This window comes from Erinaceus europaeus, chromosome 3 (genome assembly GCF_950295315.1).
Source record: "Erinaceus europaeus chromosome 3, mEriEur2.1, whole genome shotgun sequence".
Lineage (NCBI taxonomy): Eukaryota > Metazoa > Chordata > Mammalia > Eulipotyphla > Erinaceidae > Erinaceus > Erinaceus europaeus.
This window is the reverse complement of record NC_080164.1, coordinates 21863855-21988538: the sequence shown is the minus strand read 5'-3', so window position 1 is coordinate 21988538 and position 124684 is coordinate 21863855. Positions and strand designations below refer to the sequence as shown.

Here is a 124684-nt window from a genome sequence, read left to right as displayed (position 1 = left end):
GCCAAAACACCACTCTAGCATATCCAGTGCCAGGGATTGAACCTAGGGCCTTCTGGGTGCAAGGGCTTCATTCTATTTATGGAGCCACTCACTTCCTTTAGAGTTTCAGAAGGAAACTTTGTGTTTAATAACCGGCTCTTAGAACTTAAGAGCTCAGACTCTATTCCCCCAGTAGCTGCTGCCTCTGTTCAGTTCTTCAGATGTTCTGCTTTCTGCCTGGTTCATATGAATATCAGAGTGCACAAGACCAATTTTTGGTCCCACCAAAAATTTGAAGATAATTTATAAGTAGACATTTTGGAGATTTTTTTCTTTTGCCTCCAGGGTTATTGATGGGGGGTGGTGCCTACACTACAAACCCACTGCTCCTCGAGGCCATTTTTTTTTGCCATTCTTGTTGTTTCATTTTACCTTTTTAAGCTCTCTTCCAACCAAGATAGCCACACACACACCCACCTTACTGTTATAATTGTTACTAGTAAGAGAGCCCAAAACTAGCTACTCCCTTTTTACCAGACTTCAACCCCTGAAATCTCAAACTGTAAACAGAAAAATAAAGGTGAAATGAGGATTATCATTTATTTTCAATCCAGTAGGAAAAAAACTACTTTGAAAAGAAAAACAACAAAAAGCCTCCCTTTTGTAGGGCATGCTTTATCATTTTTTTTTTTCTGAAGAAAAGTTCAAGAGATTGAAACTGGCATTTAAAAGAAAATCCTTTGATTCAAGAGTTCCAAAGCAAATTGCAAAATCGATTGTTTTACCAAAAGAATCAGTTTTTGTGCAAAATGTAAAGAACATTACATTTAAGCAGGACTCCTAGGGGCCAGACGGTGGCATACCTGCTTAAGTGCTCACATCACAAGCCCCCACTCCCACCCGCAGGGAGAAAGCTTCATGAGTAGTGAAACAGGGCTCAAGGTGTCGCTCTCCCTGTCCGTCTCCCCCCCTTCCCTCTCAATTTCTGTCTCTACCCAATAGCAAACAAATAAAAATGTAAAAAACAAGGAATTCTACTAAATTTGGATTTTAGTATCTGCTTTTTCTCCAATTCTTTCTGAGTGCAAAGCACATATGCAAGTTATAAATCAAATTACGTCAATAGTCAGATTGCCTTAGCATAATGCTTTTACCTGTGTATCTGGGAGGATACTACTGATTTCCTTCCCCCTTTGCTCAAAAACACAAGCTTTTAATTTACAAAATTATACAATATTAACAAAAAGAGCATAGCATTTCTTAAATGTTTAAGCATTACTTTGAAGGAAATAATAGGACACAGAGCTCAATGCAAAATATAAAAGGTAATAATCAAAGCCTAATACTCAGAAAGCCTCAGTGACTTCTATTTTTATTGAAAAAGACCATAGCAATCTTTTTTATCTCCTACTTTAACATTACCTCCATTTTCATGGCCATTCAATGAAAGAAGAAAAGCTTTATAAAAAGTTCGGTCATAGTTATTCAAAAGAAAATAGTTCTCTAACACTAAATTCAACTTATACCTTGATGAGTAAAATTAATGAAACTTCTATACATAGAAGAGTTTTCATTCAGCAATAAAATCCTTTCACACAATGCTTGTGACAGCATTAATTTCATTTTTATATCTTTTAACAATGGAAACATCTGTTATGTAAAAAGTATCCCAGGGCCGGGTGGTGGCAAACACACCTGGTTGAGTGCATGTTATAGTTGGCAAGGACCCAAAGTTCGAGGCCCCAGCCTGGAGAGAGGAGGGGAAGACAGAGGGAGGGAGAGAAAGACACCTGCAGACCTGCTTCACCGCATGTGAAGCGACTCCCCTGCAGGTGAGGAACCAGGGGCTCAAACCAGGATCCTTACGCCAGTCCTTGTGCTTTGCACCACCTGCGCTTAACCTGCTGCGCTACTGCCCATCTCCCTTCTGGCTGTTTCTATCCAATAAATAAAGATAATACAAAAAATTAAAAAAAAAACCTTTCCCAATTAAAATACTGAGCTATTAGATTACTACGGATAAGAATTATAATAAAATTATTACGTTAGAGCTGATAAAAATATGATTTTAAAGAAAATTCTCATTTTAAAATTGAGCTTAGGGGCTGGGCAGTAGCACAGGTACAGAGCTCCAGTGAACCATGGTGAGGGGAAATTAAGTTAAAAAAATGTATGTAGAACCATTACTATTATTTACTAGTTATTTTAACATAGATAATGAAATACTGAAAATATAAAATGGAATTACATGAGCTTTATTACAGATAATTCTGATCTTGGATGTTCCTGACTCTCTAATTATTACATTATAACATGGCTTGTATACTATTCATGAACTAAAATATGATGATTTTGACTCTAAAATATTTTTCTATTTATCAACAGTCATTTTATTATCCACAAAGTCCTGAGGTCTTGATTAGAAGAAACATGATTTGAGATACGGCTTCAAACACATGATCCTAATAAACCGTACACCTCCTCTATTAGATAAACCTCTATTAGATAAACAAGAGAAAAATTGTGAATGTTTTCTTTATTATAAGATTTTTATCTAATGGGGCTAATTTTTAACTGAATGTATTCCCTTACAATCAAAGATAGTTTTTTCTAAGTGTAAAATTTTTATTACTACTATAAAAATTATTCCTTCCACCCATGACATTTTACATAATACCATTTAAGCACCAAAAAATTTGTGTAAACAAACTTTTAACCAGTAAACTAAGGGCAAATAGTCATTTGCCTTTATTACAATATTTAAAAGGCCATGATACAAGTCTCTACTTCCTACTATAGCATTTCTGTAATGAAAATTCAGGCATACATATACAAACAAGAAACAGAAGTACTGTACATTGGGGGGGAAGGCAGATTAATAGACTCAAACTTCAGTTAACAAAGTGAGCACAAGAAACCTATAAAACGTTTGCAATTATAAAAACAGTAATTTTAAGTTTTATTGAAGGGATTAATATTAAAAGATGGTAGGATCCACTGCCTTGTAATTATTCTGTAAACAGCAAGAAAGCAGTAAGCAGTAAATTAGAAGTGATTTAACTTCTCTTGCATCAGAACCACTTTTAGAGCAGTTAAAATTGGTATCTTGAGTATTAGGACAATTCTACTAGGAATAATTTAACAGTCAACAATAGATTTCTGACAAATATACTAAAGAAAAAATATCGCAAGTCACATGAGGACTGACTACATGTTATATGACAAAGTCATTCAAATCTCTGCATTACCAGATTAGCATTGCTGCTATCATATTGCTTTCTAAATTGTTTGGTAGCAAGGTAATAGAAAAATAAGACTAAAAAGAACACAGTTGTTTAATGTCCATAGATTTCTGAAGAGGATAAAACCCTCAATATGCTTTTTCCTATTACTGTTATTTAGGAAAAAGTTTCATTTGGCACAATGAATTTGTAAAAAGAAAGGAAAAACAGAAAAGAGGAAGAAACATAAGTGTTTGGCATTCCAGTCACCTGTTATCAAGAGCACAGTGGGAGAGGAAATAGGAAAAGTTACTATTTTAAGAAAAGACGCTAGAAGACAAACAACCAACGGCTCTTGTGTCTTCTACTATTCACTGCCTCTGGAATACTTTCATCTGCAACACAATATACAAATGACTATTTACATTTTGATTATATAGTAAGACCAAAAACAGTTTTCTTATTTCTTGTTTTTTCTTTCTTTCTTTCTTTCTTTCTTTCTTTCTTTCTTTCTTTCTTTCTTTCTTTCCTCCTTTCTTTTGGGGTGCACTTACAGTCTTCACTGGTATGACCATGACAACGGAGGCAAGAAAACCTTAAACAAAATATTCTATTTGCATTGTGCATTTAAATTTGTTTTCTGGTTCATCTTCTGGGGTGCACAAAAAGTTATAAAACTGAAAAGTTCTGTAAACTTAGGCTGAGCTGCTGGAGTTGGTAACTATTCTCTGAAGACAGCACGTTTGTTTCTTGGAAAGTCAAATGTTCTGCAGGATTAAAAGTGTTTTCTTAAACAGTGGTATCTCCAAAGTCCTTATTCCAACGTATGTATGCTTCTAAGGTTTGAGGGCTCACACTGCGCTTTATTTTTTTCAAGGATTCAGTGAAGTCAGCTAATCGAATATTTCTCATCTAAATCAAAAGAAAATGATAAAAAGTTTTTATAAAGCATTACTCAATGATACATTAAAGCAATAATGCTGGGTTCTTGCTTGTTTTTTAAGATTTTATTTATTATTGTTTAATTTTCATTTATTTATTTTCTCTTTTGTTGCCTTGTTGTTTTTCATTATTGTTGTAGTTATTATTGATGTCGTCGTTGGATAGGACAGAGAGAGAGGGAGAGAGGAGGGGAAGACAGAGAAAGGGAGAGAGATGCCTGCAGACCTGTTTCACCGCCTGTGAAGTGACTCCCCTGCAGGTGGGGAGTCGGGGGCTCAAACTGGGATCCTTACGCTGGCCCTGTGCTTTGCACCATGTGCACTAAACCCACTGCGTTACCACCCAACTCCCAATTTCTGATGGTTTCTATCCAACAAATAAAGATAATAAAACATAAAACCCTCATTTTGGCTGGGTGGTGACAGACCCGGTTAGTATCTTTCCTTTCCCCTCACTTTTTTTTTTTTTTTTAATATTTTATTTATTAATGAGAAACATAGAAGGAGAGAGAAAAAGCCAGACATCACTCTGGTACATGTGTTGCCGGGGACTGAACTCAGGACCTCATGCTTGAGAGTCCGATGCTTTATCCACTGCGCTACTTCAGGGACCACATTCCCTCACCTTTTCTATCTTCCTCTCCTGTCCCAAATTTCCTGTTTTTTTTTTTTTTTTTTAATATTTTATTTACTTATTAATGAGAAAGATAGGTGAAGAGAGAGAAAGAATCAAACATCACTCTGGTATATGTGCTGCCAGGGACTGAACTCAGGACCTCATGCTTGAGAGTCCAATGCTTTATCCACTGCACCAGACCAAAATTTTCTATTTTATCAAAATAAAATAGAAAGGAAGCAAACCCTCATTTCCAATAATTTTCTTCTATTTAGTATTTTCATATTATAATAATAGAAAATGACTTAGTGGGAGTTGGGCAGTAGTGCAGCGGGTTAAGTGCACATGGTGCAAAGCTCAAGGACTAGCCTAAGGATTCGGCTCCCGACCCCCATCTGCAGGGCTGTCGCTTCACAGGTGGTGAAGCAGGTCTGCAGGTGTCTATCTTTCTCTCCCCGTCTTCCACTCCTCTCTCCATTTCTCTCTGTCTTATCCAACAACGGCGATATCAATTACAACAACAATAACTACAACAATAAAACAACAAGGGCAACAAAAGGGAAAATAAATAAATAAATGCTAAAAAAATTTTAAAAGAAAATTACTTAGTGGCTATATATATAATTTGTCTATTACCAAAGAACATCATAAGATATTCTCATTTGGCAGCCTGCAAGGTGCTGTGGTGGATAAAGTATTAAATTTTCAAGTAATAAATCCCAAGTTTGGTCCTCAGCATTGCATATTCCATAGTGAACCTCTGGTTCTCCCTTTCCTTCCTCACAGAGAGATTGTGCTTTGATAGGCCCCCATATGCAGAAGCAAGGTAAATTTTTCTAGTTCCTAATAAATTAGAAACATTCAGACAAAAAGATGTCCTAAAATATAGTTATCAGGACAAAGGAATAATAATTATAAGATATTATACCTCACTTGCAGACATATTCTTCACTTGTTCAGGTTTCAGTTCTGTAAAATACAAAAGTCTGTTAAAAAAAACAATTCTGATAAAAATGGATGAGCAGCAAATAAATAAATAAATAAATAAATAAGTGAAATGGTCTGAAAATACACTACTTGAGTAGTGTATTTTAAAGGGAAATGGCACTCATTAATATCAAGGACATATATAGGTTATAGGTGCTTAAAATACTATTCCTTCTAGGAGTAAGTAGGAGGCTTGTTTGGAGGGGGAACTATAGTTCAAAATCAACACATTTTACAAAGACGAGAATAAACTTAAATGAACACAACTTTATTTTTTACAAAAGGTATGCCTGTGTACACGCATATATGTTCTAAGTATCAACACAGGAGCTCCAACTTTCAGAACAAGTACTCTACCACTGGATTACAAACCTGGTGTAGGTCTTTCAATCCGAGAACATTTTTGTATTTTCAAAATAGTTAAAATGCTTTACAACATTATGTTATGTTTTTTGCATCCAGAATCATCACTGGGGTTCAGTCCCAGCACTACGAATCTACAGCTCAAAGTGGCTATGTTTTTCCCTTTTTAAAAATTTTATTAGATAGGACAGACAGAAATTGAGAAAGGAGGCAGAGATAAAAAGGTAGAGAGGGTGGCACACTTACTTGAGCACACATGATACAATGTGTAAGTGAAGCAGTGCTGCAGGTGTCTCTCTCTCTCTCTCTATCCCCCCCCCCCTTCCTGCTCAATTTCTGGCTATCTCTACCCAATAAATAATAATCTTTATCCAATAAATAAAGATAGTGAAAAATGTTTAAATGTTTCTTAAAGGGGGGGGGGCGAGTGATGGTGCACCTGGTTGAGTGCACATGTTACAATGCACAAAGACAAGGGTTCTAGTCCCTCGTCTCTACCTGTAGGGGGAAAGCTTTGCAAGTGGTGAAGCAGGGCTGCAGTTGTCTCTCTGCCTCTCTATCTTCCCATTCCCAGTCTATTTCTCACTGTCTGTATACAATAAATAGATAAAAATTTCAAAAAAAAAAAAAATGTTAAAAAGAGGGAGAGATAAAGATAGACACCTGCAGACCTCCTTCAGTTCTTGTGAAGAGTCCCTGCTGCATGTAGGAAGGGAGAGCTCAAATCCCACCTGAAACAGAAACTACTGTGCCAAGTTTTTAGTGATTTCATTTTCTGACTTCATACTAACCAGAAAGGCCACTCAAAATCTCTTATTAAACCTCTAAAGTGGTATAATAAATTCTTGTTGGGGAGTCGGGCTGTAGTGCAGCGGGCTAAGCGCAGGTGGCGCAAAGCACAAGGACCGGCATAAGGATCCCGGTTTGAACCCCGGCTTCCCACCTGCAGGGGAGTCACTTCACAGGCGGTGAAGCAGGTCTGCAGGTGTCTGTCTTTCTCTCCTCCTCTCTGTCTTCCCCTCCCTCTCTCCATTTCTCTCTGTCCTATCCAACAACGACGACAACAATAATATCTACAACAATAAAACAACAAGGGCAACAAAAGGGAATAAATAAATAAAATAAATATAAAAAAAAAAGAAAAAAATTCTTGTTAATGTTTCAAGCTCTACTACACCCACCTCTGATAGGACCCAGTGCAGCATCTTTTGCCAAAGCTGTTAAATCACTTCCTGAGTATCCATCAGTCATTCTGAAAAGGAAAAGGAAGATATAGCAATTTATTTATTTAACACACCTTTAGAGTGTTAAGATCTATACATAAAAAAAAATTAAAAACTCAATTTGCCATTGGCATCAAACAGACAATATATAATTTTGTTATAAGGACACAGAAAGGTTCACTTGTTAAAAACAAAACAGTCGAGTGATGGTTACTAGCATCTTGAATTTCTATCATTAGAACCACTCCTTTAGATTTAAGCAGACTCTTCTCCAGGTGGTTCCATTCTGTTGTAACATGTCACCTGGAAAGGTAACATCTCTAAGTCATTGGCGGCCAACTGACATTCACAATTACTTCCTACATCAGTTAGTCTTTAGCTTCACAAAGAGCACAGCCTTGACAGAATGGGGGCCAATTAATGTATATCTCTCTAACTGCAGGACAGACAGGGCAGAGGAGGAACTGGGGTAAACACACTGGGAAAGAAGAGGCACACCTGAACAGGATGCCAAAGTGGAGAGTCCTGGGCAGCCAAGAGATTATCAAAGGAAACTAAGAACTAAGGAGGCAAAGGGAAAGAGGAAAATAAAACAGGAAAGAAAACATTTATTGATTATGCACAGTATTAAATAAATACCAAAACCAAACACTGTGAGTACAATTCTTTACTGGAATGAGAAAAAAGGACTTCACTGTTTCCAAGTTTTAAAACTTTTCTTTTTCTCACTGGTATCTGGGAATTCAAGTTTTACTGAAACTACAAGCTATTTAGTTATCGTCTGAGTACTCTGACTACTTTGAGAATTTTTTCAGTGACTAAAATTTTCATGTCCATCTTCAACATTTAGTCTCCACTTAAGTATACTGCTCAGAAAAAAGTACAGAATACATCTTAAAATTCTGTATAATGGGGGGTCGGGCGGTGGCGCAGTGGGTTAAGCGCACGTGGCGCAAAGTGCAGGGACTGGCGTAAGGATCCCGGTTCGAGCCCCCGGATCCCCACCTGCAGGGGAGTCGCTTCACGGGCGGTGAAGCAGGTCTGCAGGTGTCTATCTTTCTCTCCCCCCCTCTCTCTGTCTTCCCCTCCTCTCTACATTTCTCTCTGTCCTATCCAACAACAAAGCAATGTCAACAATGGCAATAATAACCGCAACGAGGCTGCAACAACTAGGGCAACAAAAAGGGGGAAAAATGGCCTCCAGGAGCGGTGGATTCATGGTGCAGGCACCGAGCCCAGCAATAACCCTGGAGGAGAAAAGGAAAAAAAAATCTGTATAATGAAAAAGAACCAGCTTAAAGAAAATGAATTAGTGAGGCCTGGCACTGGCACTGGCACATGGTTAAGCCACATATCACCATGTACAAGGATCGGGCTTCAAGACCCTGTTCTCCACTTGCAGGGGGGAAGCTTCATGAGCAGTGAAGCAGGTCTGCAGGTTTCTATCTTTCTTCCTCCCTTCCCTTCTCAATTTCTCTCTGTCCTGTCAAATAAAAAAAAAAAAAAGAGGAAAATACGGCCACCAGGAGCAGTGGCTTCAGAGTGCTGGTACCAAGACCCAATTGATGGCAATTAAAAAAGAGAGAGAGAGAAAAAAAAGGAGAGAGAGAAAAGAAAATGAACTGGTGTGAGCAGAGATGAGACAATTTATTTAAAATTAAGGGGCTAGGTGGCGGTGCACCTGTTATAGCCTTACAATATGCAAGGACCCAGGTTCCCCACCTGCAGAGGGAAAGCTTCATGAATGGTGGAGCAGTGCTGCAGGAGTCTCTCTCATCCTTCTCTCTCTCCACCCCCTTTTCCTCTCCATTCCTGTCTCTATACAATAAACCAACACATAAATGTTATTGCACCGTTTCTGTCTCCATCACAGCAATTCTATGTTGTCTCCAGCCTCCCTTGGTAACTGTTTATTGTTTTGTATACTGTAATAAATTTTAACCTTTTCTGAAACTTTAAAGTGGTGCCAGGGTGTATCTTCTCTTTACTCTCTCCTTTGTCTCTGTTTCCCTCTCACCTAAATAGGAAATCATTTTTTGTCTTTGCTACCCAGGCCTTCACCACTTCAGATTGATTGTTTTGGGTCAAAAGAGACAAACAAGGAGAAAAGGAGAGAGAGAGAGAACATAGTAGCAAACCTTTCCCAGTGTGATAGGAGCTGGCCTAGCTTATGCGCAGGGTAAAGCAGGCACCCACCCCTCAAAATTAATTCTTATAATTTTTATTGTGTTCAAAGAATACAGTACCAACATTAGGTATTTATGCTATGACTTGTAGAAGATCTAAATGATAAAATTTAGACACCAAATATATGAGGTATGAAGATGAAATAGAGGATGAGAAGTTTTTTGATAAACAAATGACTCATTTTATACTCAAGATTTAGCAAAAACAAAATAAAATAAAACAGAAACCCTTTAAAGACAGCTGTAATACAAACCAAATCAACTCACTCACCTAGCAAGTTGAGCTAGTTCTTTTTGGGTCAATGGGCTTCCTTGTTTACATAATAGATTTTTTAGTAGAAGTAGTCTTGTCTGAAAAGAAATATTAGAGAATTATCAGTCTTCAGAATTAGCCTGTACCGCCTTGTTATGTTTCACTTCAGAATGTATCCAGAGACTTCAGGTGTGGAATATCAACCCTTAATCTTCATTACTCTGCCACTAGGTTCCAGGTGCTACCATAATGCCAACCTGACTTCCCTGGGCAGACAACCCCACCAATGTGTCCTGGAACTCCACTTCCCCAGATCCCTGTCCCACTAAAGAGAGAGACATTCAGCAGGGAAGCAATTCCAGAAGCCAGACCTTCCACCTTCTGCATCCCACAATGACCTTGGGTCCATACTCCCAGAGGGATAAAGAATAGGAAAGCTATCAGGGGAGGGGAGGGGATACAGAGATGTGGTGGTGGGAACTGTGTGGAGCTGTACCATTTTATCTATGGTTTTCTCAATGTTTCCTTTTTTTTTTTTTTTTTTTTAAGATTTTATTTATTTATTGATGAGAAAGATAGGAGGAGAGAAAGAACCAGACATCACTCTGGTACATGTGCTGCCTGGGCTTGAACTCAGGACCTCATGCTTGAGAGTCAAGCGCTCTATCTGCTGCACCACCTCCTGGACCACTATGTTTCCTTTTTATAAATAAAAAAATAAATAAATAAAAAGAGAGAGAGACAGGTTGGGAGTGGATCGACCTACCAACGCCCATGTTCGGTGAAAAAGCAATTACAAAAGCCAGACCTTCCACCTTCTGCACCCCATAATGATCTTGAGTCCATACTCCCAAAGGAATAAGGAATAGGAAAGCTACCAATGGAGAGGATGGGATACGGAACTCTGGCGGTGGGAACTGTGCTCCTCTTATGCTATGCTCTAGTTGATCGTTATCATGTGCACTTAACCCGCTGTGCTACTACTGCCTGGTCCCTCTTTTTTTTTTTTTCACACCTATAAAGAACTAATTGTTGAAAGGGGGCCCACACCAATGTAAAAGACTCTGGGGTGGGGGTGGGTGGGTGGGCAGAATACAGGTCCAAGAAGGATGACAGAGGACCTAGTGGGGGTTGTATTGTTATATGGGAAACTGGGGAATGTTATGCATGTACAAACTATTGTATTTACTGTTGAATGTAAAACATTAATTCCCCAATAAAGAAATAAAATAAATAAATAAAAACTAAAGGGAGCCCAAAAATTACATGGAAAAGAGGAGAATCTCTTCAACAAACAGTTTCGGAAAGTGGATTGAGGGTGGGGGTTAGATAGCATAATGATTACACAAAGAGAATCTCATGCCTGAAGCTCCAAAGTCCCAGGTTCAATCCCCCACACCACCATCAGCCAGAGGTGAGCAGTGCTCTGGTTTAAAAAAAATAAATAAAAAGTTTGTTGAAACATGCAATTAATCTGGACTACCACAAATCATCATTCATAAAAGTTAACTCCGGGGAATCGGGCGGTAGCAGCAGTGGGTTAAGCGCATGTGGTTCGAAGCGCAAGGACCGGTGTAAAGATCCCAGCTTGAGTCCCCAGGTCCCTACCTGTAGGGGAGTCGCTTCACAGGCAGTGAAGCAGGTCTGCAGGTATTTATATTTCTCTCCCTCTCTCTGTCTTCCCCTCTGCTCTTCATTTCTCTCTGTCCTATCCAACAATGATGACATCAATAACAATAATAACTACAACAATAAAAAAAAAAAAGGGCAACAAAAGGGAATAAATATTTTTTTAAAAAGTTAACTCCAAATAGATCAAAGACATGAAGACATGGGCATTACATTAGACCATGAAAATTCACCCAACGAAAACAAAACTACCTATGAAAAAGGATCTACGTACACGGAAGGTGGGGGTGAAGAGGGAGTTGAGGTGCTCATACTTGAGGGCGGAAAAAGACCTAAACAGGGGTGAGAATTTCTGCAGACACCCGTCAGAGATGGGAAATTGTACCCATGTGTCAGCATATATACTATAAACCACTAACCCCACCTCTATAAAATGATTTTTATTTTTATTTTACTTTTTATTTTATTTTGACTCCAGGGGTATGGCAGGGGCTCGGTCCCTGCACTATGAATCCACTGCTCCTGGAGGCCATTTTTTCCACTTTGCTGCCATTGTTATTGCTGCTGCTGTTGTTGTTGGATAGGACAGAGAGAAATAGAGAGAGGAGGGGAAGATAGAGAGGGACAGAGAAACACAGACACCTGCAGACCTGTTGCTTCACCACTTGTGAAGCAACTGCCCTTACAGGTGGGGAGCTGGAGCTCAAACCCGGATCCATACACCTGTTCTTGCACAACACGCCATGTGCACTTAACCAGCTGTGCTACTGCCAGGACCCTATAAAATGACTTTTATTTATTTATTTTTTTAAAATAACTTATTTATTTATTCCTGAGAAAGACAGGCAGAGAAAGAACCAGACATCACTCTGGTACATGTGCTGCTGGAGATTGAACTGAGGACCTCATGGTTGAGAATCCAATGCTTTATCCACTTCACCACCTCCCAGGCCAGAAGAAAGACTTTTTAAAAAAAAAAGTATTGGGAGTCGGGCGGTAGCGCAGCAGGTTAAGTGCACATGGTGCGAAGCGCAAGGACCGGTGTAAGGAACTCAGTTTGAGTCCCCAGCTCCCTACCTGCAGGAGAGTCGCTACACAGGCAGTGAAGCAGGTCTGCAGGTGTCCATCTTTCTCTCCCCCTCTGTCTTTCCCTCCTTTCTCCATTTCTCTCTGTCCTATCCAACAACGACAACATCAATAACAACAACAGCAACAATAACTATAACAATAAAATAAGGTCAACAAATGGGAATAAATATAAAAAAATTTTTTTAAAAAAGTATTGTGGGAGTTGGACGGTAGCGCAGCGGGTTAGGTGCATGTGGCACAAAACCCAAGGAACAGCGGAAGGACCCTGGTCCGAGCCCCCGGCTCCCCACTTGCAGGGGAGTCGCTTCACAGGCAGTGAATCAGGGCTGCAGGGTCTTTTTAAAAATATTTATTTATTTTCCCTTTTGTTGCGCTTGCTGTTTTTCATTGTTGTAGTTATTGTTGTTGTTATTGATGTCGTCGTTGTTGGATAGGACAGAGAGAAATGGAGAGAGGAGGGGAAGACAGAGGGGGAGAGAAAAACAGACACCTGCAGACCTGCTTCACCGCCTGTGAAGGGACTCCCATGCAGGTGGGGAGCCGGGGGCTCGAACCGGGATCCTTCTACAGGTCCTTGCTCTTTGCGCCACGTGCGCTTATCCCACAGGTGTCTGTTTGTCTTTCTCTCCGCACCCTCTCTCTTCCCCTCCTCTCTCCATTTCTCTCAACAACAATGCCATCAATAATAATTACAGGGCAACAAAAGGGAGTAAATAAATATTAAATAAAGATTTTTTTTAAAAAGAAGTAATATTATTGTGCAGGGACCAGTGCAAGGATCTATTTCCAGCCCCTGGCTCTCCACCTGCAGGAGGTTGGTTCACAAGCTGTGAAGCAGGTATGCAGGTATCTTTCTCTACCTCTCGGTCTCCCCTGCCTCTCTCTGTCCTATACAACAGCAAAACAATAACAGTAACAGCAACAACAACAACAATGGAAAAAAGATGGCCACCAGGAGCAGTGGATTTGTAGTACAGGCAATGAGCCACAGAGACAACACTGTAGAAGAAAAAGAGAAAAAAAGCAGTATCATTAATGTATACTAGCGTGACTTAAACCTTTTTTACATGGTTTTTTTTTTTGTTTGTTTTTTTATCTTCTTTTAGTTCCTTGAGAGAATTAACAGAAGCCAAAGGGTGGCTCACTTGGTTAAGTGCACGAACTACAGTGTGTAAGGGCCAGGGTTCAAGCCCTGGGTTATAATGACCTTAGGGGTAATCCCTATTATTGTGCATATAAATGGCTCATTTTATTGGTAGTTAGTATTCCATTAAATAAATATATAGCATTTGTTTATTCATTCAACAATCAATAATTCTTTTGGAGTTTTGATACATTTGTAATACTGCTATAAAAATTGTACACATCTTTTTTCTGTATAAGTCTTCATGTGGGCATATTTCTCTCTCTTCTTTTCTAAGTTTTGTTTATTATTTGATAAGAAAGAGAGAAAGAGAATCAGAGTACCATTCTGGAACATATGCAGCCAGGGATCAAACTCTCAGGACCTCAAGCTTGATGGTCTAATGCTTTATTCACTGTGGCAACTTCTGGATGACATAATTTCACATCTCTTGGGTAATACTATGGAATGGAATTCTTGGACCTTACAGTAATTTTGTTTAGCTTTTTAAGAAATTGTAACACTAGGGAGTCAGGCAGTAGTGTAGCGGGCTAAGGGCACGTGGCACAAAGCGCAAGGACCTGCGGAAGGATCACGGTTCGAGTCCCCAGCTACCCACCTGCAGGGGAGTTGCTTCAGAGGCGGTGAAGAAGGTCTGCAGGTGTCTATCTTTCTCTCCCCCTCTCTGTATTCCTCTCCTATTTCTCTCTGTACTATCTAACAATGACATAAATAACAACAAGAATAACTACAAAAACATTAAAAAAAAACAAGGGTAACAAAAGGGAAAATAAATAAATATAATAAAAAAAATTTTTTAAAGACATTGCAGCACTATAATTTTTTTGGGAGAAAGTCTATTTTAATTAAAGAATTAATAGTGGTTTATAACATTATAAAATTATAGGGGTAGGTCCACAACATAACCACCACCAAAGTACAGTCACCCACCACACAATATTATTTATCAGTGTGGCTATTCCAGAGAATGGAAAACTCATTATTGTCAAGATAGTACTTTTTGCTTTTGCTTAAAAAAAAATTCATATGAAATACATACCTCCTCATTTGGCAAAGACACATACACTCGTTTGGTGAAACGCCTAAAGGAAAGAAGGGGGAGGAAGATTTAATTTCAGAAATAAGTAATTCAGGGAGGACAGGTGTTGGCACACCTGAGCGCAAATGTTGCAATGTGCAAGGACCTGGGTTTGAGCCCCTGCAGGGAGAAAGCTTCACAAGTGGGGAAATATTGTTGCAGGTGTCTCTCTCTGTCTCTCTCCCTCTCTACCACCACCTTCCCTTCTCAATTTCTGGCTGTCTCTTTCCAATAAATAAATAACTTTTGAAACCAGTTACTCTTTTATTATTTTTTGCCTAAAGATGTAATGATGTACTAATGAGGTGGCTGGTGCTAGGGGCGCAGTGATCAGAGCAGAGCCATGATTCTGGCATCTGCCAAGCTGAGAATAAAACTTGGGGCAGAGTGCTTGCAAGTCCATTATCCTATCTGATATATCTCTGTGGCAGCACCAGTTACTCTATTTTATTTTATTGGGTTCTCAGAAAAGTCATGATGTTTTTCCTGTTCCTCCAGGGTTATCGCTGGAGCTCACTACGAATCCACTACATCTGGAGGCCATTTTCCCCATTTTTGTTGCCCTTCTTGTTGTCGTTGTTATTGCTGTTGTTCCTGTTGTATAGGACTGAGAGAAATGGAGAGAGGAGGGGAACACAGAGACGGAGAGAAAGATAGACACCTGCAGACCTGCTTCACTGTCTTCGAGGAGATCCCCCTTGCAGGTGGGAGCTGGGGACTCGAAGTGTGATCCTCTTAGGCCGACCTTGTGCTTCGCGCCATGTGTGCTTAACCCACTGCACCACCACCTAGCTCCTGATGCTTTTTTCTTTGTAAAAATGCATTATAACTTTTTAAACTATTTATTTATTCCCTTTTGTTGCCCTTGTTGTTTTATTGTTGTAGTTATTAATGTTGTTACCGATGTCATCATTGTTGATAGGACAGAGAGAAATGGAGAGAGGAGGGAGTTGGGTGGTAGCGCTGCAGGTTAGGCACATGTTACACAAAGCACAAGGATCCCGGTTTGAGTCCCCGGCTCCCCACCTGCAGTGGAGTCGCTTCACAAGTGGTGAAGCAGGTCTGCAGGTGTCTATCTCTCCCCCTCTGTCGTCCCCTCCCTTCTCCATTTCTCTCTGTCCTATCAAACGATGACATCAATAACCACAACATAATAACTACAATATCAATGAAAAACAACAAGGGCAAAAAAGGGGAAAACAAATAATAATAAATATATATATATATATATTTTTTTTTAAAAGAAATGTAGAGAGGAGTGACCCTCTGCAGGTGAGGAGCTGGGGGCTTGATCCGGAATCCTTACACCACTCCTTGCACTATGCGTCATTTGTGGTTAATCCGCTGCGTTACCACCTGACTCCCCATTATAACTTTTTTTTTTTACAATTTTTAAAAAATATTTTTTGTATTTATTTATTCCCTTTTGTTGCCCTTGTTTTTTCTTTTTTATTGTTGTAGTTATTGCTGTTGTTACTGATGTCGTTGTTGTTGGATAGGACAGAAAGAAATGGAGAGAAGAGGGAAAGACAGAGAGGGGGAGAGAAAGATAGACACCTGCAGACCTACTTCACTGCCTGTGAAGTGACTCCCCTGCAGGTGGGGAGCCAGAGGCTTGAACCGGGATTCTTCTGTCAGTCCTTGTGCTTTGCACCACATGCACTTAACCCGCTGCACTACCACCCGACTCCCCCATTATAACTTCTATGACAACCTCTTTTTTTTTTTTTTTTAAATATTGTCACAAGTTAGTGCTAAACATCAGTGCCAACATGACTGTATGGTCCCTGGTACTGTTTGTTTGCTTTGTTTTGTTTTTAAAGATGATGAGAAACAGAAAGGAGAGATAAAGCATAACTGCTCCTGAAGCAGGTGGGAATGAGGGGCTTGAACCCAGATCCTCATGCACGATGATGTGAATCTACTGGGTAAGTCATCACAACCCACCCTACTTATGCCTCTAGTGTTATAAAGTGGGGCTGGTGCCTAAACTACAAATTGACTACTCTTGGTGGCCATTTTTTTCAATTATTGGATAGGACAGAGAGAAATTAAGAGAAATGGGGAAGATAGGAAGAGAGAAAGACATCTGCAGACCTGTTTCATTGCTTGTGAAGCAAAAACACAAGGAGATTTCAGTTTAGTGAAAAAAAGTTGCACACTGCATTTTTAAATCTTTCTTTTAAATAAAATAAATTTTCAATTTATTTATTTGTTTGATAGAACAGAGAAACTGAGAGTCAAGGGGAAATGAGAGATAGAGAGATAGATTGATAGACTGATATGGAAAGAGAAGACACCCACAGTACTGCTTGTGAAGCTTCCTGCTTGCAAGTTGGGGGCTTGAACCTGGAACCTTGTCTTGTTATTTATGTGTTCAACCAGGTGAGCCACTGCGTGGCCCCAGTTTCAATTTTTTTAGCTGAAGAAGAATCAGATCAATCCTGTCTCTTATTTACACACACACACACACATATACACCCTTATTAAGTAAGGGTTCTTGTTAGGTCCAAGAGATTACCTGTCAGTTCAGAGCATTCATAGTACAAGTAAAGATACAATAAATGAGAGAAAAATGAAGAAAATGCACAAGTAGACTTTGCCATAGAGCAAATTAAAACTTTGATTAAAAATACTTCTGTGATTTTATTTTCCCTTTTGTTGCCCTTGTTGTTTAACATTGTTGTTATTGATGTCGTTCTTATTGGATAGGACAGAGAGAAATTGAGAGAGGAGGGGAAGACAGAGAGGGGAAGAGAGAGAAAGAGAGACACCTGCAGACCTGCTTCATTGCTTGTGAAGCGACTCCCCTACAGGTGGGGAGCCGGGTCTCGAACTGGGATCCTTATGCCAGTCCTTGTGCTTTGCGCCATGTGTGTTTAACCTGCTGCGCTACCGCCCGACTCCCTACTTCTGTTGATTTTTTTTAAAAAATTACTATTTTACCAGAGCACTGCTCAAATCTGACGGGGGAGGGGGGCTTAACCTGGGACAGTGGAGCCTCAGGCAGGAGATTCTTGCACAAAATCATTATCTACACCCACTCTGATATTTTTTAAATAATTTAATTCAATTCAGAAGAGGCATAAAGACTACACCTCTTGTACTTGTCTTCAAGGTCTTTATTGACACTAAATTAAGGAAATTAATTTAGTCTTAAAGTTGACCAGAGGAAAAAAAAAAGAGAGATGAACACACACGTAAACACATCTATAATAAATGTGTTTGTAAATAAATTTCCCTACCTGAGAACAGCCTCATCAAGCTCTTGTGGCCTATTAGTTGCTCCCATGACAAGAACTCTGTCATCTCCAGCAGACTGTACCTATAAGATTAAAAATTTTTAATGCATATAAAGCAGTAATGAAAATATAAATATTTAATTATTTTAATTTCTTTATTGAGGGGTTAATGCTTTACATTCGACAATAAATACAATAGTTTGTACGTAACATTCCTCAGTTTTCCACATAAGACAACTCCCACTAGGTCCTCTGTCATCCTTTTTGGACTTGAACTCTCCCTGCTACCCACCCCAGAGTATTTTACTTTGTGCAATACACAAGCTCCAGTTCAGGTTCTACTTGTGTTTTTTCTACTGATTTTGTTTTTCAACTTCTGCCTGAGAGTGATATCATCCATATTCATCCTTCTGTTTCTGACTCATTTCACTTAACATGATTTCTCCAAGCTCCATCCAAGATGGACTAAAAATGGTGAAGTCATCATTTTTTATAGCTGAGTAGTATTCCATTGTGTATATAGACCACAACTTGCTCAGCCAATCATCTGTTGTTGGGCACCTGGGTTGCTTCCAGGTTTTGGCTATTACAAATTGTGCTGCCAAGAACATAGGTATACACAAATCTTTTTGGATGGGTGAGTTGGGTTCCCTAGGTTATATGCCCAAGAGAAGAATTGCAGGGTCATAGGGTAGGTTCATTTCTAGCCTTCTGAGAGTTCTCCCGACTATTCTCCATAGAGGTTGCACCAATTTACATTCCTACCAGCAGTGCAGGAAGGTTCCTTTGTCCCCACACCCTCTCCAGCATTTGTTGCTTCTACCTTTTCTGATGTGTGACATTCTCACAGTAGTAAAGAGGTATCTCATTGTTGTCTTTATTTGCATTTCTCTGACAATCAAAGACTTGGAGCATTTTTTCATGTGTTTCTCAGCCTTTTGGATTGGATCTCTTTTGTGGTGAATATTCTGTCCAATCTTCTCCCCATTTTTGGATGGGATCATTTGTTTTCTTGTTGTTGAATTTGGTGAGCTCTTTATCTATTTTGGTTATTAGCCTCTTGTCTGATGTATGGCATGTAAAGATCTTCTCTCATTCTGTGAGGGGTCTCTTGGTTTGGGTATTGGTTTCTTTTGCTGTGTAGAAGCTTTTTAATTTAATCCAATCCCATAGATTTATCCTTGCTTTAGTCTTCTTTGTAATTGGATTCGTTTCATTGAAGATGTCTTTAAAATGTATGTGGAGAAGAGTTCTGCCAATATTTTCCTCTAAGTATCTGATAGTTTCTGGACTAACATCCAAGTCCTTGATCCACTTGGAATTTACTTTTATATTTGGTGAAATACAGTGGTTCACTTTCATTCTTCTGCATGTTTCAACCCATTTTTTTTGAACATCATTTGTTAAAGAGACTCTGCTTTCCCCATTGAATAGTCTGGGCACCTTCGTCAAAGATTAGATGTCCATAGGTGTGGGGGCTCCTTCTGAGGTTTCAATTCTACTCCACTGGTCAGTGTGTCTATACATGTTCCAGCACCAAGCAGTTTTGATGACAATGGCCCTATAATACAATTTGAGATCTAGGAGTGTGATGCCTCCAGTTCTGTTCTTTCTTCTGAAAATACTTTTGGAAATTTTAGGTCTTTTCTGGTTCCAGATAAACATTTGTAGCATTTGTTCTATTCTCCTAAAAAAATGTGGTTTGGGGAAGTTGGGCAGTAGCACAGCGGGCTAAGCGCACATGGCACAAAGCTCAAGGACCAGCATAAGAATCCCGGTTCAAGCCCCCGGATCCCCACCTGCAGGAGAGTCACTTCACAAGCGGTGGAGCAGGTCTGCAGGTGTCTATCTTTCTCTCCCCCTCTCTGTTTTCCCCTCCTCTCTCCATCTCTCTCTGCCCTATCCAACGATGACATCAATAACAACAATAATAACTACAATAATAAAACAACAAGGGCAACAAAAGGGAATAACTTATTTTTTTTTAAATGTGATCGGAATCTTGACGGGGATAGCATTAAATCGTGTATGTCTCTGGGTAGTATATTCATTTTGATGATGTTAATTCTTCCAACCCATGAACATGGAATATCCACTTCTTTGTGTGTTTTTCAGTATACAAGTTTTTCACTTCTCCTGGTAGGGTGGGTAGCCGGGGGCTTGAACCAGGATCCTTATGCCAGTCCTTGAGCCATGTGCGCTTAAGCGGCTGCACTACCGCCAAATTCCACCCCCCAAAATTTTTTTTAAATGCTGAACACTTAAAAAACAAACAAACAAACAAACACAAAGCAGGTGCACCATCCAGGAGAACTTTGCTGTTAGAATATATGTTGTGGTTTGCTTTGTTTTTTAAACAAAAGTAATGTTTTTTAAATTATTTAATTATTTATTTGATAGAGACAGCCAGAAATCAAGAGGGAACAGGGAGATAGAGAGGGAGTGAGACAGAGAGAAACCTGCAGCACTGCTTCATCACTTGCCAAGCTTTCCCCCTGCAGGTGGGGACAAGGGTTTTGAACGTGGGTCCTTGAGCATCGTAACATGTGCGCTCAACCAGGTGTGCCACCACCTGGCCCCCTAAACCAGAGTATTGTTTAGTTTCGGCATATGGTGTGGGCTCAAATGTTGTTGCTGTGGAGTCTCAATCCTGGAAGTTTTGTTTTGATTTTTAATTACTAGGGTTTGGTGACTACTAGGAATCCACTGCCATTTCTTCCTTTCTGTCTATTTTATGTGACAGGACAGAAAGAAATTAAGAGGGGAGATAGAGTAGGAAAGAGAAAGATACCTGCAGACCTGCCTCGCCTTTGTGAAACATTCCCCTGCAGAAGGGAAGTGGGGGGCTTGAACCTGGTTCTTTCTATAGGTCCTTGCACAGAGTAATGAGTGCTTAACAGAATATACCACAACTCAGTCCCGGGCATGCATGCCTTTTTTTGTTTTTTGTTTTTGCAAAAACATTATGTATTTGCATAATTTCAAAAAACTAAAATAAAAACCACCCATTTTTACAAAACCCTCCCAATATCCACTTCTTGTTGTTGTTGTTTTCTAAGTAGGATGATTCAGTAGGAAAATAGATACACTAAAATGCCACTGCATTCAAATTATCATAATCAATACTTACACCATCAAATTCTATTAGAAACTCGGTTTTTAGACGTCGACTGGCATCATGCTCTCCTTCTCTTCTTTCACACAACAGGCTGTCAACTTCATCTAGTGGGAATACAAAGACAACACATTAAGTAAAAGATAACTCGCGTGACTCAGCTGAGATTGATCTAGCTCATTAGTGCAGTTCTTTGTTCCGCCTTTTTTTTTTTTTGGCCTCCAGGGTTACAGTGCTGGTGTGGCACTATAAATCTACTGCTTCTGGAAGCCATTTTTCCCATATTTCTTGCCCTTATTATTGTTGCCATAGCTGTTGTTGTTACCAGATAGGACAGAGAGAAATAGAGAGACTAGGGAAAGACAGATGGGGAGAGAAAGACAGACACCTGCAGACCTGACTCACCGCTTGTAAAGCAAACTCTCCTCCCCCCGCAGGTGGGGAGCTGGGGGCTCCAACCAGGATCCTTACACTGGTCCTTGCACTTCACACCACATGTGATTAACCCACTACGCTACCACCGCCCAGTCCCCCTTAGTTCCTTTTAAAGTTTTAATTCATTTATTGGCACAAGAGAGAGCATGAAGGGGAGAAAGAAGATCAGAGCAGCACTCTGGCACGTGTGATGCTGGGGTCAAACTTGGAACCTCACGCACTTAGGTGCAATGTTTCAGCCACTGCACTATTGTCTGGGTCTCACTACTGCAATTCTAATGTAGTTGGAACCTACTCAGTTCATTTATCTCTAACTTAGTGCTAAAGAAAACAAAACAAAAACTGCTTCCGTTGAATAATCTTTCCTAACATTCTCGCTCATACAGAAAGAGGGGAATTGTTGGAAACATGTTCTTACCTATAAAAATAATTGAAGGCTGAAGTTCTCTAGCCACAGCAAAAAGAGCTCTTACTAGTTTCTCTCCTTCTCCCATCTAAAATAAAACAATATATAAATATTATGTATATAATGTGACATTATTCCAACATTTAAAACTTCATGATTAAAAGTCTAGAACTTAGGTATTTAATTTCCTTTCTTGACAACAACCTAAGATTTGGTTCAAGGAAGGTGGGGGGATATTGCAGAATTGTCCCTTATAAATTAACAAAACAGACTGAATAGTCTGTACAGTACTTTAATATAATACACATCTATTCAGTAAGCCCCAAACTGCTAGATTTATAAAAGTTGGAAAGTTCTGTCCTAAACAAAACTTGCTCTATTAAAAACATCCTAAAAACTCATTTTCACTGTCAAAAAAATATCAAAATATTTGTAGGTAGCTCAGGACATCTATGAACTACTCTTGAAATATTTCTAAGGATACCGTGCTAACATCATATGTATACCAAAGCTTCTAGTGAAAGGGCCATGAGGTTGGGGTGATCGGCTGTAAAAAACTGAGTGTCCTCAGGGGCCAGGCAGTAGCACAGCTAGTTAGGTGCTCACATTACAGCATGCAAGGACCCAGGTTAAAGACCCAGGTCCCGTAGCACAGTGGGTTTAGCGCACATGGTGCAAAGCGCTAGGACGGGTATAATCCTGGTTCGAACCCCCAGCTCCCCACCTGCAGAAGAGTTGCTTCACAAACAGTGAAGCAGGTCTGCAAGTGTCTATGTTTCTCTCCCCTTCTGTCTTCTCCTCCTCTCTCCATTTCTCTTTGTCCTATCAAACAACAACGACATCAATAGCTACAACAATAAACAAGGGCAGCAAAAGGGAATAAGTAAATATTAAAAAAAAAAAAACCCTATCCCCACTTGCAGGGCGGAGGCTTCACTAGTGGTGAAGCAAGGTTGCAGGCGTTCTTTTCTCTCCCTCTCTATCACCCCCTCCGCTGTCAATTTCTCTCTAATAAATAAAAAAATATTTTAAAAAAAATTAACTGTCCTCTAGATGGTACTTTCTAAACTAACTACAGAGAAAGACTAAGCCCAGCTTTAGAATAACCTAAACAGGGGGTCGGGCGGTAGCGCAGTAGGTTAAGTGCACGTGGTGCAGAGTGCAAGGACTGGCATAAGGATCCCGGTTTGAGCCCCCGGCTCCCCACCTGCAAGGGCTTCGCTTCACAGGCGGTGAAGCAGGTCTGCAGGTGTCTAGCTTTCTCTCCCCGTGTCTTCCCCTCCTCTTCCATTTCTCTCTGTCCTATCCAACAACAACGACATCAATAACAATAATAGCCACAACAAGGCTACAAAAACAAGAGCAACAAAAGTGGGAAAATGGCCTCCAGGAGCAGTGGATTCATGGTGCAGGCACTGAGCCCCAGGAATAACCCTGGAGGCAAAAAAAAAAAAGAAAAACCTAAACAAATATTCTGAGCCGGAAGGAGCCTAAAGAGATCGAGTCTTACAACACTAACATATTACAGCAGAAGTTAGGCCTTAAATGACATTTGTAATTCTTTTTCAAATAAACAGACAGACATAGAGACACAGAGACAGACAGCACTAAAGCTTCTATCAGTGCAGTGGGAGCCCAGTGTGAACCTGGCTTGTGCATATGACAAAGCAAGCACACTCGAACATGTACATTCAACCAGGTGTACCAACCCTGGCCCCCCAGCCCAACATTCTACATTTTAAAACAGTTAATTAATTAGTTAATTACTTAATTCATTTACAGGAGGGGGGATGATACAACAATAACCAGAGCATCATTCTGGCACATGTCAGAGACTGAACTCAGGATCTCACGTTTTATCCACTGAGCCACCTCCCATTCACAGACTTCTATTTTGAAAAGTGATATTTATGATATAATTTACATATCACTTATACTTAACATAATAACACTAAAACTAACTTAAAACATGGGCAATACTAGGAAAAGGAACACTCACGTATTTTGATGTTAAACTTGCAGCACTTATACTAAAGAAGGTTGCATTAGATTCTGCAGCTACTGCTTTAGCCTTTGAAAACCACAAGAACAAATATTGCATTAATTCAACAATAAACAACACAATCCACTGAAGTATAAAGATTTCCTGAAAATGGAATGTAAGGCACAATTCCTGACCAACACAATCTATTTGTTTTCTTCTCAGCAATGTGGAAAGGATTTAGGTAAAACTGTAGTTCTTTCCAAAAAAAAAAAAAAAAGTATGGGAGGTGCTGGGCAGTAGCACAGCGGGTTAAGCGCACATGGCACAAAGCACAAGGACTAGCATAAGGATCCCGGTGTGAGCCCCCAGCTCCCCACCTACGGGGGGTCACTTCACAAGCGGTGAAGCAAGTCAGCAGGTGTCTGTGTTTCCTCTTCTCTGTCTTCCCCTCCTTTCTGGATTTTCTCTATCCTATTCAATAACAACTACAAGGGCAACAAAAATTGGGAAAATGGCCTCCAGGAGCAGTGGATTTGTAGGGCAAGCACCAAGCACCAAGCCCAAGAATAACCCTGGAGGCTAAGGGGAAAAAAAAAAAGCCTAAGAAGTTTTGTTGTATTTTATTTTATTTAACTAAAGAACTGCTCATACTCTGGCTTTGGTGGAGCCAGGAACTGAACCTGAAACCTCTGAAGCCTCAGGCATGAAAATCTAATGGCACCTAGCTCTCCGCCACAGGAAGAGATTTTAAAGAAACAAGATGTGGCTGAGGGTAGATAGCATAATGGTTATGCAGAGGTTCTCATGTCTGAGGCTAAGGTCCCAGGTTCAATGGGAGCCAGAGCTGAGCAAAAAAAAAAAAAAAAGAAAGAAAGAACTTAACAAGATGCTATTCTTTATTTAGATACAGCAACTTAACTACAAATAGCTAGGGGATAAGTCAGTGTTCCCGTTTACTTTTTTAACATTTCCCCTCTAGAAGAGATAATGAAGGGGAAAGAGGCACCAACAGTGTAGGAAAAAATATCTTTGGCCAGGGCAGAGGATACATAGCATAATGGTTATGCAAAGAAACTCTCATGCCTGAGGCTCCAAAGCCCCACTACCATAAGCCAGAGCTGAACAGTGCTCTGGTTAAATAAATAAATAAATAAAATCTTTGGCCAAACAATGTTTTAAAAACTATGCTACATTAGGGCTGGGCAGTAGTTCGCCCATCTGAGCACACACACTACCACACATAAGCTACTGATCTGTACGGGGGGAGGGGGGGTATGATATTCACAAGAGGTATAGTAGGACTGCTTCTTTCTATCTCCTTCTTGCCTCTATTTCTGTCTGTTCTGTAAAAGAAAAGAAGGGGTCTAGGGTGGACTGGTCACAAGGAGCAGTGGCTTCATCAAGCAGGCAGTGAGCTCCAGCCATAACTCTAGTGGTAATAAAAGAATAAATAATAAAGCAGTGTCATGCTGGCTCTTCAATAATGTTTCTAAGAAAGTAAAAACTGAAGGGCTAGAAAGATAATACAGTAAGCTAAGCTCTTTTCGGGCAAATATTATTAATCAACTGTGGAAAGTAGTAAAACATACACTGCTCAATTTAACTAACACATAACATTTTTTTTTCATTTTTTCCTCATTGGTAGTTTAAAAGATGTATACTATAGCAGAAAGTAAATCCCAAGTGGACTCAGGAACACTGTAAAGTTTTTATTTTCTCAAACATCTCCACAGCACACTCAAAAAGAAAGAAAGAAAGAAAGAAAACAAAGGTTTTAAATCCTTACCAGCATTGTCTTCCCATTTCCTGGTGGGCCAAAGAGTAACAATCCTCTAGCAGGAGCTCTAAGCCCTGTGAACAACTTTAAAATATACACTTTTAGTGCACAACTATGATTCTGAAGATAATTTTCCAGACATTTTAAGCAATGACATAGAAAATTTTTCATTTTTCAGTAGCGTCCTCCAGAAAAGAGCTGCCCTAAGCATTAAAGAAAACACATGCTCAATAAATGTGTATATTATTTTATATTTTTCAGACTATTTCTATAGTATTTATTTTACTTTATCAGATAAAGACAAGAGAAACTGAGAGGGTAGGGAAATAGGGAAGAGAGGTAGCTGAAGGACTACTTCACCGGTTGTAAAGCTATTCTCCTGCAGGACCATCATCTGGCCCAGCCCTTTATTTTTTATTGTTGTAGTTATTATTGTTGTTGTTGTGGATGTTGTCGTTGTTGGATAGAACAGATAAATGGAGAGAGGAGGAGAAGCCAGAGAGAGGAAAAGACAGACACCTGCGGACCTGCTTCACCACCTGTGAAGTGACTGCCCTGTAGGTGGGGATCCGGGGGCTAGAACTGGGATCCTTACACTGGTCCTTGAGCTCTGCACCATCTGCGCTTAACCTGCTACACTACCGCCTGACTCCTCTATTCCCCCATCCCTTTGTTTTTTAATGAGATACTGATAAAGACCAAAGTACAGGGGGCAAGGTGGTGGCACACCTGGTTGAGCAAATATGTTACAGTATGCAAGGACCCAGGTTCGAGCCCCCGCTTCCCACCTGCAGGGGGAAAGCTTTGTGAATGGTGAAGCAGTGCTGCAGGTGTTTTTCAGTCTCTCTCCCTCTCTATCACCACCTTCCCTCTTGATTTCCAATTGTCTCTATCAAGTAAATAAAAGATAATGATAAAAAATTAAAATTAAAAAAAAGACCAAAGCAGAGCTCAGCTCTGGCTTATAATGGTGCTGGGGATTAAACCCAGGACCTCATAGCCTCAGAGATGAGAGTCTTTTACATAATCATTATACCATCTCCCCGTAGAGATTAATATAATTATTATTATTATTTTTAAATCTTCATTGACCAAAATGAAAGGTAGTCTGGCTAAACAAGACAGTAAACATAGGTAAAATTTTTCTGTCAACTTTAGAAAGCACACCAAACAGAAAATTAAGATCTTAGGAATCTTCAAGATAAAAAGACAAGGAAAAAGGTGGTGCAAGGGGCAAGGACCGGTGTAAGGATCCCAGTTCGAGCCCCCAGCTCCCCACCTGCAGGGGAGTCACTTCACAGGTGGTGAAGCAGGTCTGCAGGTGTCTCTCTTTATCTCCCCCTCTCTGTCTTCCTCTCCTCTCTCCATTTCTCTCTGTCCTATCCAACAAAAATGACATCAACAACAATAATTACAATAATAAAACAAGGGCAACAAAAGGGAATAAATAAATTTAAAAAATATTAAAAAAAAAAAAGACAAGAAAAAGTAATAACCAAGGATACAATGAATGTTTGTAGTGGCTGGGCAGAAAGCTTACTGGTAAAGCATTAGTCTCATGCCTGAAGTTCCTGGTTGGAACCCAGCACTGCACATACCAGAGTGGTGTTCTGGCTTCTCTTCCCTGCTGGCCCACCCTCACCCTGCCCCCCACACCAGAGGAAACTCTGTAGATAAGAGGAACAGTAAAGTATTTAGTGGAGGTGAGGGAGCTAAAATCTGAAGGAATATCTAGAAACAAGCAGCAAGCACGTGTGAACAACTACTGAAAGTCTCAGGAACTAAAGGCATCAGGTACCACAAAATGGAGCAGTGCAGGTGTCCAACACAGACCTACTGACTGACTCTATGAATAGCTGAGCCCATGTTTCTGCTCTCCTACCAAAACACTTAAGCACAACCACAGGAAACAAAGGAGTCGGGCAGTAGTGCAGCGGGTTAAGCACTTGTGGCGCAAAGTGCAAGCACTGGCATAAGGATCCCAGTTTGAGCCCTGGCTCCTTGCCTACAGGGGAGTCGCTTCACAAGCGGTAAAGCAGGCCTGCAGGTGTGTATCTTTCTCTCCCCCGTTCCCCCCTCCTCTCTCTATTTCTCTCTGTCCTATCTAATGATGACATCAACAACTACTACAACAATTAAAAAAAAAAAAAAAAGAGGAAACATTTTATTCTCCAGATAAATTAAGGTAGGGCAGGGGTAGATAGCATAATGGGTATGCAAAGAGACTGTCATGCATGAGGCTCCAAGGTCTCAGGTTCAATCCCCCATATCACCATAAGCCAGAGCTAAGCAGTAAAAAAAAAAAAAACAGCTCTAATAAAAAGTGGGGGTGGGGAGATGGCAACACAGGAAATGTTAGTTATGTCTATAACCATCATTCCGGAGTATCTACATATTCTGATAACATAATATCCTGGAATTCTCTTAAATTTACTCTTTAAATTGAGATTTAAAAAGTGACTTACTCAACAAGGGCAACAAAAGGGAATAAATAAGTAAAATTAAAAAAAAAAGTGACTTACTCTTCAGGTTAAGCGCAGATGGTGCAAAGCACAAGGACCGGCTTAAAAGGACCCAGTTCTGAGTCCCTGGCTCCCCACCTGCAGGGGAGTCACTTCACAGGTGGTGAAGCAGGTCTGCAGGTGTCTGTTTTGAACCTCGGTTCTTTTCTCACTGTAATGTGTGTGCTTAATCAGATGTACCAACACCTGGGCCCTTGTCTCTTAATTTCAAGTACCTTTTACCTTGATGTAAAAATTATTTCTCCCCTGGTTCCCCACTTGCAGGGGAGTCGCTTCACAAGCCGTGAAGCAGGTCTGCAGGTGTGTCTTTCTCTCCCCTCTGTCTTCCCCTCCTCTCTCCATTTCTCTCTGTCCTACCCAAAAATGACGACAACAATAACTACAATAATAAATCAACAAGGGCAACAAAAGATAATAAATAAATATTTTAAAAAATTAAAATTATTTCCTGTTACCTACTTTTCCTATAAATGCTGATTAGCAATTGGGAATTAAACCCTTTACATCATCTTCCTCCTTATAATACAAGCCATTATCACTGGATTTTTTTTCTTTTTCTGTCTAGAAATATTAGTCCCTTCTCATATAAATTAATCATTCAAGCATAACTCCAACACTTCTTTATTTTACTATCAACTCAGTAATGGAGAATATTATAGGGAGATGATTAATAGGCCCTTACCTCAGGTCTCAGAGAAGGAAGAATAACAATTTCTTGCAATGCTTGTTTTGCCAATTCCTGGCCAGCTATATCATCAAATTTAACAGCTGTTCCACTAAGAAATAGAATTTCAATCAGGTCCACAGGAGAAATATACTTCAGTGATTATAAATGAAGTCTAAGCTCTATAATATGTAGTTATCTTATGTTACTTTTCAAACTATAATTACATCTGTAAAGCATTCACAGTATATTTATAGGACATGAAAATCATCACAAAATTTATATGGTCATAGGGAGATAACTCAGCCTGTTAAGAGAAGCAACTTGCATCCCTGGAAGTTCCATAGGCTGGAGGTTCAATCCCTGTGATCATCAAATGCCAGAAATAAACAGTGCTCTAGTCTCTCTCTTGCCTTGCTCTAACAATAAATAAATATTGTAAAAATTAAATATGTGAGTTAGAGAAGGTATTTATATATTCCACTTGTGAATTTTTCTTTAGATTCATTACAACAGAGCTGGGAAACCACATAATAGTTCTGCAAAAGACTTATGTCTGAGGCTCTGAAGTCTCTGGTTCAACCCCCAGCACCACCATATGACACAGCTGAACAGCTCTCAGGTCTCTCTTTCTCTGTATGTGTATCTTTCTTTCTGTATCTCTTTTATTAAATTAAATATTTTGAACAAAATTTCCAGAGCACTGCTCATTTCTGTCTGATGGAGGTACTAGGGATTGGACCTAGAATATAAAAGACTTAAGCATGAAAGTCTATTTTCATAATGGCTGTGGTATCTTCCCAACCTGTGATAAATTTTATAAATAAAAATCAGGGCTGGGGAGATAACATAATGGTTATGTAAAGACTTTGATGGCTAAGGTACCAAAGGTTCCAAGAACCATAAACCAAAACTGAGCAGTGCTCTGCATTTAAAAATAAAAAAAAATCGGTTATGCAAACAGACTCTCATGCCTGCGGCTTTGAAGTCCCAGATTCAATCTCCTGCACCACCATAAGCCAGAGATGAACAGTTCTCTGGTGTAAAAGAAAAAATAATAAAATAAAATAATAATAATAGTAATAAAAGATTTTTTTAAAAAATCACTATTGGGGCTGGGTAGTAAGCAACTGGTTGATTGCATACATTACATAGAGCAAAGACCAGAGTTCAAGCCCCCAATCCCCACCTATGGGGATGCGAGCTGAGAGGGGTTCTAGGGTAAAAGCTTCAATAAGCAGTGAATTAGTTGTGTAGGTATCTCTCTTTCTCCCTCTCTATCTCCCCTCCCCATATTACTATCAAATAATAATATATTTTCTCTAAGATGTTTAAAATTATTATGAATAAAAATTAAAAGTATGAAATGAAAATACTTTAGATGTCAAAACTTACTTGTCCACAATTTCATTCATGATGAGGTTAGCAAGGTTGCTATCCACATTTCTAAAATTTTTCAAGTCTTTCTTTTTTCGAGCAGCAGTTGTAGGCGTAGAAGGTTTATTTGTTCTATTTGTTTTTTGAGTATTCTTGAAAGAGACAAAATATTAACGTGAAAAAACAAGTTGTACTTTTCATAAGTTAACTAACCTTAGAGTTCTAGAGATAAAGGTTTAAAAACAAGAAAGGTTATAAAATCCCCAAAACTATGTATTTGTTCCAAGGTAAAATAATATTCACTAAAGAAGCAAATTTGGCCCTGGACAGACAACCCCACCAATGCGTCCTGGAGCTCTTCATCTACACTATTCCAGCCCTTAGGTCCATGACTGGTCAACAGTTTGTCTGGCTTTGTATGTTAATACTCTTGTCAACCACCAGGTTCCAGATGCAAGCATGATGCCAAACAGACTTTCCTGGAAAGACAAACCCACCAATGTGTCCTGGATCTCTGATTCCCCAGAACCCTTCCCCACTAGGGAAAGAGAGAGGCAGGCTGGGAGTATGGATCGACCTGTCAACGCCCATGTTCAGCAGGGAAGCAATTACAGAAGCCAGACATTCTAACTTCTGCACCCCACAATGACCTTGGGTCCATACTCCCAGAGGGTTAAAGAATAGGAAAGCTATCAGGGGAGGGGATGGGATACAGAGTTCTGGTGGTGGGAACTATGTGAAGTTGTACCCCTCTTATCCTATGGTTTAGTCAATGTTTCCTTATTCTAAATAAAAAAATTAAAAAATTAAATAAAAAGAAGCACATGGGGGGGGTTGAGCATAGTGCAGCAGGTTAAGTGCACATGTTGCAAAGCGCAAGGACCAGCCTAAGCATCTAGGTTGGAGCCCCTGGCTCCCCACTGCAGGGGGGGGGTCCCTTCACAAGCGGTGAAGCAGGTCTGCAGGTGTCTGTTTCTCCCCATCCTCTCTATCTCCATCCTCTCTCGATTTCTCTCCTATCTTGTTGGTATGTTTCATATTGGTTTGCTCCCCTTCCTCCACCCCCGACCTCTGAGGGAATTGGTTTGGCCCTTGCTAGTTTAGCGCCTGCTTTCTCCCCGCCCCCTATGCTAAGGACGTCCAGAGTCCCAGCAGCAGCCGCGGAAAAAGAATGATTGGGAAGCACATGGTGTCATGATTTGCCCGCTCGTGAATAAAGATTAAACTGGGGGGTCGGGCGGTGGCGCAGTGGGTTAAGCGCATGTGGCGCAAAGCGCAGGAACCGGCGTAAGGATCCCGGTTCAAGCCCCCGGCTCCCCACCTGCAGGGGAGTCACTTCACAGGCGGTGAAGCAGGTCTGCAGGTGTCTGTCTTTCTCTCCTCCTCTCTGTCTTCCCCTTCTCTCTCCATTTCTCTCTGTCCTATCCAACAACGAATTGCATCAACAAGGGCAATAATAATAACCACAACGAAGCTACAACAAGGGCAACAAAAGGGGGAAAAAAATGGCCTCCAGGAGCGGTGGATTCATGGTGCAGGCACCGAGCCCAGCAATAACCCTGGGGGGGGGAGGGGAAAAAGATTAAACTGCAGCTTCTCAGCCCAGCCGTGTGTCCTCAAGTCTCTGTCTCTGTCTACCGCCGCGACGCTAGCCCGGCCTGCCGGAGCCTCCGAAACTTAAACAACAAATGGCGCCCACGTGGACCGGACCTGCGCATCTCTCAGATAAGTGAAGACAATTTGGCTACCTTTGCACTATGGCCTTCTCTTCTGCTTGTGAAGAGATCTCCAAAGGCCTCTGCCCATTCTTCACGAGACTGTTTCACTGTTTCTGGAACATTTATCTCTGGACCACTCTGTGGTTTCCGCCCAACACCAGCCTGCAGGAGCCCAACGCCAGGCCGCATGAGCCGGCTTTCCACTGCATGGCGTGAGGCACTGGGCGTGGGCTCCCTCCACGCTGGGAGCAGGGCAGCAGACATGGCAGGGCCATGGGGCAGGGCTGCGGCGGCCTATCCTGACCGCCACCTAGGGCACCTCGGCCCGCGCCTTCTGCGCGGCTGGCCTGCCCGCCCTTGTGATATAAGTCTGGACAGATCCCGGGTCCCCCGGAGACCGTGGGCTCCCTGCCGAAACTGGGCCCCCTGGCCGAGATCCTCAGCTCGGGTCTGAAGGCAGACGAGCTAGAATACGCAGAGATTCATCCAGAGATCGCAACCTGCAATTCCTAGAAGTGAAGCTGCCCAAGAGACCACCGCTGGACAACGCACTCCCCGAACGGCTAAGACAGTATAGATCTAAATCCGTGTTTAAAATGACATGTCTTTAACAACTTCTGGGTCAAAGAGGAAATCAAGGAAGAAATCAAAATGTTTCGAGAGTTCAATGAAAATGAAGACACAAGCTATCAAAATACTTGGGACACAGCTAAAGCAGTCCTAAGAGGGAAGTTCATAGCTATACAAGCACACATTAGGAAACAAGAAAAGGCACAAATAAACAGCCTGATTGCACATCTTAAAGACCTAGAAGAAGAACAACAAAGGAACCCTAAAGCAACCAGAAGGACAGAAATTACTAAAGTTAGGGCAGAAATAAATAACATTGAGAATAGGAAAACCATACAAAAGATCAATGAAAGTAAATGTTGGTTCTTCGAAAGAGTAAACAAAATCGACAAACCTTTAGCCAGACTCACAAAACAAAAAAGGGAGAAGACCCAAATAAATCGGATAGTAAATGAAAGAGGAGATATCACAACAGACACTGCAGAAATTCAACATATCATGCGAGGCTTCTATGAACAACTATATGCCACCAAGTTAGAGAACCTGGAAGAAATGAATGATTTCCTAGATACCTACCAACTTCCAAAACTAAGTAAAGAGGAAGTGGATAACATGAACAGGCCCATCACAGCTAATGAAATTGAAACAGTTATCAAAAATCTTCCCAAAAATAAAAGTCCTGGACCAGATGGTTTTACAAATGAATTCTACAAAACTTTCAAAGAAGAACTAATACCTCTACTTTTAAAAGTCTTCCAGAAGATTGAAGACACTGGAATACTCCCTGCCAGCTTCTATGAAGCCAACATCACCCTGATACCAAAAGCACACAGGGACACAACCAAAAAAGAAAACTACAGACCAATATCTCTGATGAACATAGATGCGAAAATATTGAACAAAATTCTAGCCAACCGGATACAGCAGTATATCAAAAAGATTGTTCATCATGACCAAGTGGGGTTTATTCCAGGCATGCAAGGTTGGTTTAATATACGTAAATCAATCAATGTGATCCACCACATCAACAAAAGCAAGACCAAAAACCACATGGTCATATCAATAGATGCAGAGAAAGCCTTTGACAAAATACAACATCCCTTTATGATCAAAACACTACAAAAAATGGGAATAGATGGAAAATTCCTGAAGATAGTAGAGTCTATATATAGCAAACCTACAGCCAACATCATACTCAATGGTGAAAAACTGGAAGCATTTCCCCTCAGATCAGGTACTAGACAGGGCTGCCCACTATCACCATTACTATTCAACATAGTGTTGGAAGTTCTTGCCATAGCAATCAGGCAGGAGCAAGGAATTAAAGGAATACAGATTGGAAGAGAAGAAGTCAAACTCTCCTTATTTGCAGATGACATGATAGTATACATGGAAAAACCTAAGGAATCTAGCAAGAAGCTTTTGGAAATCATCAGGCAATACAGTAATGTGTCAGGTTATAAAATTAACATTCAAAAGTCAGTGGCATTCCTCTATGCAAACACTAAGTTAGAAGAAATTGAAATCCAGAAATCAGTTCCTTTTTCTATAGCAACAAAAACAATAAAATATCTAGGAATAAACCTAACCAAAGAAGTGAAAGACTTGTATACTGAAAATTATGAGTCACTACTCAAAGAAATTGAAAAAGACACAAAGAAATGGAAAGATATTCCATGCTCATGGGTTGGAAGAATTAACATCATCAAAATGAATATATTACCCAGAGCCATCTACAAATTTAATGCTATCCCCATCAAGATCCCAAGCACATTTTTTAGGAGAATAGAACAAATGCTACAAATGTTTATCTGGAACCAGAAAAGACCTAGAATTGCCAAAACAATCTTGAGAAAAAAGAACAGAACCGGAGGCATCACACTGCCAGATCTCAAACTATATTATAGGGCCATTGTCATCAAAACTGCTTGGTACTGGAACATGAACAGACACACTGACCAGTGGAATAGAATTGAGAGCCCAGAAATGAGGCCCCACACCTATGGACATCTAATCTTTGACAAAGGGGCCCAGACTATTACATGGGGAAAGCAGAGTCTCTTCAACAAATGGTGTTGGAAACAATGGGTTGAAACATGCAGAAGAATGAAGCTGAATCACTGTATTTCACCAAATACAAAAGTAAATTCCAAGTGGATCAAGGACTTGGATGTTAGACCAGAAACTATCAGATACTTAGAGGAAAATATTGGAAGAACTTTTTTCCGCATAAATTTTAAAGACATTTTCAATGAAACGAATCCAATTACAAGGAAGACTAAGGCAAGTATAAACCTATGGGACTACATCAAATTAAAAAGCTTCTTCACAGCAAAAGAAACCACTACCCAAATCAAGAGACCCCTCACAGAATGGGAGAAGATCTTTACATGCCATACATCAGATAAGAGTTTAATAACCAACATATATAAAGAGCTTACCAGACTCAACAACAAGACAACAAATAACCCCATCCAAAAATGGGGAGAAGATTGGACAGAATATTCACCACAAAAGAGATCCAATCCAAAAGGCTGAGAAACACATGAAAAAATGCTCCAAGTCTCTCATTGTCAGAGAAATGCAAATCAAGACAACAATGAGATATCACTTCACTCCTGTGAGAATGTCACACATCAGAAAAGGTAACAGCAGCAAATGCTGGAGAGGGTGTGGGGTCAAAGGAACCCTCCTGCACTGCTGGTGGGAATGTCAATGGGTCCAACCTCTGTGGAGAACAGTCTGGAGAACTCTCAGAAGGCTAGAAATGGACCTACCCTATGACCCTGCAATTCCCCTCCTGGGGATATATCCTAAGGAACCCAACACATCCATCCAAAAAGATCTGTGTACACATATGTTCTTGGCAGCACAATTTGTAATAGCCAAAACCTGGAAGCAACCCAGGTGTCCAACAACAGATGAGTGGCTGAGCAAGTTGTGGTATATATACACAATGGAATACTACTCAGCTGTAAAAAATGGTGACTTCACTGTTTTCAGCCGATCTTGGATGGACCTTGAAAAAATCATGTTGAGTGAAATAAGTCAGAAACAGAAGGATGAATATGGGATGATCTCACTCTCAGGCCGAAGTTGAAAAACAAGATTAGAAAAGAAAACACAAGTCGAACCTGAAATGGAATTGGAGTATTACACCAAAGTAAAAGACTCTGGGGTGGGTGGGTGGGTGGGGAGAATACAGGTCCATGAAAAATGATGAATGAAATAGTGGGGGTTGTATTGCTAAATGGGAATCTGGGGAATGTTATGCATGTAAAAAAAAAAAAAGTAGAAACGCAAAGCAGAAATTGACTGAGTTTGGAGTATGGCACCAAAGTAAGAAAGCAGAAGTATACTAGAGTTTGCAGTGAGTACCTCCCTAATACTTCCTCTCCACTTTTCCAAGCTTTGGGTCCATGATTGCTCAACAATTTGTTTGGCTTTGTATGTTAACTCTCTTTTTAGTCACCAGGTTCCAGGTGTCATCAGGATGCCGGCCAGACTTCCCTGGATTGAAGACACCACCAATGTGTCCTGGAGCTCAGCTTCCCCAGAGACCCATCCTACTAGGGAAACAGAGAGGGAGACTGGGAGTATGGACCGACCAGTCAACGCCCATGTTCAGCGAGGAAGCAATTACAGAAGCCAGACCTTCTACCTTCTGCAACCCTCAATGACCCTGGGTCCATGCTCCCAGAGGGATAGAGAATGGGAAAGCTATCGGGGGAGGGGGTGGGATATGGAGATTGGGCGGTGGGAATTGTGTGGAGTTGTACCCCTCCTAAAATAAAATAAAAAAAAATAAATAAAAAAAAAAAATAAATAAAATAAAATAAAATGACATGTCTTCGTAACAAAGGTTTCTCTCCTTGTGTATTAATGACCATGTTTATATGTGTGTTTAAAGTTTGATAACATTAACTTTAAGGTTAAAAATATAACTTTAAGGCTATGTTCTTACCAGACAGAGTTAAATGAAAAAGGTTTTCAACGTAATTCTCATAAAGATAAAATTAACTTACATTTAAAGTCTGAGGTAAAAATCAGTTTAAATATCAATATATTTTAACTAAGTTGGTAAAAAAAAAAAAAACCTGCAACAAAATGGGAAAAATGGTCTCCAGGAGCAGTGGATTCGTAGTGCAGGCACTGAGCCCCAGCAATAACCCGAAGGCAGAAAAATAAAACAAACAAACAAAAAAAATGCACAAGTGTGGTATGGGAGGTGGAGCAGTGGATAAAGCATTGGACTCTGAAGCATGAGGTCCCGAGTTCAGTCCCTGGTAGCACTTATACCAGAGTGATGTCTGGTTCTCTCTCTTTCCCTCCCTCCCTCTCTCTCTCTTCCTATCTTTATCATAAATAAACAAATATAATCCTAAAAAAATAATAATAAATAAAAAAAGAAGCACATTTGGCATAAAGAGGGTATATGAAGGACTTTATTCAATTTTAGTTACCATTAAAGAAAAATGCTGGGGGTCGGGCAGTAGTGCAGTAGGTTAAGCACAGGTGGCGCAAAGCGCAAGGACCCTTATGGATCCCGGTTCGAACCCTCGGCTCCACATCTGCAGGGGAGTTGCTTCACAGGCAGTAAAGCAGGTCTGCAGGTATCTCTCCCCCTCTTTCTTCCCTATCTCTCTCCATTTCTCTCTGTCCTATCCAACAACAACGATATCAATAACAACAATAACTACAACAATAAAACCACAGAGGCAATGAAGGAGGAAATAAATTAATATTTTTAAAGATATTATAAAAAAAAAAAAGAGGGAGTCGGGCTGTAGTGCAGCGGGTTAAGCGCAGGTGGCGCAAAGCACAAGGACCGGCATAAGGATCCCAGTTCGAACCCCGGCTCCCCACCTGCAGGGGAGTCGCTTCACAGGTGGTGAAGCAGGTCTGCAGGTGTCTGTCTTTCTCTCCTCCTCTCTGTCTTCCCCTTCTCTCTCCATTTCTCTCTGTCCTATCCAACAACGACAACAACAATAATAACTACAACAATAAAAAAACAACAAGGGCAACAAAAGGGAATAAATAAAATTAATTTAAAAAAAAAGAAAAATGCTCTATGATAACACACATGTATAATTTTGATCCTTGTTAAAACTAACAAAATCGTAGGTACATTTAATATTTGAAATATTTACATAGCTTAAAATAAAAGAGTAACAAATTATAAATGGATGATAGAGCATTATTTAGATTGGACAAATTAACTTACTATATTAGAATCTAATTGGGGGCAGTAAAGCACTGGGTTAAGTGCACATAATGCAAAGAACAAGGACCTGAGCAAGGATCCAGGTTCAAGCTCCCGGCTCCCCACCTGCAGGAGGGTTGCTTCGAAAGTGGTAAGTGGTGAAGCAAGTCTGCAGGTGTCTTATCTTTCTCTCCCTGTCTTCCTCTCTCAATTTCTCTTTGTCCTATCCAACAATAATAGCAGCATCAACAACAAAAACAAGGGGAAAAAAAAAAGGAGGCCTTCAGGAGCATTGGACTCATAGTGGATCTATAAATGATAACCGTGATAACTGTGGAGGCAAAAATTAAAATAAAAGTCTAATTAGTGAAGTAGAGGCTTGACACACTTGGTTAAGTGCCCTTGCAGGTGGGGAGCTGGGGGTTCGAACTGGGATCCTTACTCCAGTCCTTGCGCTTTGCACCATGTGCACTTAACACACTGTACTATCGCCCAAACACTATACTTTTTAAAAATATATATATATATATTATGTGATTTTATTTATTTATTTATTTATGAGAGGGGTAGGAGGAGAGAGAAAGAACCAGACATCACTCTGGTACATGTGCTGCCGGGATTGAATTTGGGACCTTGTAGCATGAGAGTCCAACCACTATACTTTGCTTTTTAATAGTAATTTTCCCATAGTAGGGTGGTAGCACAATGGTTGAACATACTGATATTACAATGTGCAAGGACCCAGGTACAATTCCCTGGTCCCCACCTACAGTACAGGGAGGAAACTACATAAGTAGTGAAGCAGTGGTGCAGGTGTCCATCTCTTTTCCTATCCCTCCCTCCCCTCAGCTTCACTGTCTCTATCCAATAAACAGTAATTATCTCATGTAGATTTTTAAATGTTTTTTTCAAGATTTTTTTTTTTTTTTATGAGAAAGATAGGAGGAGAAAGCACCAGACATCACTCTGGCACATGTGCTGCCGGGGATCGAACTTGAGACCTCGTGCTTGAAGGTCCAATGCCTTATCCACTGCACCACCTCCCGAACCACTCATGTAGATTTTTAAGAGAGAAAGATTACGTTCTACTTTGGACCTGTAGTAAACTTGAACAAACATAACATGTTCAAATTTTACATTTGTAAAATCACAGCAATTAAAGTTAGTGTTTTCAATTACCTTATAAGAGGGAGCTGCCGGTGTTGGACCCTGTCTCGATCCAGAAACCATGGATAAGCCACTGCAGCTAGGTGCTCTGTGGTGGCCAGAAAGACCTGTGGATCCACTTTTCAGAACTGTTTTTGAGCGAGGCAGGGAATTACTAGCGTGTGTTAAGGGATCCTTTCTTTTTGGAACGGCTCCACTTTCTATAGATGAAAAAGTAAAATCATCCGTTAGAAATCTGTGGTTAAACATAAAAACTAGGGGGTCGGGCGGTGGCGCAGTGGGTTAAGCGCATGTGGCGCAAAGCACAGGGACCGGCTTAAGGATCCAGTTCGAGCGCCCGGCTCCCCACCTGCAGGGGAGTCGCTTCACAGGCAGTGAAGCGACAGGTCTGCAGGTGTCTATCTTTCTCTCCCCTTCTCTGTCTTCCCTTCCTCTCTCCATTTCTCTCTGTCCTATCCAATAACGAATTGCGTCAACAAGGGCAATAATAATAACCACAACAAAGCTACAACAAGGGCAACAAAAGGGGGGAAAAAATGGCCTCCAGGAGCGGTGGATTCAAGGTGCAGGCACTGAGCCCAGCAATAACACTGGAGGAGGGAAAAAAAAACAACATTATAAAAACTAATAAACACCAGTACACATTTGCAAAACTGAGTATTTTTTTCACACTTTAGAAGAATTTTAAATTAAGACTTCAATAAGTATATATATATATATATATATATCACAATATTCATAAGGGCTGTTGCAATTATACAATTATGGCTATTCAGGTTTTTCCTTTCCCTGATGTGTATTCTCAAAGATGCAGCCAGGAGGTGATCTAGTGGGTAGAGCTCATGCCATGGATGCAACACGCTCTGGGGCTTGATCTGTGGCAGTGCATTTGATCAAGGAGTGTTCTTAGTTCTCACTTTTAATAAATAAATCTTTTTTTTTAAATCAGATCACTGATCAGCTCTGGCTTATGGTGGATCTCACTTATAATATATAAACCTTTTTTTTTTTTAACCAGATCACTGATCAGCTCTGTCTTATGGTGGTGCAGGGGATTAAACCTGGGACTTTGAAGCCTCAGGCATGACAGTCTCTCTCTTTCTCTCTCTCTCACTCTCTTTTTAAATATTTATTCCCTTTTGTTGCCCTTGTTGTTTTATTGTTGTAGTAATTATTATTATTGATGTCATCATTGTTGGATAGGACAGAGAGAAATGGAGATAGGAGGGGAAGACAGAGAGGGGGAGAGAAAGATAGACACCTGCAGACCTGCTTCACTGCTTGTGAAGCGACTCCCCTGCAGGTGGGGAGTCAGGGCTCCAACCAGGATGCTTACGCTGGTCCTTGTGCATTGCGCCATATGCGCTTAACCCACTGCACTACCACCCGACTCCCAACATGAAAGTCTCTTTACATTACCATTATGCTATCTACCCCCACCCTAATAAATAAATCTTTTAAAAATGAGTAAACATCTGTAATGAGAAACAACTTTATCGGTGGAAAAAGAGGAGGATACGCAAAGGTTGCCAGGAGCCAGGCAGGTACTGGCACATTCAGTTAAACACACCTGTTAGGACCATGTTCAAGAATGGTCCTCACCTGCAGGGGTAAAGTTTCTAGAGTGGTGAACAGTGCTTCAGGTGTCCCATTTTCTCTCCCCCCATTTCAGTCTTTATCAGAAAATAAGAGGAGAAAAGAAAAAAAATTTTTTTTTAATTAAAATAAAAAAAAGAGGGAGGGGAGGTAGGATGACAAGCAAAAAAAAAAAAAGTCACCAAATAATCAGCTAACTGGCCAGGGAGGTAGTAACTATTATGCAAAATAATTCCATGCCTAAGGTTTGAGGTTCCAGGATCAATTGGGCATTACCACAAGGCAAAGCAGAATAGTGGTCTGGTGAAATAATACTAATAATTCAAACAAATAATTTTCTAAATAATAAAAATAAACCAAATGCATGCAGCTGGGAAGAAGATGGCTCATCTGACAGAGCATACACTGTCATGCAAGTGACCCGGGTTCAAATCTCTAGTTACCATGTGGGAGAGCCTACACCAGAGATGCATCACAAGGCAGAGAAGCTATGATGAAGTGTCTCTGCTTCTATCATCCTCTATCTTTAAAAAAACAAAACAGAGGGTCGGGCGGTGGCGTAGTGGGCTAAACACACATTATGCAAAGCACAAGGACCAGTTCAAGTCCCTGGCTCCCCACTCGCACCGGGTTGCTTCACAAGCAGTGAACCAGGTCTGCAGGTGTCTCCCCCCCATCTTCTCTGCTCTCCATTTCTCTGTCCTATCCAACAACATCAATAGCAACAACAATAATAACCACAGGAACAATAAAACAAGGGCAACAAAAGGGAAAAAAATAGCCCCCAGGAGCTAGTAGGATAACCCTACTAGCAAAAAAAAAAAGGGGGGGGATTGATACTAGAAATAGACTATACAGAGTGCCAGGCAGCAGCACAGCAGAGGAAGCATACATACTGCTAAGCGCATGGACTAGCTCGGTCTTTGAGCCCCTGGTCCCCACCTGCAGAGGCAACGCTTTGCGAGTGGTGAAGCAGTTCTGTAGGTGTCTGTCTCTCTCCCTCTATCACCCCATCCCCTCTTGATTTCTGGCTATCTCTAGCCAATAAACAAAGATAATTTCTAAAAATTTATTTATTTATGAGATACAACCGGAGTATCACTTTGACACTTCAATTTACTTATTTATTTATTTATTTATTTTTGCCTCCAGGGTTATTGCTGGGGCTTGGTGTCTGCAAATGAATCCACTGCTCCTGGAGGCTATTTTTCCCCATTTTGTTGCCCTTGCTGTTATCATTATTGCTACTGTTGCCATTGATGTTGTTGTTGTTGGATAGGACAGAGAGAAATCAAGAGAGGAGGGGAGACAGAGAAGGGGAGAGAAAGATAGCCACCTGCTTCACCGCTTGCGAAGTGCCCCTCCCCCCCACAGGTAGGGAACCAGGGGCACCAACTGGGGGCTCGAACCGGGATCCTTACGCCGGTCCTTGCATTTTGCGCCACCTGTGCTATCACCCAACTTCCTACTGGTACATTTTTTAAATGATTAACCTTCTATAATGTGCATTGAAGCTGGAGAGATGTGCGCTTAACCCAGTGCACTACTGCTGACCCCCTAGGTTCAACATTTTATAGACTGTGCCACCTCATGGGCTGCAAGTTGTGAACCTTAACGACTAAACAGTTTCAAAGTCTGCACAGGCTATGCCTGTCAAGAATTTCTTTTTAAAAAATATTTATTTCCTTTAGTTGCCCTTGTTGTTTTATTGTTGTAGTTATTATTGTTGTCGTTGTTGCATAGGACAGAGAGAAATGGAGAGAGGAGGGGAAGACAGAGGGGGGAGAGAAAGACACCTGTAGACCTATGCTTCAATGCTTATGAAGCATCCCCCTGCAGGTGGGGAGCTGGCAACTCAAACTGGGATCATTACACAGGTCCTTGCGCTTAATCCACTGCTACCTCCCGACTCCCAGGAGTTTTTAAACTAATCATTTATTACATGTGAGAGTGAGAAAGAGCAAGGGAGGGAGATGAGCCAGAACACCAGTCCAGAACATGTGGAAGCTCCAGCATCCAAGTTTGATACTCTGCCAACTGAGTTACTTCCCCCCACTGCTCAATTTAAGAGCATACAGGGGGCTGGGTGCTGGCGCACTTGGCTGAGTGCAAACCCCTGGTCCCCACCTGCAGGGGGAAAGCTTCACAAGTGGTGAAGGTATCTCACATATTTCCATATTGTGTTAAAGCAGGCATCTCCGTCTCTCTCCCTCTTTATCTCCTCCTTCCCTCCTGATTCCTGACTGTGTCTATCCAATAAAGATTTAAAAAAAAAAAAGGAATCAAAGGAGTTTTAAAAGATTTTAAAAAAAAAAGCATACAACTGCAGCTAGCACTGGTTCACTTCAAGTGGAGACCAGTGACTTCTCATAACTTTACATAAACTACATATATATATATATATATATATATATATATATATATATATGGCAGTGGTGGTTTACTTATAAATAAATATATTTCTGCCATGTGTATTTTTTTTGCAAGTTCGTGTGTTTCAGTTCTCTAGATTCCACAATCTATTTATTTGTGATTGTCTAAAAGCTTACTTTAACCTACATACATAGCTTTTCTACATAAATGATAGGATTTAAAATGTTCAACTCAGGAGTTGGGCAGTAGCGCAGAAGGTTAAGTGCATGTGGCACGTGCAAGGACCACCATAAGGATCCTGGTTCGAGCCCCCAGCTCCCCACCTGCAGGGAAGTCGCTTCACAAGCGGTGAAGCAAGTCTGCAGGTGTCTATCTTTCTCTCCCTCTCTCTGTCTTCCCCTCCTCTCTCCATTTCTCTCTGTCCTATCCAACAACAATGAGATCAAATACCAACAACAATAAAACAACAAGGGCAACAAAAGGGAATAAAAAAACCTAAAAATAATATTTTTAAATCTTCAACTCTTACTGCTTCTAAGTAACATTTGTGTACTATATAGTAAACATAAAAGTTTATTTAAAATGTTTACTGCTAAGACAAATATTTAGCCAACGCAGTAAGCAAGAGAAAAGACAAAAGCTTCATTGTCTGCTTCTGGCATCATATCCCTCAATATGTTCTTAGGAAATGGAGGATTCTAAAGTGGTATGAAGTGCTGATGCTGGTGCTGGAGGACCCTTCCTGCTTTAGATTTAACAGTAGCATAAAGAAAAACCAAGTGGTCCAGGAGGTGGCGCAGTGGGTGAAGCACTGGACTCTCAAGCATGAGGTCCTCAGTTCAATCCCCAGCAGCACATGTACCAGAGTGATGTCTGCTTCTTTCTCTCGCCTATCTTTCTCATGAATAAATAAATAAATTCTTTTTAAAAATTAAATAAGAAAAGCTAGCCAAACTTCAGGCTCAGGTCTGGATAGGGGGCAAAGTTAGAGTTCACAGAAAGAAGGTGATACATAGGACAGCTACAACTGATGACGAAAAAAACTTGAGTTCTGTAAAAAAAAAAAAAAATGCTGTGAATAATACAGCTGGTACTGAGGTGAACATGATTAAAGATGATGGGACAGTTATTCATTTCAACAATCCCGAAGTCCAAGCTTCCCCTTCTGCTAATACCCTTGCAATAACCACTCATCAGAAGGCAAAACAATCACAGAAATGCTTGCTGGAATATTAAGTCAGCTTAGCGCTGACAGTCTAACAAGCCTTAGGAAGTTATGTGAACAGTTCTCTCGGCAAGTGCTAGACAGCACTTGACCAAAAACAGATGATACTGAGGAAGAGGAGGATATTCCAGATTGTAGAAAATTTTGATGAGGCATCAAAGAAAGAAGCCAACTAAAATTTTTTCTGGGTTTTGGAACTATCATGAACTAGATTTAACAAATCAGCTATGTGGTTCCAAAGTTTCACAGATACAGAGAACATCAACTGTTACTAGTTTATAAATATATATTTTGCCTCCACGGTTCCACTGCTCTTGGAGGCTATTTTTTTTCTTTTTCTTGACCTTGTTGTTCATTAGGAAAGAGAGAAATGGAGAGAGAAGGGAGACAGAGAAGGGAAGAGAAAGATCAACACCTGCAGACCTGCTTCACCGCTTGTGAGGTGAGGCCCGTGGAGGTGGGGAGCCGGGGGCTTGAACTGGGATCCTTAGTCAGTCCTTGCACTTCGTGCCATGTGTGCTTAACCTGCTGCGCTACCGCCTGACCCCCTAAATATTAATATATTTGTATATTAATAATGCTGTTTGTTCAGCACTTTCAGTCATTTGATTTTGCATTCTGCACTTCTCAGGATCTATTCTTTTGGTCAATTTATGAAGTATTGGTGTAATTTGAGGGTGGTGTGGTTTTTATTGTTTTTTCCTTTTGTTGTTGTTGGGGTGCTTATGTATATGCATGCAGGGAGTATGTTTGTATACACTGGAGAGCAAATTCGTTTTAAATTTTTTTAATTGTTTGTTCCATTTTGTTGCCCTTGTTTTATTGTTGTAGTTATTATTGTTGTTGCTACTGAGGTCATCATTGTTGGATAGGACAGACAAAAATAGAGAGATGAGGAAGACAGATGAGGGAAAGAAAGACAGACACCTGCAGACCAGCTTCACCATCTGTGAAGTGACTCCCCTGCAGGTGGATTTCTAGGGGCTCGAACCGGGATCCTTACACTGGTCCTTGTGCTTCACACCACATGCACTTAATCCGCTGCGCTACTGTCTGACTCCCAGCAAATTATATTTATCCTTTTCCCTCCATCGGTAGAAAGCAAGTATTTACATTAAAATAGCACATTATTGGAATAAAAAGGACATTTGGGTCAATGGAATAAAACTGAGAGCCCAGAAATGAGCCTATACATATCCAGCTACCTAATCTGTGACAATGGGGCCACAACCACTAAGTGGGGAAAAGGTCTCTTCAACAAATGGTGCTGGGAAAACTGGACAACCACATGTAGAAACATGCAACTGAAGGGTTCAACTAAGCCTGATTCAAATCCCTACTCTCCACAGATGACTGCATACAGAAGTTATGGGACAGACTCAGTGGACTAATACTCTGCAATTATATAAATATTTGGCGGGGATAGATAATATAATGGTGATAAAGAGACACTCTCATGGCTGAGGCTCCAAAGTCCCAGGTTCAATCCCTTGCACTACCATAAACCATAGTTGAGCAGTGGTCTGGTAAAAAGTAAGTAAATAAAATAAATTAAAAAAAGAGTTAAGGAGAGAGAGAAGGGGGGGAGGGAGGGCTGGCTGCAGAACTGCTTCACTGATTGTGAAGTTTGTGAAAACTGGGAGCTTGAACCCACATCTTTGTGCATGGTAAGGTATGTGCTCTACTGGGTATGCCACCATCAACCTGTCCTTTTTTACTGGGGGGTGCTGAGGTAAATGGGGATGGGGTAGCGACAGAGAGAAACTGAGAAGGCAGGAGGAGTGAGGGGGCACCTGCTTTACTACTTGTGAAGCTTCCCTCTCCCAGATGAGTACTGGCTTCCAGGTCTTCAACTACTGTAACATGTGCGCCTCCACCTGGCCCCTTCATCTTTTTTTTTTTTTTTTTTTTTGCCTTCAGGGTTATTGCTGGGGCTCAGTGCCTGCACCATGAGTTCCCTGCTCCTTGGAGGCTACTTTCTTCCTTTTGTTGCCCTTGTTGTTTATCACTGTTGTGGTTATTATTATTGTTGATGTCATTGTTGTTGGATAGGACAGAGAGAAAAGGAGAGAGGAAGGGAAGACACAGAGGGGGAGAGAAAGATAAGACGCTGGCAGACCTGCTTCACCACCTGTGAAGCGACTCCCCTGCAGGTGGGGAGCCGGGGGCTCACACTGGGATCCTTACACTGGTCGGTGTACGTTGCGCCATGTGTGCTTAACCCACTGCGCTACGGCCCAACCCCCTGGCCCCATAATCTTATAATCTCGTAAACCATCAAAAAATTGGCTTGCAAATAAAATGATAAACAAATGAGGTATTGATTTTTTAAAATATTTATTTATTCCCTTTTGTTGCCCTTGTTTTATTGTTGTAGTTATTATTGCTGTTGATGATATCATTGTTGGACAGGACAGAGAGATGAAGAGAGGAGGGGAAGACAGAAAGGGGGAGAAAGATAGACACCTGCAGACCTGCTTCACCGCTTGTGAAGCGACTCCCCTGCAGGTGGGGCGCCGGGGGCTTGAACCAGGATCCTTAAGCCGGTCCTTGAACTTTGTGCTACCTGCGCTTAACCTGCTACACTACTGCCCGAATCCCTCTTTTTTTTTTTTTAAAGTTAACAAGCTACGAATTTTTTAAAAATTTTTTTAAAGAATTTATTTATTTATTCATGAGAAAGATAGGAGGAGAGAAAGAACCAGACATCACTCTAGCACGTGTGCTGCTGGGGATCGAACTCGTGACCTCATACTTGAGAGTCCAAAGCTTTACCACTGAGCCACCTCCCGGACCACAAGTACTGTGTTTCTTTCTTTTTTTTTTTTAAGATTTTTTAAATTTATTTATGAGAAAGATAGGAGGAGAAAGAAAGAACCAGACATCACTCTGGCACATGTGCTGCCGGGGATCAAACTTGGGACCTCATGCTTGAGAGTGCAAAGCTTTATCACTGTGCCACCTCCCGGACCACAAGTACTATGTTTCTTAACAAGGTGACATGAAACCAAATCAGCATTAAGAAGCTAAGCAGGACTACTTTGCATGCAAGCTTTAATACTTTCCATGTTAGTTGGCCTAAACCCACCTGACTGGAGGTGTCCATTGCGGCATGTCAAGTTAGTACTGTCATTATAGACATCGGTTTGCGGCTTGGAGAACTGCAAAACTGGCTGCAGCTTCTCTATGCAACAGAGGGGGAAGGGTAAAAAAAAAAAGAACAAAGTAAACCAAAGAAAAATACATAATGAACAAATGAACTGCATATGGAAAAGTCAAAATTATTCAAAGGGTTGCAAGTTGTTAATATAATGAAAGGTCTTTACATTTACAAAATTCACATTAGTGAAGACTCATTAAAATAGTAGAAGAACAAGTAAATGACTACATTCAAAGCATGCCTTGTTAGCAGGAAGAATATACAGTAGCAGCATACTAGTCTTTCAGATTTATGACCTCATGTGTCCAAAGTCTAATTCTTGGCATCACTGGGTGCCAAAAATACAAACAAAAAAAACAACCCTCATTCAACAAAAACAAAACACCCTCATTCAACTTTGGTATCATGGAAGTTACCACGATTATCACTACCGTCACCAGCAAACTGCTATTAAGTAACTCACATTTCCAAGATATTCAATAGAAAGAACAGCATGGAGATAACATGCATATGACCTCTATCATACAGATACTTATTAAACATAGTTGGTGAGGGGGCTGGTGTGGTGGTTAGTTAACATTACAGTGCACAAGGACCCAGGTTCTATCCCCTGGTCCCCACTTGCAGAGGGAGAGCTTCACAAGTGGTGAAGCAGTGCTACTGCTGCCTCTTCGCCCCCCCCATTCCCTCTCTTCTTTCTGTCTATATCCAATATAATTAAAATTCAATAACTAAAAAGTTGGTAACTTATAACACCAATAACTCCATTAAGAATTAAGAAAGACTGCACAGTGGGGACTAGGCAGTGGCACACCAAGTTAAGTGCACATTATTATACACAAGGATCCGAGTTCAAGCCCCTGGTCCACACTTGCAGGGGAGAAGCTTTATAAGCAGTGGAGCAGTACTGCGGGTATCTATTTCTGCACCTCTCTCCCCATTTCTGTTTTTATCAGAAGAGAAAAAATTAAAAATGAAAGGGAAAAAATGGTCATGTGGAGTTAGCAGAGTCATTGCACAGACTTAGAGTACCAATGATAATTCTGATGGCAAATCAGTACTGCACGGCAGACCAGGAAGTAGCACAGTAGATAAAGCATTAGACTCTAAAGCAGGAGGTCCTGAGCTGGGTATGAGAGTGGTGCTAAGTACACTTGCATAAATAAAGGTTTCTGGAAAGGGACCAGAGAAATTAGTCATAGCAAGTGCCTCTGCTATTACCTCCAAAAAATAGAAATGAGTGACCAGGGATTACAATGGGATCGGTGCTGGAGTTTTTTGTTTGTTTGTTTGTTTTGTTTTGTTTAACCAGAGCAATGCTCAAATCTGATTTAAGGTGGTGTTGGGGATTGAACCTGGGAGCTTTGGTGACTGAGGCAGGACTTTTTTTTTTTCTTTATTGAGGAATTAATGTTTTACATTCAACAGTAAATACAATAGTTTATACATGAGGCATGACTTTAGACATAATCATTATGCTATCTTCCCAGCCAAGGAGAAATGCTTTTTTATACTTAACTCTTTACAATTTCGTAGGATGTGCCTATTCTACCTTTTTAAAATATCAAAGATTTAAAAGAATTTCATTTCAACAGTCTTCCCACTTCAAGTAACCATTAAAAGTATTAGTTTAGGCCTGTTCCATAATCTGGGTCTTTACATTTAGTGTCTGAGGTCCAAGAGGGTAGCAGTATGAACTTCGTTATTTTAAATCTCTGCTGCTCTCTCCCAGCTGTAACGAATCAGTCCATATTCCCAGATGAGGACTAGGGGAAATAAAATAGTGTTTACACAACAGACTTTCTTGTCTGATAAACTAGAGGTTAGAGCTAAGCTGTGCTCTACTTAGAAACAAAAACTGAGAACATACTGCAATTACAACCACTTACTTGATGGCCACAGAATTAAATAAAACTATAAAGTACCTATTCTGTCTCATTAGTAACATGGACTTCATTTTTAAAAAATTTTTTATGTTTATTTATTTTCCTTTTTGTTGCTCTTGTTTATTGTTGCTGTTGTTGGATAGGACAGAGAGAAATGGAGAGAGGAGGGGAAGACAGAGAAGGGGAAAGAAAGATAGACACCTGCATATCTGCTTCACTGCTTGTGAAGCGATTCCCCTACAGGTGGGGAGCTGGGGGCTAGAACCGGGATCTTTAGGCTGGTCCTTGCGCTTTGCACCATGTGCGATTAATTCCACTGCACTACCACCGGAGACTCCCTGGGGACTTCATTTTTAAACTTAACTTTGCAAAATACTACGAGTGGTCACAACTGATTTTTTTTTTTTAGAATTACTTTATTTTTTTTTACTTAAAAAATTTTTTTAATTATCTTTATTTATTTATTGGATGGAGACCGCCAGAAATTTAAAGGAGGAGGGGAGAGAGACAGGGAGAGACAACTTCAGAACTGTTTCACCACTCACAAAGCTTTCCCTCTGCAGGTAGGGACCAGAGGCTCAAACCCAGGTCCTTGTGCACTGTAATATGTACACTCAACCAGGTGCACCACCACCACCCCCCTTTTTTACTTTTTTAATTTACTTTATTTATTTTTGTGAGAGATGCAGAGAGAGACACACACAGAAAGAAACACCATAGCACTGCTCAACTCTGGCTTACAGTGGTGCGGGGAAGATTCATTTTTTTCTATATGAGCAAACCAATGAGTAAGTGAAAAATGCAGCATACATATACTAATTCTCAAACTCTTATTTGTAAATTCAGACATGCTTGGCTTGTGGTACAACCACATTCGCCTTTGGGACAGGTTAAATAGCAGCTCTCTTCTGCACAAAGCACAAAGTACTGCACAGTTTTTTGTATTCTAGAACTGGCTGATACAATATACCCTAGAACTTTTTGTTTGCTAACTTTTTGTTACTTAACAGTTAACTTTTTGTTAGTTAACAGGTAGGTCATCTGATTTTCCTCATTGATAATAACTCTTCAAATCACCATACAGAGAAAGGAAGTATCTGTGCAGGTAAAAGATATAAATTAACTGCACTGAAAAAATATTCAAATTTGAAAATAATTTTGTAAATGTTGTCTCAATTAACCCTCTCTTCAATGAAATAAAGCAAAAATTTCACATAATTATTACCTAGTAAAAATAAACAGAAATGAAATCCTGTAGCCTGGAAGGATTGAGTTCCAGGGCTCAATCCCCAACATCACACGAGCCAGAGCGATGCTTTGATTATATCTACTGTCAATAAATAAATCTTTAAGGGGCTGGGTGCTAGTGCACCTGGTTGAGCACACCTGTTACAGTGCACAAGGACGGGGTTTGAGTCCCCGGTCCCCACCTGCAGGGGGGAAAGCTTTGCGAGTAGTGATGCAGGGCTGCAGGTGTCTCTGTCTCTCTCCCTATCACCCCTTTCCCTCTCGATTTCTGGCAGTCTCTATCTAATAAATAAATTAATATAAGATAATATGAAAAAAATCTTTAAAAATATGCAGGGAGGGGGAGTTTAGGGGGTGGTGTACCTGATTAAGTACATTATGTTATCAAGTACACGCTATGAAGCACAAGGACCCACACCTGCAAGAGGGGAAGATACTCTGTCTTCCCCACCCTAATCAAATGATCTCTGTCCTATCATTAATTAATTAATTAATTAATTAATAGGGAAAAGTGGTTAATCTTGCAGTCACTGAGCCCCAGAGATAACTCTGGTGGCAAAAAAAAAAAAAAAAAATCACTTAACTCTTATATGAGTCTGCCTTCCTATTAATATCATGAGAACCTTAGAGAGAGATGTTATCCAGTATACCAGTGAATCTGTTTGCTCAACTTTCAAATATAACCATAATTCTAACATCACTATTTCTCCTGCTCTCAACATGGACCAAGTTGCCATCATTTTCTTCTCTCAGACCTGTACAGAGTTGTCCTACTAAGTTTATCTTAGTCCATATGTAACACAGCCCTTTTAAAACATAGTCAGACTGTGTCATCACTTTTGTAAAGTCCATTTAACTGAGACCCATGTGACAGGTGGTGAAATCTTGGAATTCATGGGGCTCTGCAGAGCCAGAGTTCTGAGATGACCACCTCTTTCCTGCTCTGCTCATGAATCCTCTGACTTTGTTTCTACTAGGGTACATAGTTCCTCTACTGATTCTCAGACACGACAGGCATACTTTCTGAAGGCTTTTAAATAAAACTATCATTTCATAAGACTTAAATATTTATTTAAGAGAGGAAAAAGAGGAAGAGAACCGCAGTATCACTCGGGCACGTGCAATGCCTAGGATGAAACTCAGAACCTCAAGCTTTAGAGTCCAATACCCTATCCACTGTGCCACCTCCTAGGTTACAACTCTTACTTTCCTCTGGACCATTCTGCTACCTGCATGGCTAACTTATGTCAGCTTCTCAAAGAGCTATATCCTGACCATTCAATTTCAACTAAAATCCCAAACCACTTTTTTTTTTAATATTTTATTATTTATTCCCTTTTTGTTGCCCTTGTTTTATTGTTGCAATCGATGTCGTTATTGTTGGATAGGACAGAGAGAAATGGAGAGAGGAGGGAAAGACAGGAGGAGAGAAAGAGAGACACCTGCAGACCTGCTTCACCGCCTGTGAAGCAACTCCTCTGCAGGTGGGGAGCCAAGGGCTCGAACCGGGATCCTTACGCTGATCCTTGCGCTTTGCGCCACCTGCGCTTCACCCACTGCGCTACCGCCCGACTCCCACCATCTTCTGATACACAATTCACAGTTACTGGGTCTTATGTTCCCTCCACATATATACAGCTTTGTAGGTTGGTTTGTTTCTCTTGGGTCAGGGAGACAGCACTGCAGTTTATGCACCAGACTTTTATGCATGAGGTTCAGAGGTCCCAGGCCTGGTATCACTATAAACCAGAACTGAGCAATGATCTGGTAAAATAAATAAATAGAGGAAGAAACTATTCAGTATTCAGTTTTGCTCTAATTTTTTTTCAGTCAATAGACTGAAGATAAATAATTCATAAAAATACATCTAATCTTTACCAAAGAGGCTGCATCCTGTCACGCCAGTGTGTATGGGGAATCCCCCAAGTCATTCTCCATCCTAACTAGATATCCAGAAGGCATCCACCTCACTCTGACAGCCTCCATTTCCTAGTCAGCAGAAATATGCTATTCTGTAGCTTCACACGCGCTCTTTTTTTTTTTTTTCTTTTTGCTTCCAGGGTTATTGCCGGGGCTCGGTGCCTGCACCACGGATGCACTGCTCTTGGAGGCCATTTTTTTGCCCTTGTTGTTGTGCTTGTTGTAGTTGTTATTGTTGTCATTGTTGTTGTTTTAGATAGGTCAGAGAGAAATCAAGAGAGGAAGGGAAGACAGAGAGGGGGAGAGAAAGACAAGACACCTGCAGACCTGCTTCACTGCCTATGAAGCAACTCCACTGAAGGTGGGGAGCCAGGGGCTTGAACTGGGATCCTTATGCCAGTCCTTGAAATTTGCGCCACGTGCGCTTAACTCGCTGTGCTACCGCCCCGCCCCCAACTTTCTATATACAGTATAAAAACTCTGAAATACAGACTCACTAGGTATAAAAAGACTGTGAGTACTCAGAAGACAGGCAGACAGTGATGTTCCTACTCCACTCCCTCCTTTTAAAGGTTACATTTTAATGAACAGACACATAGCATTTCTAGGAATAACAACAGCCCCACAATTTTTTTTTTCTATCACCAGAACATCACTGCTCTTGCGTGAATTTTTCAGACAGAGAGACAGAGAGGCAGAGAGAGAATGAAAGAGAGCACACAGCACCGAAGTTTCCTTCAGTGTAGTGGGTGCTGGTCTTGAACCTGGGTCATACACATGGCAAAGCATCACACTATCCAGGTAAGCTATTTTTCCAGCCCCCAAATACATTTCATTCTAGTTATGCAATACAGTAGATAATACCTAGAAGTTGTAAACGATCCTTGGCCATAACCAAATTAGTCATCATTTTAGCTTGAAGGCGCCTCGCTCTTTCACAATGTTCACCTGAAAGGAAAAAAATTATTAAAATATGTATTTTAGCACCTAATATTACATCAAGATAAAAATATCACCCCAACTAATCTCATGGGGAGTAAAAATATTTATTTTAATTTTTTATTGGATAGACAAAAAAAGAAATTGAGAGGGGGAAAGGGGATAGAGAGGGCAGGGAAGATAGCATAATGTTATGCAAACAGGCTCTCATGCCTGAGGCTCCAAAGTCCCAGGTTCAATCCCCTGCATCACCATAAGCCAGAGTTGAGCAGCGCTTTGGTGTTTCTCTGTCTCTGTGTGTGTGTCTCCGCATCTCTCTAAAAAATAAAACTATATATATATATAGTCAGAGATGAAAAGAGACCAGAGAGACACCTGCAACCCTGCTTCACCACTTGTGAATCTTTCCCACCTGCAGGTGGGGAATCAAGGGCTTGAATCTGGGTCCTTATGTACTATAAGGTATGCACTTAAACAGATGTGCCACTGCCGGGCCCCCTAGAATTCAAAATCTTTATAAGGAAGTAGCCTGGGGGCCCTGGTTTGGGGCACCGGGGTAAGCACACATACTATGAAGCAGACCTGCACAAGGATCCTTCTTCAAGCCCCCGGTCTCCCACCTGCATGGCTGGGAAAGGGGGAGCGGATCACAGGTGTCTTTCTCTCTCCCTCACCATCTTCCCAGCCTCTCTCAATTTCTTTCTGTCCGATCCAATAAAAATGGAAAAAACTGGTTGCCAGGAGTAGTGGGTTCATAGTGCTGGAACAGAGCCCCAGGAATAATACTGGATGCAAAAAAAAAATTTTAATTTAAATAAAAGCGGGGAGCTAGGTGGTGGAACACCTGGTTGAGTAAACATGTTACCACATGCAAGGCCCCAGGTTCAAGCCTCCGGTCCCCACCTGCAGGGGGAAAGCTTTGCAAGTAGTAAAGCAGGGCTGCAGGTGTCTCTCTCTCCCTCTCTATCTATCTCTTCCTCTCAATTTGTGGCTGTCTCTATCCAATAAACAAATAAATATAGTAATTTTTTTTAAGTGGCACAGTGTATAAAGTTTTGGACTCTCAAGCACAAGGTCCTAAGTTTGACCCCCAGAATCCCGTGTCAAAATAATGCTATTGGCAGGTAGCACAGCAGGTTAAGCGCATGTGGCACAAAGTACAAGGACTAGCGTAAGTATCCCGGTTCAAAGCCCCAGAGCTCCCCATTTACAGGGGAGTCACTTCACAAGAACTGAAGCAGGTCTGCAGGTGTCTTATTTTTCTCTCCCTGTCTGTCTTCCCCTCCTGCCTCCATGTTGCTCTGTCCTATGTAACAACAAGGACATCAATAACAATAATAATAATTACAACAATAAAAAACAAGGGCAAAAAAATGGAAAATAAATAAATATAAAATTTAATGCCATTGTTCTCCCTCTTTCTCTCTGATTCCTGAATGGATACAGAGAGACATTGAGAGAGAAGGCAAAGGTCAAGAGGGAAAGAGACAGAGAGACACCTGCAGACCTGCTTCACCACCACTAGTGAAGCATTCCACTTGCAGGTGGGAACCAGGGGCTTAAACCTATGTCCTTGCACACTGTAATGTGTGTACTTAACCAGGTGTGCCACCGCCTGGCCCTGCATAATATTTTTTTAAATTTATTCATAAGATAGGAGAGAGAGAGAAAGAACCAGATATCACTCTGGTACATGTGCTACCGGGGACTGAACTTGGAACCTCATGGTTGAAAATCCAGTGCTTTTTCCACTGTACCACATCCCGGACCACCATAATAATTTTTTATGGTTGTCACTGGGGCTTCACCAATGACAAGGCCAAGTTTTCAGATACAAAGAGAGGAGAAGAAACCACAGAACCCAAGCTTCCTTCTAAATATTAGGGAACAGGCTCAAACCTGGGTCCTGCCCATGATGACGAACTGCACTAACCAAGTGAGCTCTCTTGATGAAGAGATGGACTTGAAATTAGGGATGCCTACTAAACAAAAATAAATACAACCTTACCTTGTCCTGTAACTATGACAGCTATTCCTTTTTCAAGTTCTTCAATACCTTTCTTATACCATTCCACAGCTTGTTCCTTTTGTCCTGCTTTAAAAATAGAATTATATACATGTATATGAATACTATACCAAATACTCCCCAAATCAAGCTGTGAATTCACGGTACATGAAAATAAGGACTGTAATTAACTAAGAGAAAGATTATTATATGACTTCTTAGCACCGTTAGCATCTTCACATGTATACAAATGCCCAAGAGGGACACATAAAGGTCAATGTCTCAGGACAAGGTGGTGGTGCACCTGGTGAGCACACATAGTACAAGGCACAAGGAGCCAGGTTAAAGCCCCCATCCCCACACCTGCAGGGGGGAAAGCATTGCAAGTGGTGAAGCAGTATACAGGTGTCTCTGTTTCTCTCCTTATCATCTCCTTTCCTCTACATTTCTGGCTATCTTTATCTAATAATAAATAAAGGTAATAAAAAAGAAGAAGAAGAAAGAAACTTCCCAAAATGTTAGGATTGTGTAAGTAGGTAATGGGTTGGTCTCTTAAGCATAAAGGTCCTCAGTTGATCCCCAGCATCACGTGTCAGTGAGGCTCTGATCCTCTCCGGGCCTCTCTCTCATTAACAACCTTGGGAGTCGGGTGGTAGCGCAGCGGGTTAAGCGCCATGTGGCGCAAAGCGCAAGGACCAACGTAAGGATCCCCATCTGCAGGGGAGTCACTTCACAAGCAGTGAAGCAGGTCTGCAGGTGTCTATCTTTCTCTCCTCCTTTCTGTCTTCCCCTTCCTCTCTCCATTTCTCTCTGTCCTATCTAATAATGACAACATCAACAACAATAACTACAATAACTATGAAAAACAAGGGCAACAAAAAAGGGAAATAAATAAAACAAATAAACCTTAAAAAAAAAAGTAGGGCAGGGGTAGGTAGAATAATGGTTATGCATGCAAAGAGATTCTCATGCCTGAGGCTCTCAAGTCACAAATTCAATCCCCCACAAAAATATAAGCCAAAGCTGATGAGTGTAGTCGTCGTCATCATCATCATCATCATCATCATCATCATCATAGCAATCTTTTTTAAAGGATTAGCAGGTCCTGGTGGTGGCGCTTCTGACTGAGCACATACATTGTAGTGCACAAGGACCTGGGTTCAAGTTCCCCATCCCCATCTGTAGGGGGAACTTTACAAGTAGTAAAACAGTGCTGTAGGTGTTTCTCTCTCTCCCCCCACCAGAGTACTGCTTAGCTCTGGCTAAGGGGATTGAACCTGGGACTTCGGAATTTCAGGCATTTGAGTCTCTTGGCATAACAATTATGTGATCTCCCCTTTCTCTTTCAATTTCTCTGTCTCTATGCAAAACAAATTTTAAAATGTATTTTCAAAGACAGGCTGGGAAGATAGCACACTGGTTAAGCAAAAAACCTTTCAGGTCTAACGTACTAAAGGTCCCAGGTTCATTCCCCAGCGCCACCATTAAGCCACAGCTGAGCAGTGCTCTAGTTAAATAAATAAATAAATTATATATTTACATATGTATATATATGTGTATATATATATATATTTCTGAGTCCCTTATTTGTTTATCACCTCTTGTTGATACATACAGCCACCAAATTGCTATATTGGTGAAGGAGACATATATATATATATATATATATATATATATAAAATTTGTCTCCAGGGTTATCAATGGGGCTTGGTGCCTACACTACAAATACACTGCTCCTGGAGGCCATTTTTTCCCATTTGTGTTGCACTCTTTGTTATTACTGTTATTGTTGTCATTGCTGTTTTGTTGGATAGGACAGAGAAAGACTGAGAGAGGAGGGAAAGACAGAGAGAGGAGAGAAACCTGCAGACCGGGGGACAGGTGGTGGCACTTCTGGTTAAGTGCTCACATTACAGTGCTCAAGGACCCAGGTTCAAGCCCCTGTTCCTCACCTGCAGGCGGAAAGCTTCACGAGTGGTGAAATAGGGCTGCAGGTGTCTCTCTATCTCTCTTCCCCTCTATCACCCCATCCCCTCTCAATATCTCTGTCTCTATACAATAATAAATAAATAAAAATATTTAAATTGAAAAAAAAAGAAAGAAAGAAACCTGAAGACCTGCTTCACTGCCTGTGAAGTGACCCTCCCCACACACATACACACACAGGTGGTATGCTGGGGGCTTGAACCAGGATCCTTATACTCACTGCTCCTTGTGCTTTGCGCTATGTACGCTTAACCCGCTGCATTATCACCCAGCCCCCATATATATTTTTATTCATTTATTTTATTTTAATGAAGAAAGATAAAAAGAGAAAGACCAGATCACTGCTAAGCTCTGGCTTATGCTGGTGCTGGGGATTAAGCTCGGGACCTTGGAGGCACAGGCATGAAAGTCTTTTGCATAGATAGCATTACGCTACCCTTTCAGCCCAGGAAATCCTATTAAGGGAGAATTTATTTGTGTATTTATTTTTTTTTAATATTTATTTTATTTATTTATTCCCTTTTGTTGCCCTTTTTTTATTGTTGTAGTTATTATTGTTGTTGTCATTGTTGGATAGGACAGAGAGAAATGGAGAGAGGAGGGGAGACAGAGAGGAGGAGAGAAAGACAGACATCTGCAGACCTGCTTCACCGCCTGTGAAGCGACTCCCCTGCAGGTGGGGAGCCGGGGTTCGAACCGGGATCCTTATGTCAGTCCTTGGTGTATTTATTTTTTTAATGTTTTTATTTTCTCTTTTGTTGCCCTTGTTTTTTATTGTTGTGTTTATGATTGTTGTTGTTACTGATGTCACTGTTGTTAGATAGGACAGAAAGAAATGGAGAGAGGAGGGGAAGGCGGCGGGGGGGGGGGGGGGGGGAGAAAGACACCAGCAGACTTGCTTCACCACCTGTGAAGCGAGTCCCCTTCAAGTGGGGAGCCCGGGGCTTGAACCGTGATCCTTACGCTGGTCCTTGCGCTTTGCGCCACGTGCACTTAACCCACTGAGCTACCGCCGACTCCCTGTATATTTATTTTTTTAAAGATCTATTTATTCAGGGCTGGGTGGTGGCACACCCAGTTGAGTACACATGTTACAATGCACAAAGATCTGGTTCAAGGCCCCAGTCCCCACCTGCAGGAGGGAAGCATCATGAATGGTGAAGCAGTGTTGCAGGTGTCTCTGTCTCTCTTCCTCTCTATCTCCTTCCTCTCAACTTCTAGTTGTCTCTACACAATAAATAAACCAAAAAATAATGAAAAACTTTATAAAAGATCTATTCATGAGAGAGTCAGCGGATCACTCTGGCAGATCCACTGTTGAGGATCAAACACAAGACCTCAGGCTTGAGGGTCCAATATTTTATCTGCTGGCCCACCTCCTGAGTTCTTTTTTTTTTTTTTGCCTCCAGGCTTATTGCTGGGGCTTCGTGCCTGCACTAGGAATCCACTGCTTCTAAAGGCTATTTTTTTCCTTTTGTTGCTCTTGTTGTTTATTGTTGTTGATATTGCTGTCTTCATTGTTGGATAGGACAGAGAGAAATGGAGAGAGGAGGGGAAGACAGAGAGGGGGAGAGAAAGGCCACTTGTGAAGCGACTCCCCTGCAGGTGGGGAGCCGGGGGCTCAACCGAGATCCTTACGCTGGTTCTTGCGCTTGACAAGTGCGCTTAACACACTGAACTACCAACCATGGCCCTTGCAATTTATTTTTTTATTTATTTTATTTACTTATTCCCTTTTGTTGCCCTTGTTGGCAATTTATTTTTTAATGTTTTGTCACCAGAGTTATCACTGAGGCTTGATGCCTGCACAATGACTCCACCATTCCTGGCAAAACCTTTTTATCCCCCTTTCTTCATATCATTTTTTTTAATTTTTAAATTATCTTTATTTAGAAACAGCCAGAAATCAAGAAGGACAGAAGTGATAGAGAGGGAGGGAGAAAGACAAACTCCTGCAGCATCGCTTCCACACTCATGAAGCTTTCCCCCTGCAGGTGGGAACCCGGAACTTTGTGCACTGTAATGTGCACTCAACCAGGAGTGCCGCCATGCTGCCCCGCCCCCTTTTTTTAACTGCTACCAGGGTTATCACTGGAACTCTGTGCCTGTACAATGAAAACAGAACACACTACTTCGCACTGCCCTTATTTTTCCTTTCCTTTTTTTTTTTTTGCCCCTTTTCTTTCCTTTTCAGTTTTTTTAAAAATTATCTTTATTTATTTGTTGGTATGCATGAGACCCCTTCTGTTTCATTTGGTTTAAATCCCCCCTGCTTAACACTATTCTATTTACATAACCACTTCATTCTATTTACATAACCACTGTTAACAAGTTCCACCCTCCCTCCAGGGCATTTGTGGTTCAGTGATAGGATTCTTGCCTAATCTGCCCCCTCTTTGTCACACTCTGATTTTCACCAGTCACTTTTCTCTCCACCCTCTCTGTGTCACATCCTGTTTCCACCTTACTTGGCAAGTATATATAAAGACAGCATTGTGAGTTTTACAGTACTGTACTTTGAGTTTAACTTAGCTCTTCTTAGATTGTGCTGCGTCCTGCATGAATAAAGAGATACTGCCTACAGCTCAACCATGAGTCCCTGGTCGTCTGTTACCCGCCCGTGAAGCCAGCCCGGCGAAAACAACATAACCCGTCGAAAACAACATTTATTGGCTAGAGATAGCCAGAAATCAAGCGGGGTGGGGGAGATAGAGAGAGACAGAGAGATGTTTGCAACACTGCTCACCACTTGCAAAGCTTTGCCCCTGCAGGTGGGGACAAGGGGCTCCTACCTAGGTCCTTGCATATTGTAACATGTGCTCAACCAAGTGCACCACCACCTGACACATCCCTTTTCTTTTCTTTTTTTTTAATATTTATTTATTTATTCCCTTTTGTTGCCCTTGTTGTTTTATTGTTGTAGTTATTGTTGTTGTCATTGTTGGATAGGACAGAGATAAATGGAGAGGGGAGGGGAAGACAGAGAGGAGGAAAGAAAGACACCTGCAGACCTGCTTCACCGCCTATGAAGCGACTCCCCTGCAGGTGCGGAGCCGGGGTTCGAACCGGGATCCTTATGTCGGTCCTTGTGCTTTGCGCCACCTGCGCTTAACCCGCTGCGCTACAGCTCGACTCCCCCCTTTTCTTTTCTTTCTTTTTTTTTTTTTTTGCCTCCAGGGTTATTGCTGGTGCTCGGTGCCTGCTCCACTGATCCTGGAGGCCGTTTTTTCCCCCATCTGTTGCCCTTGCTGTCGCCCTTATTGTTGTTACTGTTCTGTTGTTGTAGGATAGGACAGAGAGAAACTGAGAGCGGAGGGGAAGACAGAAGGGGAAGGAAAGATAGACACCTGCAGACCTTCTTCACGCTTGTGAAGCGATCTCCCTGCAGGTGGGGCGCCAGGGGCTCCAACCAGGATCCTTGCGCTTTGAGCCATGTGCATTTAACCTGCGGTGCTACCTCCAGGCCTGCCCCTCCCTTTTCCTTCCTTTTAATAGGACAGAGTGAAACTGAGAGAGGAGGGGAAGATAAAGAAAACAAAAGAGACATCTGTAGCCCTGCTCATGAAGCTACCCAGGTCCTTACACATGGAAACGTGAGTTCAGTTGGGTGTGTCACCACCTGGCCCCTGTATTTCCACCTCTCCCTTTAGACAAAGGATGGAGACAGAGGAAGAAAGACCCCTGCAGTACTCCTCTAGGACTTGGAAGTGCCTCCCCCCCTCTGTAGATGAGTCTGAGGGCTTAAACCCAGATGCTATACTTGCTCTGTCAGGTAAGCCTCCATCCAAACTTTTTTTTTTTTTAAACCGGAGAGGAGCCAGGCAGTGGCACACCCTGTTGAGTGCACATGGTACCATGTGCGAGGACCCAGGTTCAAGCCCCTTGTCCCCACCTGCATGGGGAAAGCTTCATAAGCAGTGAAGCAGTGCTGCAGATGTCTCTCTCCCTAACTTCCCCTTCCCCCTCAAATTTTCTTTACCCAATAAATAAATAAAATTTTAAAAAAGGGAAGAGACAGAGGAGAGACACCACAGCAGCACTGTACTGCTCATGAAGCTTCCCTTTTGTGTGTGCTACCACATGGCGACTGGGGGTTCAAACCTGGGTCCTTGCTCAAGGTGAAGTATGTGCTCTATCAGCTAAACTAGCTCCTCAAACCCTCCTTTTTTTTTTTTTTTTTAAATTAATGGCTTTATTTTTTTTGGCATAGATATTATGCTACCTCCCCAGCCCGTACTTATTTTTTATTATTTTATTCATTTATCTTTGCCACCAGGGTTACGCTGGGACTCAGTTCCTACACAGTGACTTTATCATTGCCAGTGACTATTTCTCCCCTTTTGCATTTGATAGAAAAGAAATGGGGGGGAATCGGGCTGTAGCGCAGCGGGTTAAGCGCAGGTGGCGCAAAGCACAAGGACCGGCATAAGGATCCCGGTTCGAACCCGGCTCCCCACCTGCAGGGGAGTCGCATCACAGGCAGTGAAGCAGGTCTACAGGTGTCCATCTCTCTCTCCCCTCTCTGTCTTCCCCTCCTCTCTCCATTTCTCTCTGTCCTATCCAACAACGACAACAACAATAATAACTACAACAATAAAACAACAAGGGCAACAAAAGGGAATAAATAAATAAAATAAATATTTAAAAAAAAAAGAAAGAAAAGAAATGGGGGCGAGGAGAAAGAGATACACTGCAGCACTACCCCACCACTCATGAAGCATGAAGCTTACACACACACACACACACACACACACACACACACACACGGGCTGGAATCTTGGTCGTCATATATGGTAACATGTGCATGCTACTGGGTGCACCACCACTTAGCCCTTTATATTTACTAAGTGTCAAAGAAAAATCCCAGGGCATCCTGCATGTGCCATTACTGTTCATAAATACTGACCTGATTTTTTTCACTCACCATTTCTTTTTTTTAAAAAAAGAACTTTTTATTTTATTTACTTTTTTTATGTTTTTCCCCTTTTTGTTGCCCTTGTTGTTTTCTTATTGTTGTTGTTACTGATGTCGTTGTTGTTGGATAGGACAGAGAGAGGAGGGGAAGACAGAGAGGGGGAGAGAAATATAAGACACCTGCAGACCTGCTTCACTGCCTGTGAAGCGATCTCCCCTGCAGGTGGGGAGCCGGGAGCTCAAACTGGGATCCTTACGCCGGTCCTTGCGCTTGGTGCGCTTAACCCGCTGCGCTGCCACCCGACTCCCTCATTCATCATTCCTTAGAGATGAGAGAAACAGAGAAGAGAGGCTGAAAGCAGACAGTGCAGGGTCACTGCACCCCCAGGGAGCTCTCCCAGCGCTAGGACCTGAAAGCAGGGTCTCACATATAAAAGCTCTACTGGATGAACTATTTCACTTCCTAAACAAATGGTCTTAGATATTCAGACTGTTAAACCCTTTGATTCTGACACTTATCATCCAAAGATCTATTCATAATTCTTTTTTTTTTTTGCCTCCAGGGTTATCGATGGGGCTCCTTGACAAAACTATGACTCCCCTGCACCCTGTGGCCATTTTTTCCCTTTTTTTTCTTCTTTTTTGTCTTTCCTTTTTATTCTAAAGGACAGAGAGAAATTCAGAAGGGGTGAGGGGAGAGAAAGATAGACACCTGCAAACCTGCTTGTGAAGCATCCCTGCTGCAGGTGGAGAAGCAGGGGCTCGAACCCAGGTCCTTGCATTGTACTATGTGCGCTAACCTGGTGCACCACCACCTGGCCCCTTAATTCTTATTTTAATCATAAAAAAATAATTAATTTACCAGATCACTGCTCAGTTCAGGGTTATCTTCACAGCTTAGAAATCTGATTTTGTGGGCTGCAAAGTAACTCACTTGGACAGTGTGCTTGCTTTGTCACCGACACAACCTGGCCTCAGCCCAGCCCGCAAAGCTCAGAAGGAAGCTTCAGTGCTATGTTGTCTTTCTCTCTATCTCTACCTGTGTACGTCTCTCATTTAAAAAAAAAAAAGGGGGGGGAGTTGGGCGGTAGCTCAGCGGGTTAAGCAAAAGTGACACAAAGCACAAGCGAAAGTGGCACAAAGCACAAGGACCGGCTTAAGGATCCTGGTTCGAGCCCCTGGCTCCCCACCTGCAGGGGAGTCGCTTCACAGGCAGTGAAGCAGGTCTGCAGGTGTCTGTCTGTCTCTCCCCCTCTGTCTTCCCCTCCTCTCTCCATTTCTCTGTCCTATCCAACAACAACAGCACCAATAACAACAATAATAACTACAACAATAAAACAAGGGCAACAAAAAGGGAATAAACAAATATTTAAAAAAATAATATAAAAAGGCAGTATGGATGGGGCCATCAGACAGCTTACCCAAGAGAGCACATACTGAATACTTGACTATGTACAATTTGGATGCGGGAGTCAGGCGGTAGCCCAAGTGGGTTAAGTGCAGGTGGTGCAAAGCAAGCACTGGCATAAGGATCCTGGTTCGAGCCCCCGGCTCCCCACCTGCAGGGGATACTTCCCAAAGGCATAAAGAATAGGAAAACTATGGGGGGGGGATGGGGCACGATGCTCTGATGGTGGGAATTATGTGGAGTTGTACCCCTCTTATCCTATGGTTTTGTCAGTTTCCTTTTTATCAATAAAAATTTTTTAAAAATAAAAAGCAGAGCAGGGGGCATGGGCCACACCCCCGCCACAGCCCCCAGGACTGAGCTCCAAAGCTTTATCCAATGCGCCACCTTCCGGGCAGCAGGACAGGGACACTGACTTGAAGTTGTGTTGTAAAATGATATGTGTTAAGTTTATCCTAGCCATTTACTTAACGTTTCCACTTAGGCTACCTTGGGATACTGACTTAATGACATCAAGTCAAGCAGGGGCCAAAGTCTTATACTAAAACAGAAGCCCCCTGAAAAACACTTGAGTCATTAAGTTGATAAAAATGACTTGTTTTCAAACTTAAAAAAATAATAATAAATTGACGCCACCCCAGCTGTAATCATGCAGCTGTTCCTTTCAATATTAAGCCACTCCTTGTTCTTTTTTGTCGTCGTTGTTCCCTCGACACTACAGCACGCTTTCATAAAAAGAGAAGCGATGAAAAGAGAAGAGAAGGGAAGAGGAGAGGAGAGGAGACTTCAGAACAAAGCCCAGCTTCTTGGATATCCAAACCTCTCGGAAAGCCGGCTCGGCGCAAAGCCACACAGTTCGCGACGAGCCGGGCGATCGTCCCGGGGCAGCTGTCACCGCCAGCGCGCCGAGGTCTCCGGGGATCTGGGCAGCGCCGCGGGCACCGAGCACGGCGAGGGGCCAGCAGGGGAGGAGGGTGCATCCCGGGGGGGCAGCCGTGCGAAAAGAGGGCGCCGACGTCGAGGTGCCTCGGCCGGTCCTCCCTTGGGCCCAGGTACCCGCCAGGCCGGCCCCGCCGAAACCCCCGCTCAGGCCTCCGGGCCCCGGCCGGCTCTCCCTTGCCCTCCAGGCCCCCAGCATGTGCCAGCCGCGCTCACCCGCCCGCCCCGGCCCGGCACCTTTGTCGTCCTCGTCGATGCGCAGGGCGATGGAGATGTACTCGAAGGCCTGCTTGTGGAAGGCGCGCACAAGGCTCTCGGCCTCCCCGGCCGGCTCGGGCGGCGGGGCGGCGGCGGCGGCGGCGGGCGGCGCGGCGGCCCCGGAGCTCCTCTTGGCGGCCATGAGGGCGCGCGCCAGGCGCTGGCACAGCCACACGCAGAGGAGCCCCAGGTGCACGGCGACCAGGCGCAGCAGCGCGACGCCGGCGGCCAGCGGCGAGGACGCGGGGCCCGGGTTCCGCTTAGGCGGCGCCGCGGGCCGGGGGGCCGGGCCGGGGGCGGGCGCCGGGCCGGGGGGCGGGCGCCGGGGAGGCACCGGGCTGCGGGCGCCGCCGGAGCCTGACTTCTTTCCTCGTCGGCCGGGAGAATTCATTCACAGCCCCCGCTGCCGCCGCCGCCATAACCCGAGAGCCAGGGCCACCGAGCGGCGGTGGTGGCCCCGGCACGACGAGGGCCCGCGCCCCCCGCCGGTCCCGGGGCTCGGCCCCTCGGCGCGCGGCCCCGCCCCTTCCTCGTTGCCGCCTGTGGCCGGCTGAGAGCGCAACCCCTCTCCGCCTCCTGCGGCCGCCGGCTCGACTCCTGCCCCTCCCTCCGACCCGCGTCCCCTCGGCTGCCGGGCAGCTCGGAGCGGCGGTCTCTCGCGCGCGCACGCGTACGGCCTCCAGTCTTTTTTTTTTTTCTTTCATCCTCAATGCGCAAGCGCACGCCTTAGTCTTTGTTGCCCTGAACACCTAGTGCGCATGTGCTGCGCCCTCCACCTGCGGTCGTTCTACTCCCAGCAGACTACAATTCCCAGCGTACAGCTGCTCGCTTTACATCATATCAGGACGTCGTCCATTGGTGGGGGGAGGGAAGGCCTGAGATCTACCAGGGAGTGTCAATCTTCTCCCAAAAGACTGCGTGATGAGATTGCGGAACTAAGTCTCTTGGCTCTTGTCTGAGTTCAGTCCCCAGCAGCACCTTTACCAGAGTGATATCTGGTTCTTTCTCTCCCTCTCCTCCCATTTTTCTCATTAATACATAAAATATTTATAAAAAGCCTTGGACTGTCACGTTTGATGTCCTGAGTTCAATCCCTGTCATCCTATGTGCTAGAGTGGGGCTTTGGTGTTTCCTCTCTCAGCAAATAAATCTTTAAAAAATAAATAGGGCTGGGGGCCAGGCGGTGGCGCACTGGGTTAAGCGCACATGGTACAAAGCACAAGGACCCGCATAAGGATCCGGGATCGAGCCCCCGGCTGCCCACCTGCAAGGGAATTGCTTCACAAGTGAAACAGGTCTGAAGGTGTCTTTTTCTTCCCCTCCTCTCTCAATTTCTCTCAGTCCTATTCAACAACAACAAGGGCAACAAAATGGGAAAAATGGCCTTCAGGAGCAGTGGATTCATATATATATATATAGTCCAGGAGGTGGTGCAGTGGATAAAGCATAGGATTCTCAATCATGAGGTCCTGAGTTCAATCCCCAGAGTGATGTCTGGTTCTTTCTCTCCTTCCTCCCATCTTTCTTATGAATAAATAATTTTTTGATTTTTTATTTATACAATTTATAAAATACCTACAACACTGCTTCACCGAGAATGAAGCTTCACTCCTGCAGGTGAGAACTGGGTTTAAACAGGGTCCTTGAGTATCTTAACACATGTGCTTAGATGCATCACTACATGGCCCAACCATTATTTTTCTAAACTATAACTTTTTTACTTGGTTAAGACAGCCCAATAGTAGAATGCTTCTGGAGTCAGACAGATTTCACTACTCCACCAATTTACCTTGGACTGGTGACTCAGCTTCCACATTTCTGGGGCAATTATTCACACCTTCTACTGCAGAGTAGTAGGCAGTTCCTGGAACACAACTGCTGCTTGATATTGGTTGAAGTCTTGTTCTCCCATGTCTACAGATATCACACTCCAATATCTACATATCACACTCCAACTGAAGGGGGTTGAGCATACATGTTACAATGCAAAAGAACCGGGGTTCAAGCCCCCAGCCCCCACCTACAGGGGGCAAGCTTCATGAGTGATGAAGCAGTATTGCAGGTGTCTCTCACTCTCTATCAGTCCTTCTCTTTCAATTTCTCTTTATCGAATAAATAAATAAATAAATGATTTTTAAAAATAATAATCCAACTGAAATAAATTGCTGGCACATTTCTTAGTATTACTTGTCCCTTTCCAAGTCATCCTTTCACTTAGAATTGCTTTTTTTTTAAATAGAATTTATTTTTTTTAATTTTTTAAAAATATTTATTTTATTTATTTATTCCCTTTTGTTGCCCTTGTTGTTTTATTGTTGTAGTTATTATTGTTGTTGTCGTTGTTGGATAGGACAGAGAGAAATGGAGAGAGGAGGGGAAGACAGAGAGGAGGAGAGAAAGATAGACACCTGCAGACCTGCTTCACTGCCTGTGAAGCGACTCTCCTGCAGGTGGGGAGCCGGAGTTCGAACCGGGATTCTTATGCCAGTCCTTCTTCTTCTAGCATTTGCCCTTCTTCCGTAGCCAGTCAACAGCGTCAGGTTGAAAGCTGTCAGGAGCTGCTTGTTGCTGGCTTTGAAAGTGACTGGGAAGGATCGTCAGTTTCCCCAATGAATGGGTCCTCACGGGATGCACCACGAGAAGGTCGATCCAATGCATCCGGGTCCTTGTGCTTTGCGCCACCTGCGCTTAACCCGCTGCGCTACAGCCCGACTCCCTAGAATTGCTTTTCTACAAGAAAAGAATCTGGGAGGAGGAAGCTTGTTCTACAAGTGGTAGAACAATGCTGCAGGTGTCTCTCCTTTTCTGTGTCTCTGTGTCCCTCCTTCTCTCCCTCTCTATCTCTCCAAGAGAGCATGAATGAAAGTTCCAAGACTTCTTGAAATCTAAAATTCAGGGGTCACGTGGTGGCACACCTGGTTGAGTGTACACATTACTGTGTGCAAAGACCCAGGTTCAAGCCCCCCCCAGTCCCTGGTCTCTACTTACAGGGGAAGCTTCACAAGGGGTGAAGCAGGGCCGCAGGTGTTTCTCTTCCTCTCTTCCTCTATATCTCCCTGTGTCCTCTCTATCTCTCTGTCTCTATTCTAAATAAATAAATAAAATATTTTTAAAAGACTAAAATGCAGAGTTTCACAACATGACTTCTGTTATTTCTGCTGCATACTGATGTCAAAGCAAGTCACAAGATCAGCTCCCATACAAGCAAGGAGAAAATAAGTTCTGTGTCTTTGTTTTAATTATAAATTTATTTTACTCATTACATATGAGAGAGAGAGAGAAAGCAATAAAGAAGTTTCACAAATGACAGAGAGATGGCAAGAGAAGCCAGATGACTGTCCTGGTACATGTGACAGGAACCTCAAGCATGCAAGCCCAGTGCTTTACCAGTTGAGCTATCTCCCCGGACACAAGTTATGCATCTTGACAGAGGAAATACAAGTTCATATACAAAGGGGTGTATGTAGATATAGATGGCATCACTGTGATCATCACTCCAGTAAACTAACAGTTCAGTTGCCTTTTACCTCCCATTTGGATAGATTGCTCATCTAAGAAAATGTGTTGGTGGGACTTGGTAGTGGTGCACCTGGTAGAGGTCATATGTTACAAGGCACAAGGACCCAGGTTTGAGCCCCCAGTCCCCACCTGCAGGGGGATGCTTTGCAAGTGGAAGAAGGTCCTCAGGTGTCTCTCTGTCTCTCTTCCTCTCTATCTCGCCCTCCCCTCTAGTTTTCTGATGGTCTCTACGAATAAATAATGATAATAATAAAAAATTTTAAAAGAGTTAAGCCCTTTTTGGCGCAAAGCACAAGGACCAGCGTAAGGATCCCAGTTCAATCTCCCGGCTCCCCAACTGTAAGGGGAGTCGCTTCACAGGCGGTGAAGCAGGTCTGCAGGTGCCTATCTTTCTTTCTCTCCCTCTCTCTGTCTTCCCCTCCTCTCTCCATTTCTCTCTGTCCTATCCAACAACGACGGCATCAATCACAACAGCAATAATAACTACAACAATAAAACAACAAGGGCAACAAAAGGGAATAAATAAATATTTACAATATATATTTAAATAAAAAATTTAAAAGAAAAGAAAATGTTTTGAGGATGGGTTATGCGAAGAGACATTCATGCCTGAGGCTCTCAATCCCCCACACCACCATAAGCCAGAGCTGAGCAGTGCTCTGGTTAAAAAATAAAAAATGTTTTGATAACTCATAAAACCTTGGTTTCAATCTCAAGGAAAATTAGCATATCTAAATGTTAGGAGATGAAGACAGAAACGATAATAATTATTATTACTATTAGCTACTATATATTTTTTCTAATATATTTTTGAACCCATATAGTCAGCTAAGAAGTTTAATTTCTTTTCTTTTTTTCCCTTTATTGGGGGGATTAATGGTTTACAGTAAAAAATTTGAGTTTACTCTTTTTATTTTTCTTTACCAGAGCACTGATCAGCTAGCTCTGGTTTATGGTGGTGTGGGGACTTGAACTTAGGACTTTGAAGCCTCAAGATGAGAGTCTTTTTTTTTTTTTTTAATTTATCGGATAGAAACAGCTAGAGGGAAGGGGGAGATAGAGAGGGAGAGGAACAGAGAGATACCTGCAGCACTGCTTCACCACTAGCAAAACTTCCTCCCAGCAGATGGGGACGTGGGGACGTGGGGACAGGGGCTGGAATCTGAGTCCTTGCACATTGTAACATGTGCACTCAATCAGGTGCACCACCATCCAACCCTAGGATAAGAGTCTCTGTATTACCATTACGCTATCTACCCTGGGGCTCGGGGCTCCGGCTCGATGCCTGTACTAGGAATCCACTGCTTCTGCGGCCACTTTTGGATAGGACAGACAGAAATTGAGAGGAGAGGGGAAGATAGAGAGGGAGAGAGAAAGACACCTGCAGACCTGTTACACTGCTTGTGAAGGGACCCTTCTGCAGGTGGGGAGCTGGGGGCTCGAACTAGGATCTTTGTGTGGGTCCTTGCGCTTGTACTATATGTGCTTAACCGGGTGCACCACCACCCACCCACCCCTCTTTTTTTTAAATTTATTCCCTTGCATGGAATTTTTATTTTATTTATTTATTTTTATTTTGGATGAGATAGAGAAATTAAAGGGAGGGAGGAAACTATAGGACAGAGGTGAGAGATTGTCCTGCAGAACTGTTTCCTCGCTCACCAAGCTTCCCCAGTGCAGGTGGGGACCAAAAGTCTGAACCTGGATCCTTGTGCTGTGTAATGTGTGTGCTCCACCAAGAGCACCTTCTGCCTCTTAAGGTGATTTCCTGTTTAAATTTGTCTTCTGAACTGACCTTGTTCTAAATTTGTCTCAAGAAGAAAAGTAATGCCTAGATGTTACCATATCTTAGTTTTATAATCTGCTCAGACTGCCACTAGTCATTCAGACTATCATGTAACCACCTCCCAATTTGGGGATGGTAAGAATTTGCAAGAAACTTAATCTTGAGCAGAATTGGGGTCAGTTTCCTCAGGACAAAAAGGAGAAGCTGAGCACTGTGCTAACTAATCCAGGACATTCAGTCACTTTATCACTTTATTTATTTATTTACTTATTTTTTTCCCCAGAGCACTACTCAGCTCTGGCCTACGGTGGCAGTGGTGAATACTGAATCTGAGACTATGGGACCTCAAGGTATGAGAATCTCTTTGCATCAATATTATGCTGTTTCCCCCATTCCACTTCACTGATTAATTTGTCAACATCCCACTACCAAATGACTTTGTGGATTTTTCAGTTCTGCATTCCTTTTTTTTTTTTTGCTTCCAAGGTTATTGCTGGGGCTTTGCCTGCACTACAAATCCACTGCTCCTGTGGCCACCATTTTTAATTTTTTGGATAAGACAGAAATTGAGAGGGGAGGGGAAGGGAAGATAGAGGGCATGAGAGACAGAGCCACCTGCAAACCTGCTTCACTGCTTGTGAAGCATGCCCCCTGCAGGTTGGGAGCCCCAGGACTCAAACCAGGATCCTTGCACAGGTCATTGTACTTAGTACGATGTGCACTTAATCCAGTGTGCCGTCACCCAGCCCCCTTGCCTTTTTATTTGTTTGTTTAAAGACTGTATTTATTTATTAATGAGAAAGATAGGAGGAGAGAGAGAAAGAACCAGACGTCACTCCGGTACATGTGATGTGGGGAATTAAACTCAGGACTTCAGGCTTGAGAGTCCGAGGCTTTAACCACTGTGCCACCTCCCGGACCACACCCCTTTGCCTGCTTTAAAATTATTTATCATTTATTTTGATAGGGCAGATAAACTGAGAGTGGAATGAGATATAGAAAGGGAGAGAGAGAGAGGGAGTCCAGCGGTAGCGCACCGGGTTAAGTGCGCAAAGCAGAAGGACGGGCTGAAGGATCCCAGTTTGAGCCCCCAGCTCCCCACCTATAGGGGGTTGCTTCACAGGTGGTGAAGCAGGTCTGCAGGTGTCTATCTTTCTCTCCCTCTTTGTCTTCCCCTCCTCTCTCCATTTCTCTCTGTCCTATCCAACAACGACGACATCAATAACAACAATAACAACTACAACAACAATAAAAAACAAGAGCAACAAAAGGGTGTAATGCCCAACAAAAATAAATAATATAAAAAAATAAATATAGGGGCCAGGTGGTGGCACACCTGGTTGAGCGCACATGTTACAGTGTGCAAGGACCCAAGTTCAAGCCCTTGGTCTCCACCTGCAGGGGGAAAGCTTCATAAGTGGTGAAGCAGTGCTGCAAGTGTCTCTCTGTCTCTCTCCTCTATTACTCCTTCCCTCTCAATTTCTGACTGTCTCTATCCAACAAATAAAGATTAAAAAAATTTTTTAAAATAAATAAATAAAAATAAATATTAAAATAATATAATATAAAAAAATACTTAAAATTTTTTTTAAAAAAAGGGAGTCGAGCGGTAGCACAGAGGGTTAAGTGCACTTGGCGCGAAGTGCAAGGACCGGCAAAAGGATCTCGGTTCGAGCCCGGGCACCCCACCTGCAGGGGAGTCGCTTCACAGGCGGTGAAGCAGGTCTGCAGGTGTCTTTCTTTCTCTCCCTCTCTCTGTCTTCCCCTCCTCTCTCCATTTCTCTATGTCCTATCCAACAACAATAACATCAATAAAAACAACAACAACAAATAACTGCAACAATAAACAAGGGCAACAAAAAAGGAATAATTTTTTTAAAAAGAACAAAAATTAAAAAAAAATTTTATTTTATTTTATTTTTTATTTTATTTATTCCCTTTTGTGGCCCTTGTTGTTTTATTGTTGTAGTTATTATTATTGTTGCTGTCGTCGTTGTTGGATAGGACAGAGAGAAATGGAGAGAGGAGGGGAAGACAGAGAGGAGGAGAGAAAGACAGACACCTGCAGACCTGCTTCACCGCCTGTGAAGTGACTCCCCTGCAGGTGGGGAGCCGGGGCTCGAACCGGGATCCTTATGTCGGTCCTTGTGCTTTGCGCCACCTGCGCTTAACCCGCTGCGCTACAGCCCGACTCCCACAAAAAATATTTTTAAAAAAGAGAAACTGAGACACCTGCAGCGCTGCTTCACTGCTTTTGAAACTTTTTCTCTGTAGGTGGGGTTTGGGGGTTTGAACCTAGGTCTTTTTTTTTTTTTTTTTTTTTTTTTTAGTTATCTTTATTTGTTGGATAGAAACAGTCAGAAATTGAGAGGGGGAGATAGAGAAGGAGAGAGACAGAGAGACACCTGCAGCCCTGCTTCACCACTCGCAAAACTTCACCCAGCAGGTGGGAACCAGGGGCTCGAACCTTGGTTCTTGTGCATTGTAACATGTGCACTCAACCAGGTGCACCATTACCCAGCCCCCGAACCTGGGTCTTTAAGCATGGCCATGTGCGTGTTCAACTGGGTGTGCCAGTGTCTGACCCTCAATTATTATTTATTTATATACCATTATTTATTTATTTATTTTATTATCTATTTTTTGATAGGAGAGTGAGCAATTGAGGGAACAAAGAGGAAGAAAGAGAGACACCTAAAAAAAAGTAAAGTGGTCCGGGAGGTGGTGCAGTGGCTAAGGCACTAGACTCTCAAGCATGAGGTCCTGAGTTCGATGCCCCGGCAGCACATGTACCAAAGTGATGGCTGGTTCTTTCTCTCCTCCTATCTTTCTCATGAATAAAAAAATAAATTAAAAAAAAAAAAGTAAAAAAGGGCGAAGGAGATAGCTTAATGGTTATGCAAAGAGACTCTCATGCCTGAGGCTTTGAAATACTGGTTCAATCCCCCCACCACCATAAACCAGAGCTGAGCAGTGCTCTAGGAAGAAAGAGAGAGAGACAGAGACAGAGACAGAGACAGACAGAGACTTGCAGCACTGTTTCACCACTTGTGAAGTTCCCCCCTTGCTAGGTGGGGACTGAGGGCTTAAACCTGGGTCTTTGCACATGGTAACATTCCTTCAACTGGATGAGCCACCACCCAACCCATTTACTTACATTCTAAGGAACTCCCAGTGCCTTCAGCCTGAGCGATGCTGGAAGAATTAATGTAGGGTTGGATGGGGGTAGGTAGCATAATGGTTATGCAAACAGACTCTCTTGCCTGAGCTCCAAAGTCCCAAATTCAGTCCCCCACAACAACATACGCCAGAGCTGATCAGTGTCCCAGTAATAATAATAATAATAATCTTTTAAAAATTTTTAGCAGGTCTTGGTGGTGGCGCGTCTGACTGAGCACACACATTGTAGTGCACAAGGACCTGGGTTCAAGTTCCCCGTCTCCATCTGTAGGGGGGAAACTTCACAATGGCTGAAATAGTGCTGCAAGTCTCCCTCTCTCTCCCTCTCTCTCTCTCTTTCTTCTTTCTCTCTCTCAACCAGAGCACTGTTTAACTCTGGCTAAGGGAATTGAATCTTGGACTTCGGAACTTCAGGCATTGACCCCCAATAATAGATTTAATGGACCACTTCTCAATTAGGAACAAAAAAGGGGTGTAGCTGGTGGCATAGCTGGTTGAGCACAAAGACCTTAGTTCAAGCCCCCCAATAGTCACCTGCAGGGGGAGGCTTCATGAATGGTGAGGCAATGCTGCAGGTGTCTCTCTCTCTCTCTCTCTCTATCTCCCAACTCTCCCCTCAATTTCTGTCTCTATCCAAAAAAAAAACTTAATAAATAAATAAAATTTTTATTTAAAAAATGATAAAAAAAAAAAGAAAAAAAAATGGTGGGGGACCAGGTGATGGTGCACCTAGTTGAGTGCACATGTTACCATATGAAAGGACTCAGGTTCAAATCCCTCATCCCCCACCTGCAGGGGGGAAAGCTTCAGGGGTGGTGAGCAGGGCTGCAGGTATCTCTCTGTCTCTCTCCCTCTCTATCTCCCCCACCCCTCTCAATTCCTCTCTGTCTCTATCTAATAATAAGTAAATAAATATTTATTTTTATATTTATTTATTCCCTTTTGTTGCCCTTGTTTTTTATTGTTGTAGTTATTATTGTTATTATAGATGTCGTTTTTGTTAGATAGGACAGAGAGAAATGGAGAGAGGAGGGGAAGACAGAAAGGGGGAGAGAAAAATAGACACCTGCAGACTTGCCTCACTGCTTGTGAAGTGACTTCCCTCAAACCGTGATCCTTACACTGGTCCTTGCACTTTGCACCATCTGCGCTTAACCTGCTGTGCTACCGCCCAACTCCAAATAAATATATTTTCAAAATGGTGACTGATAACTGATTTTGAAAAGGGCAAAAAGGAGAACCAGGTGGTGGTGCATCTGGTTAAGCACACACATTATAGTGCACAAGGATGCAGGTTCAAGCCCTTGATCCCTGTCTACAGAGGGAAAGTTTCATGAGTGATGAAGCAGGGCTGCAACAGTCTCTCTCCTTCTTTATCCCCCCCATCTCAGTTTCTGTCTCCATTCAATAATGAAAAATTAAGTTAAAATATATTAAAAAGAGAAAAAAGAAAAAAAAAAAACAAATTAAAAAATATGGATAGTGGGTGAGGTAGATAGCATAATGGCTATGCAAACAAACTCTCTCTTGAAGCTTGAGACTCCAAAGTCCCAGATTCGATCCCTTGCACCACCGTAAACCAGAGCTGAGCTGAGTTCTAGTAAAAAAAAAAAAAAAAAAAAAGTGAATGAGCACATGATTTTGAAATCATAGTAGGTGAAAGAGAATTAATTGCTATCTAGCCTGCTCAACTTGATCTCTCAAGCTATGAAGCAGAACCAGTTAGTACAGAATATTATTAGTAGCACATATGTATGTGTATGTATGGATGTATCTTTAGCATTCTCTGTGCTGCACTGATCTGGGATGGCCTCTTCAGAGAGAAAAAGATATGTGGCCCACAGTACAGAGACATCCCCCAGTGCCATGGAGGTTGGCACCTGGGACTCATGCATGGCAAAGCAGGCACTTTCACAGATGAGCTATCTCAGAATTCTTATTTTATTTTATTTTTAAGAATTTATTTATTTATTCATGATAAAGACAGGAGAGAAATAACCAGACATCACTCTGGTACATGTGCTGCTGGGGCATCGAACTCAGGACCTCATGGTTGGGAGTCCAATGAGCCACCTCCTGGACCACAGAATTCTTATTTTATTTATGTTTCTAAATATTTTATTTTAATCGCCTTCTCTCTCCCTCTCCTTCTCCCTCTCTCCCCCTCTTTCTCTCTCTCTCTCACAAACACACACACACACACACAAAGAAAGACACAGAGAGAAAGAAAGAAAGAAAGAAAAGAAAGAAAGAAAGAAAGAAAGACAGACCAGAGCATTGATCAGCTCTGGCTTACGAGGACTGAACCTGAGAATTAGGAGCCTCAGGCATGAATGTCTTTGCAGAGAAATAACGATGTTGTCCCCTCAGCCCTATATCAGAAATTTATTTTAATTTGTTAAAGGGTGGTTGCGAAATATTCACTACCTTTTTTTAAATTTTTATTTATGTATTATTGGATAGAGACATGGAGAAATCAAGAGGGAAGGGGGAGATAGAGAAGGGGAAAAGAAAGACACCTATAGCCCTGCTTCAACACCCATGAAGATTAACCGCCCCCAATACCCACAGGTAGGGTCCAGGTGCTTGAACCTGGATCCTTGCACATTGTTACATGTGTACTCAACCAGGTGCGCCACCACCTGGCACCAAAACCAGAATTTTAGATGAGTATAGGACACACACACACACACACACACACACACACACACACACACACCTTGATAATCCAGAATGGCATGGCAGTGTAATTATCAGGTGTGCATGTATTCAATAAACACCCTAAACAGAGTACTAGGGAACACTGACTGACTGCTATAATTCTCTGGTATAGAGAGAGTGCTCACTGGTGGGAATTGCTAGTGAGGCCCAACAAGAGGGCCTGCTGCCTGACCCCACAGTAAGCCAAAACCTGTACTAAGGAGACAGCGTAACTATTATGCCAAAAGATCTTTGTGCATAAGGCTCCAAAGTCCTAGGTTCAATCCCCAGCACCACCATAACCAGAGCTGAGTAGTGTTCTTGCCTCTCTGTCACTCATTAAAATATGGCAAATAGAATGTATTTGTTTTCCTTTTTTGTTGCTTTTGTTTTTATTATTGTTGTGGTTATTATTATTGTTGTTGCTAGATAAGACAGAGAGAAATGGAGAGAGGAGGGGAAGACAGAGGGGGGGAAAGAAAGATAGACGCCTGCTGACCTGCTTCACCACTTGTGAAATGACAACCCCTCACCCCGCAGGTGGGGACGGGATCCTTAAGCCGGTCCTCAAGTTCCACGCCATGTGCGCTTAACCCGCTGCAGTACAGCCCAAGCCCTAGAATATATTTATTATTTTTTATATTTATTTATTTATTCCCTTTTGTTGCCCTTGTTCTTTTATTGTTGTGGTTACTGATGTCGTCGTTGTTGGATAGGACAGAGAAATGGAGAGAGGATGGAAAGACAGAGAGGGGAGAGAAAGATAGACACCTCCAGACCTGCTTCACCGCCTGTGAAGTGCCTCCCCTGCAGGTGGGGGGGGGGGGCTTGAACCGGGATCTTTAAGCCAGTCCTTTCGCTTTGTGCCACGTGTGCTTAACCCGCTGCACTACAGCCCGACCCCCTAGAATGTATTTATTTTTAAAAAAGAAAAAATGAGGGTGCAGATAGATAGCATAATAGTTACATGTAAAGAGACTCTCAAAATCTGAGACTCCATAGTCCCCCACACCACCATAAGCCAGAGTTGAGCAATGCTCTGGGAAATAATTAACTGATTAATTAATTAACTAATTATTTAAAAATAGAGAGGGAAAGGAAGCAAGCCAAAGCCTGCCACACCAGCTTTTACATACGAGAGATCTGGTTCACTGCACAGCCCCAGGCTGGAGTAAGTTAAGTCAGATCATGCCCCTCTTATCCTGAGTGCCAGCTTTTACACAGACAGGGGTGAGGGCGGGCAGGAAGGGGGGGACAATCAGGGAAGGGTGAAAGACCCTAAATCTTCAGTCTCTGATACCCAGGACTCTACCCTCAGAAGAAAGCCTGTAGGGAGAGGGGGGCGCCTGTAGAACTTGAAATGGAATTGGTGTATTGCACCAAAGACTCTGGGGTGGGTGGGTGGGGAGAATACAGGTCCAAGAAGGATTCAGAGGACCTAGCGGGGGTTGTATTGTTATATGGGAAACTGGGGAATGTTATGCATGTACAAACTATTGTACTTACTGTTGAATGTAAAACATTAATTCCCCAATAAAAAAAAATTGGAAAAAAAAAAGATCCTGCTATTCAGACTTTCAAGATTAATCCCCACTGTTAAAAGCCAATGCTCTCTGGCAGATTGATGTGACTCACCTGCCCATGTTTGGTAAACAAAAATATGTTTGTTTGTTTTTTTCTCAATTGGTACTTTTTCTAAATTTATGTGGGCTACAGCTCAAACAGGAAAAAGCTCAAAAATCTTATGAGCCATATGCTCTCCTGTTTTGCTTCAATAGACATATCCATTCCATGTATTTTTGTTCCCTTTAGAACATCATTCTCATTACAGTATTCCCTATACTATAACCCTTAAGCTCAATTAAATAAAAAAGAAGGGGAATGCACCCCCCAATATTCAGTTGGCTAAAGTGTCAATGAAGTAACTATACTAAACCTTCTTAAAAAAAAAAAAAAAGAAAGAAAGAAAAAAGAAATAAACATAACTCACTGCCCTCTACCGGGCATGTCTCATTCTTGGTTACACTCCAGCTGTGTAACACTGGAGAGCTGAAACACTGGAGAGTTGAAACATGAACTTTTAGTAACAACTTATCTCATTTAACATAACTCCTCCAAGTTTCATCCAGGCTGAAGCAAAGGACTTTATCATTTTTGATAGCTGATATACATATATCACAACATTTTTAGCCACTCATCTGTAGTTGGATATCTGAGTTATTTCCAAGAATGGGCTATTACAAATTGTGCTGCTTCTATGAACACAGCTATACAAATATCTCTTTAGATGCATGTGTTTGCTTCCTTGGATATATCCCCAGGAGAGGAGTTGATAGCTCATAGGGAAGGCCCATTTCTAGTGTTCTGAGAAGTTTTCAGACTGATTTCCACAGGGATTTAACCAATTTGCATTCCTAACAGCAGTGTAGACGGGCACTCTCTCAGGGGAACAGGTGGTAGCGCAGCAGGTTAAGCCCACATGGTGCGAAGCACAAGGACCTGCATAATGATCCGGGTTCGAGTCCTCAGCTCCCCACCTGCAAGGGGTCATTTCTCAAGTAGTGAAGCAGATCTGCAGGTGTCTTTCTCCCCCTCCTCTGTCTTCCCCTTCTCTCTGGATTTCTCTCTGTCCTATCTAACAATAAGGACAGGAATAAAAACACTAATAACAACAGTGATAAACAAGGGCAACAAAAGGGAAATAATAGCTTCCAGGAGCAGTGGATTTGTAGTGTAGGCACAGAGGCTCAATAACTCTGGAGGCAAAAAAAAAAAAAAAAAGGCTGGGACTGGGGAGATAGCATAATGTGTATGCAAACAAACTCTCAGGCCTGAGGCTATTAAGTTCCAGGTTCAATCCCCTCACACCACAAGCCAGAGCTGAGCAGTGCACTGGTAAAAAATAAATAAGGGGTCAGGCAGTAGCTCAGTGGGTTAAACTCAATGGGTTAAGCACACGTGGCGCAAAGCGTGGGGACCCGCGGAAGGATCCAAGTTCCAGCCCTCAGCCCCTCACCTGCAGGGGAGTCGCTTTACAGGTGGTAAAGCAGGTCTGTAGGTGTCTGTCTTTCTCTCTCCCTTTCTGTCTTCCCTTCCTCTGTCCATTTCTCTGTCCTATCCAACAACACCACCAATAACAATGATCATAATAACCACAACAATGGTAAAACAACCAGGGTAACAAAGGGGAAAAAATGGCACTGGATTTGTGGTGTAGGTACCAAGCTCCGGTAATAACCCTGGAGACAAAAAAATAAATAAATAAAAGTAAAATAAAGGGAGTCGGGCTGTAGCACAGCGGGTTAAGCGCAGGTGGTGCAAAGCACAAGTACCGGCATAAGGATCCCGGTTCGAACCCCGGCTCCCCACCTGCAGGGGAGTCGCTTCACAGGCGGTGAAGCAGGTCTGCAGGTGTCTATCTTTCTCTCCCCCTGTCTTTCCCTCCTCTCTCCGTTTCTCTCTGTCCTATCCAACAACGACGACAACAACAATAATAACTACAACAATAAAACAACAAGGGCAACAAAAGGGAATAAATAAATAAAATATTTTAAAAAAAAGGAAAAAAAGGAAAATAAAATAAAACCTATCTACTATCAAGTGTTTGGGGAGAGGGAGATGGCACAGTGGATAAATCATTGGACTCAAGCATGAGGTCCCAGGTTCAGTCCCTGGCAGCACATGTACCAGAGTGATGTCTAGTTCTTTCTCTCTTCTCCTTTTTAAAAAAATTTTTTTTATTATCTTCATTTATTTTTAATATTTTATTTATTTTTAGTGCAAGAGGGATACAGAGAGAAAGTTGGAGAGGTGCTGGGTGGTGCTGGGGACTGAACCTGGGACTTTGGAGCCTCAGGCTTGAAAGTCTTTTGCATAACCATTATGCTGTCTCTCCAGCCCTTTATTTATTGGATAGAGACAGCCAGAAATTGAGAGGAGGAAGGAAGCTAGAGAGGGAGAGAGACAGAAAGACACCTGCAGACCTGCTTCACTACTCGCAAAGCTTTCCCCCTGCAGGTGGGGACGGGGGCTCGAACCAGGGTCCTTGTGCACGGTAGCACGTGAGCTCAACCAGGTGCGCCACCACCCGGCCCTTCTTCTTCTAGCTTTCGAATAAATATATAAAACTAGAAAGAAAAAAAAGGCGAGTACATCTTGCTCATTTAGTTAAAAATGTCAGGAAGCATCTTAATCCCAGAGATTCAAGGACTCCCCAAATTTTGTGTGTCTCCTCTTTTGGCCTTAGAGCCAAATATGTGCTCTTTCTCCAGGAAAGCTCAGCCAGGAGCTCCGGTTGTTATTATTAATATATATACACATATACACACACATACATATATATATATATATATATATATATATATATATATTTTTTTTTTTTTTTTTTTTTTTTTTTTGCAAGACCCACCCAGCTTAGGTAGGAAAAGACTCTCTGGGACTCTGTCGGGCCTACCCAGCCCCAGGTCGCCCACAGGACGTGCCCGCCCCGCAGCCCGCGGCCCAGGCTGTGCGGCCCAGGCTGTGTGGCCCGGGCTCTGTGGCTCTCGGCGCGGCCCAGAGGCTGCGAGGCGTTCTGCGCAGGCGCAGCACGGCGGCCGCGCGACGTCCATCACTTACGGCCGGGCGGTTTACGCTGTGAGTCGGTGGCGCGGCGCCGGTGTCTCGGGAAGGAACGGCTCGGCGTGGGTAAGCGGGTCCCCTCCCAGCCCGGGGCGGGCGGCTCTCGAGATCCCCGTCGCGCCCACTCTGCCACTCTGGGGGGTTTGGGGTTGCGGCGCCCAGAGCGGGGCTTGGGCTGGGCCGGGCTCCCAGGGGTTACTCACGCGGCTTTTGCTTCCCCAGGACGGGCGTCCGCGGACGGGACTGGCCGGGCCGCCATGGAGCCGGAGCCGATGCTGGAGGGGCAGACGCAGGTACCCGGGGGGCGGCGGGGGTGGCGGGGGCGGCCCGAGAGCGGCCTGTGACCCGCGGTTCGTTGTCAGGTCGCCGAGAACCCCCACGCCGAGTACGGCCTCACCGACAACGTGGAGGTAAGACATCCAGTGGCCGCGGCACCGGATCTGAGCGACAGTCAGAGCGGGGCGGGGTGGCTGGGAGGGTGCCCGGGATGCAGCTTCACTCGCGGCACTCGCGGTGCACGTGCGCGGGGTTTGGGAAACTTTCTCACCCCCGCACCCAACAACAGCCATTGGATTCATCCTGGGTTCTAGCACTTCGGGGGATGCAGACCAGCCGATTGTTGTAGGGACAAGAGGAAGTTGGGCTGCGGTTGTCTGTCGGGGGGAAAACTAGAGGCTAAAAATGAAGAACCCCATTGTCTCCTTGGGAGCGGGAGCGGGTGCTAAAGCAGCAGCAGCAGCATTTGTGGCAGGGCTCGGTAGGCGGCATTGGGGAGTGGAAACACACACACTAGTTCTTTTCTTTCTTTAAATAGTCGTTATTACTGTTATTGTGTTTTTTAATCTTAATAATTATTTTTTTTATTATTTTAGCCATAGCACTGCAAAACTCTGGTTGGTGGGGTGCTGGGGATTGAACTTGCGACCATTGGTACTTCAGACATGGAAGACTTTTTGTGTAGCCGTTCAGTGCTTTTCCCCTAGTCCTAGTTTTTTGTTAGTACTCCGCCCCTGCGTCCCTTACTGCTTAAATGTGAATTCTGAGAGCACATGTGCAAACCTTGTAAAAGGTGTACGGGTAGAGGTTGGGAAGATACACTCGTGGTCCGGGAGGAGGCGCTGTGGATAAAGCATTGGTTCTTGAGTTGGCTCCCGGGCAGCACATGTACCACAATGATGCCAGGTGTTCTCCCTCTCTCTTCCTTCTTATTTTTCTCATCAATCAATAAATAAAATCTTCATTTTTCCCAATATTTTTTAACCCTTTCTTTTTCTTATTGGATAGAGTCAAAGAAAAATTGAGAAGTGAGGGGAGATAGGGAAAGCTAGACACCCTCCTTCTCCACTTGTGAAGCTTTCCCCCTACAGGTGGGGACCAGGAGCTTGAACTCAAGTCCTTGTGCACTGTAATGCGTGCGTTTAACCAGGTGTGTCAACACCTGGCCCCAGTAAACAAAATATTAGAAAAAAAACAAAAAAGGAACATATACTCAACTGGTAGAGCAGGCCTGAAGCTTCTGGCTCAATCCCTGGTACCGCATAAACCCTCAGTTCTCACTCATGTGAAACTACTACTTTTTCTTATAGGAAATTAATTGCTTTATTTATTACTATTAAAATATTAGTGAGAGGAAACCAGATATTGCTCTTGGTACATATGCTGTTGGGGGTCAAATTCAAGAGCTCATCAGTTGAGAGTCCAGTACTTTGCCACTTCCTTTTTTTTTTTTTTTTAAAGATTTTATTTATTTATTAATGAGAAAGGTAGGAGGAGAGAGAGAAAGGACCAGACATCACTCTGGCACATGTGCTACTGGGGATCGAACCCAGATCTCATGCTTGAGAGTCCAAAGCCTTATCACTGCGCCACCTCCCAGACCACACTTTGCCACTTCCTATTTTTATATATTATATATATTTTTATTAATTTTTTTAGTCCCAGGTTCAATCCCCCGCACCACCATAAGCAAGAGTTAATGGTTAAAAAAATATATGAGGGGAGTCGGGCTGTAGCGCAGCGGGTTAAGCGCAGGTGGCGCAAAGCACAAGGACTGGCATAAAGATCCCGGTTCGAACCCCGGCTCCCCACCTGCAGGGGAGTCGCTTCACAGGCGGTGAAGCAGGACTGCAGATGTCTGTCTTTCTCTCCTCCTCTCTGTCTTCCCCATCTCTCTCCATTTCTCTCTGTTCTATCCAACAACGACAACAATAATAACTACAACAATAAAACAACAAGGGCAACAAAAGGGAATAAATAAAATAAATATTAAAAAAAAAATAAAATATATATATGAGGGGGGTCGGGCGGTAGCGCAGCAGGTTAAGCGCACATGGCACAAAGCGCAAGGACCCGATCAAGGATCCCAGTTTGAGCCCCCGGCTCCCCACCTGCAGGGGAGTGATAAGCAGGTCTGCAGGTGTCTGTCTTTCTCTCCCCCTCTCTGTCTTCCCTTCATCTCCATTTCTCTGTCCTATCCAGCAATGAACGACATCAGTAACAATAATAACCACAACAAGGGCAACAAAAAGGGGGGAATGGCTTCCAGGAGCAGTGGATTCGTGGTGCAGGCACTGAGCCCCAGCAATAACCCTGGAGGCAAAAAATAAATATATATATGATGTACCAGTGCCCTGGGAGGTGGCACAGTAGATAAAACCTTGAACTGTTAAGCAGAAAGCCTGGAGTTTGAGCCCCAGAATCACACGTCGTTAATGCTCTGGTTCTCCCTCTTTCTCCTCCTCTGACTTCCTTTTATTAAGGAATAAATAAAACTTTTTAAAAGTACACCAGGTGTGCCACCACCCAGCCCCCTGCCCCCACTTTTTCAAATACCAGGGCACTGCTCAGCTTTAGCTTGTGGTGGTGCTACAGATTAAACCTGGGACCTCAGTGCACGTGGCACAAAGTGAAAGTACCAGAGTTAGGATCCTGGTTTGAGCCTCTAGCTCCCCACCTGCAGGGGTGTCTCTTCACAGGCAGTGAAGCAGGTCTGCAGGGGTCTTATCTTTCTCTCCCCCTCTGTTGTCTTCCCCTCTTTTCTCTATTTCTCTCTGTCCTATCCAACAACGATGACATCGATAATAATAACTACAACAATAAAAAACAAGGGCAACAAAAGGGAAAATAAATATTTTTTTAAAAAACTAGAAAAAAATTGAGGTATCCTTGTGTTAGTCTCAGGATGCACAGGTATTGTGAAATGATTACAGTAAGTCTAGTGACCTCACAGTTGCAATATTTTCTTTTTTTAAAAATATTTATTCCCTTTTTGTTGTCCTTGTTTTATTGTTGTAGTTATTATCGTTGTTATTGATGTTGTTGGATAGGACAGAGAAATGGAGAGAAAGATAGACACCTGTAGACCTGCTTCAACGCCTGTGAAGCGACTCCCCTGTGTGGGGAGCTGGGGACTCGAACTGGGATCCTTACGCCGGTCCTTGTGCTTTGCGCCACCTGCACTTAACCTGCTGTGCAACCGCCCGACTCCTGTAATGTTTTCTTTTGATGGAAAACTTAGAAGATGTGCTAAGCAACCTCCAAATATGCAATAAAGTATTAACTGTAGTTGCCTTTGTTTATTTCTATTTTACTTATTTTTTAACTAGAATACTGCTCAGCTCTGGCTTTTAGTGTTGGGGATTGAACCTGGTACCTTGGTCCCTCAGGCATGAGAATTTGTTGGACAGCCTCTGTGCAATCTTCCTTGGCCCTTTACTTATATTTTTGACCAGAGCTTTGGTTTATGGTGATGCTGGAGATTGAACCTGTGCTCTCTGAAACCTGGGTGTGAGTCTTATTTTTCTTTTTAAAAAGATTTATTTCTTTGGTGTATTGCACCAAAGTAAAAGACTCTTGGGTGGGTGGTTCAGGTCCTGGAACATGATGGCAGAGGACCTAGTGTAGGGATTGTATTGTTATGTGGAAAACTGGGAAATGTTCTGCATGTACAAACTATCATATTTTATTGTCGACTGTAAGACATTAATCCCCTAATAAAGAAAGATTTCTTCTTTATTTTTTATTAGATTAATGGTTTCTAGTTGACAGTTAATAAAGTAGTTGATACATGTGTAACATTTTTCAGTTTTCTGCATAACACTCTAATCCCTAACCTAGGTCCTCTTCAGTCATCATGTTCCAGGACCTGAACACTTCCCCCAGCCCCAGAGTCCTTTATTTTGGTGTATTACACCAAATCCAATTTTTTGTTTGTTTGTTTGTTTGTTTTCCTCCAGGTTTATTGCTGGGGCTTGGTGCCTGGACTCTGAATCCACTGCTCTTGGAAACCATTTTTTAATTGAATAGAAAAGAGAAGTTCAGAGAGGAGGGGAGTATAGAGAGGGAAAGAGAAAAATACTTTTTTTTTTTTTTTCAGTAGGACCTGAACCTGGGTATCTGGCAGAGCAGCACAAAAACCAAGTTATATCATTATAAATTATAATAGTATAACTTAAATGTAGTAAGTTGTATTTTATATAAATTATATACATAATTTAAGTATATATTTAAATAGACAAATCTTTATATAAATATATTTAAATAAATGTATATTTAAAAATAATATGAATATATATTATATACAGTTTACTATATAAATTATATTATTATAGATTTTTATAATAATAATAATATAACTTGGTTAATGTGCTGCTTTGCCAAGTACCCATGTTTAGGTCCTATACTGATAAATGCTTCAAAAGAAAGAAGTGGGGTGGGGGAGACAGCATAATGGTTATGCAAACAGACTCTCATGCCTGAGGCTAGTAAGTCCTAGGTTCAATCCCAATCCCCCCCCACCACCACCATAAGCCAGAGTTGAGCAGTGCTCTGGTGTTTTCTCTCTCTGTGTGTCTCTTTCTCTGCATCTCTCTTAAAAATAAAATTAATTAAAAAAAAAAGTGGCACATAGGGTGATGTGTGAGACTTGAGTGAGGTTCCAAGTCCAGTCTCTGGTAACACATGCTAGAGTTGACGCTGACTTTTTTCTTTTTCTGTTCTTATTACTTTATAGGTATTTTAAATAAAGATCATGAGCAGCAGAGAGAATATTATTATAAATATTATTACATAATTTGATAGGGCAAAGAGATTGAGAGGGTAGAGGAGAGGGATAGGGAGAGAGATACCTTTAGCACTGCTTCACCCTTCTGAAGCTTCCCTCCTACAAATGGAGACCAGGGGGCTTGAACCTTTGTCCCTGGCATGGTAATGTGTGTTCAACCAGATGGGCCACCTTCTGATCCTCCTCCCCATTATTTTATCTGTTATTATTTTACCACAGCACTGCTCAGCTCTGGCTTATGGTGATGCTGGGGTTGAACCTGGGAAATTTGGTGCCTCGGGTATGAAAGTCTTTTTGCTTAACCATTATGCTGTTATCCTAGCTTTCTGTAGTCACAGAAGGTCCAGGTAGTGGTACACCCAGTAGTGTACACACATTATCATGTTTAAAGGCCCTGACTCAAGGGCCTCCCTCTCCTTCCTCTTTCCTTCTCATCTTTCAGTGCCCTGCAAGGGGGTGAGGTGGGGGGGGGGGAGCTTCAGGAGTCCCAAAGATTATTGTGACCTATGCTTTGAGGTCCCAGGTTTTTTGTTTGTTTGTTTTGTTTTGTTTTGTTTTTGTAGTTACCGATATCATAGTTGTTGGATAGGACAGAGAGAAATGGAGAGAGGAGGGGAAGACAGAGGACGGCAGAGAAAGATAGACACCTGTAGACCTGCTTCACTGCCTGTGAACGGACACCTGCAGGTGGGGAGTGGGGGGCTTGAACCAGGATCCTAGCACTGAGGTCCCAGGTTTAATCTGTAGCACCACCACAGGCTAGAGCTGAGCAGTGCTCTGGTATTTAAAAAAAGGAAGGGGTGTCTGGGTGGTAGCACACCTGGCTGAGCGCACATGTTAAAGTGCTCAAGGACCCAGGTTCCAGCCGCCAGTCCCCACCTGCAGGGGGGAAGATTCACGAGTGGTGAAGCAGGGCTGCAGGTCTCTCTCTCTCTCTCTCTCTCTGTCTATCATTCTTTTCCCTCTCAATTTCTGACTGTCTCTTATCAAATAAAGATAATATAAAAAATAAATAAATAGTGGTCCAGGAGTTGGCGCAGTGGGTAAAGCATTAAATTCTCAACCATGAGGTCCTGAGTTCGATCCCTGGCAGCACATGTACCAGAGTGATGTCTGGTTCTTTCTCTCCTCTTATCTTTCTCATGAATAATAAATTCTTATAAAAAAATAAATAAATAGGAGTCGGGTGGTTCCACACTGGGTTAAGCGCAAGTGGCACAAAGCGCAAGGACTGGCATAAGGACCCCAGTTTGAGCCCCCTGGCTCCCCACCTGCAGGGGAGTCACTTCACAGGCAGTGAAGCAGGTCTGCAGGTGTCTATCTTTCTCTCCCCATCTCTGTCTTTCCCTCCTCTCTCCATGTCTCTCTGTCATATCTGACAACGGTGACATCAATAACAACAACAATAATAACTAAAACAATAAAACAACAAGGGCAACAAAAAGGGAATAAATAAATAAATAAATACTAAAATAAATAAGATAGTGGCCTCAGAAAAAGCTTTGACAAGACAGATAGCATAGTTCTTCTTCTTCTAGCATTTGCCCTTCTTCCATAGCCAGTCAACAGTGTCAGGTTGAAAGCTGTCAGGAGCTGCTTGTTGCTGGCTTTGAAAGTGACTAGGATCCATGTGGATTCAGTCGGCTAGGAAGGATCGTCAGTTTCCCCAATGAATGGGTACTCACAGGATGCACCACGAGAAGGTCGATCCAATGCATCCCAACAGTTAGCATAGTGGTTATACAAAACACTCTGAGGTCCCAGGTTCAGTCCTCTATAACGGTAAATCAGAGTTATGCAATGCTCTGGTCAAAACAAAACAAAAAGCTGAATTTGCTATTCAGAACCAAGTTCCTGGGTAGTGGTTTGCTTTTTTTTTTTTTTTCCCTCTCCTCCAGGGTTATTGCTGGGCTCGGTGCCTGCACCATGAATCCACCACTCCTGGAGACCATTTTTTCCCCTTTTGTTGCCCTTGTTGTAGCCTCGCTGTGGTTATTATTATTACCATTGTTGATGTTGTTCGCTGTTGGATAGGACAGAGAGAAATGGAGAGAGGAGGGGGAGAGAAGATAGACACCTACAGACCTGCTTCACCCCCTGTGAAGCGACTCCCCTGCAGGTGGGGAGCTGAGTGCTCGAACCAGGATCCTTACGCCGGTCCTTGCGCTTTCCACCACGTGCGCTTAACCCACTGCGCCACCGCCTGACCCCCTAATATTTTATTTTTGATTGAGATGTAGAGAGAGAGACACCAGAGCTCAGCTCTGGCTTATGTTGGTGCGGGGGATTGAACCTGGGATTTAGGAGCCTCAGGCATGAGAGTCTGTTTGCGTAACCACTATGCTGTCTCCCCTGCCCTAATTTGCCTTTTCTATCAGGGATATTATTCTGTTAGTTTTTACTCATAATTCAAAATAACATAGTTATTTGTAATATATATATATATATATATATTATCTTTTTTTATTATTAACTAGAGGATAGTAGAAAATGAGAAGATTAATGCAGAAAAGTCATCAAAACAGAAGGTGGATCTCCAGTCTCTGCCAACTCGTGCCTACCTGGATCAGACAGTTGTGCCTATCTTATTACAGGGGCTTGCTGTGCTGGCAAAGGAAAGGTAAGACCATAGTGCCTACAGGAGGACTTCAGATTTCAGTATGTGGGGGGGTGAGGCTGCTTGTGGGTCTGCTGAGTCTTTTATGTGCATACAAGTGTGACATGATCCTAGATTTTTTTTTCCCCATGATCTAGAGATAGGCCAGAGTAACATTTTGGCACATGTGATGCTGAGGGTTGAATTTGGGCTCTGGTGCTGGGAAATCCAAAGTTCTGTCACTAAGCTGTCTCCTCCCCACTACACTGGATTTTTGTTTTATTAGCAAGATTACAGTCCTCCTCCTCCTCTTAACAGCAGTGCTCAGCTCTGGGTTCTTGAGGAGTGGGAAGGAAGAAAGTAGTTAAACCTCGGATTTAGGAGTCTCAGGCAGAAAACTCTTTTTTGCATAACCATCGTGCTGTTTGTCTTTGCCCTTTTATTTATTTGTCTACTTACTGACTTGCCATCTCATGTCACAAGTCTAGCGCTGTAGCCACTGTGCCACCTCCTTGGCCACAGCGCACACAGTATCATGCCTGAGGCACCAGAGATCTCAGGTTCAGTCTCCAGCTCCAACATGAACCAGAGCTGAGCAGTGCTCTAAGGCCAGGTAGTAGAGAGCACACACTTTACCGTGCAAGAGGACCTGGGTTTGAGGCCCCACACCTGCTGGCAGCTGGGGTGTTTCACAAGAGGTAGGGCAGTATTTCAGGTATCTTTTTGCTGTTGCCCTTCTCCTTTCTCCTTTCCCTCTCTATCACTCATGCTTTGATTAAAACAGAAACAACAACAACAACAACAAAAGCCTGTTAGGAGTAAAGTCTTTGTATAGGCAACAAACTTTGGTAATAATCCAGGTGAGGGAAAATACGTATTTTTCCACACAAGTATTATCTTTATCTTCCTGCATCCCAAGTGTGAGATTGACTCTCTGACTCCTTTGAGTTAACAAACCTTGGTTTTTTTCCCCCCCTTTCTATGTTATTGAATAGGACAGAGAGAAATTGAGAGGAGAGGGAGGTACAGAAGGAGAGAGAAAGATAGACACCTGCAGACCTGCTAAATCCTGGAGTAGGGGCTTGAACCCAGACCTGGACCCTTGCACACCAATGTGTGAGCTCAACCAGGTGTACCACTGCCTGGCCCCCCAAGAAATAAATCTTTTTTAAAAAAAAAAAAGGTGGCATAGTAGATAAAAGAACTTTAAGTATGAGGTACAGAGTGATGATCTCTTCCTGTTTCATGTGAAACTCCCATGTGTATAAGAAAATAAACTTGTTATTTTCCACCAAGGCTACCCTTAGGGTTTGGTGTCTGTACAATGACTCCACTTTCTCTGCTTGTCTTTTATTTATTATTTATTAAGGTATATTTTTGTGGGACCCGGTGGTGGCACACCTGGTTGAGTGCACATGTTACAATGCACAAGGGCCCAGGTTCAAGCCCCCAGTCCCCACTTGCAGGGGGAAAGCTTTACAAGTGGTGAAGCAGTGTTGCAGGTGTCTCTCTGTCTCTCACCCTCTCTATGTCCCTCCCTTCCCTCTTGATTTCTGGCTGTCTCTATCCAATAAATAAATAAAAATTTAAATATATATATATATATATATTTGTGTGTGTGTGTGTGCATATCAGTAGACCTCACCTTGCTATATCTTGGCTTGGTGAGGGGGACAGCATATGCTAGAGGTAATATGGAGTGCTGTCAGATAACAGCCGACAGAATAGGTGGTTTGGCTGAACTGTCATACTCCTACATAGTTCCCTTCCAAAAAGTGTAAGAGTGTGTGTGTGTGTGTGTGTGTGTAGGGTGGGGGTAGATAGCATAGTGGTTATGAAAGACTCATGCCTGAAGATTTGAAGTCCCAGATTGAATCCCTTGCACCACCATAAGCCAGAGCTGAGCAATATGCTCTGATAAAAATAAATAATAATAAATAAATAAATCTATTTATTTTGGAGACAGAAATTGAGAAGGAAAGGGAAGATAGAGGAACAGGGAGAAACACTGGCAGGACTGTGGTCTATACAGGACATAGGTGGGGTGGCTCTATCCCAAAAAACTGTATCTCCCTTTTCCTTCTTGATATATATACATTTATTTATTTTTTTTGTTGCCATTGTTTTTTATTGTTGTTGTAGTTACTGTTATTATTGATGTCATTGTTGTTAGAACAGAGAAATGGAGAGAGGAGGGGAAGACAGAGGAAAGACAGACAAGACACCTGCAGACCTGCTTCACCACCTGTGAAGCGACTCCCCTGCAGGTGGGGAGCCAGGGGCTCAAACTGGGATCCTTAAGCTGGCCCTTGCACCTCCATCCTTGTATGTAGCACTTAACCTAGTGCATCCCTCTCCCATTTATTCTATGATCCTGACTTCTCTTCCTTTCTAAATCACACCTACACCTGTTACTACTTTCAAACGTCTTTTTTCCTCTTCTCTCTCTGGGTCCTGATGGAATTGAGTTTCAGAACACTCTAGTCATCTTCCCCTAACATTTCTCTCCCTGTGGGTGTATGGATCAACATTCTTGGGGTGCAGAAGGTAGGAGTTCTGGCTTCTCTGATTTTTTTTTTTTTCTACCAGGGTTATCGCCGGGGCTCAGTACCTGCGCTACAAATTCACTTCACCTGCAGCTACTTTTCTAATTAGCTTTATTATTGGGTAGGATAGCCAGAAATTGAGAGGGAAGGAGGAGAGAGAGAGAGAGAAGACAAAACATCTGCTGCCCTGCTTCACCACCTTTGTAGCTTTTCCCTTGCAAGTTGGGACCAAGGGCTTGAACCTGGGTCCTTACGCAATGTAATGTGAGTGTTTAACCAGGTGTGCCACTGCCTGGCCCTTGGGAATATTTGTGTTTGGGTATAGTGTGGCCATGTTGTTGTATTGATGTTTGTGTATATGTTTTGTTTTGTTTGTCATTAACCTGAGTGTTGCTGAGGAGTTATTCTGATGCAGTCTCCGCCCCCAGGTTTTTCTATGCCCCGCTAAATCCTAGAGTGCCCCCTTTCAACCAATCCTGGCCCTACGTCACCCCTGGTTGTCACCCAATAAAAAGCCCCCTCACCCTTCCCCTCTCTCTCTCTCTCTGGGCTCTTGGCTCTCCGTCTCTGAGGTCTCGCTCAGTGCTCTCCTCCCGTGGTCGGCCATTGCCGGCTGGCTCCACGTGGTCTGAACCAAACCTCCCCCCCATCCTATAATAAAGAATTGTGTACCCCTTTGCTCTGGACGTCCGCTCTCTTCTCCATGGTGCAGCCCGACACCAGACCGCCGCAACAACACCTGAGCACTGCTCAGCTCTGGCTTATGGTGCTTTAGGGGTTTGAATTTATTGAGGGACAACTGGCACATGCAGTGCTAGAGATTAAGCTTGGAACCCCATGCCCAAAGGTTTAGCCACCTCATAACTGTAGAAAGATGATCCTTGTGTAGCAAACAAGCAGAAAACTGCATATCACAGATGTGTGCAGCTTGAGGAGTTTCCAGAATTTAAACATTCACATGTAACCTGCACTCAGATCAAGACCGGAATACTGCTAGCATCCCAGAAACTAACCTTTTCACACCATTATCCCCTTGGAGTATTTCTAATTTCATGATCAACTCACTTTTGAAACTGTCAATTTGAAATTGTTAAAATGAACTTGTATCCAGATATAAACATTATGAAACTATGTTCTCACTTGGGTAGTGAGTGCCACTATGTTTTGGTTGACTTGCCTCTCTATTTACCTTATGAACTGCAAATGACCCACTATGTTTTGGTTGACTTGCCTCTCTATTTACCTTATGAACTGCAAATGACCTTTGAGTGTAAAGTGGAAAAGATGGACATTTTAAGTGAACCCACCTGAGATAAAATTTCTAAATTTGGCATTTCTTTTCCTTTACAGACCACCAAATCCCATTGAGTTTTTAGCATCATATCTTTTAAAAAACAAGGCACAGTTTGAAGATCGAAACTGACTTACTGGAAAGAACAAAGAAATTTGGTTTCTACTCTCAATTTACATGATTAAGAGGCAGCTTTAATTGCCATGATTCCCCCCACCCTCTCTTGGAAGTATAAGCAGCTTCAGGACAACAGAACTTGTTTGCAGAAGAAAATATCCTCCTTACTTTGATTCAATCACCATACTTATTTAATGAGTGTATTCTGTGTAATTTTCTCTCAGACTGTCTTTAACTTTGTTTTTAAAATGACCTTCAAAATAAACCCTTAAAACATCAATATTTTAAAAGTTACTTTGTTGTATATATTGTATATAACTTTTTTGTTTTTGTTACCAGAGCACTATATAGCTGTGGCTTATGGTGGTTGGAGTTTGAACCTGGGATTTAGGAGCCTCAGGCATGAGAGTCTATTTGCATAACCATTATGCTGTCTCCCCTCCATGCAATAACAAATGTTTTGCATTGACCAATATTTGACTTTTTCTTGTGTGTTAGAATGCTGCAAAACTTTATCACCATGTGGAAATGCAAAGTCAAGTGTAAAATACAAAGAGAATCTTTTTTTTTTTAAAGATTTTATTTATTTATTTTTATTTATGAGAAAGATAGGAGGAGAGAGAAAGAACCAGACATGTGCTGCCGGGGATCGAACTCAGGACTTCATGTTTGAGAGTCCCAAGATTTATCACTGCACCACCTCCTGGACCCACACTAGACAGATGTTTTTTGTCACTGTTCCAAGCCCACCTTTTTAGATAATAGGAGACCATAGCTTCCCTCAGTACAGTGAGGACCTGTTGGAACCTGCACATGGCAAACTAAGTGTCTTCCCAGATCAGCTATCTTGAGAGCTTGTTTGGAGGTTCTAGCAGAGGAGCGCAGCCCTCAACCTTATTATTCAGGGAAGGCCACAGCTTTGGGAGGGAGGCATGTGGAGCGTGGTGAGGGAGGAAGGGGATACCCGCCTAGCCAGCCAGATCAGCCAAATCAACCCTGGCAATCAGTGGAGTGACAGATGTCACAGCCAAATCGCCCTCATATTCCCAGATCAGCTATCTTGCTTGTCCTGTCCATTGCATTTATTTTTGACAGACAAGTTGAGGGGGAAGAGGAGATAGGGAGAAAAAAAATCTGCAGCACTGTTGCTCTAAGAAATTTCCCTCCAGGTGCTAGAACCCAACTCCTCGTGCACTTAAATCAGGTCTCCGCTACCTCCCATCCTGTCCCATACAGAGGGAGAATGACCCTGCAGCACTGCTTCAGTGTTCACAAAGTTTTCCCCTGCAGGAGGGACCAGGGCTTGAACCTGAGTGTCCTTTCAGGTTGTAACATGCACTCTACCAGGTGTGCCACCACTGGCCCCTGGCCACAAGCATTACAGTTTATCTTTTTGCCTCCAGGGTTATTGCCTGGGCTTGGTGCTAGTACAATGAATCCACTGTTCCTGGTGGCCTTCCCCACTGCCACCATCACCCATTTTTATTGGATAGGACAAAGAAATTAAAGAGGAGGGCCAGGGAGAGCGAAGGGTCCTGGTGGTGCTGCACCTGGTTAAGCGTACAAGTTACAGTGCACAAGGACCCAGGTTCAAACCCCTGGTCCCTACCTGCAGGGAGGAAACTTCGTGAGTGGTGAAGCAGGGCTGCAGGTGTCTCTCTGTCTCTCTCCCCCTCTTTGTAAATTTTATTTATTATTGGATAGAAAAAAATTGAGAGTGGAGGGAGGAGATAGGGAAAAAGAAACATGCAGCCCTGCTTTACCACTATTGAAGCTGCAGTTGAGGACCAGGGCCCTGTAGTTGGGGACCAGGGCCCTGAATTCAAGTCCTTGCACACTGTAATTTGGGCGATTGACCAGATGCCCCACCAACTGGCTACACTTAACCTCCCCTTTCTGTTTCTGTCTCTATCCAATAATAAAAACTAAAATTAAAAACAGATGTCATAGGAGTCAGGTAGTAGCACAGAGGGTTAAACGCATGTGGCAAAGGGAGAGAAAGCTGGATCAGGGAAAGTGGTATAAATATATGGGAAAGGTGTATAAATATTGTTGACTGTAAACCTCATCGATTTGGTTTGGTCTGGGACCCATATTCAGCTTAGGAGCCTATGTGACCTCTGTATCTCTAGATCTGAGCTCACATTCTGTGGTCATGAGTAAGAATATTCCAAGATGCCCCAATATCGACCCATCTTCCTCAGGTGTAGCATAAAGTATGTTGTCCATCCTCCGAAGGGAGGATGGAACATTCTCTACCGTTGTTGATACAAGTTGAGGGTAAGGTCCTATAGGGAGCCCACAAAGGGGTCTAATTTGTTGTTCCTGATAAAGATGACCCGTAACAATGGAGAGAGGGATTTATTTGAGGCCCATTATGATTTATAAATCCATTAGGATTTATTCTAGGCCCATTATGTCTGTTAAGGAATCTCAGGACATCCTAAATAGGGCCCCAGCTGATGGGGTGGCCTGATAGTGACTAAAGAGTCATCATTAAAGTATGCCAGTCTCTTGACCTTATACAGCTTTTTCAGTCCTTGCTTTGTTAAGATTAGCTTTGGAGTATAATAAGCTTCACAAGTGGTGAAGCAGGGCTGCAGGTGTTCCTCTCTATTTCCCCCTCCCCTCTCCATCTCTATCCAATAATAAATAAATAAATAAATACTATATATAATAGTATTTATTCCCTTTTGTTGACCTTGTTTTATTGTTGTGGTTATTATTGATGTCATTGTTGTTGGATAGGACAGAGAGAAATGGAGAGAGGAAGGGAAGACAGAGGGGGAGAGAAGGACAGACACCTGCAGACCTGTTTCACCGCCTGTGAAGCGACTCTCCTGCAGATGGGGAGCCGGGGGCTCGAACCGGGATCCTTATATGGGTCCTTGCGCTTGGTGCCACCTGCACTTAACCCACTGCGCTACCACCCAGCTCCCCTGTACGTGTCTATCTTTCTCTCCTCCTCTCTGTCTTTCCCTCCTTTCTCCATTTCTCTCTGTCCTGCCCAACAACGACGACATTAATAACAACAACAATAATAATCACAACAATAAAACAAGGGCAACAAAAGGGAATAAATATTTTTAAAAGTCAGATATTAAAAAAATAATAATAAAAAATAAATTAGACCATGTAGTTGCTAGGAGCAGAGGATAACAGCAAAGAATAAGTGAAGCTAAAGGAGGGCCAGCTGCCTAGTGCCCTGGGAAGCCAAACTGTCATACCAGCCTTATTGCCATTGGAGACAACAACCAGAGCTGTTAGAGACGCACCAGGTTGAGAGCACATATTACAATGCACAAGGACCTGGAAGCATCATAAGTGGTCTAATAGTGCTGTAGGCTTCTCTCTCTTTTTTCTTTTAAACTTTATTGGATAATAACAGTCAGAAATCGAGAGGGAAGGGGTAGATAGAGGGAAAGAGAGACCGAGATACCTGCAGTACTGTTTCATCACTTGCAAAGCTTTCCCCCTGCAGGTGGGGACTAGAGGCACTGAAAGAAGTCTGCTCAACCAGCTGCACCACCATGCAGCCCCAATGAAAGCTTTTTTTTTTTTGAAGAGGCTGTTTTAAAATATATATTTATTTATTCCCTTTTGTTGCCCTTTCACAACAGTGAAAGCTTTTTTAAATACACTATATCTAATATCCCAACAGTTCTTTATTTTAGCCATGAAATATTACAGTATAGACAATAATTCAGAGCTATCAACAATACTATCCCTACAGTTTCCCTTTTTTGGAGATGCATCCCTGAGTGAGGTACTCAAGGGAAGGGGCCCTGGCAACACAATTCCAGCCTTCCTTTTTGTAATATGTGTGTGCTTAGCTGGGTGTGCCACTGCCCGGCCCCCTACTTTCCTTTTTTTATCTCTGAGTTGACTGCTTGCATATCCATTATTATGATTATAATTATGATTTTACCTCTAGGGTTATTGGTGGGGTTTGGTGCTGGTACTATGATTCCAGTGCTCCTGGCTGCCATTCCCTCCACCACACCCCATTTTATTGGATAGGACAGAGAGAAACTGAGAGGGAAGGAGGAGGTGACAGAAAGGGAGAGAGAAAGATAGACACCTGCAGACCTGCTTCACTGCTTGTGAAATGTCCTCCCTACAGGTGGGGAGCTGGGAGCTCCAAAGTCCCAGGTTCAATCCCTGTTAACACCATAAACCAGAGCTGAGCAGGGCTCTGGAAAAAAAAGGTAAAATCCCTTTATTTAATTTATTTATTATTGGATAGAGTTAGAGAGAAATTGAGAAAGGAGGGGGAGATAGAGAGGGAAAGAGAGGGGGCAGGTGGTGGCACACCTGGTTGAGCACACATGTTACAATGAGCCATGGGCCCGGGTTCAAGCCCCTGGTCCCCACCTGTAGGGGGAAAGTTTTGCAAGTGGGCTGTAGCATCTCTCATTCTCTCTCCCTCTCTATCTTTCCTTCTCCTCTCAGTTTCTGACTGTCTCTATCCAATAAAGATAATAAAAATTTTTTAAAAAGTGATAGGGAAAGTGATAAGACATCTGCATGCAGCCTTGCTTCACCATTCATGAAGCTTTTCCCCTGCAGGTGGGGATGAGGGGCTTGAACCCAGACCCTTGTGTACTTTAATGTATGTGCTTAACCAGGTGTGCCACCACCTGGCCAGTCCCCAACCCTTCTACTCCCAATTTTTTTAAAAAAAAATTTATATTTATTTATTTTCCCTTTTGATGCCCTTGCTTCTCATTGTTCTTATAGTTACTATTGTCGTCATTGTTGTATAGGAGAGAAATGGAGAGAGGAGGGGGAGACAGAGAGGGGGAGAGAAAGACAAACACCTGCAGACCTGCTTCACCTCCTGTGAAGCGACTCCCCTGCAGGTGGGGAGCCGGGGGCTCGAACCAGGATCCTCATGCAGGTCCTTGCGCTTTGTGCCACGTGCGCTTAACCCGCTGTGCTACCGCCCGACTCCCCCAACTTATTTTATTTTACTTTTTAAAAAAACATTTATATACTTATTCCCTTTTATTTCCCTTGTTTTATTGTTGTAGTTATTATTATTATTGTTATTGATGTCGTCGTTGTTGGAAAGGACAGAGAGAAATGGAAAGAGGAGGGGAAGACAGAGAGGGGGAGAGAAAGAGAGACACCTGCAGACCTGCTTCACCACCCTGTGAAGCAATTCCTCTGCAGGTGGGGAGCTGGGGGCTTGAACCAGGGTCCTTGAGCTTTGCGTTATTTTACTTTTTTTAACCTGAGTACTACTCAGCTCTGGTTTATGGTGGTTCTGAGGATTGAATTTGGGAGCTCAGCCCCTCAGGCATGAAAGTCGTTTGCATAATAATTACCCTCCAGCCCCTGGTTTCATTTATTTATTTATTTATTTATTTATTTTACTAGAGCGCTGTTCAGCTCTGGCTTATGGTCAAGTGGGGGATTGAACCTGGGACTTCGGAGCCTCAGGCACAAGAATCTCTTTGTATAACCATTATGCTATATCTTCCCTGCCTTAGTCCCTAATTTCTTTTTATTTTTTATTTTTTTATGTTTATTTTCCCTTTTGTTGCCCTTGTTTTCCATTGTTGTTGTAGTTATTGTTGTTATTGATGTCATCGTTGTTGGGTAGGACAGAAAGAAATAGAAAGAGGAGGGGAAGACAGAGGGGGAGAGAAAGACACCTGCAGACCTGCTTCACCACCTGTGAAGCGACTTCCCTGCAGGTGGGGAGGCGGGGGCTCGAACTGGGATCCTTACGTTGGTCCTTGCATTTTGCACCAAGTGCGTTTAACCCGCTGCACAATTGCCCGACTCCCGTCCCTAATTTCTTAGTGAGTAAGAAATATAGACAAATACAAAGAAACAGAGATACCAGAGTACATACAGGGCTCTGCTATGGCTGATGATGGTCCTGGGGGTTGAAGCTGGGACCTCAGAGCCTCAGGCCTGAAAGTCTTTTACATAACCTTTATTCTATCAGCCATTTTTAAAGAAAAAAAGATTTATTACATATGGGAGAGAAATTCACATGAAACAAAGTGAAAGAGACAAACCAGAGCTCCACTCTTGTAAATACATTGCTGGGTGTCCAACTCAGAATTTCAGGCTCGGGCCTGGTGGTGGTGCACCTAGTTGAGAACACAACCAATGAAGCAGTGTTGCAGGTGTCTCTGTCTCTCCCTATCACTCCTTTCTCTCTTGATTTATGGCTGTCTCTATCCAACAAATAAATAAACACAATAAAATAAAAAAGAGTTCAATGCTCTACCAGATGGGCTATTTCCCCAATCACACATATTTTTTTTACTCTTTAATTAACTAGTTAATTTATTTTGGCTCCAGGGTTACTGCTGAGGCTTGATGCCAGCACGACGAATCCGCTGCTCCTGGTGGACATTTTTTTCCATTTTATTGGATAGAGTGAAACTCAGAGTGGAGGAGAGATAAAGAGGGAGACAGAGTGGTCCAGGAGGTGGCACAGTGGATAAAGCACTGGACTCTCAAGCAGGAGGTCCCCAGTTCAATCCCTGGCAGCACATACACCAGAGTGATGTCTGGTTCTTCTCTCTCCTATTTTTCTTTTTTTTTTTTTTTTAATATTTATTTATTTAGTTTCCCTTTTGTTGCCCTTGTTGTTTTATTGTTGTAGTTACTGATGTAGTCATTGTTGGATAGGACCAGCAGGGGACCAGGGGCTTGAACCTGGGTACTTATGCACTGTAATGTGTGTGCTTGACCAGGTGTGCCACCGCTTGGCCCCATCTCTCCTATTTTTCTGAAAAATAAATTAAAAATATCAATAAAAAATAAGGAGAGAGAAAGATAGACACCAGGTGTTGGTGGCACACCTGGTTGTGCGACATATTACAGTGCACAAGGACCTGGGTTCGAGCCCCTGGGCCCCCACCTGCAGGAGGAAAGCTTTGCAGTTGGTGAAGCAGGGCTGCAGGTGTCTCTCGGTCTCCTTCTTTCTTGATTTCTGGCTGTCTCTATCCAATAAATAAAGATAATAAAAAAATTTACAGGAGTCAGGTGGTGGCGCAGCGGGTTAAGCGCAAGTGGCGCGAAGTGCAAGGACCGGCATAAGAATCCCAGTTTGAGCCCCTGTCTCCCCACCTGCAGGGAAGTCGCTTCACAGGCGGTGAAGCAGGTCTACAGGTGTCTTTCTCTCTTCCTCTCTGTCTTCCCTTCCTCTCTCCATTCCTCTCTGTCCTAACAACAACGACATCAATAACAACAGTAACTACAACAACAACAACAAAAAAGGGCAACAAAAAGGGAAAATAAATAAAATATAAACAATTTTTAAAAAAATTAAAAAGAGAGAGAAAGACAGACACCTGTAGACCTGCTTCACTGCTTGTGAAACATCCCCACTGCAGTTGGGGAGCCAGGGCTTGAATCCAGGTCTTTGTGTGTGCTCTTTCATTTAGTACTATGTACATTTAACCAGAAGCAGCACTGCCTGCTATCCACATTTGTTTTACTTTTTAAACCAGAGCACTGCTCAGCTCTGGCTTCTGGTGGTGGCCCAGCTCTGCATAACATCTTGCTGTTAACAGGTTACCTATGGAGAGTAAAACTGAGAAAGCTTGTGAATGGTGAAGCAGGGCTGCACGTGTCTCTCTGTCTCTATCCCTCCCTATCAGCCCCTTCCCTCCTGATTTCTAGCCATCTCTATCCAATAAACAAAGATAATTAAAAAGTAAAAATTTAGGGAGTCATGTGGTAGCACAGCGGTTTAAGCGCACATGACGCAAAGCGCAGCGACCAGCCCAAGGATCCCAGTTTGAGCCCCTGGCTCCCCACCTGCAGGGGAATCACATCATAATCGGTGAAGCAGGTCTGTATGTATCTATCACTCCCACTTTCTGTCTTTCCCTCCTCTCTCCATTTCTCTGTCCTAACAACAACAACAACATCAATAACTATAACAATAAAACAAGGGCAACAAAAGGGTATAAATAAATATTTAAAAAAAAAAGTGGTCCGGGAGGTGGTGCAGTGATAAGGCTTTGGACTCTGAAGCATGAGGTCCTGAGTTTGATTCCCAGCAGCACCTGTGCCAGAGTGATGTCTGATTCGTTCTCTCTCCTCTTATTTTTTCTCATAAATAAAATAAAAATCTTTTAAAAAAAATAAAAATAAAAATTATTGGATCGTGGTTTGGGAAGTGGCACAGTGGATAGAGCACTGGACTCTCAAGCATGAGGTCCTGAGTTCAATCCCTGGCAGCATATGTACCATAGTGATGTCTGGTTCTTTCTCTTTCTCCTCCTATCTTTGTCATAAAATAAATAAATAAATAAATAAATAAATAAATAAATAAATATTTAGAAAAATACTGGATCAGTTGAATAAGGTGGGATGAGGGATGAGAACAGGATAGTACTGTTTTTTTAAAAAAAAATTATTTAGTTATTTATTTATTAAATAGAAACAGCCAGAAATCGAGAAGAATGGGGGGATAGAGAGGGAGAGAGATGGAGGGACACCTGCAGCCAGGCTTCACCACTCAGGAAGCTTTCCTCCTACAGGTGAGGGTTGGGGGCCTGAAGGATAGTACTTTGTTTTCTGTTTCATGGGTTAAATGAAAGGATGAGACCTTAAAAAGATTATTATTTGGGGCCTGCTAGGAGCAGAATCCTGAGGGATCAATGGAAGCCCCCAGAGCTCTCTTCCAGAGGTGAAGCAAGATGAGGGAAACCTGGGGCTTCCAGTGGGCAGAAAAGTGCCCCAGTGGGGTTTAACAGAAAGAAAGAGCCAGAACATTCTGTGAGCTTTTGGTAGACTTGCCACACTGGGGGTCTCTAAGCAGGGTCACCCCTCTGTGGCAAGGTGAGAGCAGCCCTGGTGTGGGGAAGTCAGCCTGGCCCATTTTCTCTCACCCAGAAGCCTTATTGCTATTTTTAGTGATCTGTCCTGCCCTGGAAGGACTCAGAGTGCCTACCTTTTGAATCAATAGCTATTAGATGATTTCTTTGATGCCAATAAAGTCTGCCATTATTATTATTTTTAAAAGCTACTAGTGGACCAGGCAGTAGTATACCAAGCTAAGTGCACATGGTGTGAAGTGCAGGGACCGTCGTAGGAATCTTGGCTTGAGCCCCCCTGATCCTCACCTGCAAGGGGGTCACTTCACAGGTGGTAAAGCAGGTCTGCAGGTAGGTGTCTCTCTCCCTCTCTGTCTTCCCCTCTTCTTTCAGTTTCTATCTGTTCTATCCAACAACAACAGCAATGGCAACAATAACAACAAAGGCAACAAAATGGGAAAATGGCCTCCAGAAGCAGTGGATTCATAGTGCAGACAAAAAAAAAAAAAAAAAAAAAAAAAAAGGTGGTCCGGGAGGTGGCACAGTGGATAAAGCATTGGATTCTCAACCATGAGGTCCTGAGTTTAATCCCCGGCAGCACATGTACCAGAGTGATGTCTGGTTCTTTTTCTCTCTCAGCCTGTCTTTCTCTTGAATAAATAAATAAATAAATTTTAAAGAAAAATGAACAACCTATTCTCTTCTAAAACTCAGATGTAGCACTGGCATTTTTCTCCCCCTAATTAAAAAAAACAAAAACAGAGAAGGCAGAGAGAATGAAAGAGATCACAGCATCAAATCTCCCTTCAATGAGGTGGGTGCTGGGTTTGAATGTGGGTGGAGCCCATGGTGAAGCACACTATCCAAGTGACAAGTGAGCTATATTGCTGGCCCCATTTGTATCTTTTTTTTTTTTTTTTTTTTGCCTCCAGGGTCATCACTGGGGCTCAGTGCCGGCACTATGAGTCTACTGCTCCTGGTGGCCATTTTTCCATTTTATTTGATAGGTCAGAGAGAAACAGAGAGGAGGGCAAGACAGAGAGGGGAGAGAAAGGTAGGCATCTGCAGACCTGCTTCATCTCTTGTACAGTGTCTCCCCTTGCAGGTGGGGAACCAGGGTTGGGACCTGGATCTTTGCCCTCAGTACTATGTGTGCTTAACTGGGTGCACCACCGCCCAGTCCCCCATTTGTATGGTTTTAACCCCAAATCTTTCGTTGAAAATAAGCATTTTTTTTTCTTACTTTTAGTTTTGGCATCAACTACTTCATAACAGGACATCTTTGAAGGTCCCAAGATATCTTATTTTGCTATGACTCTTCAGTACTTTTATTTTTGCCAGCAGGGTTATTGGGCTTCGGGCCTGCAGTCCACTGCTATTGTCTTTTAATAGACACAGAGAAGCATCAAGGCAGTGTGAAAGAGGCCATAGCACCAAAGCTTCCTTCAGTGCGGGGGGGGGGGGGGCAGGTTCTAATCTGGATTGCACACATGGCAAAGCAGTATACTACCCAAGTGAGCTATTTCACTGCACTGGCAGAATTCCCCCCCCCTTTTTAAAAGTCTTAAAAAATTATTATCGTTATTTATGTATTGGATAGAGACAGCTAGAAATCGAGAGAGAAGGGGGTGACAGAGAGGGAGAAAGAGACAGAGAGAAACCTGCAGCCCTGCTTCACTGCTTGCAAAGCTTTCCCACTGCAAGTGGGGGCCGGGGGCTTGAACCCAAGTCCTTACGCACTGTATAACATGTGCGCTTAACCAGGTGAGCCACCACCTGGCCCCCTTTTTTTCCCCTTTCTTATTTATAGAGGGAGGAAGGGAGAGCGAGCAAGAGCGAGAGAGTGAGAGAGACACACGCGTGATGGCTATGCTGCAGCACTACTCCACTGCTTGTGAAACTTCCCCTCTGTAGCAGCTCTTACGTGGTGGTCCACGCCTTGAACCCAAGTTCGGAATTCAACTTGGGACCTCGGAGCCTTAGACAAGTCTTTTGCATAGCCATTATGCTATCTCCTGGCTCTCTTCTGTCATTTTGAAGAACTTCTTGACAGAGGGAATATTGGGCGTTCTAAGATGAGGACTGAAATTGAAAATGTTTATTGTATGCCCACCCCGTCAGGCTCTTGAAATTCATGCAACGCCTAGTCCTACGGACACTTGAGCTCACGGGTGCCTACTTTACACGTGAGAACCCCCAGCTAGGCTCCCCTTTGGCTAGTTAGAGGAGTTCAGACCTGCACCTACATCAGAGTAACAGGAAGCAAGCCTGGTGTTTGCAGGGTGAAACCTCCGGGGGCGGGGTGGAGGGTGTGCTAAGGGTGGCCTTGGGAAGCCTCTGCGGGACCCTGGGCCCGCGGTAGCCCATGCATTTCCCAGCGTGGCCACAGACCTGTGTCCCTTGCTGTGACACGGGGAGTGTGAGCGCACTAAGGCTCCGAGTAATCCGGGGGGTGGGGGGAGAAGGGGGCCCCTTCCGGGTGGAAAGCCGCCTCTGCCCACTGTGGGGTGCTCTCCCTTCCAGTTAGCTGGGCGGCGGAGGGGCTCGCTGGGAGAGCAAGCTCAGTGGCCCCTAGTTCCGGGGACGCTCGATGCTCTGTCCACTCCGCCCTCTCCGCGGGGAGTGGCATGCTCGATGCTCAGTACCCGCCCCCCATAGCCCCGGAAGAGCGTGCTTGGTCCCCTCCCTTCCCCGCAATGACATGCTCGGTGCTCAGGACCCCTCCACCCCAGTCTCTCGCGGCGTGCTGGATGCTCAGTACTCCCCTCCCCCCAGCCCTGGGACGGCGTGCTCTATACTCGACCCCCCCCTCCGCCCCCACCCCAGAATAGGGAGCGGTGTGCTCGGTAATCGTCTCCCCAGTCCCAGGATCGGTGTGTTCGGTACTCGGGGCTCCCTCCAGCCCCGGGGGCGGCGTGCTCGGTACTCAGTGCCCCCTCCCCCGGCCCGGGAGCGTGCTCGGTCCCCCCGCCCCGGGAGAGCGTGCCGGGCATGCTCAGTGGGCAGCCCGGGCCCAGCGCGAGTGCGGGCGCCTCGGCCCTGTGCGCTCTGCGTCCGCGGGTTCAGGCCCCGGGCGGCGGGGCCGCCGTCAGCGCCGGGCAGGCGGGGCGGGTGGGTGCGGGGCGGCGGGGCGGCGGGGGGCGGGCGCCGAGTCACGGGGTGGGGTCACTGCGGCCCGCGGGCTGGAGGGCGGGGGGGCGGCGGGACCAGCCCCGCAGGGCAGCGGCGGCGACGCCCGGGCTTTCCGGGCCGGGCTGAGGCGGCCGCGGGCCCGTCTTCCGGCGGCCGCCCGAGTCTGAGGTGATTGTTGCCACCGCCCGGGCCGCCATCTCCTCCTCCTCCTCCTCCTGCCTGGCCGCCGCCGCCGCCTCTTCCTCCTCCTCCTCCTCCTCCGCCTCCCGGGGCCGGCCGGTCCCCTCCCCGCGGCCGCCTCCTCCTGGGCTGGGCCCGCGGCGTCTCGTCCCCTCGCCGAGCCGCTCCCGCCGCCTCCTCATTCATCCCCGTGCACCATAGGCGGCACAGGCGCCAAGATGTCCAACCGAGTGGTGTGCCGGGAAGCCAGCCACGCCGGGAGCTGGTACACAGCCTCAGGTAGGGCCCGGCGCGGCCTCCGGAGGCCGGGCGGCCTGCCTGCGCCTCCCCCTCGGCCGAGAGCGCGGGGCCCGATCCCCACCGCCCTGCCACCCGCCCTGCCACCCGCGCGGCCCGGCCCGGCCTCGGCGGCTCCTCCCCGGGCTCCTCCGGGGCCCTCCTCGTCCTCGTCCTCCGGGCCGCCTTCGCCCCTCCTGCCCCCGGCCGTCCGGAGCCCGGCGGCGGCCCCGAGCACCCCCTCGCGGCCGAGCTCCCCGCAGGGCCGTGCGGGCTCGGGGCAGGGGTGCGGCGGGGGAGCTGCGGGGCGGAGGCCGGGGTGGGGGCGTCCCCGCTCTTTTGTGGCTGTTGGCATTGTTACCCGGCCCGAGCGGCCCCGCCGGCTGCCCTCGGACAGGAGAGGGGGGTCGCGGCTGGGCACCCCCGTTCCCCGCCGTCGCTCTGTCTGGAATGGAGCGTGGACGGACTTTCCCTTGGGTGGGGTGGGGGGAGCTGGTCGCAGCCTCGGCTTCCCGGGGCTGCTTTTCTGGAGTCACCTTTCTAGCAAGTTAACAAAGAAAGTTCCACGGCGACTCCCAGTCGGGTCCGGCCGATCGGCTTCGGCTTTATTCAGATCCGGACCCCGGGAGACCTCGGGGGACCCCCGGGTCCCTGCGCCAATAGTTGGCTCGGGTGGGGAGAAGGGGTGGGAGGAAACAAAGGTTCGGGAGCAGCCTGGCTGCTGGGGGGCTGCTGGCCGGGCTCCCCGGGCTCCGGCGCTGCCCTGCACCGAGTGCCTCGGAGGGCTGCCCCGCGCCGCCCGCGCAACAGAGCCCCCGCGGGCAGCTTTGCGTCCAGCCTCCCGGGACCCGGGCTTCCCTGCAGCTCGCACGGGCTCCGTGGACGAGACGTAGCGGCAGGTGTCACAGCCCGAGGGTGTCAGCTAAGGCTTTCCTGTGCTCAGCACCGTGGAGGGAATGTGCCCCCACGGTCTCTGCCAGAAACTCAGAAATGGGTGTACTTACTCCAATCCGTGCATTATTAATACTGTATGAAACAGCTCAATAAATAATGCTGTCTTCCGGGTTGGAAATCACTTAAGTTTTCCATTGCGCTTTGAAGAGTTAAGAAATCTACTTTTTCATTTTAATGGCCACCTTTTAGCATCTGTCTCTCTGTCTCTCTTTAAATACACCAGACCTCTGCTCCAGCTCGTGGTGGTGCGAGGGAGGTTTCACTCTTGCCGTTGTCTCTTGTCTACAAGTGCCTTAAACTTTTTGTTTTGGTAGTTCGCATGAGACGGGAGCAAATGATTCGGGAGGGATTTTTATAGTAACATGCCCTATGGGTAGTAAAACAAGACGGAATTCGCACTTTGGGCTTGAGAACTTCAGGATTCTTCTTAAATATAAGCAGAAGCTTGAGGGCCGGCAAAATAGCTCACTTGGATAGTGCGCTGCTCTGCCATTTTGCTCCGTCCAGGTTGGAGCACTGTCCCCACTGACTGGAGGAAGATTTGGCACTGTGGTTTCTCTCTGTCGTTGTCTCTCTCTGAAAAAATCAGCCTGACATAGTGAAACGTCAGAGATGAAAGAAAAAAAAAACTTTAGTCCAGCTTGAATATTTTGTAGTTCATCCGCAGTGAACTAAAATGGACACTTTAAAACTTTTAAATATATATATATATATATATATATTTTTTTTTTACCAGAGTACTGCTCAGCACTGGCTTATGGTGGTGCGGGGGGTGGAGCATTAAGTATACTGTTTTTTTTCTTAAGTTTTTTTTTATTTCTATTTTATTTTTGAGAAAGATGAAGAGAGAGAGAAACACACACAGAGAGAAACACCAGAGCACTGCTCAGCTCTGGCTTATGGTGGTGCGGGGGATTGAACCTGGGACTTGGGAGCCTCAGGCATGAAAGTCTTTTGCAGTCTTGATGCTGTCTCCCCAGCCCTGTCTCTTTCTTTCTTTCTTTTTTTTTTTTTTTTTTTTTTTAAGATTTTTATTTATTTATGAGAAAGGAGGAGAGAGAAAGAACCAGACATCACTCTGGCACATGTGCTGCCGGGGATCGAACTCAGGACCTCATGCTTGAGAGTCCAAAGCTTCACCACTGCGCCACCTCCCGGACCACTGCCCTGTCTCTTTCTATTTGAAAAAGTTGATTGGTAATGGTGAAGCTCTAGTGATGATTAAAAAAAAAAACTGTTTAATTGCTGATTTGAGTGATGAAATCACATTTACTTTGGTGGGAAAAAGTACCATGTATGCAACATATATATGCAACATATATATGATGTACATACATGCATATATATTTTTTCCTTTTTCTTTCTGTTTTGATATTGGTGAAAGGTAGGGAGAGATAGAGAGAGAGAGAGAGAGAGAGAGAAGACACCTGGAGCACTGTTCCAACAACTGGTGAAGCTTCTTCATCCCTAACAGGGTAGTGTGTGCAGTGTGTGTTCTACCTCATGCATTACTATCACCTTCCCCCCATTTATTTTTTATTTTTTTATTTTTATTTTTATTTTTTATTTTATTATTTTTTTTTTCCCATTTATTTTTTATTTACCCTATGTTACATGCTAGATTCAGTGATAGAAGTATGAATATTCCTAGCCCTAAAGAGTTAACAGTTTGTTTGAAGTATAGCTCAGTACAGCACATAAATACCAGGTAAGTTAAAATAGCGATTTTTAGAGTTCTGAGAAGGGTGGAAGCACTTGAAAATAGGACTTGAATTGTGCTTTGAAGGAAGGGCATTTGGGTAGAAAATACTGGGCACATCACAGATGCAGAGGAAGGTAAATGTGAGTTGGTCAAGTTCACAAGAGCGGACTAGTTTATAGATATCTGTTGATGCCATGTATTAGAGGATGTGACTTATTCACTAGGAAGCCTAGACCAGTGGAAATCTTTGTGAGCTGAGGACTAATATTCAAGAAACATTTTAGGGAAATTAATCCTGTGGGAAGGTTAATCCTGGCTTCTTTACTGTTGTCTATCCGGGATCAACAAAGTTGCTGTGATCCACAGCTCAAATCCAGCCTGTTGTCCTTTTTTCCTTTCCTTTTCCTTCCTTTCCTTTCCTCTTTTTTAAAAAAATTATTGTTATTGCTATTGTTGTTGTTGGATAGGACAGAGAGAAATGGAGAGAGGAGGGGAAAACAGAGGGGGAGAGAAAGAGAGACACCTGCAGACCTGCTTCACCGCCTGTGAAGCGACTCCCCTGCAGGTGGGGAGCCGGGGGCTCGAACCAGGTTCCTTATGCTGGTCCTTGCGTTTTGCGCCACATGCACTTAACCCTCTGCACTACCACTCGACTCCCTTTCTCTCTCTTTTTTAAAGTTAACAAGCTAAGGATGGTTTTTAATTTTTAAAATATGTCCAAGTTGCAAACAAAAAACTAAGTCATGTGATAGAGACTGTTCGTGCTCCATGAAGTCTAAAACATCTATTATTTGATCCTTTACCAGAAAAATTTGCTGACCCTGTATGTGTGTATGTCAGTAGCTCTCAAAGTATGACCTCTTGACCAGCAGTGTTTATAATTTTTTAAAATAAAGTTTTGCTTATTAATGATAGGGAGAAGAGAGAAGCAGGGTGTCTGACATACATACAGGATCAGCAAATTTTCAGGTTAAGGGTCAAATAATAGATTTTTTAGACTTCATGGAGCACGAATAGTCTCTATCACATGACTTAGTTTTTGTTTGCAACTTTGGCCCAGAAGAAGCTGGGAATGAACTTGGGACCTCATGCTTATAAGTCTAGTGCCATAGCTACTGCACCACCTCCCAAGCCACCAGCCTGATATTTCTACTCTGTCTTTTTTCCAAATTTGTTGTGGCTTCATTTCATTATTTTAGGCCTATATCATCTGTCAGTATGGTAATGGCTGCCTTGGAATGGGCCTTCTCACCTGCAAGCTCCCCCCCCCCCCTTTTGCCTCCAGGGTTATTGCTGGGGGCACCGTCTGTGCCTGCACTATGATTCCACAGCTCCTGGAGGCCATTTTTTCCCTTTTTTGTTGCTTTTATTGCTTAACGTTGTTGTTACTGTTGTTGTTAATTGCTGTCCTTGTTGTTGGATAGGACTGAGAAATGGAGAGAGGAGGGGAAGACAGAGGGGGAGAGAAAGAGAGACACCTGCAGACCTGCTTCACTGCTTGTGAAGCGACCTCCCTGCAGGTGGGGATCCTTAACGCTGGTCCTTGTGCTTTGCGCCACGTGTGCTTAACCCACTGCACTACTGCCCTGCTCCCCAAGGCCCCACTCTCCCATTGCTCCCTGAATCCTCTATCTCACCACACACATTCTTTGCAGAGGCCTTATTCCATCATCTTGCTTCTTGGATAAGGTCTAAGTCTCTTCATGACTTGGCATCTTCCTATCTTTTTGGCCACTTCCCTTGATCCCATTCTAGTTATCACGTCTCCTACCCTTTAGCAACATCTAGCAGCTGTGAGTAGCCAGCCAGCCTTCCTTCCTTCCTTCCTTCCCGTATTTATTTTATTTTAATGAGAAATATCAAGAGAAAGGCCAGACTGCTGCTCATCTCTGGCTTGTGGTGGTGCTGGGGACTGAAACTGGAGCATTGGAATCTCAGGCATGACAGTTGTTCAGTTGTTTGCAGAACCATGCTGCCTGCCCAGCACTGTTTTAGTTTTATCTAGGTGGAGAGGGGTTAGTGGGAAAGAGAGATAGCACAGCTCACTGCTCAACCATCTGCAGTGCTCCCTTGTGGTGCTCAAACTTGAACCCAGGCCTCATGTGTGGTAAGCTGCCTACTGTCTGGTGAGCCACCTATGGGCCCCACAAGCTGTTTTTAAAATACTCATCACAATAAATTATAATAACTACAGGAAAAGGAGAGGAATTAAAATCAGTCAAAGGGGGCCCAGGTGGTGGCGCACCTGATTGAGCGCACGTGTCACAATGCACAAGGACCCAGGTTCAAGTCCCCGGTCCCCACCTGCAGGGGGAAAGCTTTATGAGCAGTAAAGCAGGGTTGCAGGTGTCTTTCTGTCTCTTTCCCTCTCTGTCTCTCCCTTCCGCTCAATTTCTGACGGTCTCTATCCAATAAATAAATAAATAAAGTATTAAAAAAAATCAGTCAAAGGGAGAGACAAGGCAGAGGGAGGCACATGAAGTTTCCATCATCTTTAGGCCACATTACCCCCTACGCTGTTGTTGTTTTTTTTTATTGTTGTAGTTATTGTTGTTATTGATGTTATCATTGTTAGATAGGACAGAGAGAAATGGAGAGAGGAAGAGAAAGATAGACAGACACCTGCAGACTTGCTTCACCGCCTGTGAAGCAACTCCCCCGCAAGTGGGGAGCTGGGGGCTTGAACCAGGATCCTTACGCCCATCCTTGCGCTTCATGTCACTTGCGCTTAACCTGCTGTGCGACCGCCAGACTCCCCCACCCTAAGCTGTTTTTGATGTTACATTGTACTCCCATAATATCCTATGCACCCCTCCCCCGCACTCTGTTTTCCTTTCTCCTTTTCTACTTTCTTTCTTGGGACAGCCTGTGCGAGTGAGAGTCGGTAGCACTGAAGCTTCCTTTAAAGTGGTAGGGACCAGGTTTGAACGTGTCACACACACATAGCAAAGCATTACACTGTGTGTTGCTAGATGATTTTTTACAAAATCACAGATGAGAGCTAGCTCACCTGTAGAGCTTACATTTTTCCCTTGTACACAAGGGAAACTTCACAAGTGATGGACCCAGTGCTGTGGTCTCCCTCTCAGATTCTGTCTTCTTGGACTGGTGAAATCATGCAGGTGTGAAAGTCTTAGTGGCAAGAACCAAACCAAATCATAACAAAAAAGTACATTTATGCCATCAGAATCCAGCTCAAGAGGCACATAGTACTGTGTAAGCCTCAGACTCCCATCCTGCTTGTATTCTAACACTGTAGGAAAGTTTCTATTTTTGAAATTGGTATTAAGTAGAATCATACTGGTTTGGCTTGTTTGAGCTTCTTTTTTTTAAAAAAAAAATATTTTATTTATTTATTAATGAGAAAGATAGAAGGAGAGAGAAAGAACCAGCCATCACCCTGGTACATGTGCTGCCGGGGATTGAACTCAGGACCTCACGCTTGAGAGACTAACACTTTATCCACTGCACCACCTCTCGAACCACTTGTTTGAGCTTCTTTTGCTCACCATTACATCTGTGTAATGAGCTCATTCTCATGGTGATATTCTAACAATGTGACTATTCAATATTCTGTTATTGATGAACATTTGGGCTGTTGTTCTGAACATTTCTGTATATATATTTCTTTCCTGGTAAGAATATACATGCACTTTTTTTCTTGGGTATATGCCGAACAGTGGGATTATTTGGTCATGGTTGCGCTATGTTTATTTTTAGTAGCTCCCCCCCCCCCAGTGGTCTTACAAATTTATACCCCCACCAATAGTGGATGAAAGTTTCAGTTGTTCTGTTTCTTTTAAAAATTTTTAAAATATTTATTTATTTTCCCTTTTGTTGTCCTTTTTTTTAAATAATTTTTTTATTAATTTTTTAACCAGAGCACTGTTCAGCTCTGGCTTATGGTGGTGCGGGGGGGGGGGGGGGGTTGAACCTGGGACTTTGGAGCCTCAGGCATGAGAGTCTGTTTGAATAACCATTATGTTGTCTACCCTCTGCCCGTCCTTGTTGTTTTTTTTATTGTTGTTGTAGTTATTATTGTTGTTATTGATGTTGTCATTGTTAGGACAGAGAGAAATGGAGAGAGGAGGGGAAGACAGAAAAGGAGAGAGAAAGATGGACACCTGCAGACCTGTTTTACTGCTTGTGAAGCGACCCCCCTGCAGGAGAGGAGCCGGGGGCTCGAACCGGGGTCCTTGAACCAGTCCTTGTGCTTTGCGCCATGTGTGCTTAACCCGCAGCGCTACTGCCTGGCTCCCCCGTTGTTCTATTTCTTTGCCAACACTTGGTATTGTCAGTCTTGCTATTTCTAGTCTGGAAGAACATGCAGTGATGATAACACACTGTAGTTTTTTGCTTACCTGATGACTAATTATATATATTAACCAGAGTACTGCTTGACTCTGGCTTATGGTGGTGTGGGGCATTGAACCTGGGACTTCAAAGCCTCAGGCATGAGAGTCTCCTTGCATAACCGTTATGCTATCTCCCCTTTCATGACTAATAATCTTTTTTTTTTTTCTTTCTTTCATTGCCACTAGGGTTATCACTAAGATACCACTGTTTCTGGTGGCTCTTCTTTTCCCTCCTCCTCCTCCTCCTCCTCCTCCTCCTCCTCCTCCTCCTCCTCCTCCTCTTCTGTCTCCAGGGTTATCGCTGGGGCTTAGTGTCTGCACTACAAATCCACTGTTCCTGGAGGCCATTTTTTCCAGTTTGTTGCCCTTGTTATTGTTGGATGGGACAGAGAGAAATCGAGAGAGTAGGAGAGAAAGTTAGACACCTGCAGACCTGCTTAACTAACTGCCTGTGAAGTGGACCCTCCCTGCAGGTGGGGAGTCGGCTTGAACCCGGGTCCTTGCACATTGTAACATGTGTGCTCAACCAAATACGCCACCACCTGGCTCTTCAAAAACTAATGATTTCAAAGAACATTTTAAAAAAGTTTTTATTTTGGGGGACAGCAAAATAGCTAATTTGGATAGTGTGCATCTTTGCCATGTGACCTAGGTTTGAGGCTTGCACCCAGTGCATTGTAGGAAGCTTTGGTGCTGTGGTCTCTCTCAGCCTGTCACTATCTGAAAAGAATAGGAAAATATATATTTTTTTACTTTAATAACAGTTTTATATTTTGTCTTTGTGGTAAGCATCGTTTACAAGCCTGTGAGTGTTTTAAAAGTACAATTTAGGGGGTTGGGCGGTAGCACAGCAGGTTAAGGGCACATGGCACCAAGCACAAGGACCCGCCTAAGGATATCTATTTGAGCCCCTGGCTCCCCACCAGCAGGGGGGTGGATTCACAAGTAGTAAAGCAGGTCTGCAGGTGTCTGTCTTTCTCTCCCCTTCTCTGTCTTTCCCTCCTCTCTCGATTTCTCTCTGTCTTATCCAACAACTATGACATCAGTAACAAAATAACAAAAATAACCACAGCAACAATAAAACGGGCAACAGAAAGGGAGAAACAAACAAACAAACCTCCAGAAGCAGTGGACTTGTGCAGGCACTGAGCCCCAGCAATAACCCTGGAGGCAAAAAAAGAAAAAAAAAGTACAACTTCTCACTTCTTCAGAGCATATTACCACCCACCAGAGCACCAGTTCTGTGCCTCCATCAGTGCCTGCCTCCTCCTTGCATCCACTTTCCCCACCCCTCAATAACCTCAATTTCACAGAGAGTCCATAGGTTTGTCAGAAAGCCTTCTTTTTAAAAAAAAAAAATCAAAATTTTTGTATATTAGTCTGAGAGAGATAGAGATAGAGAGATAGAGAGATCCAGAGCCTCGTCATGGTACAGGTGGCACAAAGCACAAGGACCAGCCTAAGGATCCCAGTTCGAGTTCCCGGCTTCTGACCTGCAGCGGAGTCACTTCACAACTGGTGAAGCAGGTCTGCAGGTATCTGTCTTTCTCTCCGCCTCTCTGTCTTCCTTTCCTCTCTTCATTTCTCTCTGTCCTATCTAACAAGGACGATATCAATAGTTACAACAATAAAATAAGGGCAACAAAAGCAAATAAATATATATTTTTTTAAATTTTATTTATGTTTATTTATTCCCTTTTGTTGCCCTTGTTGTTTTATTGTTGTAGTTATTATTGATGTCAATGTTGTTGGATAGGACAGAGAGAAATGGAGAGAGGAGGGGAAGACAGAGAGGGGGAGAGAAAGATAGACACCTGCAGACCTGCTTCACTGCCTGTGAAGCGACTCCCCTGCAGGTGGGCAGCCGGGGGCTCGAACTAGGATCCATACGCTGATCCTTCTGCTTTGCACCACATGCGCTTAACCCGCTGTACTGCCGCCCGACTCCCATAAATATTTTTTTTTAAGAAAGAAAATCGTTACTCTTCTTGGGGAAGGTTGTACTTTTAATTTTTTTTTTTGTTGTTGCCACTGAGTATTATATATTCATGATTCAGATTCCACTGCACCCCTGGTAGACTTTTTCTTTTTCTTTTTAATTTCAGATAGAGGGGGAGAGAGATATAGAGAGGAAAGATACCATGGTATTTATTACTCCCTTTCTGGAAGCTTACCCTGGTACCATATATGCTGCTCTCATGTGTCACTGCTGTGAGCTTACTTTTCAAATGAAATATGAGCAAGACAGAGTGAGAAGACATCTCGGCACTCTTCAGTGTGGTGGTGCCTGGACTTGCACTGAGTTGGGTTGTACACATAACAAACCAGCATTACCTAAGCCAGTTTTCTTTTTTTTTTGTAGCTCCGAGAGCAGGATGTGTAAAAACATCATTCTGGAAGTGTATTCCGTGGATACTACACATTGGTGTATATAGTCTCTAACTAAGAATGCTACAAAGTTCATATTATCTCCACTTATGCTTATGGAAACAATGACAATGAGAAGTTGACTAACTTGTTTAAGACAGTGAGTTGAAAAGAAGTTTGACTCCAAAACTAGAATTGATTGTTGGGATCAAGGTGGGACAGTGTACTAGAACTTTCTGTTTCATTTCAGGTTTTTCCCAACCGTAGTATGGACATTTAACTCACATGTATATGCTGTTTATGGTTTGAAAACATTTTCTCTCTCTCTTTTTTTTTTTTTTGTCCTCATTGGGGCTTCAGTGTCGCAGGCTGATTTTGCTAGTTAGACAGAGTGAGAGTGAGAGCCAGTGCTCCTTCAGTGTGGTGGGGGCTGGCTTGAACCTGTGTAATATCCTTGACAAAGTAAGAGCACTAAGTAAACTGTCTTGCCAGTCCCTCTTGCACTCTATGTGTGTGTATATATAATAGAGACAGGCAGAGAGAGTGACAGACCACAGCTCTGCAGTTTCCTTTAATGCAATGGGGGCTGTGCTTGAACCTGGGTGTGCACATGGCAAAGCAACACACTATCCAAGTGAGCTATTTTGCTGGAAAACACTCCCCATATGTATATATACATGAGGTACAGAGAGGAAGATACAGAGAGAGGAAGACCAAAGCCTTGTTCAGTCCTTGTTTAAGGTGGTGCTGGGGACTGAAGCTAGGACCTCAGAGATTCAGGCATGAAAGTCTTTTGTAGAATATTACGTTATCTCCCCAGACCTCCCTCTCATGTACTTAAAAAAATATTTATTTACTAATAGTGTATGTGTGGGGGAAACAGCATCACTCTGGCATATATGGTGCTGGGGATTGAACTCAGTCCAACACTTTTATTCACTGTGCGCCTTCCCAAATGGCTTCTCGAGTACTTTTATTTTTAAAGTTTTTATTTATTAGAAAGATAGGAGAGAGAGAAAGAACCAGATATCACTCTGGTACATGTGCTGCCGGGGATTGAACTTGGGACCTCATGCTTGAGAGTCCAATCCTTTACCCACTGCCCCACCTCCGGGACCACTCGAGTACTTCTGATTTTCACAGTGATCCTGTGCTTGGGTGTGGGCTAGGTAGGGCACACAGGTATTTACTTTAGTTCACCCCTGCCTTGTTACTATTGATGAGTCTCGAGAACACAAAATTGCCCGAGCTATGTTGCCAGTACATAGTAAAGCTAGGATTTGAATATAGGGCTTCTGGCTGAACTTCTTTCTATTTATAGTAATGAAAGCAAGTAAAAAGTTGAACTATTTGCAATCAGTAAACATCCCCAAGTTAGGTTATAAAACAATAAAAGTACAACTAGGGCTGGGGAGAAAACATCATGGTTATGCAAACAAATTAAAAACATTTTTTATTATCTTCATTTATTTATTGGATAGAGATAGACGTGGAGAGGGCAGGGGAAGATAAAGAGGGAGAGGGTAGAGGGACACCTGCAGCCCTGCTCCACCATTCGTGAAGCTTTCCCCCTGCAGATGGGAACTGGGGACTCAAACCTGGGTCCTTGTGCTTTTTAAGATCTGCACTGAACCAGGTGCGCCACCACCTGGCCCCGCAAACAAATTTTATATCTGGGACTCTTCGCTCTTAAGTTTAATCCCTAGCACTTTTGTACACCAGAGGTGAGCAGAGCTCTGGTAAAAACAAACAAATAAGCATAACTAAGCACTCTTTGGATACTGTTGATAGAATGTAAATTCTGACAAAGGAATTGCCATGTTTTAAGTAGACTGATCCCAGAATTTGAAATTGGACCAAACAAAACTTGGCTCTTTTGGAAAGACTTTAACAACCAGTGATTCAACAATGAACAAATTGAATTTTGTATGAAGCTTTCTGCTTTAGAGACTAGATGAGCAACAGAAAACAAAACAGACACCCTAGCTGAAGGAGACAAACCTAAGGTAAGTAATGAAGATGTATTGCATATTTGACACAGGAAGGCGCTACTGGGATAAGAAAGCAAAGCATAGCCGGCGTGCGAGGAGTGTTATAGGAGGAAGAGAAGTTTGCAATTTTAAACAGCATGGGAAGGGAGCTTTTTATTTTGCCAGAACACTGCTCAGTTCTGGCTTATGGTGGTGTGGGGGAGTGAACCTGAGCCTCAGGCATGAGAGTCTGTTTGCATAACCATTGTGCTATCTACCCCCACCCGAATGGGAGCACTTGAGGACATTTGAGTAAAGACTTGGAATAAGTGGAAGAACAAGGCTTGCATTCTAGGTAATTTCAGAGACTTAAGTGATTTTACTTATTATTTAAAAATGTTTATTTATTACATATCAGAGAATTTCACATGAAGAAGAAGCCCGAGCACCCCTCTGGTACATGCAGCACTGGGGATGGAGTCAGGACCTGCAGGTTCATAAGCAAGTCTGATGCCCTGTCTGTGCAGCCATCACTCCGGCTGTGAGGCTTAAGTGTAAACTGAGGGTACAGCTGCTCAGAGATCCTGAGGCCAGAGCAGAGGTCGGGTGTCTGGAATGACTAGGAAGACATTGTAGCTGGAGTGGACTGGGACAGAACTGGGTAGTGGCTCATGTGGTAGAGTTCACATGTTGCTACATATGAGGACCTGGACTCAAGCCCTTACAGGTCCCCACTTACAGGAAGGAAGTCCTGAGCTGTGGAAAGAAGCTATAGGTCTCTCTCTCCTTCTCTCTTATCCTCTTCAGAAACAAACAAACAAAAAAATATGGCTACTGGGAGTGGTGGAGTAGTGTAAGCATGGAGCCTTAGTGATAACTCTGGCTGGTGGAAAAAAAAAGTGAACAGGTGGTCACTTTGTGGTCAGATAATGTTAGGTCCAGAAGATCACTGTAAGGACTTGCGTTCAAGTCAGCTAGCTATTGGAAGGCTTTTGAACAGCTGAAGCCAGGCTCTAATTTTAATTTAGGTGGACTCAATCACTCGGTTGCTATGTGGAGTAGAAACACAGCTGGGGAGTGGCAAGGGCAGAAGCAGAGAAGTCGGTTACAGGAAAGCAGGCCTGAGTGAGATGGTGCTGGCTGGGATTGAGTAATAGTGATGGAGCTGGGTAAGAACTGGTTGGTTGTTGGATATATTTGGAGGGCAGTGCTGAAAGTACTTGCTGACATAGTTGAAATGGGACACAGAAGAGGAGACATGGCTTATCTCCTTAGGTTTATCTGTGAGCAGTTACAGTAATGGAGTTGCTTTAAAAAAATATTTTTATTTATTCCCTTTTGTTGCCCTTGTTGTTGTTATTATTGTTGTTGTCATTGTTGGATAGGAGAGAAATGGAGAGAGTAGGGGAAGGCAGAGAAGGGAGAGAAAGACACCTGCAGACCTGCTTCACGGCTTGTGAAGTGACTCCCCTGCAGGTGGGGAGCCGGGGGCTTGAACTGGCTCCTTAAGCTGGTCCTTGTGTTTCAGGCCATGTGTGCTTAACCTGTTGGGCTACTGCCAGATTCCCAATGGAGTTGTTTTTAACTGCATAGGAACGACTCCAGAGAAACAAGTCTGGAGCAGAAAAGGATAGCAATGCAAGTGTGGTTTGCTAGTGGAGGGGAGAGGCCTAGAATGGAAATGTAGAATTGCGAATTGGTATGAATTTTAAAGCCACAAGTCTGACTGAAATCACTATAGGAATAAGAATAGCTAGAAAAAAAGGAGGTTCAGTGACCGTGACTTAGAACATTTCCAACTCAAAGAAGTTGGGGAGGTGAGGGAGGTTATGTAAGGCAGAGAAACAGAGGAAGCATCTTGTGAGGAAGAGAATGACTGAGGTGACCTAGGAGAAAGTGCTTTAAGGCACCTGAATGAATGCTAGATAGACAAATTTGTCAGGCTGTGCTTTTAACTTTTTTTTAAATTAGTATTTATTTATTTATGAAAAGGAGAGAAATTGAGAACCAGAACATCACTCTGGCACATGCTATGCTGGGAATCAGATTTGGGACCTTTTGCACCTTCAAGGTTACAGTTTTTCTTTGATAAATGTCTTTCTCAACCTCCTTGGACCTAGCTGTCTTTTGTGCTACTGCCATAACTCCTGTTCCCCTCAACAGAGCACTGTAGATTGAGGTTTATGCTGGTGTAGGAGGTTGCACATAAGACCTTACAGCTTCAGGCATGAAAGTCTTGCATAAGCATTATTCTATCTCCCCTACCCCACTATTGAAAAAAAAAAGTTTGTTTATTGTATATGGTAGGGGGGAGAGATTCACATGAGGCAGGGAGAAGAGACAGAGAGAGAAGCCAGAGCAACAGTCTGGCACGTGCAGTACCAGGGATGGAGCCAGGAACCTCAGGCATGAGAGCCCACGCTCCACCAGTTGAGCTATTTTCCCAACCTACTGCCAGGTCTCCTTAATGGGCTGCCCATTTTGTTCTGTGTGCAGTTGCCGGCACGTGTAAAATTTCTCAGTTTTCTGCAAAACATTCTCACCCCCAGTTCCACATATAGTAGCTTAAGAGACCTTGAAAAATAATGAGTGACCTGGGAATCTAGCACAGTAGATTAAATATTGGACCCTCTCATTGAAAGAAAACAAATTATATATAAAGGCAAAGCTTTATCCTAAAGTGTTCTAGACAGGGAGAAATTGCAGGGAAGGAGGAGATAGAGAAGGGGGAAAGTAAGAGAGACACCTGCAGCACGGCTTGTGAATTTTCCCTCTGCAGGTGGGGTCTGGTGGTTTGAACCTGGATCTTTGTACATTGTAACGTGTGCTCTACCAAGTGTGCCACTCCCGGCCCCTGATTATTCTTTGTTCATGTTTTTTTTTTTTAGGTTATTTATTTATTCCCTTTTGTTACCCTTGTTTTATTGTTGTTGTTATTGATATCCTCGTTGTTGGATAGGACAGAGAGAAATGGAGAGAGGAGGGGAAGACGGGGGGGTGGGGGGGAAGAGAGAAAGCTAGACACCTGCAGACCATTAATTAATTTATTCCCTTTTGTTGCCCTTGTTGCTTTATTGTTGTAATTATTATTGTCGTCGTTGTTGGATAGGACAAAGGGAAATGGAGAGAGGAGGGGAAGACAGGAGGAGAGAAAGACACCTGCAGACCTACTTCACCACTTGTGAAGCGACTTCTCTGCAGGTGGGGAGCCCGGGACTCGAACTGGGATCCCTCTGCTGGTCCTTGCGCTTTTTGCCACTTGCGCTCAAGCTCGGCGCTACAGCCCGACTCCCTTTGAATCTCTTATTTAGGCTTATATTTTCTTGATGGATTGGCTGTTTAGTATTATGTTCTCTAAGAAAACGTTTAAAAGATTTATTTATTTATTTAATAGAGAGGAGGAGAAGGAGAGGGAGAGAGAGAACCCGAACATCACTTTGGCATGTGCAATGCCTGGAACTGAACTTGGGATCTCATGCTTGAGTCCAGCACTTTTATCTATCATTCCAGTTCAGAATAAACATTTTTTTTTTCTTTAACTAGTGATATCATAATGATTTACAAGATTATAAAATTATGGGGGTATAGCCCTACACTATGCCAACCGTCAAAATCAGGACACCCCACCCAAAAAAACCCCACGAAAGTGTAGAGACAGGTTGGCTGCTGTTTTTTTTCTCTCCTTCTCCTACCTCCTCTTCTTCCCCCTTCTCCTTTTTTCCCACTTCCCTACTCCCCCCTCTTTTGTGTGGGTGTGTGGCAACTTAGTATGTTTCAGTAACCTGAATCATACTTTTTTTTTGTTTTTTCCTCCAGAGCACTGCTCAGCTCAAGCTTATAGTGGTGCTGGGAATTGAACCAGGGACTTTGGAGCCTCAGGCATGAGAGTCTCTGTTCCCCCACCCCTGATTCAGTTATCTGTATTCTACATAGGAATTCTACATAGGAGTTTCACCTTCTAACTTACTTCATTAAGCATAATCACCTCCAGTTTCATCCATTTGTCCTGAAAGAGTAGTTAGTTTTATATTGAATATATCTTTCATAACTTTAAAATATTTTTATTAATTTAATTTTCTTCATTGCCACTAGGGTTATCATCATGACTTTGTGCTTGCATAACAAATCCACTGCTCCTGGAAGCCATTATTTAAATTTTTATTTGATAGGATAGAGAAAAATTGAGGGTGGGGGTAGATAGCATTTTGGTTTTGTAAAAAGTCTCTCCTGCCTGAGGCGCCAAAGTCCCGGGCTCAGTCATCATTGCACCACCATAAGCCAGAGCTGAGCTTTGCTGAGCTCTGCTTTAAAAAAAAAAAAAAAGAGAGAGAGAAAAATTGAGAAGAGGGGGAAGGTTGAGAGAGGTGGTAAAGAGGAAGGGGGGAAGGGGGAGAGAGGGAGAGGGGATAAGAGAGAGAGAGAGAGAGATCTGCAGAACTGCTTTACTACTTTTGAAAATTCTCCCCTGCAGGTGGGCACCCAGGCTAAACCTGGGCCTTGGCGCATGGCAACGTGTGCCCTCACCGCACCACCTCCTGGCCCCTTCTTCCATAACTACTATTACTATCCTTTAATTAAAAATTTTTTTACCTTATTTATTCATTTTCCCTTTTTTTTGCCCTTGTTGTTTTATTGTTGTAGTTATTATTGTTAGTGATGTCTTTGTTGTTGGATAGGACAGAGAGAAATGGAGAGAGGAGGGAAAGACAGAGAGGGAGAGAAAGAGGGACACCTACAAACCTGCTTCACCGCCTGTGAAGCGACGCCCCTGTAGGTGGGGAGCCGGGGGCTTGAACCGGGATCCTTCCATCGTCCTTGCACTTTGTGCCACCTGTGCTTAACCGCTGCGCTACACGCTACCACCCGACTCCCTCTTTTAATTTTTTTTAAAGAAGATGTATTTATTGATTGACTTGAGTGAGGAGAACCAGAGAGCATTCCTCTGGCACATACAGTGTTGGGGGTCAAACTTAGGACCTCATATTTTTAAGTCCAAAACATCACCTCCTGAACCATGTTATTATGTTCTTATTGTTGGTCTTATTATTATTTTTTTGGTCTTTTTTTAAACTTTATTTTATTTGCTAGGACAGAGAGAAATTGAGAGGGAGAGGGGGGATGGAGGGAGAGACAGAGATAGATACCTACAGCACTGCTGAATCACTTATTAAACTTTCTTCCTGCAGGTGGGGGACCTGGGGCTTGAACTTCAGTCCTTGCGTGTGGTAACACATGCACTTAACCCGGTACACCACTGCCTGGCCCCTATCTTCTTTATCTAATTGCCTGTCATTGGGCATTATTGGAAAGGATATATGCGCCTCCATGTTCATATTTATAGAAGCCAAAATACGGAAACAGCCTAACCCCAAATGAAATGTAGGTAGGTACTGAGTATTTTTTGCTACTAGATTTATTGATGGGTCTCAGATGTATGGCTCTACTCTTCCTGGCTGCCAGGGTTTTCCTCTTTCTTCCTTTCTTTCTTTCTTTCTTTCTTTCTTTCTTTCTTTCTTTCTTTTTTTTTTAATATTTATTCCCTTTTGTTGTTCTTGTTGTTTTATTGTTGTAGTTATTATTGATGTTGTTGTTGTTGGATAGGACAGAGAGAAATGGAGAGAGGAGGAGAAGACAGAGAGGGAGAGAGAAAGACAGACACCTGCAGACCTGCTTCACCGCCTGTGAAGCGACTTCTCTGCAGGTGGGGAGCCGGGGCTCGAACCGGGATCCTCATGCCGGTCCTTGCGCTTTGTGCCACATGCGCTTAACCCGCTGCGCTACTGCCCAACTCCCTCCCCTCTTTTTTCTCTTTAATAGAAGTGAGAAGCTAATAGGGGAGAGAGTGAGAGGAAAAGACACACAGCCCTGCCCCGTCACTCGGGAAGCCTCTCACCTGAAGGTGGGGATTGGGGGCTTGAACCTGGTTTTCTTTTCTTTTTTTATTGTTATTTTGCCATTGCTGTTGTTGTTGGGTAGTATGGAGAGAAATGGAGAGGGGGGGTGTCGGGGTCTCTGGCGGGGTGATCTCCAGGGGAAAGGTAACGGACCTGTTCTTTCTCGCTCGACATGAAGTAAAAGACACCGGGGAGAATTTCAGCTGCTCAGATCTCGTTTATTAGCAGGTGGACATGAGTTAAATAGAAAACCAAACAAAGGGAATTGTTATTGAAATATGTCAGAAATTACAGGTTTCTTAAAGGTTGGCTTGCCCCTATGGTAGGGGGCTGGTATGACAAGAATTGATGCAGCTACATAAAGGTCAAGATAATTAGTCTCCTGATGCAGGCATTTAATTACCCAAAGGCTTTGAGGGGAGGAGAGGGGTTGAACCAGTTAAGGCAAGATAGAGAGAAGATAAGCAAGGTTTGATGCAAATTGAGGACATCAAAGGGCACTGCTAGGAGTGTGTGATAAGGTGTGTTCCTGTGTGATCAGAAGGTGACTTTGAGTAAGTGAATCTTAAAGTAGGCGGCCATATGGCCTGCAGTTAATGGAGGGAAGTATTGGGGTTTCTGTGGACTTGAGAGACTAACAAGGCAAGCTTAGTCTGGGAGACTTTTTTCCTCTTGGCTCACCTCTATGCCGAGAGAGACTTACCAGCGGGGTGTCTATCCAGACCTCCATCCAAGGATGGGAGAGCTCCCCTATGCTCTGCCAAGCTATCACATAGTCCCAACATAGGGGAAGATGGGAGAGAAAGACAGACACCTGTAGACCTGCTCCACCACTTGTGAAGCGACCCCCCTGCAAGTTGGGAGCTGGGGGCTGGGACCAGGATCCTTAAGCTGGTTGCTGTGCTTTGTGCCAGGTGCGCCCAGTCCCCCACGCTACCACCCAGCCCCGAACCTGGCTTCTTGAGCATGGTAACATGTGCGCTGTACTGGGTGAGCCACTTCCTGACCCTTTCCATTACATTGTTTTTTTAAAGACTTGCTTTTTTTCTTTTTTCCCTTTTGTTGCCCTTGTTTTATTGTTGTTGTTATTGATGTCGTTGTTGGATAGGACAGAGAAATAGAGAGAGGAGGGGTAGGCTGGGGGAGAGGAAGACACCTGCAGACCTGCTTCACCGCTTGTGAAGTGAACCCCAGACAGGTGGGGTGCTGGGGGCTGGAATCCGGACCCATACTCTGGTCCTTGTGCTTGGCACCATGTGCTAACCCACTGCGCTACCACCCAACCTCCTACATTTTTAAAAAATATCATTTTATTAATGGTCTGTCGTATTTTCACATGCATAGCTTTGAGAAATCTGAGTTTTAATATTAAGTTTTAATTTAATAGTTTGGATACAGCGTGTCCTTTTTCCTGTGGTTGCCTTATGGTTTTTAAAAAAATTTTTTTTTTAATATTTATTTTATTTATTCCCTTTTGTTGCCCTTGTTGTTTTATTGTTGTAGTTATTATTGTTGTTGTCGTTGTTGGATAGGACAGAGAGAAATGGAGAGAGGAGGGGAAGACAGAGAGGAGGAGAGAAAGATAGACACCTGCAGACCTGCTTCACTGCCTGTGAAGGGACTCCCCTGCAGGTGGGGAGCCGGGGTTCGAACCGGGATCTTTATGCCGGTCCTTGTGCTTTGTGCCACCTGCGCTTAACCCGCTGCGCTACAGCCCGACTCCCGCCTTATGGTTTTTTTAACTTAGCATTTTGCTGTTATTTTTTTGTCGTGTACTTTTGAATAATTTCCTTCGACAACTTTCTTAGATCTGTAGTTACAGTTTTCATTGAAAAGAGTAAGAAATTTTTATTTTCTGAGATCAGAACAGACTAGAAATTGAAAATAGATTTGAATTGTGACTTTTTAGTTGGTTTAGGATTATTTTCTTTTAACTATAATTACATATTAATGTCTTTTGCATACATTCACCTTTAAAATTAAAAATATTTTTTATTGGAGGATTAATGGTTTATAGTCAAAAGTAAAATACAATAGTTTCTACATGTGTAACATTTCTCAGCTTTTCACATAACAATTCCGCCCCCATTAGTTCTTTCTCTCCATCATGTTCCAGGACCTGAGCCCCCCCTCCCCCAGAGTCCTTTACTTTGGTGCGATACACCAAGTCCAAGTTCTGCTTTGTGTTTTCCTTCTTTTCTTATTTTTCAACTTCTGTCTGTGAGTGAGATCAATCCATATTCTTTATTCGCTTTCTGGCTGATCTCACTTAACATAATTCGTCCAAGCTTCATCCAAGCTTCATCCAAGACCGGGTGAAGAAGGTGAATTCTAGCGCAGCGGGTTAAGTACACATGGCACGAAGTGCAAAGACCAGCGAAAAGATCCTGGTTTGAGCCCCTGGCTCCCCACCTGCAGGGGAGTCACTTCTGAAGCAGTGAAGCAGGTCTGCAGGTGTCTGTCTTTCTCTCCCCTTCTCTGTCTTCCCCTTCCCTCTGCATTTCTCTCTGTCCTATCCAACATCAAAACAATAAGTACAACAATAAAAACAACAACAAAAGGGAAGATTAAAAAAAATATATATATATACATATATATGGTGAAGTCACCATTTTTAATAGCTGAGTAGTATTTCTTTGTGTATATATACCACAACTTGCTCAGCCAATCATCTGTTGTTGGATACCTGGGTTGCTTCCAGGTTTTGGCTATTACAGATTGTGCTGCTAAGAACATGTGTGTACACAGATCTTTTTGGATGGGTGTGTTTGGTTTCTTAGGATATATTCCCAGGAGAGGAATTGCAGGGTCATAGGGTAGGTCCATTTCTAGCCTTCTGAGAGTTCTCTGGACTGCTTTTCGTAGAGGTTGGATCAATTGACATTCCACCAGCAGTGCA

The 124684-nt window shown here is 43.3% G+C and overlaps 3 protein-coding genes, 1 non-coding gene and 1 pseudogene across 10 annotated transcripts in view; 4 read left to right on the top strand and 1 right to left on the bottom strand.

Annotated features, from left to right (window-relative positions):
* Window positions 1–3709: 3709 nt before the first annotated feature.
* On the bottom strand, window positions 3710–65382 carry SPAST (spastin). Of its 4 annotated transcripts, none has more exons than XM_060186826.1 (17): window positions 64726–65382; window positions 55245–55331; window positions 53162–53245; window positions 47172–47267; window positions 38902–39089; window positions 30250–30383; window positions 28873–28966; window positions 25678–25752; window positions 23907–23978; window positions 21920–21995; window positions 21082–21173; window positions 17955–18034; window positions 14671–14713; window positions 9788–9867; window positions 7289–7359; window positions 5686–5726; window positions 3710–4112 (listed from the first exon to the last, which is right to left on the bottom strand). In XM_060186826.1, the coding sequence occupies exons 1-17, from the start codon at window positions 65135–65137 to the stop codon at window positions 3990–3992; spliced, it is 1848 nt and encodes a 615-aa protein (XP_060042809.1). In that variant the 5' UTR covers window positions 65138–65382; the 3' UTR covers window positions 3710–3989. The 4 variants fall into 4 exon arrangements, with proteins under 4 accessions (XP_060042809.1, XP_060042810.1, XP_060042811.1 ...); XM_060186827.1 differs by having other exon boundaries at window positions 55245–55328; XM_060186828.1 differs by lacking the exon at window positions 47172–47267.
* LOC103114253 (transcription factor BTF3 homolog 4-like) lies at window positions 43795–44608 on the top strand (annotated as a pseudogene).
* A 15140-nt stretch (window positions 65383–80522) lies between the features above and the next one.
* DPY30 (dpy-30 histone methyltransferase complex regulatory subunit) lies at window positions 80523–92457 on the top strand. The gene is made up of 5 exons (XM_007523897.3): window positions 80523–80617; window positions 80774–80844; window positions 80914–80961; window positions 88091–88233; window positions 92106–92457. The coding sequence occupies exons 2-5, from the start codon at window positions 80809–80811 to the stop codon at window positions 92176–92178; spliced, it is 300 nt and encodes a 99-aa protein (XP_007523959.1). The 5' UTR covers window positions 80523–80617; window positions 80774–80808; the 3' UTR covers window positions 92179–92457.
* On the top strand, window positions 89834–89970 carry LOC132537954 (small nucleolar RNA SNORA58). The gene has a single exon (XR_009549355.1). It is a non-coding gene; the product is annotated as a small nucleolar RNA SNORA58 (small nucleolar RNA).
* Window positions 92458–103641: 11184 nt separating the features above from the next.
* MEMO1 (mediator of cell motility 1) overlaps window positions 103642–124684 on the top strand; it is a 120317-nt gene continuing 99274 nt past the window's right edge. For 2 of the 4 annotated variants that reach the window (XM_007523895.3, XM_060186831.1), the window contains exon 1: window positions 104073–104546. In XM_007523895.3, coding sequence (XP_007523957.1) covers window positions 104486–104546 — 61 coding nt within the window. In that variant the 5' untranslated portion in view covers window positions 104073–104485. Of the gene's footprint in view, window positions 103802–104072; window positions 104547–110288; window positions 110414–121077; window positions 121275–124684 lie in introns of those variants that run through there. The other 2 variants (XM_060186832.1, XM_060186830.1) reach the window with 2 other exon arrangements.

Excerpts from the sequence above, each read along its gene's own strand:
- SPAST (XM_060186826.1), bottom strand. The coding sequence starts at position 65,137 with ATGAATTCTCCCGGCCGACGAGGAAAGAAGTCAGGCTCCGGCGGCGCC. Across the intron at positions 55,332-64,725 it reads CATCGACGAGGACGACAAAG|CAGGACAAAAGGAACAAGCT; the intron begins GTGCCGGGCCGG and ends CTATTTTTAAAG. Across the intron at positions 18,035-21,081 it reads TTCTAATAGAATTTGATGGT|GTACAGTCTGCTGGAGATGA; the intron begins GTAAGTATTGAT and ends TTAATCTTATAG.
- DPY30 (XM_007523897.3), top strand. The coding sequence starts at position 80,809 with ATGGAGCCGGAGCCGATGCTGGAGGGGCAGACGCAG. Across the intron at positions 80,962-88,090 it reads GCCTCACCGACAACGTGGAG|AGGATAGTAGAAAATGAGAA; the intron begins GTAAGACATCCA and ends ATTATTAACTAG. Across the intron at positions 88,234-92,105 it reads GCTGTGCTGGCAAAGGAAAG|ACCACCAAATCCCATTGAGT; the intron begins GTAAGACCATAG and ends TTTCCTTTACAG.